This window comes from Dromaius novaehollandiae, chromosome Z, assembly GCF_036370855.1.
Source record: "Dromaius novaehollandiae isolate bDroNov1 chromosome Z, bDroNov1.hap1, whole genome shotgun sequence".
In the NCBI taxonomy this organism is placed as follows: Eukaryota; Metazoa; Chordata; class Aves; order Casuariiformes; family Dromaiidae; genus Dromaius; species Dromaius novaehollandiae.
In genome coordinates, this window is record NC_088132.1 from 68,854,732 (window position 1) to 68,998,910 (window position 144,179).

At 38.7% G+C, this 144,179-nt stretch overlaps 4 protein-coding genes and 1 non-coding gene across 6 annotated transcripts; 4 read left to right on the forward strand and 1 right to left on the reverse strand.

Annotated features, from left to right (window-relative positions):
• The first annotated feature begins 12,027 nt into the window (after positions 1-12,027).
• On the forward strand, positions 12,028-14,789 carry LOC135324677 (large ribosomal subunit protein eL37). The gene is made up of 4 exons (XM_064501420.1): positions 12,028-12,124; positions 12,727-12,862; positions 13,254-13,338; positions 14,677-14,789. Exons 1-4 carry the CDS (start codon positions 12,122-12,124, stop codon positions 14,744-14,746), a joined length of 294 nt encoding a protein of 97 aa, XP_064357490.1. The 5' UTR covers positions 12,028-12,121; the 3' UTR covers positions 14,747-14,789.
• Positions 14,514-14,594, forward strand: LOC135325178 (small nucleolar RNA SNORD72). Its single transcript, XR_010386355.1, has one exon. It is a non-coding gene; the product is annotated as a small nucleolar RNA SNORD72 (small nucleolar RNA).
• A 6,259-nt stretch (positions 14,790-21,048) lies between the features above and the next one.
• On the forward strand, positions 21,049-44,688 carry LOC135325072 (5'-AMP-activated protein kinase catalytic subunit alpha-1). Of its 2 annotated transcripts, XM_064502537.1 has the most exons (9): positions 21,049-21,210; positions 28,682-28,823; positions 32,487-32,580; positions 33,505-33,649; positions 35,468-35,555; positions 36,461-36,685; positions 38,629-39,115; positions 39,504-39,630; positions 41,498-44,688. In XM_064502537.1, the coding sequence occupies exons 1-9, from the start codon at positions 21,081-21,083 to the stop codon at positions 41,740-41,742; spliced, it is 1,683 nt and encodes a 560-aa protein (XP_064358607.1). In that variant the 5' UTR covers positions 21,049-21,080; the 3' UTR covers positions 41,743-44,688. The 2 variants fall into 2 exon arrangements, with proteins under 2 accessions (XP_064358607.1, XP_064358608.1); XM_064502538.1 differs by lacking the exon at positions 28,682-28,823 and having other exon boundaries at positions 21,090-21,210.
• Positions 44,689-45,929: 1,241 nt separating this feature from the next.
• LOC135325103 (tetratricopeptide repeat protein 33-like) lies at positions 45,930-97,114 on the forward strand. Its single transcript, XM_064502613.1, has 5 exons — positions 45,930-46,086; positions 46,820-47,048; positions 73,308-73,389; positions 85,227-85,358; positions 94,391-97,114. Exons 1-5 carry the CDS (start codon positions 45,945-45,947, stop codon positions 94,742-94,744), a joined length of 939 nt encoding a protein of 312 aa, XP_064358683.1. The 5' UTR covers positions 45,930-45,944; the 3' UTR covers positions 94,745-97,114.
• Positions 97,115-100,728: 3,614 nt separating this feature from the next.
• On the reverse strand, positions 100,729-112,487 carry LOC135324647 (prostaglandin E2 receptor EP4 subtype-like). Its single transcript, XM_064501301.1, has 2 exons — positions 111,529-112,487; positions 100,729-102,882 (listed from the first exon to the last, which is right to left on the reverse strand). Exons 1-2 carry the CDS (start codon positions 112,351-112,353, stop codon positions 102,289-102,291), a joined length of 1,419 nt encoding a protein of 472 aa, XP_064357371.1. The 5' UTR covers positions 112,354-112,487; the 3' UTR covers positions 100,729-102,288.
• Between the last annotated feature and the right edge of the window lie 31,692 nt (positions 112,488-144,179).

Sequence of the window (144,179 nt, forward strand, 5' to 3'; positions counted from 1 at the left end):
ACTTCTACAACAACATACATTATGACAAGGGCCCTGCTTGAGGCAGTTCTCCAATTACTTCCCCAGAGTGCACAGAAGTGAGGGAGAAAGTGTGACTTACAAAGAAGATAGGGCTGATCTTTCCTTACTCTTAGTGAAAAATGGCAATTCCTGCTCTAATCACCCTTTTGCAGTAGAAAAATGCTTTTTTGTAGCAACTTAAAGTTATTGGGAAGCATTTCTACTGTCTGTTCAGAAATTAATCTTCTTTAGACTCAGAAAGGAAGTTTTGGGGGAGAAAGAGATGAGTAGTTTGAGAAAGAACCAAAAGGTTAGCCATAAGGCAAGGCGTTTCTTGTCTTGCCCTAAATGATAATTCTAGCACAAGAATGATTAATGCAATGCTTCACTTGCTGGGCTAATGATATCCTGCCCTGTCTGGAGACAGCATGAAATGTTATTGTCTGTATTTTACTCCACACGAAGGTCAGCCAGAATAGTGTTATATCAACGCTATTCCCTATAGACTTCCAGCCTTTTATAAGATTGATGCTAAGGTTACTCAATAGTTTACCAGGCTTTAATAGTCTTGCGTCTTTATTGTCCAAGTTCATTATCTATTACAGCCCTAAAGACAGTCTGTGTGCCATGACTGCTGCAAATGCAAAGGATCCAGTGACCAGTGAGTGGAGAAAGAACAATCTTGTCATTATGGTTTTAAATTGTGAAATTGACTTGGACAGTTTTGGGGATTTGTTTCTGTTTGCTAATGCCATCAGACTTCTTTTAAGTGGCTTTAATTGCCTGTTTTGCTGTTAATGTAGTTGTCACGTTTCAAGGACTAATGGCAATGCTTTGGGATGCGTCTCTATGAAATATGTCAAATAGCGTTAACCCTGTGCTAACTGTAATACAAATGATTCTGTCTCAAGGGACCTCATGGAGGGATATTTCCTTAGATGCTGGAATACATATGCTGCAGAAACTACGCGGAACAAACAAGGGCTATGAGAATTCTAGTTTGAATGAACTAGGTTGGAGAAGAAGAGCTCACATTATTGTAATTCAAAATGCAGAGAGATTTAGTAGTGTAAAATTAATACATCAGATCTGTCTAGAGCATAGGCATTTCAGCCTCCACGTGCACAAAGGTTATCACTGGACAAACAAATCATTATTATTCTTCAGAGTTAGATTCTGATCTTGTGATCACTTCACATGGTGAACTGATTTAGCAGATGGAAACTGCCCCAAGTGCTGAGTTACTTCTGCTCTTTTCCACCTCTTCCTTGCTTTCACTTTCAATCCCCACTGTGCGTTCCCTCTGCACATCTGCTGCTGACTTTGACACACTTCAGTCCTCTCTGTGAGCCAGTTAAGTTTATTACAATGACAGAAATAAATCCAGCAAAAAAACTGGGTAGCCTTCTGGTGTTTTAATGAGCTAGATCATCTAAGGTGTGGTGGGCAACAGAGTGAGAGAGGGGGTGCTAATGTACATCCAGGGAGGAGAGAGAGGGGAGAAAAGAGGTGGGAAGTGTAAGAGAGAAGGGAGGATGGAGGGAGATCCTTCTGCCCACAGATCCAGCAAGCCACTACATCTGCTCAATGCCAGTGACCCAGCATCTCACACAAACTCTTCCAGTTGCTGCTGATCCTGGACTAGAGGTTATAGCTCACCCTCACTGCTCATTGCTTCACTACCATGGACATGCTGGTGGCATCCAAGTTCACCACCCTATCTAGAGACCAGTCACCCAGACAGAGCTGATTTGGATGTTCATTGAAGCTGAATAGTTATTTTTCATTTCTACTTTTACTACTACTACTTGCCTCCATGAGACAGCAGTCATCCCATTTGCATGCTGAAAACATTGCTAAGGTTTAAACGATCTGCTTTTGCAAATGACTGTGATCAAAGGATGGATAGCAAATATTGGTGAGATTTTCAGCAGCCTTTATAACTGAGGGTTGGGAGCAGGCTTAGGTCCACTCTGAGTCCATCTCAACTTGAAAATCCTGTGTAGAAACTCACAGGGGTCAAGGCTTCAGCACAAGCTCTTCTGAATACTCCCTTACTAGCTGCGTGTATAAGCAGAGGTACGGTGTCAATAACATATCAATATGCTCACACATACCCGTGCAGGGATACAGAAGTGTGAGCCTTAACACTTTAAATAAGTTAACACAGGAAAAGTCACATGAAGCAGACTAACATGGAATGAGTATTGCATTTATATTTAAAGCCAGTGACATAAAACCGTATGTAGTGCATAAAGGGGTGTATCAGAGACTAAATCATGTTGCGAATTGTGGAGTCTGTTCATAATCAATCCTCAAAGGAAGTAAATGTAAATTTTTCACACATAACCAATGTTTTAAGTTTTTGTTGATCTTTCTCTTGTATTCTTTTATGTTGTTTAACTATAAATTTAATTCATACAGTTTAATAAATTCATAAGAAGTTTTATATGAAATGACTGATATACCAGGACCTAGCATTGATGATCCAGGTCTTTTTAGTCTGAGGTCATCTCTGTTTGATTGTTCTTTGTACAACAGATAGATAGCACATCAAACATCAGCCATTAGCAACCTTGCCAATGCTTCTGAATTTCAGTTTTTTTCTGAGTCAGTGGTATAAGTGCATTAAATATTTTAGAACTATTATTGTAGATAGTTAGAAAGCTAAAATGCTTCATGCAGTAAATTTTGAACAAGAATACTTCCTCAAAATTCATCAGTTTCCCTCTGAAAGTTTCCAAGCATTTTGAATTTAAAACCTATAAAATATATTTCAGTAAGCAGAACAAAGATTACTTTCTTATAAAGGAGAATTAGGAAAGAAAATGAAAGCAGAACATGAAAGAAACAGATCTTATCAGTTTTTCAAACCACACCATTTTTAGGACTATCTGAAATTCATTAAAGTTTTGTCAGCTTGCTCAAGAAGTCAGTTATTAACCCTAATTGCAACTGTGAAGCTTCCTGGAATGAGTTTTCATACCTATCTTCTAGCTGCAAAGAAAGTTTAACAAATACGGCAAGCTTTTGCAAACTTTAAGTGAGGCAACAGAGGTGCAGAGCTTTGTGCTCACACAAAAATGACATACAGTTGACCTTTGTTCTCCCTGGTTTTGGGCTGCCTGCACACAGAACAGCCATCAGACTGCGATAAATGAAGAACACCTACCACTAGTAACAAAGGGCTGATACAGCAGCAGAGCTCCACAGACATTTCTCTGGGCTCGGTACATTTGTTACATCTTCTACAAGAAGTGTATAAGCCCTTAAAATGGGTGTGATATCCTTTTGCTAGTCGTTCTGATTTCTGTCTGTACCCACAGCTCAGTTCAAAGGAACAGCACTGAAGCATAGGGGCAATGTACTCCCATAATTTATTTTGTAGGTGGATACATTTCTCCTTCTGTGCTGCTATTAATGATGTACTTTGTTGTATCAGATATAAAATTCTCAGAGAACTTCTGCCTACCAAGCCATGTGACTGCCAGTATTTTGAGAGAATGTGCATTCCTAAAGGTGGCATTTGTTGTTAATTAGCCTGTAAACAATCCCACTCTGTGCTTATTTGGTTGAAAGACCACCATGAGACAGATTAAAATGATGATGTTTCTAATTTGGGCAAAGTACCTACAAAGCAGTTGACAACCAGGACAAAGTATGCAGCAAACAGCAATGTCAAGGGTTTTTCAAGCCAGCAAATGGCTTGGAGAATTTTGTGAATGATTTAAGAAAGAGATTAATATTGATCAGTCCAAGGAGAAAATGTAAAACGTAGAGCTTGTGATAACATTAGCATACGGAAACCATAGTGGACGTTGAAGGCCGCTATTTCTTCCTTCGTGTGGGCGAGAGAGGTAGACGCCTCCACCGACTGACCGGGGCTGTGCACTGTGCCTGCAGGAGCCGTGCAGGGGTCTCTTGCTGCACCGAAGACGCGTCAGCTGTGCGAAGGGTGCCTGGGGCAGCCGCGTAGCCTGCTCCGGTCAAGCCGCTTACAAACCTGGAAAATGGCTGAATGACTCAGCAGGAAAAGTCAATTACCAATATCGTTTCTTCAAGGGTTACCACGTTTTACCCTGATGCTGAAATATAGCAACACAGAATAAGTAGGCCCAGACTTGTCGCAGTTTTGTGACCCTTTTACAGTGCAACGTTCCCTCAGGCATTTTCCTCCTTCTCTCAAGCAGCCACTTTTTAGGCTGTGTTTCCACTTAACAGATGTTCAAACACAACTGAAAAATAAGTTATTTAAACTGTAAATTTCCACATAGACATTACAGAAATAGCTGTTTCCCATGAAGCAGTTCTAACAAGTGCTAACAAACTTGTTAAACCGTAAGTACAGGCATGCTCTGTCATCTGTGCAAGTGTTACTGCAGCCGAGTTAGCCCCATCCAGACCAGCCTTTCAGAGATAATAAGGTGCTGAGGTACAGATGCTCGTCAAAATAACGTGAGCTACTTAACTGGTCATTTTGGAAAGTCCCATCGGATACCTTTTCGCCTGTCTGCTGCCTGGCAGACAGAGGAGCAGCAGCAGCTCCCGTGCCCTGCCAGCCAGGCAGAGCAGAGACGTGGGGCCGTGGCCGCATCCCTTCCCCCCCGAACCCGGGCTGAAGGGGCTGCCGTGCTGCTGTGCTAGTCTGAGCCGGCCCTCGTGGCCACGGGATTGCAAGCTCCATGTTGTGAGCAAGTAAGAAAAAGTTCGGAAAGCTCCACTTCTTTTCTATGTCCTCTTTGTGCACACTAATAAGGCTGGGCAATGTTTTGTCCTCTATTTTTATTAGAGTGAAGTAGTATAAAATGGACAGCGTACGCAGATGTTAGGGGAATTTCCTGATGGAACCAGTATGCCTCAATTCCAGTAAATGGAAAGTTAAAAAATGCCTGATACAGGAAAAACATCTTCCAGAATAAACAGATAACATTTGTAACTTCAGACTTGAGCTGATCTGTGTTAGCAAAGCATTGTACTTAGGGCAAGTCCTGAGCTGGTGAAAATAGAACGCAACAGTGATTTTGATGAAGGAAGGCTGATTTACGTCACCCAGGGGAAGAGGCTTTATCTTCAATACATGTAGAACTTCAGCTGTCCTCTCCATTTCACTGAAAAGCCTTTTTCTCTTATAGTTTATGTCTCACATCTGACTACTAAAAAAACCCCCGCAATTCATACAGGGCAAAGAATGGTGTACAAGTGGCAGGTTTTCCTGCTTTAAAGTGAGCTTTATTTTACTTTTTAGAGAGGAGACAGGCTGACCAGTGAAAGCCATAATTTGTGGTAGTCCCAGAGCAAGACAAATGTAAATTCTTTGGGAACTATGAGATGAAATGTGAGATAAAGTAAATAAATAACAAATTATAAATTAGGGTTAATTTCTACCGTTTTTCAGATTAAACATGAGTGCCCCAGTCCTCTCTGATGTTTTCTTCTTTGACCTTACACCTTACTGTAAACATACGTATTTTTTTCCACAAATACCAGATCTAAAGTACAGCTTGACACCAAATATTTTTAGAGGCAAATATGCATTTCTGAAAGCAAATTGAATGCCTTATATTTACCTAATGCACAGTTTGTGCACACCTTTGTATTAAATCATGCGCTTGGGTACTCTATAATGGCAACATCCATTAAAAATTTGAAAATGTTCTGTACCGTATAAATGCTGTACCACTGCATTGAGCACTAGCAGAAGCCAAGTCTGGATTGGTCTTGTAAAATCGATTTACCTTCTTACCTTTGGAGCCAGAAGCCACTGCGAGGCACATATGTGCATTTCACCAGCTGCTCAGAAGTCTTCTGGGAAGAGAGGAACAAAATTTGACAAGTCATGTTCTAAGGAATGGCTGGTGAGAAGTAAAATCACTCACATGGTTTTATTAAAGGTAAAATCATTCATATATACATTTGAAGCAAAGATGAGTGAAGGGAATGTCACAGCAGAGATATACATCAGCAAGTGCCTAATTCTACGTAAGAAGTGAGAAATCTGAGAAAGTAAGAGAGCCAACAGTTTAGTCTTAAATTAAAGATGGCTTCCCTGTATGAGCTTCTGGCAAAGACTTTTAGTTCAGCCTTTCTTTCAGGAAAGATTTTTGTTTTCCAACCAATTCAAATTATATTTCTTTTCCAAAGAGTCAGTATGCCCACTGATTGTTCGTACCAGAACAGTTGGAAGTATAAGAAAATTGTCATTGTTAGGTATATTTAGATCCTCAAACTTGGGATTCCCAGTTAGCAAATTTTGGCCATAATATCTGGGCTTAGATATAGTCTGTGTCTAGCCATGGTGTTTGACAGCTTGAATCAGTTTTTGTTCAAAAAAAAGCTAGTACTGCTAACATGTATCATCCATGTGTATGTGCCTGCACAGAAACATGCACACATATGATTATGGTGACATTTGCTTTTCTTTTGTTCAATAATAAATCTTTTTGGTTTAATGTGCTTTAGAATAACCCTGAAAATGCAAGTCAGAGATATACATTACCCTAAGGAAAGAAGGATTTTTAAAACACGGGTCCTTCAGTGCAAGGGAAGTTTGTAAGGTAGAGGCCATAGCATTTATTTGGCCAACCAACATAAAGGAAAAAGCAGACACCATTTGCAGACAGAAATTGTGAAGACTTGACCTTTTTTTCCAAGCCTAAAAGTGATCAGATGTGTTTGTCTGTGAACACAACAGCCAGGGAGATTAGAGGTATAGTTATGTCCTTAGACGTAGACACCTCTTCTAAAATCATACTGTTGTAGAGAAATGACCAGAAGGAACGTCAGAAGATCATCTGGCCTATCTGCCTGCCCCGCTACAAGATCAGCTAAACCTAAACCAAACAAACGTTTGTCCAGTCTCTTTCTAAAAACTCCAGAACTATCTGAAGAAAAACTGTTAAGTCTAGTGCTTGCCAGTCTGTACTGGTACAAAAGATGATTATTCTAAATGATTATTCTAAATATCCTTTGGTGCAATTTAAAGGGAATATGGTTTGAAGCTGGGTCTTTCAACCTGGAATGAGATACAAACTACAACTCTGGACTGTAGTGGATCAAACACATTTTGGCTGGTGAAGATCTCAAACGAAAATTTTGTTCTAGGGGTGTGTGTGTGTGCGTGTGCTTGTGCTCGCAAGCATGCGTGCACGCATTCATGAATAATGTAACAGAGGTTTCAGACAACAGTGTCAACCAAAACAAGAACAGTATAAGTTGTTTTTTATCAAAATAATACTAACAAGACAAGAATATTTAATTGTTATACAATAGAAAACAAAAAATGGCCACTACTTTTTAAAGGAACTTGCAGCTTTCTCGCACACACCCATTCTGGTGCTCAGCCCAAAACATCACACAGCCATTTCTGTGAACTTGAGGAGAGCCAGGAAACCTCCTCTGAGATTTCCTGCAATGGTGAGACAATGCACCACATCTCTGTAATGTGTCTAAGCATTAGTTAAAAAAAAGAAGAAGAAAAAATCTAAAGAAGTTTTAAAATTCTGTACGAAGTTGTTACACCGTAACAAATTTGTGCCAGGTTTGTAGTTACCTCTGCTGTACAGCGGAGATAAACCTACACGGTTTTATGCTGCCTCTATTCCTCTATTAAGATAGAACAACAAAGAGATTTTAGTGACGTTTCTGGTGGTGAAAGACCTGTGACCCCCCACCCCCAGCTACCCCCAACGTAAAGGTCCCCCTTACTGCAGATGGAGCTTTTGCATGTGAAAAAATGCAGCTGAGTGAGTGGGAGTTCTTGCTCCTGCTGTGTTTATTCGTGATGGTACATTAAGTAGTCCCGCTTCAGCCACGATCTACAATTAGTTTTACTCTCTGAGCACTTGTCAGTGGTCTGAAAACAACTATCTGGTCTCTTTGTCCAATTGATCAGTAATAAAAAAAATATACTGCTCTCCTAATGTTACTTCTGTATGAGCACTGTTGTCACTGCAGAAGGGATGTTATATGATTACCAGTAGGAAGCTATTCATGCCATCATGGATGAGTGTTTTTGAATACTTCTTTCTGATTCAGTATTGAGAATAAACACTTGGAGAAGCTCTTACATATGAGTTCTAATAATTGATTTGTGTGATTCAACTCTGGCATTCATTTCAGTATGCTACATGTGAGGTCATTTTTTGTGCTGTTTTTCATGGAAAAGTAAGAGTCTGACTGCATGGAAATAGCATATAGTACTGATAAAGGAGCTCTTCCCTTCCACTGAGGAATGAGGAAGAAACAGCATCAAGTATATTTTATACACTTTGTATAAGCTTTGCTATATAAAACATTTTAGATCATATTTGGTCATTTACACCATGTTTGAACAAGTAATTCACTCTCAAATAGTGACAGCTGTTTAATTTTCTTCTACTCATTTTCATTTTAAACAAATAGAAAGTCTTTTGTATTATATTCATTAGTTTCTTAGCAGGATGCAACAACCTTTTCCATAAGCATTGCTGTTTGCTCATATTTTCTGTTATTGTCATAGAGATTTAAGAACTGCATACAAATGATATTATTTTCAATTCATTGACCTAATTTACTGCTACTGTTTAGAGAGTTTTTTCCTGAGCTGTTTAGGAGAAAATTTTTAGTTGAACTATACTGTCATCTTGTGGTGAACCAATGTTCTTGGTTCAAATTCACACATGAACGTTTTCTTCTCAAAACAAAGAATCTGGATACCATAAAAATGAATTTATGTTTTCAAAAGAGACAGGTCCTTGTGAGTGTTTTCTAACAGATATTAAAGGTGGTTTATTCCCCACAAATTCCAGAGAGGTGTCTACCTCTAAAAATCAAGATGATACCCAGAAACAAAGGCATTCAAATTGAACCTCATGAAAATGTTACCCTTGAATACTTCAGGTCTCCTGCAGATTTCCTGAGACCTTGTTACCTAGGTCAAACTGTTCAGTTCCCTAGAAGAGCTAAAAAGCATTCCTTTGATCAAAGAGAACACATTTAGAAATATTGACTTGAGCTTGCTTGCATCTCTGAAGAAAATTGGGTATCAAACACCTGCTAGCTTCTAACATTTATCAAGCTTGAGTCTCAGCTGTTTCTGTCCCTTGTAGTCATCTCCACATGTGCAAAGTGCACTCTACTTGTGCACAAGTAAGTGATGCAATGCCATATGGTGACATTGGGCAGAAGCTGTTGGATATCAGTCTTGTATTTAGCACACAAAAGTCACAAAAGTCCTTTCAGTAGTCTTCAAGTTACATAGACCCAGTACAACTATTCTACTTTGGAGCAAGTCCCACCACATCAGGGACTGTATGGCTGTAATGTACCCTAGTGATGGTGCTATGTTGTAGTATGATACCAAACCTATGCAAAACAAATGCCACTAAAGTTATTAGGTGCTGATATCCCCCTCACTTTGTACTGCCCATCCGGCCCTGTTTTCAGTCTCCCTGTCCACGAGCTAGAATTATCTGTAAGACTGCCTTGCTTCAGCTGACCTGAGGGACTGGAAGTGGGCAATTCTCCTCCTCTTCCCCAGCAAAGTGCCAGGGCAGAGAAATGAGGTCAGGAAGGTCTATGGGTCCTGGATGGAACCGGGGTTGAGGCAGAGAGGCTTGTACCCCAGTGGGGTAGAAGAAGAAAAGTAGGGGCATGTCCAGTGTTACTTTTTGCTTCAGCTTTTCACCCACGACCAGATCAGACAGCTTGCACAACATGATGTTAGGAGATACAGAGGTAGACATCCTCTTCCACAGTACTCATTAAACCTCCCTCATCACTAGAGCCGGCTGGATGGAAAGTGCTGTGCCGAACCTGTGGCAGAACAGTGACCCCCAGTGCAATCACAGTGTGCTCTTCCCTACATCAAAGAGACAATCCTGACATCCAGGCATGTCACCTTCTAAATTATTTGGGGTGCTTCCTTATTGCATAAAAGAAGAAAGGTGAAATAGCCAGTGCTGAATTTAGCCTTGTGCCATGTGGTAGTTGTTAGTACATGAGTCTGTGGGTTTTGAAGGGGCAGCGAACTCCACTCTCAGCCACCTCCTGTGTAGGGGCTAAGAGCTTCTGGGATGGTCCTGGGTCAGCCATAGCTCTGCCCATTCCCTATCCTATAAGTTTCCAGTGTTCCCGAATACTAAAGAATGTGAGAAGATACCAAAAATCTCTTTCTTAACAGGTTTGAAAACATCCAAATGAACAAGATTATTTTTATGCCACATAGGACAAGAATAATTCCTTTGGCAGTATATCCTTGCAAGCACACATACCAACATACTTCCTTTGGAGGCTGTTGCCATGGCATTTGTCCAATGTCTTCAGAGCATCTTCCAGATTTCTGAGATCTAACTAGAAAGAAAAGGGAAAGGAAGCACTAGTTAAAAGACAAACAGCAAGATTGCTTGGAGAAATAAGACCCAGTCCTGCTTGAGGAATGTATTCATACTGTTTGAGTTAACTGGGATTTTTTTTCTGCATGGCATCTCATCCACAGGCCATTGAGTTTTCTCTTTTGAATTTTTGTCAAGAAAGACAGATTTCTATAAAAATATTTCATTAAGTCAGTGAGGGAAAATTCATTTTACCTAACTTCAGCCATCTATGTACCGAGCCTAAGGGGGGCTAACCAGGATCCTGTTAGAATTAATGTAAGAAGATGGATTCCTCCCAAGGATGATTTATCTACTACCTACTTTAGACACCTAATTTAAGATGGGATGACTTACTCTCTGGAAGTGTCTCTTTTTCTCCTTTGACTATAGAAGGACCATGGAGGGATGGCTTATACTGGATTCCTAGATTTGCAAGAGAAGTAAAATGAGTGTGAGCAAACATCTCTGCCTTAGGTTTGATTCTGGTAGGGAGGTGCCAAGCAAAATGAAAGAGCTAAGTGAACAGCTTGGGCCACATTTCTGTGTGTCTGGAAACAATGCTTGCTGAAGTTAAAACGACTTTTTGCCTCATCCTTCAACCTTAGCGTAAGTCAAAAGCCTCCTAGCACATAAACCAGTGCACAAGAAATACAGTGAGAGGCCACACTCAGGATACAAATGAAGATAAATTCCTGCTGAGATAACTGTACAAGACTGATTTGTCCCAGAATAAATATGCAACGATTCAGATTAGGCTTAATTGTTTTAGGGATTTTGTCATGTGATAACACTTTTTTGGGATGAAGAATTCCATGTTACTCACTGCAGGAGGTTTCCTCACAGTTTGCTGGCTTGTGGCAGGCCCAGATAATAACTGTACTTTTAGCCAACTTGATTAAGCCAGAAGCACAGAGAGTAAGATCCAGTCTGCCAGATAAATACATAGTTTTATCAAAAACTGTTAAACAAGGTTACATAAATCTATAATCAAGGTTAAATAAAGTGGGTTTATCACCAATTTCTGACTTTGTTTTAGAAGAGGAAATGTTGAACTGGTGATAAGGTAAATATAATTTCTTCAAGTTCTTTTTGTGTACATCTATTTGTCCAAATTTAAATCAACTCTTATATGAGAAATTTAAATGATGCATCTGATTTTTTTTACATTAATGGTGTCCATTACAATGCTTTAGATTGTCGTTAGACTGTCATCCGATGTGCAGGGGGAGGGGAAGGCCATGGACAAGCAGAGAGTGCAGTATGGACTTTTTTTTTAATGGCAGTTCCATTTTGAAAGTACATGATATTACAGCCAAGAAATTCTATGAATTTTAATCATGAATACAGTTTTCCTCCAAATGTTTACATATGGCTAGAACTTTATTCTGTAGCCTAAAGTGGAGCTTTATTTGTGAACAGCTGCACAGGGAGTATTTCAAAGACCACATATTGAATATAGTTAAAAATTATGTGTGAGTAAAGCCACTTTAGAATGTTAAACATTTTCTTTACTAGCTACATGTATCTACATAAAAATATGCCCGGAGCAACCCGCCCGCGAGCGGGGGCCTCTCCACCCGCGGAGTCAGCCGGGCCGGGCGCCGGGGCCGCAGTGCGCAGGGACCAGGTCCCCCCTCCCAGGCCGGGCACCCCCGCGCCCAGCCCCAGCTCCCGGCCGGAGCGCTTTGGCCGCGCACCCGGAAGTGCGGGGCGGGATATAGCGGAAGCGGGGCGGGGCTAGGCCTCTTTGGTGCTAGCGGCAGGGGAAGATGGTGAGCGCTGAGCGCGGGCCGCGGCGCATCCGCCGCCATCCGCTGTGGCGCTGGGGCTGTCGGGGGCGCGGCGCGTCTCTGCGCGTTCTTGGGGCCGGGGCCGGGCGGCATTTGCGGGGCCGGGGCCAGAGGGCCTGGCGGCGGGCCCCGGCGGGGAGCCGCGCCGCGGGGCTTCCCGCCCGGGAGCAGAGCGCTTCGTTTCGTGGGCGAGGGGGGCGCCGCCGCCCCGGGGGTCCTCCGGGCTGGGAGTCGCGGGGTGGGAAGGCCGCCGGCCCCGGGGCTGAGGCAGCCCTGCGGGTGCCGGGCCCGAGGGGGTTCGGTCGCCTCGGGGAGCGTTGGCGGCGCGGCGGCCGCGCTGAGGAGAGGCTTGTCGGTGACGGGTCTGGGGCAGCCGAGGAGGGAGCGGCGCAGCCGCTCTGACCTCAGCGGGGGGAGGGGGGGAGAGGAGAGGGGCGAAGGGAGGTGTAAGGAACCTGTGTCTCTGGTGCGTTCATGGTTTGTGAATTTGTGCATGTTTTTCAGAAGTTTTTTTTTTTCTGATGTACGTGACTCGTACCTCCCAGTAGTACTTAAAACGTGCAATGTCCTGAAATGTATTTCAGACGAAGGGTACTTCGTCATTTGGTAAGAGGCGAAACAAGACACACACCTTGTGTCGTCGATGTGGGTCCAAGGCGTACCATCTCCAGAAATCTACCTGTGGGAAATGTGGTTACCCTGCTAAGCGTAAGAGAAAGTGTAAGTAAGAAACTTCTGACTGACCTGAGTTTAAAAACTTTTGCTGCTGCTTTGTCTTGTTTTCAGCAAAGTGACAATGAGTAACTCAGATTTTATACAAATGCAATGCAGACAACTGTATTCTCAGTTTAGTAATCTGTTTTTTCTAGCCAAGAAAGACTACTGTGTCATTTTGCAGTGTGTTTGAAGCTTTTCTGAAATCTTTGAAGTTAGCACTGACTTAATTATATTTCAGATCATAATTATGCAGTATTACTATATAGAAGTTAGTTTACTTTAGTAGAATTATTATTCTTTTGCTTCTGTCAGATTGCACAGTTGTGCTATTTAAATGTATTGTGCAATTGATCATGCAGGTGATGCAGATGAGTAACAATAACATATATTCTAGATAACTGGAGTGCAAAGGCTAAAAGACGCAACACCACTGGTACGGGTCGCATGAGGCACCTGAAAAAGGTCTACCGTCGATTCAGGTACAATGTTTTTAATATTAGTGTAATGTGAAATCTTGCATGGGTTTCACCTAATTATATCATTCAAACTCAATGCTGCTTTTTTATTTAATGTATTTAGTGTGGTGTGGTCTTAAACTTTCTTCTAAATATATCATAAAATAAATGATGTCTTGTATTCATATAACCGGCAGCATATTCTTTCTGGGATAAAAAGCTTACCTCATTAGTCATACATAGGATGTATAGCAAGCTTTAATGTTTCTAATAAGAGTAGATAGTACAGAACACTGAGGTTCTTGCTGTAAAATGGCCAGACTTCAAAAGGTATGATGTTGTAGAACTACCTTTATCTGTCAGTGATTGTGCTCGTGTGGATTTTTGTAAGACAGATCTTGAGATGCCTTCCAATTCCCCCTGCATGCAAAAATGTTTGGAATTGAAATATTTCCATAGTTGCTTTGTTATTTAGGATTTAGTTATTGCTGACTAGCTGTGGAATCAGACTCTGAGGTACAAGTTTCTAAAACTTGTTACAAAGCTTTGAGTTGTATTTAAGAGGTGCTGTGGGGGTATTGTAATGTTAAGAAACTCATTAAGAATTTCTTTTGTATGGTCTCCATGTTCTAAAATAGAGTTCTGTAACTATTAGCCCAATGTCTGAGAAAGCTGGATAAAAAAATCAAGTAATTTCAAAGTCTCTTCCTAAAAATGTAGGTTTTATTTAGTAAGTGGAAGTCTGAAGTCTTGGCACTAGGGTGTAGTTGAGGGATTCATTTCACCTCCTGTTTATGGTCAGTGACAGTCTTTGCTTAGCAGCAGCTAGAAAGTAACTTAAGCAAATACAACCTGCTTCTTTTCACCAAATGTTGCTGAAGTAGACGTGCCATATCCAAAAGTGAGCTTGAACTTGACTTTTCTTTTGTTGTGTTCCACTTTTTTTCCTTACTGTCTAGTTGGAGGCATATAAGATTTTTTTTAAAAAAAAGCTTACACTTTAGTACTAAAAAAAAAAAAAAGAAACCTTTTGTTGAGTTGCTTGGTAGGGATGTAAAATATGGAGTGCCTTCAATAGCTGTGCTGTACTTGATTCAGTTTTGCAGTGTTTACTCAGTTGCTGAAATCTTCCTGTTTGAAGAAATGGAGTTTACTCATTTACTCTAGCTGAAGAGAGAAATTTACTGCTCATTCCAGACAGCTTGTCAATGATGTTTTATATTAAAAATGTCTGAACATATGAATTTCATAGTGATTTCAGTGCATTACTGAGATAAGCTGAACAAAAACTGGTGAATTTTACCTAAAACATTACTTGTTAGAAAATATAACCTGGAGCAGTAACTGTATTTCTACTTGCAGGAATGGATTCCGTGAGGGAACCACACCAAAGCCCAAGAGAGCAGCTGTTGCAGCCTCCAGTTCATCGTAAAGACTCATCTGTTTGTTAAAATAAATGGTCTTACCCAGAAAAACTTCCAGCTTTTATGTATGTTTTACTTCAATGAAATATGGGATTCCTGGAGGGGGAAAAAAATAAATAAATAAAAATATATATATATACACACACACACACACACATGCACGCGGAGTTTCATGATGGATTGAGATGATTCATTAAACAATCCATTAATTCACTTTTATTTGACAGCATCTCCATCTTGAAAAGGACCATAATCTCTGCTGAACTTAAAGGCTTCTGTTTGTTCATTAACGAGTAGCTGATGGCTGTAGTCAACTGACATTTTTTTTTTCTCCCTAGTACTCCCTTGCTAGTTCTGTTCTTGAAATCTTACATAGCAAACAATGGAGCAGTTGGCACTGTAGACTTGCCTTACTTGCTTTTAAGTCTGTGACCATAAATTACTCAAGATACTCTAGCATGGAGAATCAGAATTTTAACTCAAAGATAGTAACTTGAATAATGGCTGTAAGTGTTGTTCTGGGAAGGAAAAGTTTAAGAGGGGATTCCTGGTCTTAGCCGTTGTTCAGTGTTCTGTGGCTGGCAGTTCAAGAAGCCTGTCCAAAATACTGCTGCTTCAGCAGGCCATTGCTTCTTGGGCAAAAGGAAACTTCGAAATCTGGAGGGGCTTCCTGCCAAACAGTAAGGGGTGGGAGATCTGCTGTAGTTGAGACATCGCTCCCAATAAATGAAAGTTTGGGTGTTTGAAGTGTAATCCTCTTCCACTGCAGAAAAACTAAGCAAAACTAAGTTAACCAGGTGGTCCAGGAAGGTAAGGATGCAGAGCTGACGCACAAATAGATCAGATTTAATCATGTAGATGTGAAGAAGTAATTGGTATGATGAGAAAGTGAGCGGGGGGGGGGGGCCTTCTTCAAATTGTGGATTGTTACTTGAAAAACTTGCACCTTATATGGGGATGTTACTGGGTCACTCAGCTGGTTTTTAAATTCTCAGCTTTTGAAAATATCCGTGAGATGCTGTTATGAAGAGTTTTGGGAATATGGAGGATGATCGCTGCAAGCATTTAGAGGGTTTTCAGATGGTAGAAAATCTAAAAATTTGATACAGGCTTTACGCTTCTGAGGCCATTTTAACTCATGGTGAAACCATCAGTGATCAGAAATAGTGTGCTGCTTTGTTGGTACTGAACAGTCAGCAGTTAAAGAATGTATCAGCTTGTGCAAATCATAGCTAAAATTTTCAGCAAGGTAAGACCACCTATAATGGTGGTCTACTGAAGCTTTTTACGATAGGTATGCATGTATGTTTGTGATTTTTTTGCATCCCTCAGACTGATAGGCATGGTGCAGTTTATCCCAAGGATGGTCTAGTCTAAATTATATCAGAAATCATTAAATTTCATGTTGGTCAGTGTATAGCAAAATTCATCGTCTTTTAGACAGTGATTGAAATTGTGACAAAAAATGATTGAAAGTAAAGTCTGTTCAAGGTAGAAAGTGCTATTAAAGTGCCTGTGGTGGCAGAAGATTGATAGCTTTGGTATGTCTAGCTCCAAAAGTGTAATGTGTCAGAATTTGAGAAGAAAAAAGGATCTCTGTCAGTTTGGCTTGAGAGCTGGGGTTTCTTTACAGTCTCAAACTGGTAAGCAGGAGTTCAGCTTACTGCCATTGAGCAGTATTCTCTGTGTCAGTTTTAACTTGAAAGGATGGCAAGACCTAACGCAGCTGTTGAATGCATGATGAGCCATACTGAAAATCCTTACTGACCTTTACCAGTCAACCAGCCAGGGAGTTACCTTCAATCCAGAGTTCTGTGTTTACAGTTGAGGTTTTCTTTGTATGGGCTATGGAAAGTAAGAAAGAAAAAAAATACAGCAGTACCAGTTCTCACATGCTTCAGTTGATAAAGCTAATACAATCCCTCAGAGATGACTTAGGCTTGTACCACTGTACTTCCTGCAAAGATGTGAAAATACCATTGCCTGGTTTCATTTGTGTGTGAACTGCAAACCCAACAGGATGAATAAATTATAACTCTTATTGTGAGACTGACTCCACAGGTGGAACAGCAGAATAAGATACTTCATACTTTCTGACCAACAGCTGTTTCTCCAATATAGTGTGCTGACAAAATGGTGCTCATATCAATTAACCTATGAGTTAAGTGGAGATTAACTCCTCCATTGCTATACTGTGATGAGTAGTATGGAGACCAGTCCGGCTGTTTTTGCTACAGTGACATGAACAAAAACCACTGGCTTTTAATGGGCCCCTGGAAAGTGGGGTGGGGCGGCCCTAACATGTGCAGGGATGCTCTAAGAGGAATGTTGGGGGAAGAAGGGTATGAGTCACCCTCCTCATGAATTTACATGAAAATGGAATGTACTTGGGTCATGACAATAATTTGATGGCCTTTTCTAAGAGTAAGCATCTTTCCTGCACAAATCTGTAACTCTTTCTTAAGCTTCTCTGCTCTATTAAAACTTGATTCAGAGCCCTAAATGAGAACCTTGAGCACTCAGGCCTTATACTACAACTGTAGTGGCTTTTCTTTTTTACTCAAAATACCAAATATTTGACTAAGTGATGCTAATTGTCTTACCTGGAATTTGAACAGGCCCCCCATGGAAAAACTGACATAAGTTGTGTCCATAAAAACATGTAAATAAAGCATGAAAAGTTCCAACTTAAACAATTATTTTGGTTTTCCATGAGGTAAATAGGTTAATGCATGTGTTAAGGCAGTGGTCCTCAATACTGGTTGTGAGCAAGTTGGTTTAAAAAACAAAATAATTTGTTCATGGAAACAGAATCTTACTTCTTGACTAGTGGGGAGATCAACATTTTTATTAGTCTTGGTATCTCCAGGGTGCTGGCAAACTGGGGATTACACTTACTAATAAGGTATCTTAAATGTAGGTGACAACAGCTCCTATATATGTGTGTGTGTGTATAGGGAAGATGAGGGATAGCAAAGGTCAGAATTCTCTTAATTGCAATAAAATAATGCTGGCATGAATATTTTGTAAAATCCTGCTTTTTCTTTATGGCAAGCTTATCTACTGAGCCTCTGCTGGTGTATATGCAAAATCATGATTAGCTGAACTTAGTACATGTCTCTGCCTATTGGGTTTTTACTGTCAAACTCTGTGACATGTAAAGGGATTGGTGAACTATAGTCATGGCACAGGGTACAGTATGTTCCCTACTCCACCAGCAAATACCACTGTAACTGAGTGTTTCAAATAATCCATGCTATAATTGTTGCTGTACTGTACTGAAAGAGCAAAATATCGTCACATAAGAATTTCAAAAGAGGAATTGAGGCTAAGATTTTTTTTTTTTTTGATGCTACCTCTTCTAGAACAGGATGGATATTTGAAATCAAGTCATCTGAAATTCCTGGTTTCTATCCTAAGTACAACACTCTCCGTCTTTCCTATGTAATGAGGCAAGACCTTAAGAAGCACCACAACAAGAAAGCATAATGTGTGAAAGCTGATACATTTTTCAATAAAACAGTGAACCAAAATTTGTGAAGATCCTCGTGCATCTTCAAGAGGAGAATCTTGATGAAAGAAAAGAGGCAACAGGAAATACAAACCTGTTAAAAAAGTCCGTACAACAAAGCATGTTTCTACAAGCAGAAAAAGGTGGGAAAGCTAGTGAACATGCATGGGCCAGTACGTAATTTATTTTTCAATTTGTCAAAGCAACAAAATAAAATCGGGGTGTAAGTACTTCACTGTAAATCTGAAGTGTATGTTTTTGAAAATTCACCTACAATATTACTGATGAGCCTTAGCATAAAGCCACATACTGAATCCTATATAGCATTTAGGTCTCTGAAGATAAACACTGAAATGTTCAAGGTATTAGATGCAGCCTCTAACTTGAGGTCAGTATCCTTTGCTAAGTACTCTAATAGAGATACTTCAACCTTGTGTTTCTTTCTCCTCTATCAGAATTCATTCATTCTGCAAAGTCATGGCAGAAAGCAACAGCAATCGCTGACCAGTTGGTAGGGTTTTATCCACACTGCATATTAAGTCACCTTGTTTCATAATTGCAAGCTTTTTACAGAAAGATGAAGGGTGGAAAAAAAATGCAAACCTCAAACACTGACTTCTACCCACTTGCCAGAATATACTTTCTCAACAGATCAATAGCCAGACTGCAGCCTTGTTATGTTTTTATGTACTAGGGCCTATAAAGGATATAATTTTTTTTAGAGTTCTAAATCTAATTAGTCACCAAATTTTCTCATCCATGGAAATATACATATGGGAATTATTTTCAAATATTTTATCAAATAGGTGAGTTCTTATTACACATATCATGCAAATAATTGTAGACTTTATTTCAGGCTTTACGCTGGCTCTTGTAGATGGTTTCAGCTATCACTTGGTCTAAACAACTCCTATAGAACAGTGTTAAGTCTTTGAATCAAACTTCTTTTCTAGTTACACACGTTTTTGTATTTCTCTGGCTTCTATCGACTGTTCTTGCTTCTTCATGGGCACCACTTGGAGGTTTCTCAAATGAGAATCTAGCAACCAGCCTTCTACAGTAAGCTACACTTTCAATAAAACAATGTCTGACCCTGCTGCTTACTGTTTCTCTGCTGTGGGCTAGCGGGGGCAGAGTGTTGGTGCATAAAATATGACACAAAGTTAAGAGTTGGTAAGTTTGCATACATCAATGTCAAATACCTTTTAATGTTTGCAGTTTGAAAGCTAAGGCCTCGCTTTACTTTAGAACTGAAATTCAAGTAATTTAAAAGTCATGCTTATGGAAGCTAATAGTTCTGAACTTACTCTGTTTTTCCTTAAAGACAAGGGATGCCATTTACATTTAAGCAAAACTGTAGGAAATCATATGGATACAGATGGTTGCAAAGCCTGGTGCTCACTCATTTACCCCTTCATGTTCTTTCTCTACATATGATGGTGATCTGCTGGGAAATGCTGGGTTCTGCAGCACAATACAGGAAGTTGGACTACAGACTTCAAAACTGTATAAAGAGAAATTGCCAGATTTCTGTACTCTCTATTCTTTTTCTCTAGTTACAAGAACAAAAATCATACAACTACAGGACTCAAGCCTACTGGCACTGAATATGCATCATGATACAAACTAGAATTTCTGTGGGAAGCCTTGTCTTTGGATATTGTACAGAGAGGGCGTAACAAACAGCTGAATTCAGAAGTCAGGATGTGACCAGCCTGATGCTTCTTAGACATTAACGCAGCCTCACTGAGGAACACTAGTGCTGTCTTTTCCTGCATTACGTTACTTATATTTGTTTATTATCTGCTTATATTAATGCTTTATATCGGTCAGTTAGTGCTGGCTGAAAGCTTCTCACATTTTCTGCTCAACAATGATCGTCATAAAACTGTTTTAAATTAAAATTCTAAATGACTCAAATCGAAACTATGTTTTATTTTCCTTGACTATTTGACTGTTTAAAACATAGCTTTTTCATGTCATTTTATTTCATGTCATACAATCTGTCATATTAACTGTGTAAATACTATAAAGTGACTGCACTGCTTGCCAGCCAATGTTTTGGCATTGCTTGACTAAATTACTTGGTTTTATCAAATGAAAAAAGTCTTCTTTGTATTTCCTATGAAATCTTTCAGAATTTTTCTTCCACAGTAATGAATGGATGGGTTTTAATTTTTCGCCCCGCTAGGGTAGAGGGATGTTTTAAAACATCAAGATTTTCTAGGGATCAGAAATTCTGTTTCCAACTTTTGTGCTAAATTGATGACTATAACGTAGATAATAGTAGAAAAAGTTGTCTTTGAACTTCATGGCATGCGGACATTTAAAAATCTTTGTATTGTCCTGTAATATATTTACCCGTTTTCAAACACATTCAGGACTGTGCTTAGGACAGGCAGGAGAAGGCGTTCCAGTTGGTATCACTGACTTCGTTCAGGGAACTAGGAAGTGGGGGGGGGGGGGGGGGGGGGGGGGAGTTGGCAGCAAACCTCTTCTGGAGTCAGTGATCTCCAGGCAGAAACCTCCCTGCAGTTCTCGCTCTTTCCTCGCCGCCCCGCGGCCCTCTGGCTCCGCCGGCGGCGGCTGTAACGGTCCCCGCGCCCTCGAGCGCCGTTTCTCACGCGCCGCGGGCAGACCCGCCTCGGAGGGGCCGCGCGCCCTGCCGGAGCGCCGCTGGGCTGTCCCGTCTCCCCCCCCCCATCCGCATGGTTTGTCCCCGGGGAGGGCGGGAAGCCGATAAGTGCGGGGGTTCGCTTCCGGGTTTCGGTGCGGGCGGGCGCTGTGCGGTTGCTCCTCCCCCGCCGGCGCGCCCAGCCCAGCCGAGCGCTATGCGCAAACTCGGCCCCTGGCTCAAGATGGCGGCGGCGGATAAACAGAAACATGAGCACGGGCGGGTGAAGATCGGGCACTACATCCTGGGCGACACGCTGGGGGTCGGCACCTTCGGCAAAGTCAAGGGTGAGCGGCGGGGCCGCCGCCTCCCCTCGGCGGCCGGGCGGCGGGGGAGCCCGGCGGGGGCAGCGCGCCGCCGCCTCGGGGCGGGCGTGTCGGGCGGAGGAGCGCGGTTTCCCCCTCCGCTCTGGGCGGCGGGGCCGGGCGGCCTCCGCTGGCCCCGTTGGCGGCCGCCCGCCGTCGTCCTGCAGCCCGCTGGGCTGGAGCCCGGCGCCCGCCGCGGCCCGGGCGGCCCTCGGGGCTGGGCGGCGGGGTGAGGGGGGCGGGGGGCGGCGGGTGGAGCCGTTGGGCGCTGCCGCGCGGTGCTCGCGCCCCGCGGCGGGGGCGGCGGGCGGCGGCGAGCGGCCGCTCCGCTTCCCCCCCCGGGAGCGCTGCGCCGCCGTGGGGGGGGGGGGGCTGGTGCTCAGTGGGGATATCTGCAAAAAAGGGGGGGGGAAATTGCTTCCCGGGCTGCTGGCCGCAGTCGTGTCCCCCCCGGTGGCCGCGGCCTGGAGAGGCGGGGCGGTCCTCCGGTGCGGTCCGGCGTGAAGGCTGCCGGCCGCAGCGTTGTGGAAACAGTTTGCGGTGTGTTGTAAACACTTCTCGGGGAAGCGCCGCTGAATGTGCCGATCTGTCCGTGGGCGAGACTTGCCGTTTTACAGCGGGAAGCAATCACTGGAGGAGAAACAGTTCTCTCTTCGGTGTTTTTTTTTCTGAAAGCTGATTCCTAGAGGCTAATTACGCTGCGTTTTATTGAAAATACTGCTTGAAAATGTGTGCAATGAAAGTAGGGAGCTCAGTTCTGGAGCTGTCTGTACGTTTACGTTTTGCTGCAGATATATTGACAGTCGATGCCCTTAAAAGGTGAGTGTGCTTTCTTGCTTTGCAGAGGGAGAAATAAGCATGAAAAAATGATGGGCCTGAGATCACTTGACTAACTAGCAGCACAGCTGGCACACAGGCATGGAAAAACTTTGTGCTAAATCCAGTTGACTGGCGGTTGTCAACCTTTTTCAGCTCAGAGTTAAACGACTTTTCCCTATAGCGGTGCAGATACCATGCAGCAAATCTGAAGCCTAGTAGAAATATTTTTTTTAACTCTCTTTTGATTCCATTGATCATGGGTTGGAAAAACCCTACATTAACTTATACTATTCTTCTATTTTAATGTTTGTGAGAGTTGTTCAAATACTGGGATATGCAAATTGAAGATATCCTTCCACAGATGACTTAAGCTGGACTCGAGTTGTATTTTTAAAATAAACTAAAACTGTTACGGTTAACATAGCGGGTTGCTCATGATTATAATTAATGCAAAACCAGCTCATCCTGTTTTATGTAATGTGCTAGCTGGTCTTTAACCTGGCACGCTTTTTCCATGTAGATGTTTCTGTTGTATGTTCTCTCCCAAGTATAGGATGTTCTGAAGAAAATAGTGATGCTTTGGCAATCTGTTACTGTGTTACCAGTTTGTTTTTCTTTCTTCAGCTTGAATTCTTCCTGCCCGAAGTAGGCTCAGAATATTGGTATCTCTTGGGATGACTGAACAAGGAGGGGGTGAAGAGGTTGGATTTCCCTCTCCTGTGAACTGTAGAAATTGCAACTGTGATGCTATGGGGCAGTAGTAGTAGAAACAAATTCTACCTGGTAGTTGCCCTTCAGTAAGGAACTTGTAACATGTTATAGTAGATGGAAGTGCATTTGGCTCTAAGAATGCCTAGGAAAGCAGCAGCAAATATTTTGAGAGTAAAGCCATGATAAACCAGTCTTGAAAGAGGGTGGCTCAAAAGTTTTACTACTGCAGTTGGGAGCAGTGACCCCGGAGGCAGCTGAAGAACTGTTTCCTGCCTTGAGAAATTATCTCCTCCTTAAGTACAGAGGAAATGAGACAAGGGACCATCAGAGACGGACATCAGATTATCTCATCCCTTAATGAGGGACTGCATGATTTAGGGGAGAAGAAGAGTCAGAGGTTTTTTCCTTGTGCAATGCACTGCACAAAACTAAGGTTGGCACACCCATAAATCTTCTAATATGTTCGCTTTTAAAGTTCTGAGAGCCTTGTTGTGATGATGCATTACTGCTCTTATTTGTATTGGCAAAAAGTGTCTGAAGTTGAAACACTGAAAGATGGTCAATTGGTGGAGCTACTGTTAATATTATGACATATTAATGAAAGCTGCTCCTGTTCTTTACATTTCATCTGATACAATTAGCTTGAAAGGCTGCTAATCTGCTTTATTGAAACAATTCAAAAAAAAAAGTTGACTAAGGTTGGCAGTTTTATTACTGCTTTTTTTTTCCATAGTACTGCTTTATTTGTGTCTTATTCTGTTGAAGTTGAGTGTTCTTTTAGGCTGTTTAGAAACTGTTGATCATGTGAAGTGTGCACATATGCATGTATGAAAATATCTTTTTTGGGGGGGAGAGGAGCAGGGGGATCGCCTGGTAGTGAAATGTAACATCATTCTGCATAGTGACTACCTTTCCTGAATGGTTTGGGAATTTACTTGGGAACTGGAAGCAAACACTTGTGTTCATGAACTAATGCTCAGTTGCCATATATGAACTGTTTATCTTGTCCCTAGATGTACTGTTCCTGTACCTCATAAAGGGAATTATTTTGTCTGTAATGAACTGGTTTTCTTCCTGAGCATGTCTTATTTAAAAGCATACCTATGCTTGTTTTCTTGTAATCCTCACCTGGTGGCTCTGATGTGCTTTCATCACTTGACCCTAAAAGGGGGGAGAAAAAAAAAAAGTGAATTTGTTCAGCTAGAGTTTTCCTTGACCCCATGCCTGACCTAGGGATCAGGCGTATGGCTTCTTGAAAGTGGATGTTTAAAATTAAGCAGCAGTGGCAGCCCCAAAAGGTGGGCTGGAGAGCAAGTGCTTTACATAGTAATTGTTAAAGGTGTTCGGCAGTCAAGGGAGCCATTGGATGAATTCATCAGGCCACTCAACCCTTTTACTCTTGCAGATGGTTGCTACCGACCTGCAGATCAGTAGCAGCTTGGCTGTTCATCTGACTATACTAACCTGAATCAACCACCACGTTAATACGTTTGACCATGCCTCAAACAGGCATTTGCGGAGAAGAAAGTTTCTTAGTGGTATCCAGGCAAAAATGAAATACCACAGGAATGAAACTGTAGGACAAAAGAGAATTGAAAATCTAATTCAGTTTTGTGAAGCACTTTCTTATTTAAACTTTAAACAGGGTTCAGTGTAAAACACTTATCCCTATTTTAGCTTTCTCTTCAATTTTTTGGTCTGTGGTTTCGTCTTAAAAAAAAAAAAAATTGCTCACGTTTCCTGCTGAAACCAAATGCAAAACTTTTTCCAGATATTTCAAGAAGTTAACTTTCATAAAGGAAAGAGTAGTTAGACATTCAGTGATTTGCACAGAGCAAATGATGATGCTGTCTAAGTTTATAAATGTACAGTAATATTTGTTTCAGACTCCAGAACTAGGTAAAAATGCTAATCTGTACGGACTGCAAAACTGTTGCAAATAGTCCTTGCTGATCAAGGCAGTGGTAAGGTGCAAGAGAAGGGACAATGAAGATCAATTTGCTGTGTAATGTAGTTTGGCAATATGCCTCTGCACAGTATTAACTCATGTTTTTATATCTCTCTCTATGGAGACATCTCTCAGCTCATTTTTAAGGACAGAGTGTGCTGGATTTGGGCTTTTAATGTGTGAAAATAAGTAGATTGCCTGTGACATGCTATCACTAATCTTTAGTCTCAACTGACTACTCTCTGTTGAGGGTAAGATTAGGTTTTTGGCCTCTACCAGAAACATTTGATTATGTAGAACGTATGCTTGTTCAGCTTTTTTCTACAGACTTCATGACTGGTATCAGAATTTCATAAGAATGTCATATGTGGTCAGAATAGCCTCATGATTTTTCTTTTCCAGTTGAAGACCTTCAGAACTGAATTTATAGAGACTGTTGCTTCTGTACTTAAACAGTTAAAGCAAGTTGTTGCTTCTTTGAGACTCTGTCACTGAGTAGCTTTTTGCAATCTTAGTGCTGTGCATAGCAATAGCAGAGCTTGAAGGCAGCTGGTATTACCAAGAATAAATAGCAAGTATGTAAACGGAACTTCTGTTGCAGTGTGTTTTTTCTTTCTTTTTTTTTCTTTCTTTCTTTTTTTTTTTGCAAGACTGATAGCTGGTTGAGGGTTAAGATGAGTAACTTAAATATTTGGATTGCGTTCTTTTAATTTGTAAGTCTTCTCCCTTATAGGCAAAACTTATGTCAAGACAGTGTGGAGTAGCTCTCAGAAAGATAACACTCCCTTCTTAGTTTTCTACAGACTCCACACGATGCTATCATCTGAGGTCTTACTTGCAGTATGGTTTCTATGCTGAATTAAAAAATAGCCAGCAGTCTGTTACCAGTAAGTGTCTGCTGTTTTGCTGATACCAGATACCTTTAACTGCCTCATCTTACAAGAAGTTCTTGTGGCATGTGGATAAGACTTAACTTAAAACCATAGCAGTCTTTCAGTGACTCTTCTCCTTGGAATTAACAAATTAGTTCTAATGTGATAGTACACAAACAATAAAGTTGCAAAGCCATTTTAACAGTGAAGAAAGGAAATACAATAAATCTTACAAGTGACTTTAATATTTTTTGAGTTCTAAATTCCAGTTTTCATCTAAGATAGCCTGACAAATCAAAAATGAAGCAGTAATTGGCTGATGAATGAGTTTTTATGACACACTGAATATAAGGATATTAATACATACATGCTAAGCTGTAAAACTACTTAATTGGATATGGTACTTAAATATAAAAAGGTATTTAATTTGGTACTCTTTTAGCAAAAAGAGAATGCTTGTTCATATGTCTAAATGATTTTTGGTTAGTTTCTAAGAAGCTGTTTCTTAATTGTTAATTACTGTCAAATTTAACTTACTGTTGATTAATTTTGAAATACTTCTGGCTTACCTCAGCTGATATTGCTGATATGCAAAGACGTCATTCACAGAAGATAGTTGCTTTTCTAGTGTTTTCTGTTAACAAATTGTGGTTCTCTAGATCTTGAACACAGGTGATATAGTTAGGTGGGTTCCTCTTAAACCTCAATCATACTTGAATTCAAGAAAACAAAAGCATTATAATAAAAATGATGCGTTAATTGCAATTATGGCTGAAAGCAAATCATTCTTCCTGTATGTGACATGGTTTAATGTTCTAGGCACTCACCTGCTGAGGCTTTGTGGTCTGCCTAGAACTTGTGATTAATGTTGGCTTTGTCCTGCGTTCTTCAGCAGCGTTGAACGTGCTTGTCCAGAGTTCTAGTTATTGTGGCCCTTTTTAGGTAATAGCTCCTCTGATTCAGGATGTAGTCTTTGACTTGCAGTCAGCCTTTCTCTATTCTGAGATTAAGAGCATCTCACCACCACAGCTGCATGTTCAGGATTTGGGGTGGTCCATGGTTTAGGGTGCTTCCCTGCTGGAATTTAGGCTAATGGCATTATTTTATATAGTAGCCATCTCTTTATCTAAAGTGTAATCACTCTGATTATTGATTTCGGTACTCAATGTTCTTGCCTCTCTGCCAAGAGCAGGGATTTCTTCTCAGTTGCATTCATTTTTAGATTAATATAGAGGAAAAGCAACAGCAGTGTCTTGTGTTGGAAATCAGATTTGCACATTGGTAGGCTTTTGCTAATTTCATCAATTATCAGTTGAATGCAGAATGATTTTGTGGATAACTGCAGTAAAATAATTAACCCAGTAAAGGACTATGCCTCCTGCTTTCAGAAGAGAGAGGCTGACATTTAGTGCTAGCATCTAGCTTTACCATCTGAGATATGGGCCTAATTCTTGATTCTGTTTTCAGGGTTTGTACTTGCCTTGCTATTCTCACTAATGCAGAATTACATGTTTTCTGCTTTTTTGTGTTTCGTTTCTTGTAAGCAAGGTTATAAGTACTCGGTGATATGCTAGCTTCACTATAAAAAAAATATAATGCAAAATTCTTGGGAACTCTGCAGATAAATAATTCTAAAGGAATTCCAAAAGGAAAAAAGCATTCATCCCAACTTTCAATGGATAGATATGGTTTAAATCTTGAAGCTTGGGCTTTGGTTAGCTTTGCAGATGATGGGAGGCAGCTAGGTGAGCAAGTACTGTGTTCAGTGCTGTTAAAAATTAAAGGCTGAGTTGCAATTTTTTTGCAAGACACCTGTACAAGTGAAAAGGGACTTGTAAAGTAGACATTGTCTTTAACAACGTGTAAAGTAGACATTGTCTTTAACAACGTGTCTGATGGCCTCCAGGAGGCTGTGATGTTTTCCCTCAACTAATATCTAATATGAAGAAGTTGCATGGGAAGGACAGCTCAGCATAGGAAAGAGGTAAACTACCAAAGTCCACTCAAGTGGACAAGGATGAACCATGTAGATGTCCCTTGAATCCAGCCTGCCTTTAGAAGGTAGGAAGCAGGATAGTTGCTGAAGTCTTGAAAGGGTTGTAGATAGTAGTAGTGTTAAATCACTGCATGCATAAACTAATCCAGGTGGCAAATTCTCCCTAATGAGTGGAAGTGATGCTCTTTGTCTCTGTGGCTTGTTTACGATCTATTGTTGGCGCTGAGGAGAATGTTCTTAGCAATTTAGTTGTGGCTAGTTCCAATAGCAGCTGCAAAATTAAATAAATCAAGAGTAGCAGAACCAAATAACCTCCTAGTGCGACTATCTAGAATCTGTTTTACACCTAGTACCAGTTCCTGTGTTACCAGAGAGTTTTGGTTGGGAAAGAAATTGAGGTTTGTAAAAGGTTGTCTGTTGGCATTGTTTAGCATAACTGCTACTGGATTCTAGTTATTTCCTGCATTTCACATAGCTTTTGCTGTCTGACATAATAAAAGGGCTTTGGTGTGATGTTCTTGTTTAAGGCACAGAATGTGGAGCTTATATAGGGTCAGAATGCTCTGAGTACAGATAATTATTTTTCCAAGCAAGCTGTGATCAGATACTCTTAGTAGTAATTCAGAGCAATTGCTGAAATGCCCTTCTTCGGGGAAGAGAATCAATGGTTTAGTAAGAACAGTGCTTGTAGGCATTGAGTATAAGAGCTGCAGGCACCAAAAAGAGTGTGTCAGAGTTGTTTAGCAAGGGAACCAAAAGCTTGGAGTAACTTGTACAGGACAAGAAAATAAATTAGTAAGAATGGCAGTATTTTGGGATACAGAACACTGTTTGAAATAGTGCAAAAATGCAATAATGCTGCGAGACTTGTGGGATGTGGTTTAACGTTTGTCCCTAAATTTCCAATTTTTTAACTATAAAATTGTAGGAGGAATTTGGGGCAGGGTAGAGGAAATGACACATTATGTTGGCCTAAATTGAAAACTACATCATGTAGATATGTGGGATCTAACACTTTCATTGTGGTATTTCTCGAGTGTAATTGAAATGGTCCAATGAATGTTCTTACAAAGCAGCTGAAAACCGTGACTAAATTGTTCCTTGCAGTTGGCAAACATGAGTTAACTGGGCACAAAGTTGCAGTGAAGATCCTGAATCGACAGAAGATTCGCAGCCTTGATGTTGTAGGAAAAATCCGCAGGGAGATTCAGAACCTCAAACTCTTCAGACATCCTCATATAATTAAACTGTAAGTTTGTTTGCTATAATCAAATCTACTTAAGCTGTAATCTCTTTTGCTCTTGCTGATTTGAAACATCTAAAAACACTTAGGGCAATAATGTCAGCAGTGTCTTGTTAGGAAAGTGGCCAACTTCTGAGTGTGCAGCTTTCCTCAGTGTCCTTTATGATGTATTTCCATAAAATTGATCTGCGCAAGGCAGCTTCTGATTCTTTAGGGAGATATATTAAGGGTAGTGGCATGACAGACTTCTAGTAATATCCATCTCTTTTTGTTTAGCCACTGTTTTGGTATTCTTGGTTATTTGATCTGTGTGGGGTTTTCTCCCCTCCTGCTTAAGAGCTGAGCTAAGAGCAGGATTGCAAAGGGAATTTCTGTAGGAAGTCCCCTCCCTCCCCCCAAATTTTATTTAGCTAATGTTGTTTGAGTTATGTTTTTTCAATGTAGGTGGCTCTAGAAGACTTTTGTGAATTAAGGATGTGTGGTCTGTGTTAAATGTGATAAACTTCAGAATTCATTCAATATAACTGGTACCAGTTTTATCCAAATAAATGTGGTATTTACATTGTACTTGTTTACATCTGTTAATAGTTAATCAGTGGAGTTCAGAGTGCAATTGAATACATTCTAGAGTAGACTCCCTATATCTAGTCTGAGGAAATGAGTCATAAATGTTACTCATTTTTGACTTGTTTCCTGTAAAGTGAACCTGCACATCTAGTAGGGTACACCTAGTGTGGGTGAATTTCACATTTCTAACTCTGGAATTTGAGTTTAGATTTGCTATTGGCATAGTCCTGTCTTAAGACCACACTGCCACTGACAGATACTCTCCCTATGCGCTCCTTTAAATTGGTACCAGCCATTATGCAGTCTTGCACTGAAACTAAATCAGATTGTGTCAGATCATCACGTTACATTTTTGGAAAAGCGTTGAGCTGACTTGTCTGGCTGGCTGGCTTATGTTGCCAAAGAGTGAGGGCAGGACAACTCTTTTGGTAGTAAGGTGTTATGTGCCTTGAGACTGCTGTGAAGTGGCATTTCTGGTTCAAGTGTGAGCACCTGGATTGTCATGGCTTATCTGTGAGCAGCCACAGTGCAGGATTGGTCTTGAATATCTCCACTTCACTGCAGGATCTCTAGAGTAGATGCTCTGAAGTGATAAAGACAATGTCCAGTAACATACAGGCATGGTTGCGCAAGCAATTGAATTAGCTTGTCCCAAAACAGATTGCTTCTGTGTGATTCTCTTTTCCACTTTCTTACATGACCCTGATCTTTGTGCATGTGCTTTGAAATTGCTTTAGCTTGCTGAAAGACAGACTAACTCTTTGAATTTAGCTCTGTCACATTTTAGCAAGTCAGAATTCATGAGTCCAAAGAAGAGACCTGTAGCCAGCACAAGATAGGAAGTGCCAATGTACCAGGAGGGAGGAAATGGATTTATTTACTTCTAGTGCTGCTGAGCTCTTAAGTCAGCTCAACAGATTTCAAGGGACTGTTAGTTTCCTACTGAATTATGGGAAGAATCTCTTTTGCATGTGAGAGAGGCAGGGCAGGATGTAGGAGATGATGCAGAAGTTAATAGATCCCCAATTTTTGAGTTGTTCAGTCTGCATTTTTAAAGCAGAAAGGTGGTTAGCCTATGTGCAAATAGCACTTGAGCTGTATTTGATACCACTGTGCTGGTAGACTGGTAATCTATGAACATGCTGCTTGTGCTATGGGGAACTGGGTTGAGGAACTGTTGGATAACAGCTCAAGATATTTAAGATAAAGGTAAACAGGAGTTTCCTTCTTCATCCTGTCATTTTCTTCAGCCTAAATATTGCAAATTACACTGTCGGATTTAGAACACTGCTATGCTTATTAAAAACTTTATGCAATGTTTTAATAAGCCTATAATAAATAGGCAAGTAATGAATAGGTAAATACCATTTTAAGCCTAAGATTTTCTTTCTATCCTATGCTTTAAATAAAAAGCCCTTTGGAGCATCTAAGTTTTCACCTCTAATAATAGAATGTATTGTTTTTCTGTACAAAAATGCTTGATGCATTCTAGTTTTGTGCTGTACAGTTTGACAACTTTGTATTATAGGTAGATCCATAACTTTGTTTTAATTTCACAGCCTCCTTTTCCATAAATATAAAAATGAACTGACTCTTAACAGTATAGAGAAGTGTGGCTGAGTCTTCCGAGAGCAGGAAAAAGTGAGATACAGAATGGCGCTTTCTTTTCAGTGATGCTGAGAGGCTTACTGCCTGGGGTTGTTCATGGTTTCACTATTTGGAGGATGGAAATCCTTGTAAAGATATAAATGATAAAGTAGACAGTTGCTCATTGATTTCATGACTATGGAATAAACCATTAAGAGTCATGCTGTTGGAAATGAGGTTGCACTGTGACTTTTGAAGTAAAAAGGATTAAAATATTATTTCCCTAGTAGTGGGTCTTAGCCATGGCTTCAGAATATAGTTAACTTTAGTACATAAGATACTGCTTTTTTCTACAATCTAGCCTTAGTTTCAACCAAGTTATTTAGGAGAAAATCATTAAAGATAAAGCATCTTGGACTAAGCTTTCAGATAAAACTGGCTTTGGAGATCTCATGTTGATGAAGGCCTCAGTATAGTACTTAAATTATTGGAATGTTGCACTGTTTTAATACTAAACGGTTGAAATATGTGTACGTACATCTGGATAGTCTGAGTGCAGTTCAAGAATAACTTGTCTGGGTAAGCTGAAGAATGCTCACTTTCTCCCTTGTCTTGGAATCAACCTTTTGGAGAATGCTGCAGTTCTGTAGCATATGTGTGAAGTCGCTTACCCTTTACAACCAAGATATTTGCATGCTTAAATATAATACCTCAAAACATTCATTTTCATCTAATTATCACCTATCTAATTACCACTATCTGAATTTTGATTGAAAGATATTGTGCTCTTTTTTGTTCAATTAAAAATTCATTATTAGATGAATTCATCATTAGAGCAGCTGCTCTAAGAGTGGAAAATATCAAATGCCTTTTAAGTAGGGATATATGAAAACATATCAAAATGACTAAATTAGGAAGTTTGGCCATAGGCTAGTTATTTCAGAACTTTACTGAAATACAGTGAAAAAACATAACCATGTCATCAGTACTCTTAAATACCAATGATGAACTTAGGTCATCTTATAAAAGCAAACTGCTCTGCATCATCATGAATATTTTTACTCTAGTCTTGAAGTACACTATTTCTATTCATGACAAGACAGTTTTATTGCCTGACTAGATGGAAAGATGTGTTGCTCTTAGTTACTGGCCAAGTCATCTTAAATTCCTTCCTTACTGCTCTGTGATAAGCTGTGTGTGAGGTAGCACTGTAAATAGTTTTATAGAACTCATCTGGGGTAAGAATAGTGGAGTGGCTCTAAAAGTGTGGAGGCTGGTCATCCTATAGGAAGTATAAATTACCTGCTGGTTGCTGCAGTGAAGGTATTGCATAGTGAAAGGAGGAAAAATAGCTTCTGAAAAAAATTGGCATTACAGTAACTGTAAATTGGTGGCTGATAAATATTTTTAAAATATAATTTTACTTGACTTTTCATATAATGTATAGTTTATAACTAACTTTAGCTTCTTATACTGAGTGTGTTGAACTAACAGATACATTCGTTCCTTTATCAGGTACCAGGTCATCAGTACACCAACTGACATTTTTATGGTGATGGAATATGTATCGGGAGGAGAACTGTTTGATTATATCTGTAAAAATGGAAGGGTAAGAAGTAGCCCAATGTTACAAATCAATGGCTTGCATTCTGTAATAGATTTTTTTGTAACACTTTTGTTAAGTGAAGGTTTGTTTTTATAATGCTGATAGGAGTTAAAGATACTTTGTGACTGTTTTGTTCTGAAGCTAAGAATGGTTGCCTGTTCTCAAATATTTTGGGATCTGTTGTGTTTAATTTCTTGTCATATCTTTTTTCCATTGAAATAAAAATGATACTAATCAGATGAACTAAAATTACTGTGTATGAAATGGATGAGGATATATTCAGTATAACCCACTGTTGGGAAGTCAGTGTTCAGTCCTTATTAACTGTTCTACTAGCAGGCAGTTTCTGTGAATGCTCTAAAGTTATTTTTGACAAACCATCTAGACAGCTCAGTCTAATAACTAATTACTTAAAGTATCCTGGTGAACCTTGATGTGGATTAGGACGGGAAGTGCTTTGACAACTCTGCTGTTTGGGGATAGCTGCTAATAGGAGCATTTAAAAAAAAGACTAAAACTTCTACCTTTGTGCTGAGTGTTGGCAGTTTTTGTCAGTTTAAATCTACTCTGCTTGAATATCGAAGTTTGTCAATATCCCAATTAGACAAAGTTGATGTTTGGGTGCTAGTGTTGCTAATTACTGATGATACAGCATCTGCCAAATCAATTTCAGAGCTATGAGGGAGAAATCATAGTGACTCTGAGTAAGTGGATGTTGTTTATTTTAGTAATTTTAAAGTTGTGGTATAAAAAGTAATATAAGATTAAACTTCTGTTACCAAGACGTGTGGTAGTCTGCTGTATAAAGTATCAAAACCATAAATGATAACTTTAATTCATTAGACAATGTTCTTTAATTCACAGAAATGAAAAACGTGTCATTTTTCAATGTCTCTAAAGTTGTTTAAAACCTTTTGTCTGTCTTAGCTTGATGAGAAGGAGAGTAGACGTCTGTTCCAGCAAATCCTTTCTGGTGTGGATTACTGTCACAGGCATATGGTAGTACATAGAGATCTGAAACCTGAAAATGTGCTGCTTGATGCACACATGAATGCCAAGATAGCTGACTTTGGTAAGTGTTGTATTTTATAACTGATAACTTTTTTGGTGGTGTTCAGATGCTGTTAATTTTAATAGGAATTTTTTAATAGAATGCGGATACTTGAATATCCTGATGCTTGGATATAACCTAAAGAATATGAATATAAAGCAAAATGGTGTTCTTGCACATCTGTAGAATTTGTTTTCATCTCAAGCTGTCTTTGCAAGTCAGGTTTTTTCTGTGAGTGTTTGAAATTAGTAGCTACCTAGTTTGCTTAACAATATTTTTTTCTCTGAATTGCTAAAATAGACTTAGTTCCCTGCTATGCCATTTGATTCAAAAATTAATTGACTCTCTTACTGCCTGTTTTTCCATTTATAAAATGCAGATGCTCAGCTCTTGAAGTACAGTGCAAGGGCAGGTCATGTTTGAGAACCACATTGCTCTAATAAAATACATTATTCTTTCTATGAAACTATTAAATTCACTTTAAAAACTCAGGTATGATTGTTAAATATAATTGAGGTAAGTCTTGGAAGGTAAAATAAGAACAGCTGATATTTAAAAGCTCCTGTGCTCTTTACTATGTAGCAGCCTAATTAATCAGAAAGCTTAATCTTTTTTATTAGCTGTTTTATACACAGCTGCTGAAGAGTGGTAGCTAGTTCTTAGAAATATCTTAAACAGGAAATCTCCATATACTTATATGGTCAGGTATCTATACTACTGTGTAATCATAGTATTTCTCTTGTAGTGAATAATACCTGCCCTTGTAAAGTAGTTTGAGGTCCCTGATGAAAGGTGCTTGGTGATGTTAAGTATTCTATTTTAAAGGTACGGTGTTCAAGTACATGGAGACTGGGAATCATATTTATTCTCTCCTGTGTAGAAAATGCTTTGGGTGAAGTGGCTTACCTGGTGAACAGAAGTAGTACACTAACTTATAAAATATCTACCTGTAAATCAAATGTTAGCAAAGCTGTTGCATTCCATTAATTGTAACTAGTTTATTAAATGAGCTTAACTGAAGTTGTTTTATATTAGCGTATGCTCAGTGTTCTTTAATCTTTTACCCCTGTAGAAAGGCATAACTCCTTGTCTTAGTGAAATGCATGATTGAGAAAACTCAGTCTGAGAAAACTGGGAAATATTTTCCACAGTTATGCTAGAAGTTGTAGTTCTTTACTGACATTAGGGAGACCATACTCAGGGCTGATGAATGGAGATGACTTAGTTCTAAAGTATGCTTTAATCACTAACAGAGTATCTAAAATCAATCTATGGTAAACTGTAGTATACTCAGGAACCAATTGAGCAGCAAATGTCTGGACTGTGAGGGGATGTTGACTTTATCACCTGCTCCAAAGCTAAGTTATTTGCACTCCTCAGTTCCTTTAATTTGTATGTCCTCTTACTGTAGACAGTTCTATGGTAGCATCTTCCCCTGTGGCATTTGGAATCAAATGTGGTTTTTAAGACACTTTGTTAATGACCAAAATCCTATCTTGTGCTGCTGTCTTCCTCAGAGCAACTTTGTTCTCTATCACACCTGTACAATCCAAATCAGACCTATCTTGTGTTTTAGAGTGAATGTATGTTTTCAGACATTCCTGGGCTGTGTGCGATAATGGACTGATGTTAGTCTCAGATTTCTGGTAAATTAAACGTAGGGTCATATGTCATTCTCTTCTATAATATTTCAGTAATTCCAAACAATTTTTCTTCCTCACTGAGGTAAATTAGTTAAACTTCTGACTCAAAGTACTAGTGACTTGTTCTAGGTGGTATATGTAGTGTGAGATCACTTTGCTCTTTGAATTTTCAGTAGTTACTCTTGTACACTTTCAGGTCTATCAAATATGATGTCAGATGGAGAATTTTTAAGAACAAGCTGTGGTTCCCCTAACTATGCTGCGCCAGAAGTAATTTCAGGAAGGTAGCTTTTTTATATTGATACATGTGTGCATATACTTCAGTCATTTTGCTGCTTAATGCTAAATGCTCCAAATGAGTATAATTGGCAAGCTTGATGCTGAGAAAGAGTGGGGTGAACTCTTTGTTGCCTTGATAACTTTTGATGATAAATATTTAAGCTGCCTGTGAACAAGCTTTGGATAGCTCCTCCAAGCTGGAGCTGATGTTTAATGCCTAAAATGCAGTGTGTACAGTATACCCAAGTTGGTTTTAAAAACTTGCATAGTTCAGATCTTCAAAATCTTTTTTTTCCTTGCACAGATAGAATTACAGACAAAGAAATGTTGTGAAATTGAGTAGCAGTGGAATATCTGCTGCAGCATGGGTGTTCTGCCTGAACTTCCCATTTTTTTCTCTGGACTCCATGATCCTCAAATCTGTTGCTTTCAGTCCCCATAATAGCCTCCATTGCTGATCAGAGGCCAAAAATCAGATTTATTTAGGCAGTAGGATAGGAAATAAGTCAATTCTTGCTGTATTGACTTGCCTTAAACTTTAAACTTCCCAGTTTTGGGGGACAGGGGACTTGATTAATATTGTTTGAGTGTAATCTGTGCAATGCGTAACACTGTCAGCTTTCTTGGTAGTAGATGCAACTTTCCTTCAGTTTACCAGTGTCTTAAATTACATTTGGGATTATACACAACAGAGAAACAGTGCATTTGTGCCCTAGCTCTTATTATGTATTTGAAGGGGAAGGACACTGGAGTTCAAGGGAGGCATAGAATAGGAGTGTGAAATGAAATGTTATTTGTAGATTTAGTTGCCCCAAGCTCACATACTTCTAACTACTCTAATGTAAGCAAGTGAAAAACATCTTATTTGAATGTACTAAATACAAATCACTAATAGTTAACTCTTTCCCAGATTATATGCAGGTCCAGAAGTAGATATTTGGAGCAGTGGGGTTATTCTCTATGCTTTGTTATGTGGAACGCTTCCATTTGATGATGATCATGTGCCAACGCTATTTAAGAAGATATGTGATGGTATCTTTTATACCCCTCAGTACCTGAATCCATCTGTAATTAGTCTTCTGAAACACATGCTGCAGGTGGATCCAATGAAGAGAGCAACAATCAGAGACATTAGGTAAAGTGCTAACTGATCAGATGCTGAAGTGATAATCCCAATGCAAATATGCAGAGTGGAGAAATCATTCATACAACTTGTCCTTGTTTTATAGTCTGGGATGAAAAACTCAACTTCTTGACTTTTGGCTTTAGTTTTGACAGTTCTGAGCTCCAGTGGCCATTGAAGTATCCACTGGAGATCACAGCTCTGTTCTGGCTTCAAAACCCTGGCATGAATCTGAGTATGCATGACCATTACAACATTAAATACTGATACCTAAAACTTGCAGCTAGCCATAGCTGTTGTGGGCTTCAGATTTCAAGATGCAATTCTGAAGCTGGAGAGAGAGACTAGTTTGACAGGTGCACAGTGGGTAGAAGAGAAGCAAATTGATAGCTGTTAAAGCTGTACTTCACATGGTAGCTTAGTTAGAATATTTTAGAGCTATCTTAAAAAGCTCGTATATTAGTGAATATGCTCCCTCCTTAAGGGTTGGAGGCCAGGAAGTTGTCGATGTTCATGTTCTTTCAGTAGTACAGTAAAAGTTGTAATGCGCATATCCCTTACTATTACATTACAATGGAAAGTACTTTCCTACAGCTTCTGTCAGAAAATATAAATGCGCTGTGAAAACTAGGCATTTTAAAACTTGGGCAGATGGGAACTCAGCTTATCTGAATTGTATTAAATAAGCCTGGAAGAGAAGTGGTGTGAAAGGTGTTGGAAAATACTGGTAGCAGAGCATGGGTGGATTTTGAATCCTAAGCAATTCTGCCATTAGCCATAAGACTGTGACACCTCACAGCTAGAAGGGTAAACTCTTAGTTTAACTGAATACCTTAGCTGTTCTAGGGTTTGCATGTGCATAGGGGGAGAAGCCTACAACAATGAGTAGAAGTAAAATAATCCTCTGGGATGAGATACCTCGTTAGGGCTGTGCTTTGCAGAGGTATAGGAAGAGCTTTCTGCTTCCAGATTAACTGGTCATTACTGATGAATCTGTAGAACAAAAGGCACTTTTGTGCTAGGCATGTTCTCAGGATCATGCTTGTTAGAGCTTCTTGATCATTATACTTAAGTCTGTAGAACAAAGACTTGCTGCAGATTTAAGTACTTGCAAAAGTAGTGTCATGCAGTATCTTTTGGCTAGTTAAGCAGCTTACTTTGGGTGCAGAAACTAGTCTTTTTATCACTAAATATTTAGGTTGTCCAATCCCATATCTTCTCTATTTTTGCTTTTCCCTTTTATGAATGCTAGTTCATTGGTACAGTAGTAAGAGGTACAGACCAACTTTTCCATAGCCTTGCCTTAAATCTGTAAGTCTTGAACAGCGCTGTGTGGTGTTCTGAATGAAAAATGATGGGCTTGTGACTTAATGTTCAAAAATCTTTCCCAACATCTACCAAAAATTATTCAGTGTAACTTTTTTATTTTAGTATGTATTATGAATGCACTGTGGGGGGAGGGCACAACTACGACGAATGTAGCATAAGAATTTCAGTTGAAAATTTCTCTCAAAACTAAGATAGTGGTTGTATGTGTGTAGATATATATATGTACATATATATAAATGTAAAAAGCTAGTTGATGAGTTCTACATTAGGGTATTTTAGGAGCTCAGGTAGTTTGAACACTTCTAGGAAAGTGTATGTTTGTTTTCTCCTCCTGGCAAATGTCTAGTAAGATCTTGTAATGAGGTGAAGGAAGATAATGGCTTTCCCTAAAGCAGAAGTTACCAATTGCTTTAACATGCAGCTGGTTTTGTCTGTGCTGCATGGAAGGGCCCTTATAGTTCAGCCTGAACTAGATGATGTTATAGTTTAAATGTGTTACTGACAGCTATGTTTTTTGTACAAACTAAAAATGTATTTTCTTTGCAAAGTTGGTCTCCTTTTCAAAGGAATCTAACTCTAAAAATGCTTACTCTAAACACATACTCAGACTCTGTTTTTAAATCTAGGGAACATGAATGGTTTAAGCAGGACCTTCCCAAATACCTGTTTCCTGAAGATCCTTCGTACAGCTCAACCATGATTGATGATGAAGCCTTAAAAGAAGTGTGTGAGAAGTTTGAATGCACTGAAGATGAAGTGTTAAGTTGTCTGTATACCCGAAATCATCAGGACCCTCTAGCAGTTGCTTATCATCTCATTATAGATAATAGAAGAATAATGAATGAGGCCAAAGACTTCTACTTGGCTACAAGCCCACCGGATTCTTTTCTTGATGATCACCATCTGTCTCGCCCTCATCCTGAAAGAGTGCCATTCTTAGTAGCTGAAGCACCACGTCCTCGCCATACTCTTGATGAGCTGAATCCACAGAAATCAAAGCACCAAGGTGTAAGAAGAGCTAAGTGGCATTTAGGAATACGGAGCCAGAGTCGACCAAATGATATCATGGCTGAAGTTTGTCGAGCAATTAAACAACTGGATTATGAATGGAAGGTAAGGGAATAAAGAACCCTTACAACAGACAGCAGTAAACTTTCAGTTACATAGGTAGTTATATTGTCTGATGCTCCTGTACTGGAAAATCTGGTGTACCTATGCTTATTCTGACTGTGCTTTTTGTTGCTTTGTAAGAATGGTTTGGGAGCGGGGGGAGGCGGAGGTTTATACTGATAGGAAAAGTCTTGCTGATGTCTGATCTTTCTACTGGTGCTGGGTTTTTTCTCCCTAACACAGCAATATTCCAACAAAAAAGCTTCAGACAGATAAGCCTGAAATCACCTGCTTGTAACCAGTGAGTTGAAATGGGGGGGGGGGGGGGAACATGCAGTGTTTTTTCTGGAGGAGTTTTAGTAGAAATTAACTCGAATCTCTTCTCTACTAGGTTGTAAATCCATACTATTTGCGTGTTCGAAGGAAGAATCCGGTGACAAGTGCATATTCTAAAATGAGTCTACAGTTGTATCAGGTGGACAGTAGGACATACTTGCTGGATTTCCGTAGCATTGATGGTATGTGAAGACTTACATAACTTACTGGAGTTGTAATGGAAACTATTCTAAATGTAAACATGTCTTAATTTACTCGAGTAGAAGTGAAATAAGTGCTGCCCTATATCAGTTTAAGTAGATTTAAACCTGAGTCGGTGTTTTTCTTCCTTCCTTCTCTTCTTGTCCATTGTTCCTGACACCACATGGTTAGCTAGTTCATCCCTTAAAAATAACAGCTTTTTAGTTATATTGACTCCTGAACATCTCCATTTCATGTCTATAGCAGCGCTAACACTACTGGTGTGAAAGGGGACAGGATTTACAGAGGCTAGATTTAGATCAGCCTAAACTGCCTGTGGTGCCTCACCCCTGGATTTAAGTATTGATTTAGATCTCAGGTAAGCATGTGAGTATTCCTAGTAAAGACAGAGCTGAAGTCAAATTTTCATGCCTAGATGTCAAGTTGTATGTTGTGTATGTAGTGCTGTAGTAGGCAAAGCTTGAGACAGGAATCGTCCACTTGCAGTAATTGATTTCTTGAAAGCAAGTGGCTTAACCTGTAGAATAAGCTCTGATTTTATAGACTGAGACACTGGTACATCATGTAACTGCGAATTGGGTAGCTTCATGAAAATGAATGGAGGAGCTAGTGTAAGCTGTCCATAACAATCATTTCAGGGTATAACAGAAGAAAAACAAAATTATGTACTGCTAAGTGTTCACAACATGCCTAGAAAAACATGTGGCATGGGAAAAGAATTTACTGGAGTGTGGCTGGATTACAGTACAGGACAGCTAAGACTGTTTTTGACAGCTTAGCCTGATATGACTTGGCACTGCTGTTCTTGCCTCATCCCTTTTGCTAGTATGGGTGCTTGCTTAGATCCTGTGGTGCTTGACACAGGGGGATAATCACTTTCCTGAACTGGCCTACTGTAGTATGGGTTGAATTCCAGCCCTCTTAGAGGGGAGATGACTGCTTAGAGCCATGCAGCTGGGGAGGGGCAGCCTGCTGCAGTCATGGTTTCAACTCCTGGAGAAATGCAACATAAGGATGTAGATTTAACATCTATCCTCCAAAAGTGAAGCAGATCTGAGTGTTTTTTTTCTTCTACCATAGCTAACTGTTTTCCATTCCTCTTGCCTAATTGTAGTTTGAAGTACCTCTGACTGGTGTGAAAGGGCAGTCCCTCCTGTGTTCACTAGTTTCTCCTTGAAGTATCACTTTTGGTGCCAAGTGTGTGTCAAACTAATGTTCAGTATTTAAAGCAAGAATAGAAGTACTTCAGCAGAATGTTACTTCTGAAAATAGAAGTATTTCTTCCTCTTAATGGAGAAAAACTTAAGTCCCTGCAGTCAAAACATACAACATGTTAGGGAAAATTTTTCCAAAAGTGAAGGATGAATTAAATAGTAGCAAAAGCATCTGCAAATCTGCAAAATGTCCAAACTGTTATTTGACGTAATCATAAGTAGGGAGAGCATTATAAGGTTAAGCTTAAAGATGAATTAATTGAACTATTGAAGCAATTGAAAAATTAGCCACTGAAATCAGTTCATAAAAAATGTCAAGTAGTGCTGGTCTGAAGTAGATCAGATAGCCCTGGAACATAGTTCAAAGGAACTATGGACATAGGAATAGCTTATGTAAGGGATAACTTATCATAGTTAGGATATAGGGTTACTTAGGAATAGGAATAACTTAGTGCTTCAGTGCTGTTGAACATATACAGGGTTTTATTGTAGCAACTGCATACAGTTTGCAAAAGCTTCTCATGTAGTTGTAAAGATTAAAAAAATAAGATTAGAAGTCTGAGAAGGGGAAGATGTTTGCTGTTCCTATGTCTGATTTGATATTGATAACTAACTTATCTCCTCTTTCACCCAGATGAAATTACTGAAGCAAAGTCTGGGACTGCAACTCCACAGAGATCAGGTTCTGTGAGCAACTACAGATCCTGTCAAAAGGATTCAGATGCTGATGCACAAGGAAAATCTGCAGATACATCCCTTACCTCATCAGTGACCTCTTCACTTGACTCTTCTACAGCTGACTTAACTCCAAGACCAGGGAGTCACACAATAGAATTTTTTGAGATGTGTGCAAATCTTATTAAAATACTTGCACAATAATTTTGAAGATGGGCTTATTTCTTTTACAGCAATAAGCATGCCTAAATCATAGTCAGATGCTTCCAGTTATAATCAAGTTAAATTAAGGCGCTGAAAAAACTAGCCACAAAATGCGATTTGCACAAGGATTGAAATGATTATGGGCAGTTAGGTATAATGTGTTGAAGCTGGAGTGGATTCTGATTGTCTGCTGTTCAGTAGTTTAATACAGGTACAGGAAATCGCATGCCCTTTGGGCAGTGTTCATAACGTTTTATATTGAGTGCACATTAGGCTTCATAGAACACTTAAGTCACCAGGACTTTTTTTGCTGGTGATGCATACATCTGATGCACTGTAAGTAAATGTTCACATACTAGTTCAGTGACTGAAACATGTTTTGTTGGTCACCATCTACAATTGTGCCTCAGTTGATCAGAACTATCAATTATTTCTTAATAGTAATGTGTTAAAACTGCTGTTACTCCCTTTAATTTGACAGTAAATGATCAAGATTAGTTTAATGTGCTATAACTTAGTATTTTTAATAACTGATAGATTTGATCAAATAAATCCAGTTGAAATGTCTTAATGCATGTACATGCTCTGGAAGCACTAAGGGTGAAGCTCCATGGGCTGTAAGCAGAACAGTTGAGGCCACAGTGGTGGTGAGGGGCTTATACAAAGAAGACTTGGCACCCCGTGGGTTGAAACAAAATGTTGCTCTGTGGAGAGCTGTCAGCAAGCTCTGATCTGTGTGGATTGACTAGCTCTCATCTTAATGTGGTATCAGCCTAGCAGCTCCTCACTGCTACTGCAGGCCGAGAATCTTGTTCCTCAGAGTTACGTGCATGTAGTAATAGCACAGCCTTAATAGCCTCCATGCTATTCCAGAATCTAAAATTGACAGTTTCTGAAATATTTTAATACTTCCTGATACAGCTGTTAATATCACAAGTTGACATAGCATATACTGTATAGAGTTCACTTTGCAGTTGAAATTACACATATAGGTCAGTTTTTTTCAAGCCACCTTTATGGCAAATTTTGCCATTTAAATTAAGAAACTAATAGTGCAACTGATCAGTTGAACACTTAAAACTGATTGACAAGTAAGTTGAGTGCTAATATTCAAAAGGTTTTCAAGAGAAGATTGCTATTGCTGATGACATAAATATTTCTGCAGTGTTTCAGAAAATTGATCCTTAATTGTTAAAATCGTAGCTAGTACTTGCACAAAAGCATTTCAAATCTCTTCTAAAATTGGATGTATTTATCTGCAGTTCCTTTGTCATCTAGCACTAATGGATGTAAACATTAAACAGTAAAGTGTATGCCAGAACACATGCTTTGTCTTGCACTCAAAAACAAGTGTTCTCTTCAAAATAAATTACATGACCTACTCAGTTTCAGAGACTGTTCTTGCATTTACAGACTGGAAATTAAGGCATTAACACACAGAGTGAAACTTGGACTCTTAAGATGGATAGGGATTTTTGCCAATGACTTCGGTGAGCTGGAGACTTCATCTGTCACTAAGTGCTAACTAGATTGTAAGAACAGTTTAACCCAGGACAGCTGGTTTCAGTCTAGAAGTTCATCTGTTAAGAACATTGACAGAATCTGAAGAAACTGTTTAAGCCCTAGGGAATGCTGTAACTCGTTCTGAACTGGGCAATTGCGTGGTCTGTCTTGTACCTAGGTAAAAGTTAAAACTTCAGTCCCTTGTGCTCAAGTAGTGTTGCATGTGGTCCCTGTAATGCAAGGTTATACTACTGTATCTCAAAGTAGAAAGACTTCTTTTAAATAAAGTGTTGGGTTTATACTGCTGAGATTGAGATGTTAGCCTGAGGGACCAACTGCAAATTCTACTTTTAAGTCCTTTTTCTAGTCTTGTAAGAGTTGGTTCTGATGTACTGAATAAATCATTGTGATCCTTTTTGTTTCCCTTTATTTTGAAATTGTTAAATATTGCATTTGTACAAATATAACGCACAGATTTTTTTTATTGCAGTAATTCCTCATCTGGAATTGGTTTGGGATCACTGAAGTGTCTCTTGTATATGTTAGACTAAATACTTAACTGATATCTGCTCCTGGTTTGCAAATTTGTCATGCTGAGCACAAATGCAAGGTGTCAAGGTACAAATAGCTTTTATATACTTTTTTGGCCCTCTCGTGCTTTAAGGCGACCATGGTTTTTATTTGTCTTGGTAGCTGGAGGCTGAAACAAGTTTCTGGAAGAAATGTACTGTATGCATAGTTTTAAATAAAGTAAATTTTATGGGTATGATAAATTAGTTTTGATGGCCAAAAGTTTTCTGATTGAACTGAGGTTTTTATACTGGGTGGGGGGAGGGAGAAAGGGGGACTGACAACCTATTTGAATCCAGCACAGTTGTCTGTTGCACGACTTTCTTATGCTTTTTAGGTCTTGGTGTTGAAGCTGCTTTCTTCAGATGTTCCTACTGATCTTGCAGACCTTTTTTAGGTATCATATTAGTATCTGCCAGTAGGCTGTGAAACAAATGTTCACTGAGAAATCTGGCAGGGCTGTAAGGGGACAGCTTATGCAAATTGGTCAAGTACATTACTCCATATTCCCAACCTTACCCCAGTTGGAGTACTTTGAATTATCTTGCCTTTGTATTGTAACATTTCAAAAACATGGATACATCTGATTGTCCATATGCAATATAACTCACTAGGTAAAGAATATATATTCATCTTGGTGGTGCAATATTTAAACTTTCATGTATGTCTTGACATGAGTGTTTAATACAAACTTGGAAATTTTATTTTACCAGTTGATTACCATTGTAAGATATTGAAGTCCTGTTCTTTAACAGATGTGCCTACTTCCTATGTTGATTTTTTTGACAAAGCTGAATGCAAAAATGCTTGTTTATAACTGTATGACTTTTTAAATTTTCAAAACTTAAAACTGAGTAAACATAAAATACTTAACCATCTTGTTTGGAATTGTGTGCATGCTGTCTTCTAGTGTTTACCTATGTCATAAATTAATATACGAGGGTTGCTAAACTTAAATGTTTAAAAGTGACATTAATAGATAAAGGTTGGCTTAATAGAATAACCAGTACCATGACCACTAAACAAATAAGATCTTGCACAGGGTATGGGCCAAAGAATTCCTCATTATGGATGTTAGCTGCCACCAACTGTGCTAGCTTGGCAACTGAATGACCCTTTTCCCTCACATCACATAAACCCTGCTACTACAAAGTGGCATTGGAGATGAAAGTAACACTTGAATATCCAGTGTAAAAATCCTCTATTACTGTGCCATGACTACTAAGATTACCTTATTTCATATTTTTTTCCATGTGCCATCATTGTTGATATCTGCCCCTAGAGTTAGGGGTCAGTTTTATACCCTATATCCTCTGTCTTTTTCCTCTTTGTGTTTTCTTATTCTGGGTTGTTTTTCTTTGTAGTGTTTCCTGTTAAGAAATAATTCCATCTTGAATGAGGTGACTGGTATCACAAGTAAAATTATTTTTACAGCTTTCATACTGTTTCAATTTGCTTCATCTCTTTATTGCATTTGCCTTTGTAGTTGCCCATTGCTAGTAAGTCATTACCACAGGCAGTTGCATGCTAGCTCTCCTTCACCCTTGCCTAGGGTACTGTCTGTTCTGTGCCTAGCTGTGTGGTGTATTATGTGCTGCTGCATTATGTGCTTCACCTGTCCTGCACCTGCTGCTTTTGGGCATGTTTTGCTCCTGGGCCCTGACAGAAACCCTGGGGGCGCCAGGCTGCAGCTGCTGCAGCTCAGCTACCACAGACGGCTGTGTGATTTCGCTTGTCTTACTGTTCCTGAATTCTGTGTAAATATAAATTTGATCTAGATTTATTTATTTTATCCCACTCCTCTGACCCAGAAAGGCGCTTTTCTGATGGGATGCAATAAGCTTAACCAGTCTCTGTCCCGAGCCGCGGCGGCCGAGGAGGGCCCCCAACGGCCACGGGCTTCGCCGACCAACGGACGCGGCCCGAGAACTACAGCTCCCAGCATGCCGCGCGGCGCGCTCCGGGGACTCCACCTGCCGTCATGCACCGCGAGCAGCCGGCTCGTTTTCCCCCCACCCCCCCCGCTGGGGCCGGCGGGAGTTAATTTGCCCCCGGTCTCGCCGCCGCCCTCCTGCCCCTGAGAGAGGCTGTCCTCCCACTTCCGCTCCCGCTTGGGAAGGGGAAAGGGAATGAGGGGAAGGGGCCCCACCACTTCCCTTCCCTCTCGCGGGAGGCGGCCAGTGTCCTCTATTTCCGTTTCCTGCCGCCGCGGGGGTCAAAGGTTGCGTGGGCCTTCAAGCCGGAAGAGAAGTGGCCGGAGGAAGGGGGCAGGTAACGGACTCCCGTTGCGGGCCGCGGCCGGGGGCTTGGGGCAGCCGCCGTGGTCCCTGCGGGGCTGCTGGGCGGTGGTGGGGCCGGGCCGGGCCGTTTGGCGGGAGCGGCCGTGGGGAGCGCGGAGCCGCGCCGTTCATCCCAGCGGGGGCTGCGGTCGGTGGCGGTGAACGCGGCCCCCCGCGGCCCTACTGGCTGCGCGGCTCCCGCTGCCTCCCCGGCAGCTGCGCGGCGCCTCGCCCGCTGCCGCCGCGGATCGAGGCGCGGGGCTGCTGGCCGCCCTCCTGCGCGCAGGGCCTCCGGCCAGGGCGGTCGTGCGGGGGAAGCCTTACCCTAGCGCGCCGGGCTCTACAGCTCGAGGTCGGCCTGACAGCTGCAGCTCGTAGAGATCCTGATTGCGTCTGAGGTGCATCGCACGCCTTAGACTGAGTCGTGTCCTTACTCCTTTTACCTGCTGCCTCGTGTATTGGCTTCAGCATTATAAAGCTTTCTGGTATGTCAGAGCTTCTTTTATTTTAGTCTTTTCCTTGCTAGAGAACATGCTCCAGCTAGGCTCAAACTTGTTGTTGCCTGGGTAATACCTTGAGGGAAGCTGCTGAGCAGAATTTGCATGGCTGAATGGCAATCTGTTGTGTACTGTTGTCCTAGAATCAAGATGAATAAGTCAGAACTTTATTTCTTGCCACACTTAAAAACTAAATTGCTTAACTATCAAAAATATGTTTCTCTCTAGTTCTCCAAATGGCTTCTTTTGGGTGGAAGAGAAAAATTGGTGAGAAAGTCTCAAAAGCCACTTCGCAGCAATTTGAAGCAGAAGCTGCTGATGATAAGGGTCTGGCTGATGATGATGAAGACAACTGGGTGCATGCAACTAAGAGAAGAAAAGAAGTTCTTCTAGAAGACTGCATGAAGAAAAGCAAGCAGCTAAAGGATGAAGGTGCAAATTTGGCAGAAAACAGGAGGTACTAATGTTATTTTACTCTCTATCTTTAGACTGAATAAGTGCTAAATGGTATTTTAATCCTTTTTCAAATATTAAGCAGTTTGCTAGATGTTGCATTCATATTTTTCATATTTGTAAAAGAGATCAATTACTCTTCTCATTTTAAGTACACACACTGGTACTGAATCAGTTGTTTTCTGTGGTGCTGTTGTTGACACATGTGAAGTGAAGTTTGTATTCAGTCTTGTTTCTGAGTGTTCACTTAACAAAAAATGATAGAAGCAGAGAGCTGAAAAACTGATTGCATCTGAAAATTGAAAGGGTAAATAAAATCTTGTGAGGTAAGCCATACTGTAAGGAATGTTTTAGCTATTCTATGGTAGCTTTTTCCTATGCTGTTGTGAATATGTGGTAACTCACTCCTATAGACGAGTAAGTTTCGTTATATGGGTACACTGAGTAGGCAAACTGTGCTCAGCCCCTGAGCGTGGTAAATCTGTGTTCCAGTTTATCTTGTAGGCAGTCAGGTTCAGATAGCCACCCTGAACGCCTTCTGATTAGAGAGTACTGAGCTTTGAGGCTTCCACAAATTCAGGAGGGTATTAACATTGTCCTATGATACTGCATGCAGAACGTAACTTTGGCATGGAGGGAGGTTAGAGGAGAGGGAGTATAAGTTACATAGTAAGTAAGTAAGTAATTTGGCTATTCTCTCGGGGGGGGGGGGGGAGAACAGTTCCAAGAATAGTCCATTTAAACTCTTTGGAGTACTTGACGCTTAAGTCTGTATCCTGACTTTAGTTGTATGAGCATTTCTGCTTTATTCATTTTCCCAGAAGAGGGGTGACATTATAATGCTTAGTTTCCTGGTATAGATAACTCCATAATAAGTCTATGTACATTTCTATTACGTTAAATTCTTGCTGTTAAGAAATTTCAGTCTTAAAATGGGTGGCTGGGGCAAGATGGAAGAGAGGACAATTCAGAAGTTTAAAACAGATAAGTATAGATGTTTTTGTTGGCAGTGTGTTGTGTTCTGATTTTTCTTTTTTTTTTTTTTAAAGAAAAATCTTCCCATTCAAATATGTTTTCCTCTTTTTACTGTTCACTCTGATAATGACACTGTTGGGGTGGTGGTGGGAGAGGCAGTGATTCATTTCCGTACCTCGTTTTTGTGTTCCCAGGTTCCCTAACTTATGTTTAAAAGATTTCAAAACATTATTCAGGATTTAAAGTCAAACTAAGCTAAGTCAATTTTAGGCGTGCTGCCTTTGTATTAATCAATATCTTTAATGCAATAACATCATAAATTGGTTACATTAATATTAATATCTTACAATACACAAATTACAGGAGGTTATTGTTACCATTTTTATCTTTACTGCTAGAAATAAATTTGACCTAGCTTTTTGTAGAGAACTTTTTGTATACTTTTATATTATATATATTATATTTATTTTATTTTTTTTTTGTACACTTGTATCTTTTTTTTAAGATATTCATAGAAATTGTGTTTTCAAGCTTGAGAAGGCAGAAGCATTTCTAAATGCTTTCATTCTACAGCTCGTAATCACTAATATTTATTCTGCTTATGTGTTTTAGGCATAAGCTGTGATCCTTCCCACTTTTTGCCCTCTTGATGTTTTTCTCTGATATGCTGTACACAGAAAGAATGCTCAATTCCTTGTGGATATTGGTGTCTTGTACTTTTTATTTTGTTTTTATATAATATATAAAATGCAATAAATCTTCTTAAACAACAGCAGATAATCTCTGTTATATATGCAGATTAGAGCAGGAGGACAGACTGCTCATTCTGAACAGCAAGTGGTTTTTTTTTTTGTGCTTTTAATATTTTAGTCTTAGAGATTGAGCTTTGTTTGAAGATTTTCGCTTTTGGTCAGTTTGAAACAATTAAAAAAAAAACCCTATAAGTAGCAACATGTGATTTTTTGCAAAATTAATGAAAAGTGTGTTTCCTCAAAGTGCTTATGAGAGCTACTGAGAGACACTGAGTGGTTTATAACAAGTACAGAAATTAAAATGCAGGTTTCAGGAGGCTTTTCACTCTCTTAATCTGGTGTGAGCACTATTATATCTGAGACCCAAGAGACGTTAACTTATGAAAGTTGTAGTATTCATATTTCAGGGGAACTTAATGCCATCAATTTATACTGTCCCTCTCTGTAGGGCAATTATTACATTAGTATAGTGCTGTCAGGGCACATAACTTTCAGGTATATCTCGGTTTTAAAAAAAGACTTCATATAGACTTGGGTTAAACTGTCAGTGGGAGTCTTTTGTTACTTAAACAAGTGAAATAGTCGATGTGCCTCTACCAGTAACTTGAGGAAGCGGTCTGCAAGGAACATTCATTCTTTTTGGAAAATGTGGTGGGATTGTGTTTTTTAGACTTAAACGGTTTATTTTTTTATATATATTTGTGCAAGATAAGCAGGCTTATGTAAAGAATTGAATACTTAACGTAGATTGTTTCTATAAATTGTTATTAGGCACTGATATTTTTAGGAAAGGTTTTGAGTTGGATAGTGCAGCATTCAGATAAAAGGATAGTATTTGTTCTGCTGGAGAAGCCTGGAAGAAAACATAGAGACTGAGCACTAGAGAGAAACCAAGTTGGTATTTTAGTAGGTATTATTTGTGGGAGGGAGGGAGGGAGAAGGGGATCCCGGAAAGAAATGGACTCAGGAAGAAGCAAGAGGCTAACTAAAGGAAAGAATGGAAAGTAATAAATTCGTCCTTCATTCCTTATAGAAAAGGGAGTCCAAGCATGTGCATGGCAAAATAAAGAAATATGATCAAAGATGTCTTTTCTTACAAGTCTAAATATTTAGTTAGAATAGCAATGACCACCTTTATGCTTGGTTAAGCTGGGTAGCTTATTCCCTTGATAAGGGAAAGCTGTGTGTTGTTGCTTCCTCATCTTCTAACTGAGCATACTGGCCGTATGTTGTTGTTAGACTTACTGCATGTATGGAGACTGTTTCTATGAATGAGTGAACTCAGACTAGCTTGTGCTTGTAAATTAAGCCTCAGTGCTTCTTGGGGGAACGAAATAATAATGGGCTGCCAGAAAAAAAAGTACAGCCAAGAGCAGGCTGCTGACTGGCAAAGTCAGGAGTGGCATGGATGAGTTGTTTCAGTGGTGGCAGCAGCCATGGATGGGTTTTCAACTTTCACAGGAGCTGCTTGGGGGGGGGGGGGGGGGGGGTTCTGCACATGCACTGTCTAATGGGTGTGCAGTAAGCCTGTTAAGCCTGGGGAGAGACAGGAAGAAATGTTGTCTAAGAGAACAGTTTGTGATCCACATTTTGTCCTTTGGGGCGGGGGAACAGTGAGGAGGGAGAGACAGAGACATGGGGACTGCCAGAAACAGGTGATGGACTAGACTGATTATCTTGGTAGGTCATGGGTTAGGAAATTCTGACTTAGAAGCTTGATGAATAGGCAGTTATGAGGGAGATGACTTGTGAATGAGTAACTGTGCTATAAGAACAGGCAGATGGGTGGAAGAAGTGAAATTTGTCTGCTGTTTGGATGTGTGGGAAGGAATGATTTAAAAATTCCCTCCTCTGTGCCCCCCTTCCCCCCCCCCCCCCCATAAAACCCTTTTGTGAGATGGAGAACGGTCTGTTTGTGGAAGGAATGGAGAGTGTTTCAGAAGAGAAAATATTTTTGCTTAGATGGAATTCATAATGCTGGCAGATAATCCTAAATGAGATACTAGCATGAATGTGCCCCCAGACACTGGAATTAAATAAAATAAACCCATTCAGAAATCCAGTTTAGGTGTTTTGCATAGATGGTCCTAAACAGTTTTAAATCTAGCACAACTTTCAAGGATAAAGATTTGCACCTTTGAAAACAGTAAATTGGCATCGTAGCTTATTTTGAATGGTAAGTCACCTTTGTATGTAGACCCAGGCTTAGAGATGAGTTCAGAGGAGTTGAAATAATAGAGCATGTGTCCTCAGACCCATGATGTGTAGAGAACTAACAGCAAGGAGTGGGAAAATTTTATGTCAGGCTCGTATGTTCAGTATAATTGGATCACTTATTGCCTTATAGATGATTTTGCTTTTTCCCCATGCACACTCTGTTCTTTGAACAACAAAAGTTTCTGTTGCTGTCCAGCAGGTGGAGTTAGAGGTCTTCTCAAGGTATCCTGAAGATAAGTTTAAAAAAAGAAAGCTCACTTATATCATATTTTTTATGAAGAGACACTATTGGGTTTAAGTTTTTACTGATTTGTGTTTAATTTTGCAATTATTCTGAAAAAATATTGGTAAATTGAAACTCATGTTAATACCACTCTTTTATCGCTAATTATGTTTATTCCTTATTCCATTTTGTATTACACTCAGAAACTTCTGTTTTTAAAGCTGGCACTTGTTTGGAAAGACCATGGCTTTAACTGGAACAAACTGTTTTGGCTGGTCTACTAGATATTCACCTGTGTTAAAATAAATAGTTCCGTTTGTTATTTGTTGATGTAAATTAGTCTGATAAATTTACTCTTCCTTTTGCAGTAGCAAATTAAACAGTGACAAGCCAAAGTGCTATGGACGGAGCAGATAATTGGTTAATCCTCAGAAATAGTTTGCTTTTCTAATGGAATTACTCTTTAGGAGTTACTTTGTTCAGTTTTTACTCTATTGCTATTAAAAAACAAGTTCAATTTTTGTGAAATGCTATTTAAGCTCAACTGCTAAAATGTGGATTTACTTTTTTTCTGGCACAAATGTTCCAGAATTACTTCAACGTACTCAGCTTGTCATTTTTCAACAACATATGCTACAGTGAGTTTCTTTCTTGCTAGATACTGTAAGATGTTAGTGAAGAGGAAGAGATTATCAGTCACAGTCCTTTGAAAGAAGTGTTTAGTGTGGTAATCAGTTGGGTTAACTGTTAATGAAAAGATATGTTTAGCAGATTGAGCAAAAGGCTAATATCTTTTTTTTTTTTTTTTAACTAGATCTTTCTGTCATGGTTTTATAGTGTTTGTATTTCTCAGAAGATCCACCAGCTGTCTTTGCCCAAAATACTTCAGCAGCTTAATTACATTGCAGTAGCCTTGGAGAAGTGAGGTACATTAGAGTATATGGGATATTTTTAGAAGTGGGGTATATTAAAGAGAAGAGGGGTCCAGGAGAGCTAGTTGATTTATTTTTTTTTTCAAGGATTACCCTCTACAAACTCAAGAGCAGTCCATCCAGATGAGCAGGAAATTGAGTGAAAGTGGTAGGCGGTCTGCATGGATTAAACAAGCAGCTCCTGACACAACTTGGATGTAAAATGGAAGCATAAAAGAGGTGGAAGCAGGATCAGGTGACCCAGAAGGAATATAGAGATACTGTCTGAGCATGCAGGATTTGGGTTAGGAAAGCCAAAGCCCACCTGGACTTGAATCTGGAAAGGATGTGAAGGGTAACACAAAGGGCTTCTACAGGTATATCAGCAGCAAAAGGAAGGCTAGGGAAAATGTGGGCCCACTGCTGAATGGAACAGGGGACCTGGTGACAAAAGACATGGGAAAGTCTAAGGTACTCAATGCCTTCTTTGCCTTGGTATTTACTGGTAAGACTTGCCTTCAAGAACTCCAAAACCCTAACACCAGGGAACGTTTAATTGGATGTACATAAATCTATGGGATCTGATGGAATGCACCTGTGAGTGCTGAGGGAGCAGCTGATGTCATTGCAAGGCCACTTGATCTTTGAAAGGTCATGATGATTAGGAGGAGTTTCCTAAGGACTGGAAGAAAGCTAATGTCACCCCTATCTTCAAGAAGGGCAAGAAGGAAGATTTGGGGAACTACAGGCCAGACAGCCTCAAATTGATCCCTGGGAAGGTGATAGAGCAAATAATCTTGGAAAACATTTTGAAACATATGGAGGACAAGAAGGTGGTTGGGAGTTGTCAGCATGGATTTATGAAGGGCAAGACATACTTGACTGACTTGATAGCCTTCTATGATGAGATGACTGGCCTGATGGATGAGCAGTGGATGTTGTTTATCTTGACTTCAGTAAGGCTTTCAACACTCTCCCATAACATCCTCGTAGGCCAACTGACGAAATACAGGCTAGATAAGTGGACAGGGAGTTGTAATGAAAACTGGCTGAGCTACTGTGCCCAAAGTGTTGTGATCAGCAGCACAAAGTCCAGCTGGAGGCCTGTCCCTAGTGATGTACCCCTGGGGTCAATACTAGGTCCAGTGCTGTTTAAACTCTTTACTGACCTGAACGATGTGGCAGAGTGCACCCTCAGCAAGTTTGCAGATAATAAAAAACTGGGGAGAATGACACCAGGTGGTCATGCTGCTGTTGAGAGGGACCTCAACAGATGAGAAAAATGAGCAGACAGGGACCTCATGAAGTTCAACAAAGGGAAACATGAATCCCTGCTCATGGGGAGGGATAACCCCATGTACCAGTACAGGCTGGGGGCTGACTGGCTAGAAAGCAGATTTGCAGAAAAGGACCCCGGGGTCCTTGCAGACACCAAGTTGACCATAAGTCAGCAGTGCACCCTTGTAACAAGGCCAACAGCATCCTGGGCTGCATCAGGAAACACATCACCAGCGGGTTGGGGGAGATGATCCTTCCCCTCTGCTCAGCACTGAGGAGGTCACGTCTGCGGTACTACATCCAGTTCTGGACTCCCTGGTGCAGGAGTGACATGGACATGCTGGAGCAAGTCCAGTGAAGGGCCACAAAGATGCTTAAGGGATTGGAGCATCTCTCACATGAGGAGAGGCTGAGAGAGCTGGGGCTGTTCATCCTGGGGAAGAGAAGGCTCAGGGGAGATCTTACCACTGTCTATGAATACCTGAGGGGAGGGAGTAAAGAAGGCAGGGCCAGACTCTTCTCGGGGTGCCCAGTAACAAGGCAAGATGAAGGGTGTGGGGGCTCTAAATCTTGAATGCAGAACATATGAGCTGAAACTGAAAAGATTCTGAACGTATGCAGCCTTTCTTGATTTTCTGGCAATAATGCTCATTGCTGATTAGTCAGAATACATGCCTTGTTCTGCAAGCCTTGTAACCTTTCTACAGAAATAATAGAAGATAGAAGTGCAGAGTGTTTTATAGTGTTTAACACCCTCCCATAAATTGGTACCTGAAGTAACACTTTAATTTTCATCTTCAAGATAACTTTTATTGCTAGCTTTATTGTTTTCTCACTTACTGAAAGAGTTTTTGCTTCCTGGTGATGCATCTGGTTGGCCTTCCTCATTGAAGAGGAAGTAAGTTCTTTGCTGCATACTTGTTTTAAATAGTTCCTTTTGTTTAAATTGCTGTTTATCTTTAATATAGTTATTTTTCTCTTTTATAGTAAGCGCAATTTTCCAACAACTGGTTATTATTTGACAAACGGAGTTCAGTTTTGAATTTTAGTTACTAATTTTTTTTTGCAGACTTTTCTGAGAGTATGTGTAAGAGAATGATTTTGATAGCTCTCTCTTTTTTTAGAATTAATATGACTTGAGGGTATTGAATTGTGATATTGTAGTATCTGTATTTGAGTAATGTGCATATATTTATATGAGTGGGTATTTATGAATACAAAGGAAGAGAAAGAAATAGTTGCAGAACAGCTGTAGACTCTGTGCATGCACATTATACCTTTATACATATAATATATTCAGTGGAAAGCATACTGTAACTGATGCCTGCATTCATCCCATCTAACTTTAGGCACTTAATGGGAACAGTCAAGTTACGAATCTATTTGCTCAAGGTTTCTTTACAGTGTAAGGAGAAAGAGGCATTTCCAGACTGTGGTTCAGCCCGCTAAAGGGCTTAAATTGTGGTTTGGAAGTTTCTCTTTCTCAGTATTAACAGTGTAGCTACATTATAAATGTACCAGGACCATTTGCTGGTACTGAGAGCAGCTGGCACAGAGTGATACATGGCCCTGCTATGAAACGCTTACCTTCCTGAACAGGGTGGCCATATGCAAACTGCCTTTTAAGAAAGGCCTGTGGCCTGCTCCGACTGCAAGCCCGACCCTGGGAATTGTTTGGGAGGTTGCTAGCTGGCTATAACCAGGCCAAGGACTGGTCAGTCTGAAAATTTAACAGTAATTCTGCTCAAGTGCCACTGGTTAGGGATGTTCCCTGACACTACTAGTTTGCTAATACAGAGATAGCCCATGTGACTACAGGGTGACTGAAGTCTTAATGTAAATACTTGAAGTTAAATACCTAAAATTAGGTGGGATGAATCAGCCCTAACTGCTAATACCTGTTCGAAGATGAAGGGTTATTTCTGTATTATTTGTCTTTGGGTTTAAGCTTTGAGGGTTTATTTCCGCTGTGTGAGAAATGAAGTTCTTTGAATTATGTAAGAGAAAAACTCTTGCGTTTCCAAAAAAGATCTGCTATATAGTAATCTTCTTTTTTTTTAAATAAAGTCTCTAAGAAATTGTGTCAATTTTTGAAATGCTTTTTGAAACATTTAGAACATATTACTGGAAAAATTCTTGAGCAAAAGTTTTCCTCAGTCTTTCCATATATATTAGTCTCCCAAATATCAGTGCTTCGTGCAGAGGAATCATGCTTGACAATTGTTTTCTTCTGTCCTTCTGATGCATGTGAAGTTTTTGTAAAAATAATGAATACCAGTCTGATTTTCACATTTCACTTTCAAAAATTCAGTATTTGCTTCTTAGTAATCAGTAGGGCAGGAATTAATATTTTCTGATTTCTTGCATGGCAAACTGTTTCTGTTTAATTCCTAGCACTTTTTTCAGAGAGCTTTTGTTTGTCTAAACAGAGTGCTCATATCTAGTCCCAGAAATTATGCTAAAAATGATGGTCATGAGCAGGCATTAATTGTGATGACTGATCTGGCTATGTCATGTTAGGATGTAACAAGTTGTAGGGTTACTTACAGGCAAGCAAGGAGGGCAGAAGATATACACGTCTTCATGACTGGATACATTATCTCTGTGCCCCAGTCATCCCATTTGTAAAACAAGAATAATTGTGCAATGACTCATAAATCTTCTAAGGAATTATATAAATATAAAGACTGAAGTGTTGTTTTCTTATTTTTCACTGTTACAAATTATTTTAACACTATTTACATTTAATCCGTATAAGTTATCAGAGCTGTGCTTTAAGAATTAATTTAAAATCTGTGAAAGCATGTGTTGCCTGTATTTCTAGCCTTAAGTTTTACATAAGTAGAATTAATTACCCTTTTATAATCTGTTCTTTACCTTTTTCAGTTCAGATATCCTTTTAGCAGTCTGATTTTTTTTTTTTTCTTTGAATTAATGTGTATATGCCACACAGCTTTTCATGAGGTCCTCTTCTTTGGCAGCACTTACATCCTTCTGCTGTGTTTGAGGGATCAGTATATGAAACAGAATGCACCTGGTGCTTTTTCATTTCCTCTTAAGTGTTTTGTTGAGACGAAGTGCTCCACAGTGAGTTTCTCTCACAGTTAGCTCATTTGTTTCTGTAGTGGACCCCCAAAACTTTTTTCCTTTTTTTTCCACCTTGCCATATTTTTGTTTTATAAATTTGCTGGGACAGGGACCATCTTTTTACAGTAGTAGAAATAACAGCAATAGCAGCACTCTCACTGCCCTCTAGAAGCCCATTTCTGCTAGCAGATCTGTGCTGGTAGATGGAGGTTAAGGATTCCTGTAAATATTTTAATGCAAAAGTCTATGTTGCAAGTTAAAATGTTTTGGGTTTGAGCCAGGAGATAGCCAAGAGATTCTACACAACTTCAGACATTTTTATTAAACTCTGAAATGTAGAAATTTTTGTTATTTATGTACCTAGTGTAACGTAACTGAGAAAAATCTAGTAATTTACGTGAATTTAAACAGTATTTTACAGAGAAATACAAACTGGGAGCTTTTTCAGATCCTTTACTTGACAGACACTGGCAAGAGTTGCTCAACTGAAATACTGCTGTTAGCGTCCAATATTCCGTATATTAATGATGTTCTATAAAATGTTCACCCCCCTTCCTCCCCAAGTTATGCTGTCATATGTGCAGCAGTGTATCTGGGCATTAAAGGAAAAAAGAAAGCTAATTATTTTATTACTCAGATAAAAGCTACTGGGTTTATTTTATGGAAATGGATTAATTTCTACATATTTCTGTTCCATAAGAAAGCTGTAGAACAAAAATTACATGCTTTCTTAATTTTCATACCTTTGTCCTTGTGTTCTTAAACAAAGCCTAGTTATTGTAGCTGACAAAATTACATCAAAAAACCCAGCTTGTTTGAATTTGCCTTATGGTTCATGAAATGTAATTTTAAGGCAGTAACTCAGTATCATTGATATCCATCATCAAATAGGTATGTGTTGTCCCTATGAGAGTTCTTCTAAAATTGAAGTGTACTATATTTAAGCAATTATAATTGTCAGTCAGCAGTTGTGTTTCCAGTGGCTTTAGAAAGTAGTAGGATATGGTGATGGTTTTTGTTGCTTTCCTAGATAAAGATCTTGGTTTCTAAATGCTTTAATGTCAGCCTGTTGCTTTGCAGTTCCCTAAATGATATTTTCCACACCTTGCTGTATTTCATGGACGTATCTTTAAATTAGGAAGGATGCTTTTAAGTTGTAAAAGCTCAGAAGAAAAGCTATCCAGGAAAAATATCTCGTTCAATTACTCAGTCAGGCCTTTTCAGTGTTAGTTCAAATGGTGGGTGGGAAAATCGGAGCACTGCATTCTTCTGTTTGTTTTTTAATGGAAATATTTGTTTTTTCTAGGAGTGCTAATGGTTTAAGAGTTGATTTCACAAGACCACTAAAGATAAGTTAGCTCACTTGTAAGGACATCTGGATGGGGCCTAGAACACTGAGGGTATGCTTATGCTGTATAATTAAAGAGATATAATACACCACTCCCCTGTTCTTAACTTTCAGAAGAAATCACAGATATCTTGTTTTCACGAACAACTGAAGTTTGCTATCCTGAAGCCTACTCAAACTGATAATTTTTCCAGGCCTGCTGTTCTTAGTGAGTGCTGGACATGTTTTCACTGCAATCTCTGCAGTTTTACTGGCTCTAGCAACTAAATGACAGATCTTAGAAAATGTAGTTTTTGTCTTTGACCTGTCAGCTGGTAATAAAAATTTAATGTAGTAGAACATATCACAGAATGGTTGAGGTTGAAAGGGACCTCTGGAGATCATCTAGTCCAACCCCCCTGCTCAAGCAGGGTAATCTAGAGCGTGTTGCACAGGGTCGTGTCCAGATGGGTTTTGAATATCTCCTAGGAAGGAGACTCCACAACCCCTCTGGACAACCTGTTCCAGTGCTATGTCACCCTCACAGTAAAGAAGTTTTTTCTCATGTTCAGACGGAACTGCCTGTGTTTCAGTTTGTGCCCGTTGCCTCTTGTCCTCTTGCTGGCCACCACTGAAAAGAGTCTGGCCCCATCCTCTTGACACCCTCCCTTTAGATATTTGTGTACATTGATAAGATCCCCCCTCAGTCTTCTCTTCTCCAGGCTGAACAGGCCCAGCGCTCTCAGCTATTCCTCATAGGAGAGATGCTCCAGTCCCCCAATCCCCAGAGAGTGAGCTGTCTGCTGGACTCTGTCCAGTAGTGCCATGTCTCTCTTGTACTGGGCAGCCTGGAATTGGACACAGCACTCCAGATGTGGCCTCACCAGGGCCGAGTAGAGGGGGAGGATCACCTCCCTTGACCTGCTGGCAATGCTCTTCCTAATGCAGCCCAGGATGCCATTGGCCTTCTTGGCCACAAGGGCACATTGTTGGCTCGTGATCAACTTCTTGTCCACCAGGACTCCCAGGTCCTTCTCTGCAGAGCTGCTTTCCAGCAGGTCAACCCTCAACCTGTAGTAGTGCTTGGGGTTATTCCTCCCTGGGTGCGGGACCGTGCACTTCCCTTTATTGAACTCCATGAGGTTCCTCCCTGCCCAACTGTCCAGCTTCTCCAGGCCTCTCTAAATGACAGCACAGCCCTCTGGTGTGTCAGCCACTCCTCCCAGTTCTGTATCATCAGCAAATTTGCCAAGGGTGTACTGTCCCTTCATCCAGATCACTAATGAATAAGTTGAACAAAGCTGGACCCAGTACTGACCCCCGGGGGACATTGCTAGCTACAGGCCTCCGACTAGACTCTGTGCTGCTGATAACCCTCTGAGCTCTGCCATTCAGCCAGTTCTCAATTCCCCTCCCTGTGCACTCATTTAACCCACACTTCCTGAGCTTGCCTGTGAGGGTGTTACGGGAGACAGTGTCGAAGGCCTTGCTGAAGTCAAGGTAGACAACATCCACTGCTCTCCCCTCATCTACCCAGCCAGTCATTCCATCATAAAAGGCTATCAGATTGGTTAAGCATGATTTCCCCTTGGTGAATCCAGGCTGACTGCTCCTGGTCACCTTCTTTTCCTTCACATGCTTAGAGATGACATCCAGGATGAGCTGTTCTGTCACCTTTCCAGGGATGGAGGTGAGGCTGACTGGCCTGTAGTTTCCTGGGTCCTCTTCCTTGCCCTTTTTGAAGACTGGAGTGACATTGGCTTTCTTCCAGTCCTCAGGCATCTCTCCTGTTCTTAAACCACGGTTTAAGCTGTTTATCTTCTGCAAAAATTGAAAAATGACAGTTAAGACAAAACACAGTTCATAGCTGTAGATCCTGAACTAGATTGGATAAGAAATTTTGGCAATGAATAATGGCTCATCTCCAGCTGGCTCCACAATCCTATTTTACTGTTAAAAATGGAAGACACCTATTAAACTTGTTAAATAGCATAAGCTTGTTGAAAGGAATTCTGCAGCTTAGGTTTCTCTGTAGGAAATGCTGGTATATCTGAAGTTGTATCTGTCTGGAAGCTTTAATATGAATTTTCCTTTTCATGACTATTAACTCCTATCATGATGGTGAGTTCACTTTCAGTAGATTTGGATGTTGACATAGGTGTTTTTTATAGTCTTTAGTCTGTCAGTGAAACTGTTCTGTCTGTCAGAAGATGTACTTTCCCTGGTATTACTCACACATGACTTATTTTTCTGGACATTCTATTTAAAATATTGAATATACCAAAGTGAAATCATCGTTCAGTGAAGCATTTCAGTTTTCAAAGGGTATTTCTGGTTTGAATTTGGTTAATATTTTTGAGGCTTTGAAAAGGATTTAAATAGGGGCTTTGTTTAAAAAAAAAGTTTGTATAAATAAAACATTGGGGGTGGGATGGAATCGCATATTGAGATGGAAACAAATGTTTCCACTATTTTCTGTTGAAAATGCAATTTTGTTTTAACTGGCCCTTGCTAGGCCATCTTTCTCTGTCACTGCCAAACTGAAAAAAATCTACTGTTTTCATAGCTCTTAATATGAAGGTGATAGGAAACTATTTACTAAAGATGCCACTTTTATAATGCATTCTGTGTTTCTTGGATACCAGTTTGTCTTGTACAGTAAAGCAAGGACTGTGAACTCCTCCTTCAGCAACGAGAAAATATACTGGCAGTGCTGAAGTTCTGCTATCATGTTAACCCAAGTACAAGTGTCACTGCGGCTGAAACAAAGCACGCTCTGTGTTTTTGCAGCTAAAAGGAGAATTAGATTGGGGAACTGCTTGGCATTTAAAACAAACTAATTTTTGGACGGGTCTTAACCTGGATTAGGTTGGTGACTTGGATCGTGAAGCACAAGTGTTTATGCTGCTGCAAAGTAAGGGCAAGACAGAGTAGACTGAGGTGAGAGAGTGCAGAACTACTTTTTCTAAGAACTGACTTAAAATGACTTTGGAACTTCATAAATTTTTGTATTTGCCTTTTGAAATTGTGGCAAAGATCTAAGACTTTTGTATTGGGGATAGAACTGAATGAATGTGACTTCAGAAATGATTTCTTTTAGTAGCTAATTTCTTTTGTGGACTTCAAAGTGAGAAGGAATTCCAAGGCATACTAGAAAAAACTGTTAGAAGTGCTGGTCGTATACAGAATGAAAGAAAGAAATACTAAAATTAGGATCATAAGTATGAATAAAATGCAATTATTTTACAGAATCAATTTCTGTCGTAAAACATGAGCATGTTTCCAGTAAATAGCTAGCACAAACAACTATTACATGCAGCATTGTATCAACATGGGAGGGATCTATTTAGCCTGGATCTTTCTAGGTAATTTATAATTTTTCAAGATATTTTAACTGGTTGTGAGGGTGCCCAGGTTACTTAGTTTGTCATGTTCTGATAACAGGTGTGCAAAGAGATTGAAATTTAAATATTGAGCAAAACTGGTAAAAGGCAAGGTGAGTACGGTTCTAGTCTGAAATTAAGAGAAAATATTGACATATTTTTAGAGTTTGTGGATGGTGGCTTTCATACAGGAAAAGCATTTATAGAGATGTTAAGGCATCTATGAGTCAGATTTAATTATGTTTGTATAATCAGTGGGATCAATCTGAAGTTTAGAGAGACGGTAATAGGGGATGTGTGTTAAAGGGCGTATGTTTGTAATTGAGACATTAGTCCTTTCTTCAGGTGCAGCTTTGATCGCGTCTTCTTTTTTTTTCTTGTTGGAAGAATGGAAGGGATCTCCTAGGGCACAGATGTTACAGCTACTGTGGATTGTCTGAACTAACCAGGGTCTGCTGCCCTGTCTCCTTTCCTGAAATATGTTGTAAATCCACAGGCAGTTTAATGGAAAGGGAGCCCTGCCAGAACTCAAAATACTCTTTGTACCCCCCTAGGCAGAGCATGGGATTGGGTCATAAAAGCAGAGAAAGAGTTAAGTTATGATTCAAAAGCATAAGGTACTGTGAACTATAAATAGCTTAATTATTTGTATCCAATAACCAGTGTAAGTAAAATATATGAAATGCTAATTGTGTTGAACTTTTTGTACTTAGCTCTGTCTCTCTTGGCAATTGGAGCACAAACTTGTGTCCGCCTCTTCTGCCCCTTTAAGAACGTTTTTGCCGTATGACACCTACAGGTCACCATTTCTCTTGTCCTGCTCCTTGTCACCTACAGGTGTGGTGACTCGCAGGCGAGCTGCCTCCGGTTGTAGATGTGTCTGACACGTTCCTTTGTTTCTGGATGGTGACATCCAGTTCCTACCTGTATACAGTCTTTATTGTGTATGTAAATCCTTTTTTGTCCTTGTACGTAAATCATGTGTTGTTTATTACATGTCTGTATTTCATTTGCTTCAAGATGACGTTTTTGCTTTTTAGTGTTTGGACTAGTATTTTATAGTTGTTTGACATCAATACTGTCTAATCATTTGAGCTACATGACAAGGTTTATAGAGTAACTGCCTACTTAATTGATTGGTTCTTTCATAAATAATAAACTGTAATTGCCCTTCATAAATCTCAAAATGCCGTAGAGAATTACGTGTTTCCTGTGTCTTTATCTCTTTTTCTCTCTCTTTTTGAATATAATTCATGTCATTGTTACCCTGTGATGTTGAAACTGGCAAAAATTATGAAGAGGCCAGAAGTAACAATGGGAAAGAAAATGAAGAGGAATTACATTATTTAGTACAGGTAACAATAGTATATCATCTAGATTAAATGCAACTACCCAGCATAGAATATGAACAGACTAAGACTTAATTTTTGTGTATCATCTCTCCTAAAACGTCAAGCCCTCTTAATACTATCCCACCCTTGAGCATCATTCATTTTTTGGCAAAAAGTCATTTTAATAGAGAGGAAGAGATACTGCTATTTAAATGCCAGAGGCTTGCTTTTGTGGTGCTCTGGACATTTTTTGATGACTTGCTGTCCCAGTTCTCATGACTAATTAGTGACATGAAGTGAGACGGAGCTTTCAGCCATATCCAGACAAATATTTAAAAGGTCGAAAGGCTAAAATACCTATTCAGCTAAGAAAACAAATAGTATCCCTTGTTCTACCTGTATTACTGTGTTTCTGAAGGATAGCTAAATAAATAAATCTGAAGACAGACCAGAATACAGTCTGAAAATTGCTTGAAATGCAGCACCACAGTTTGTTTCTTCCATGTTATCCTTCCCATTGCTTTCATAGGAAGTACTGTTGAAGCTATTTTGAGAAGCTGAAATTTTACATTTAAGACTTTATTTTTAGCAATTAAAAAATACTGCTTTATTAGCTGGCATGGACTTTGCACTCGAGATTTTCTCTTTGGGCATTTGAAATACAGTATCTCTTGCAATATCTGATATTTGTTTTATATTGTAGTTTTCAGCTAAGGATACTAAAATAATGAACTGATTTTACTGAAACTATACAGTTCTTGTCTGAAGCTTGTAAGTCTGTTCTTATGCCTTAAATAATGCAACTACAGATTCAAGAGTAATAACATTTGCATTTCTGTTCTTGGTTCAAATTTCCATGGGTAAACCTCAGTTCTGTTCCTATTTGTTATTGTTTATTGCAGTTTCCTATAGAGCTGTCACCCATTAAATGACATTCAATACCTAATTTTAATTATATAATTTAAATACAAGGCTGGTATTTGACAAAATACTCTGCATGCTTATAGAGGTTTGCAAAGTGTACTCTAAACCCTGTAAAGGGCTCCTTAGGTGTTTTCATGTTTATCTGTCATCATATTTGTCGTCATCTTATCTGACATGAATGTTGAAAATTAAAACATTTGAAAATGCTGGTTTTTGTGAGTTTTTTATATGTAATTCATGTTTATCCTTTTTAATGCTCTAAAAGGAACACAGCCTGTATGCAACATTAAATGTACATGAGAATGTGCATCTCTTGCACAAGAATATTTCTCAGCGGTATAAAAGGTCTTGACAGTCTTTTGTTCTTAAGCACTCTAATATGCTATTCAATGTATGTGACTAGAATTATTTCCTCTGTATCAACAGCTCTATTATTAATAACATTGCCTTTTTTTAAATAGCAAATTGAGCTTTCTAATGCATATGTTTAATCTTAAACAAGTTTGTTTTATATAGTATGGAACTATGGATGTTGGAGAAATACAGGTAAAAGGTTTACCTGACTGTAAAGAAGGTCTTAAATATTGGGCAATGTCTGATGTATTATGATTTTTCACAATGTATTTTTATAATCCTCCTTTGTGTTTTGGCTAGTTATATAGTAATTTATGTTAATATAATACAGGTAAAAATAGCTGATTTTTTTGAATCCTTAAGGTCAAACGTTTGTCCACTCTGTAGTTTTTAATTTTTCTATGTAAAAAATTGAAAAATTAATTACTGCAGTGCATCTGCTAATATTACTCTAGTTAATTGGATATGCAGTCAGAGGCAACAGTCTTGTGGCTTGTGTGAGAAAACTATCCTTCCAATTCTGTTCCTCTAGTCTGAAAAAATATTCGAGAGTCTAAGTTAGCATCTCGTAGAGAGAGTTTCTGCTATTAGCTGTCCTCGCTTTTAAAATTACACTATGAAGTTCTGAAATGCTACCACAAATAATTAAAATTAAGGCAAACGTCAAATAAGATGGCAATTATCATGTTTCATTTTTGATCGTTTGCAAAGCTGAGGAAGTCTTTGTGGTTAACTATGTATTTGTTTATGAAATTCAGACAGTCTTTATAGTGTAGTCTCATTGCAGATAGGTAAACTCCTCTGTATGATATGATATGAGTGAGTTTTATATCAATCCATATTTGAGGGAAAAATACGAAGTAGCAGTGGCTGGTGTGAAGGTGGATTCTGCAACAAGGCCAGGAACAAAGCTTTAGAGTTCGAGAATTCTGCACACGGTTGCTGCGGGTAGCAAGGATATTGTTTAGCGGTATGTAACTTGTTTAGATTTTTGGTGAATATCCAGATTTTTTTTTCCTCAAGAAAAATACTTGCTTTGGTCTCGCCTCAACCAGTGCTTGTCCATCACATGTGTAATTCTTCATTCATCAGAAGAGAATAATTATTTCATGATTGTAGAATTGGCTATGGAAAAGCACAAACGTGCACATGTTCCAAAGGCTTCTTTGAGGACAGAGCCCTGAAACTGTGCGTGCTGTGGCAGTGCCAGTGCACGAGGCACAGGGCCCTGGAGCTGAAGCAGTCCTTCAGGAAGCAGCAAGAAAATTGGCTAGCAGTCAGATGTGTGCCATTTGTATTGCCAGTTGGCTTCTCTCCTCATGGGTAAGTGCAGTATCTGACTTGGGTTTGACCATGAGTCAGTGATTCACCAGACTGTATAAACTAAGACAGGGAGTAGGGTACTCTGCTCACCGTTAAATATAAGCATTTTTTTGTGAAAGACATGTTATGGCAGACTTGCATCTCTCAGGCCTAGACTCTCAGTGCTCTCCGTTGTATCTAGTACTCTGTCGCATGAACTCATCCATCATTTGTCTTTAAAACAATTTACTGCAGTATAGTCCATTCATAGGTCTCAAAATATTAATAAAACAATCATGAAGGAGAGAGTCATTTTTGGTGAGGTTAATTTTTCATATTGTGTGTGGGGAAACTCAATATTATTTCCACATGAGAGAGGATATCTCTATTGGAGATAATACCAGAATCCTGATGTCATGGTTTTCATTCTGGGTATTAATTACAAAAAGATACTTCTCCAGTATAGGATTTTATAGGTTTTCTTTGGCAAAGGTATTTTCAAACTTTTATTTGCCTGTTTGTATACTTGAAATGATAATGTCCATGGTTGCACCTGCAGATGAATTAAAAATCAGGAAACTGAAACTGGAACTCATGTTAAAAATCTCAGCTAGTAGTTTGGCATGATGATAGAGGTGGTAGTTCCTTCTGATATGTGATGAAACGTTATCTCCCATTTGTTACTCTGTGGAAGTTCTTAAGTAAGGTAAGGGTCTCTGAAGTGTTTGTGTAGCAATTTAATCCTGTCTAGTATATTCAACCGATTTATTTGTATTGGATCTTTATATTTGCTCTATGAAAAAAGTTATGCTGTATAAATCTGCCTGACCTATTTTCACTGTACATATTACTAGTGTCCAGGCATCAATAACCTGATAGTGAGAAGTCTAATGTGCACAAAAATTAGTAATGCTTACAAATGGTTACCCTTTAAATGATGTGCATCAGCTGTGTACATGCTGTTTTATCCCATAGAAAGTTCAATATAGTTTATGTATATGAAGTTGCATCAAGTGGGGTTGATTTTTGTCTTGCATTGCTATGGGGCAAGAGCACGTATGTGATTAGTTCCCATTGAAGAATTGTCACTTAACTCTTTACCTGTGGTAATTAATTAATGTGGCCATATCTAAATCATCCTGTTAAATTAAAAAATAATTTGTTAGAAGTTTTAGCAGATAATAAAGCTGTCTACTGTAGTGTTCTCACTCGACAATTGTAGCTGACATAAGGCACTTTATTTACCATGAAATAGTTGCGTCTTTGAGGTGCAATGATGGTAATTGATCAATAGTGTCAGAGTTGTCTGCAATAAAATAAATCTCTTGGGTTACTAAGACTGTTCAGAAGAACGTGTAGTGTTGTATTTTTCATATGTCTAAAGACATAGTAATCTTGTGAAGGATACCAGAGAGGTTAGGTATGCTGTATGGCACTAACTACAGAGTAGAATTTTCTGTATGCACTTATGCAAGCACTACTTGTTACCGTGCATTGCTTTTTTTCTAGACACCTATATACGGTGCCATGCAGTTATTTTTCCCTCCAGCAGAGAAGTTATTTTACCATAAAATCATAGCTGACATAGGGCACTCTAGAGCTGTTAAACACAAAAAAACCTGTTACATTCATTCATCTTCATACTTCTAGTTTCCTCCTTCACCTGTTGTTCTTCTTCACACCTTTCCTGCTGCAGTGTAATCCTGCATCATCTCCCAATTTAAAAAAGGAAGTCTAATCATGTGATCAACCTTTCCTTTCCTTTCCTCGTTATGTACTGCATATAATAACATCTAGTGTGCTTCTCCTCTAGCTTCCACCAAAGCCTTTGTTGTATTTGGCCCTATGTTAGGCTAAAATTGTTCTTGATAATGTTTCTGGTGGTCACGGACCATTATTCTACCTTTGTTCTCTGTGATTTGGTATAAGTATTTGATAACTAGTCATATTCTTTTTGAAATCTTGTTCTCTCATGTCTTCCTTAACCCTGTCTAGCTATATTTTTCCTCATTCTCCTTGAACTTTTTTTGTCAGATTCCCTTCAAGTCTTTTAAGAATTCCAAGGAGTTATATTGCCTCTTATTTTCTCCTTACGCTGTACTTATGTGATCTGCCTCTCTACTGCAGGCCTGTCTCATTTTGTCTAAGTTTGATATTGTCTCATCTCTTTGGTATGTCTTCATGTATTTTTAATTTCATTCTAAACTGCCCTGAGGTTTTAATCTGTTCCTGAAGCATCAACTGAGCACTCCTGTCAAGAGTAAAGCTACTGGGCTGTACATCCTGTCATCTGCAGTGACTGTTTTTAAGATTACATGCATTGGGCTCAAGTTACACATCAGAGATCAGATTTTGAACCATAAGTTTGGTATTTTACCCAGAAGCTTCCAATTAAATACATTTTTATGGGAAATATGAATTTGGCTTAATGATCTTGTTTGAGAGTTCAAGAGATGATGTTTTCCCAGAAGTGTTGTTGAAAAAGTGAATCGTAAGCATGAAATGTTAGTTTCATACATTTAGCAAGCTGTGTTAAAACCTGCCAAGTCTGTGTAGCTCCCAGATGGTTAGTAACATATCTGAAGAAAACAGTTTTTACCACTTTTGGGGAGCTCTGGGATTTTGTATCCAATTAAATAAAATTTGGCAAGATCCACCAAATCTTGTACTCTGAAACCATTCCAGATGTATCCAGTTTTAAATAATTTACTTTTTTTGGCATTTCGATAGAGAAGATAAAATGATAATTATGTTCTGCATACGTTGTATAATTTTTTGCTGTTGAGAGCGTACCATTTTACTGAAGTGTCACTGTGGGTGCATAAAAGTATGCCCTGTCTTTATACTCAAATAATAATTAACATTTCAAAATATGATATAGTCTTTAAACATTTTTTTATTGCTTGAGCTTATATGTTTAGTTACAATTGTATATATACAATATATTGTACATATAAATTGTATGAAATATACACATACAATATTGTATATATATACAATTTTACTTTTTCTGGAAATAAATATTAATTTGATATTCTATAAAATCAAAGTAAGTCAGTTTTTAACTTCCTGTGACTTTGTAATGGCTATACTAGACATACTTTTATAGTATTCCCACATGACATCAAAAAATTAAGGAAGCCTTGGTGATTGACTCCTCAAAGCAAAGTCAGGATTGAATTCAGACCAGGTGACTTAGAGCTGTGTTCAGTTGTGTCTCAAAAGCCTCCAAGGATGGATATTCCGTGCCACTGCTGGGCAGCCTGCTCCAATGCTCGATGATCATCCCAGTGAAAAGACTTTTTTCCTATATCCAGTCAGATCCTTCTCTTTCAGTTTATGACCACTGTCTCTTTTTCTCCCAGTGTATGCCTCAGTAAGGAGCCTTGCTCTGTTGTCTTGGTAGCCTCCTCTTAGATATTGGAAGGCTCCTATTAGATTCCCCTCCTATATTGTACAGCAGGTCTTTCTTAAAATACATACCCTGAAAACCTAAGGAATGGATTTTGTATGTTCCTACTTCTTAATAAGGGGAGGCAATAGAGCCTTTTACTTCATATCTTTTTTTGGTTGGTTGGTTGTTCCTGAAGGACCCCTTAATTCCGATAGGCTCTTCCTCTGGGCCATAAGCAAGTCTGAAAATGACTAGCAGCTGGGATGGTGTGTTATTTGGTTGGTTGTATGCTAGCAGTAGACTTTATTTTATAACACTCTTGGTCATCTCGAATTGACTTTTCTCTCCCTAGGAATTTTGTTTAATAGAACTGGCTAGACTATTTGGGGGGACTGAACTTGCATGCCACTCGTTGTCTGGTACAGTGGTTGGCATAGGCATTGGACTTCTGAATTCTGCTACTGAAGGCAAAAAGCCCTCAGAGTTGGGGAAGTTCTTTCACTCCTAGCCTTTTGTTTTCCTCTTGCATATTTTCGTTATCAGTTTTTAGGGTATGTGTATCACCAGGTGGAGGGAGTTCATCTTTTGTTGACTGAAAGTGAATGAATGATGAAATAAGCAATTTCCTTTGCATAAAACACTTTTTTTTTATTTTAAAGAAATGCACTCATTTTTCCATGATTTTGTCTGTTGGGTAACCGCATACTTCTCAGGACAGTATTTGGGTCAGCATTTATTCTTGCATTGTTAGAACTAGTTTACAGACATTGTATTCTGCAACTGCATTTCTTGCATTCTGGTACAGATCGCGCATAAACAGTTCTTAGCCTAGAAAGTGTGTGTCTTGTTTCCTGTAACCAAATGTATATGGCATAGGATTTAGACTTGGTGAAATTGCAGGAGACAGGACTGTAAGGGACCTCCAGAGGTCACATAGTGCATTCTTAAAACAACAGCTTACAAATAGATAACCTATTTACTTGTCTAATATGCACAGGAATATGTATGTCAAACCAGAACATTGCCAAGGGCAATTCTTTATTATGTCCTGCTGTCTCAGATAATCACAGAATCACTGATCTTGGAAGGGACTTTGGAGATCACTAGCGCAACCCCTCTGCTAAGGGTCAACTAGAGCAGGTTGCTCAGGATGTTGTCCAGTCAAATTTTGAATATCTCCAAAGATGAAGGCTGCACAACCTTGTTGGACCACCTGTTTCAGTGCTTGCTCACCATCACCATAAAAAAGTTTCCTTATGTTTAAATGGACTCTCTTGTATTTCATTTTGTGCCCATTGCCTCTTGCCTTGTTACTGGGCACTCCGAGAAGAGTCTGGCCCTGCCTTCTTTACTCCCTCCCCTCAGGTATTCATAGACAGTGGTAAGATCTCCCCTGAGCCTTCTCTTCCCCAGGCTGAACAGCCCCAGCTCTCTCAGCCTCTCCTCGTGTGAGAGATGCTCCAATCCCTTAAGCATCTTTGTGGCCCTTCACTGGACTTGCTCCAGCATGTCCATGTCACTCCTGCACCAGGGAGTCCAGAACTGGATGTAGTACCGCAGACGTGACCTCCTCAGTGCTGAGCAGAGGGGAAGGATCATCTCCCCCAACCCGCTGGTGATGTGTTTCCTGATGCAGCCCAGGATGCTGTTGGCCTTCTTTGTTACAAGGGTGCACTGCTGACTTATGGTCAACTTGGTGTCTGCAAGGACCCCTGGGTCCTTTTCTGCAAATCTGCTTTCCAGCCAGTCAGCCCACGGCATGTATTGGTATATTGGGTTATTGCCCACTCTGATTAGTATCAGAGGCTTCTGAAGGTTTAAAAAATCACCAGTGGTTACATTTGGGATTTTTGATTCTCATTTTTGAGTGCTCAGTTTCATGTTCATTTTTCTGAAGTGATGCAGGATTCAAATGCATGTTGCTGTGCATTAGCTGTGCCATAGCATGTGTTTTGAATTTGTGCGCTCTCATTCAATATCAAGCACATGGAAAAACATGTTTAGCAGGCCTCAGTGCAACAGGTTGAATCTAAAATTCCTTACTTTACTTTTGCCAGCCTGATATACTAGTTCTTGCAGCACAGTGGAGGCATATGAACTTGTTACGTGCCGTGCTAGTAACTTAATTCTGTGTGTGACTTTTTTTACTCTTCTAGAAAAGATTTGGATCAGCAAGTGGAGTAGTCATTAAACTTGTATAATTGTGTTAATTGAACCCAAAGCAGATATGATATTTATACTGAATTTATCCATTTTAAAATTAGTTCTGCCTGCTTTTAATGGTAAAGAGTCCATACAGTCCAGTTCCATCAGACGCTGAGAGTTAAAATTACTTTTAGTGACACTGCTACTGGGTTAGCTTGCTTCTTATTTCAGTCAAGGCTTATGGTTTTCATCAGACATTTACTGGAATATTGACTTTACAATTGCATCTTATCCCCAGACAACATTTTCAGTAGGGTATCTGACACTTAACACAATATAATCTTTTCCTTCAAACGAATAAAGCAGAAAATCTTTTGATTAAAGAACTAGCTTTTCTTAAGTTATGTGTTACTAGAGCAAACAGCATGTCTCAATTTCTTTTATTAAGAACAGTATCCTTATTTTTTCCTGGAACAGCAATGGGAACTTTTTTTTTCACCTGCATATTTGTAAAAATTAAACAGACCAGTTTTATCAGACTTTCTTCTTATGGAAATATATGCACTGAAAAGATAAATGTTTCAATGTGGTGTGGATATATCCATACTGTAAACCTTCATTTCTCTTAGATCACCCTTTCTGAAGTTCACAGGTCAAAGTGAGTGTTTTACTAATAAATTACTGCTCACTCTTTTGTTCAGGTGTATGGCAGCAATTGTTGGATCACTGCTCATACACAAAGTACAGACATGGCACAGCATTTTTGTGCATGCACAACCTCTTTTTCCTTTGACTGTCTTTCTTCTGTTGGCAGACCATGGACAAATTTGCAGCAAAACCCAACAGGATTGAGAATATTTGCCTACTTGGTGCTTCTTCAGAGGTAGCATGTTCTTCATATGAGTTTTATCATATTCAAAGTTAAATTTTGGGGGAACACTGGTGACCCCTTCATATCGAATAGAGACTCTCTAAATGTGACTTTGATGTTGCTGCCTTTCCATTTCGTAGTGCCACTGCGTCATTTGTTCCTTCATGGTTATTGATGTCATTGCTGTTTGCTCTGTGTCTAAACATCTTGGCTACATTAGCAATATTTCAGCCTACTGTGTGGCCAAGGCATTGTCTGAGTTGGGGGCTTCCCACAATCATGCAGTTCTTGTAGCTAGTCAAGTTTTTTGTACTATGTCTGTGCTAGGTTCTGGACAAAACTATAGTCTTTTACTCAAGAAGTCCTCACTAACTAAAGAACAACTTAACGCTTATACTGACATATGTAGAAAATGTGATGTTTCTTGTAGCATGAACACCCGTGCATAGGGAATGAACTGAGACTACAAGTGCACAGCTGGTAGCTAAATTTTTAGGAAATGTGAAAATGCATTGAAACGTCCCTTTGATGTTTAACTTGAATTCTCAGCATATTTATCAGAGAGTCTTTAACAAACTAATATTACCTGAAGCACTTAATAAGAGTTAGAATTTGGTTGCATAGCTTTTTTCGTATAGTCTCTTGTTTCCATTCAATTCAGAGCTTTTTGAGATCTTTGTGTATTGGTCTGGAAAATTCTGAGGTGCAAAGCAAGCCAGAGGACTAGAAAATGGGGGAAGGGGAAGAAGGAGGGGATGTAAACTGTTTGTATAAGAAGTGTGTATGAAAATTACTTCAATTTTATCTATATTATTAAAATTGCCATATGTACATCTGTCTGTCTAAAGAGTAACAGATTTCATATCTTGGCAGTAGAATTTATGGAAATATGAGTTCCTACACAAAATTTCATAACAGAGATGGATTTTGTAACAGTGGATGCATGGAACTTATGGATACGCATACCCCCCAATAGTATCCTTATTGTTCATCTGAAGACTTTTTTAAGGCTGAAAGATTGTACTCCTGCACCTGTTTGTTCCTGCACTTTGCTGCAATTCTGCAGCAAATTACTCTGCTAGAGTTCTCTACTATGGTTTAGAATACGTCTTTGTCTAAGTTTTACCTCTTTGTTTAGGATAAAGACTTCTTATTGGTTTTGGTCAACTCATATCTTCTGTTTCCTAGGGGAGGGACACAGGAGCTTAGAAATATGTTTATCTCCTAAAGTTGAGTGATTTAATGAAATTAAATATGCCTGTTTACTTTAAATTTCCTTGTTATTTTGTATACCCGAGTTATCCAGATTTCTTTATTTTGGTCTTTGTTGCAACAGAATAGTGAAGGAGGGTGACTCCAATTTTAGCAGCTTTTTAAGCTAGAAAGAAATTTAAAATTATGACTGTGTCAAGGCATATGAAGTTCAAGGTACTTTATTTCTTTCTTTGTCCCTGACTAAGAATGATTTTGACAGTGATGGGAATTGCACTCAGTTCAAAAGTTCTAGTTTTTGTTCACTGCTTTGACATAAGTTTCCTATATTGACTTGTTGATTCACTTGAGACCGGTTTTGTGCTAGGGCCTAGTACCCATTTGGTCACAAGAACAAATACCCAGCTCCTCAAAACAGTTCCGCTTATCTTAGAGAAGTGGTTTAGCAAAGTCATAAATGTTAATCAGATGCTGTGGCACTTTAATTAGGACAATGTCAAGATCTAAATCAATTAAGTTACCTAGTATAAGTCACTTCTTAAGATGTAGTGAGACTGTAATATTGTTTTAATTACAGGTACCGGGAGGCTATTCACAAATGGGATGAAGCACTTCAGTTAACCCCGGAGGATGCTACACTTTATGAGATGAAATCACAGGTAAATTATGACAATTGTCTATCAGTTTTGAAATTCAAAAATAAAACATTAGGGTTGTTTAACAGATACCATGTAATATTGTATGGTTGCTTGTATGCATAAACTACAGCATAATTAATTTAGGGTTTCCATTTCTTCTCAGCACAACAGGGTCTTTTTTACAGGTAGTGGAAATCGGTTGTAATCTTAGCCAATCACAGATAATCTTTTCTTGCATTGTAACATCCTAATTCATGCCCTAGAAAAAGCAGCTGAAATATTTTAAAAATATATTAGGCAGAAGGCAAAGAGAATGTTACTATGACAGGTGAGCAAATTTGGCTCTACCATTAAAAAAATGTCTGCTCTTTTAAAGACCTGGCTCAATACCATCACCATTAAACAGGGATGCTGTGTAAAAAGACATGCTGCAGTCTGTGTCCGCATTCAGTCTTACATAGGTAAATCAGTGTTGGAAAAGAACATTTAAATAGAGTATGTTTGTCTCAATTTATCAAGCCTTTATTTTACAGCTGTTTTAATGAAAAAAACTTGTAGCTATCAATGCCTCACTAAAGTTGTAAGTTCATCTATAAATTTGTAATTTCAGTGTGTCTTTCTGTGTGACTTCGATGGCAAAAGTACCAGGACCCATTGTTTTGCTTAGGTCAGGAAGTTTTTATCTTCATCAATTTGCCAAGATACAGAAATGTAATTTTTCCATATTAAACAAAAAGCTGTTATTTTGCAAAAAAAATTTTAATTGGGTTTGAAGATGAGAAGAAATGTATGGCTACAGATTTCTTATCCCATTTTGCTTTTCATTTAACATCTGTTAAAGTTGCCCTTTTTATTTCTTTTGCTAAAAGCTTTTGCCACTCATCTTTCCCATCACAGGTTTTTTTCTGCATTACTATCTTTTTTTTATTTTTTTCTTTTAAGAATATGATAACAGCTTGGCTATGTCTTAGTCTCTATAAATGGAAACAGAAAACACTTGCCAAGCTGCTGAATATTTCACCTGTATTTCAATATTTTTGTTTGCAGGGAATATCAGTAGCACAGCAGATGAGAGGGAAACAAGAAGCAGCAATGTTAAATATATCTTCATGTTTACAGCGAATATTCTAACAGGAGGGGGCAGGGCTTATCTCCTCAGGCTGACACCTTGGTTCCCTTTTTGGAAATTTAAAAAGCCTTTCTCCCTGTTAATGTGCCAGAATGTAAGCACATTCAGATTCTCTGGGGGAGAGGCTTTTTTGTTGTCTCGGAGAAAACAGTGAGAGCTGTTTCTTCTTCAGTCAGGTTTTCTAGAATCCTTAAATAACATTGAATCCTTGACAGATTTTTGTCAATTGATATATGTGATGACAAAAGGCAGAGAACAGGTAAGTAAATTGAGGTGAAGGGAAAACAAAATCAAAGTTAGAGGAAAGGCTGTTTCAAAAATGAGTCTTTTTCAGTTGAATAGTAAGTTCAAAATGGAAAGATTGATTTAAGGTAGCTACTCAAAATATAGCTGAAAAATACATTGTTGAAAGCTAGGAAAAGGAAAAGAAGTAAAAGTAATTTATTAAACACATAATTTTTAGGAAGCTTGCAGTATTGTTTAATTTTAAAATCTGTTACTGTAATTCGTTTCTGGTATTTAAAAAAAAAAAAAAACAAACACACCCAAGAAGCAACAAAACCTTGTTATTTTCCAAGCCTTTTGCTGAAGATATGATGACTCTGTTACTTTTTGCTTGGATGTCACCATATCTTCTCCTCTCACCTCTGAACTGAAGAAAGCTTGAGTCTGTAAAATATTTGAATGATAAGCTGCTTTCAGTGCAGTAGTGCTAAAGGATTGTTTTGTTCTATATAACTATGGAAGGTTTAGAACTTGGTTTTGAATTTGGTTTGAAAATATTTTATAGCTTTAACAGGTTTTTCTTCCTCAGTTATTTTGGGAGAAGTGTACTGATTTGTTGGATTGTTATGTCAGCATATCATATACATATAAGGGATCCAGTTAGATTGTGTTAGGAAAAACTTGGGGGGGGGGGGCAGCGTGTAGAGTTGCTTTCTGAATTCGTTAAAATGGTTCATTAATTTTAATGGTCTTGATAATAAGATTCAGTAATTGTTTTTACTTGAAACCACTGGATGTTTCTGGTGAAATTCACTCATACTGTCTTTACAAGATCTTGGAAAGGGGGTGTTTCCCCTCTCACTCCGCTTCCCACCAGACTAGATCTGGAGTCAATTATTTCTTCCAAACTTCTAAAAAACAAGGATTTATATAAAATTCAATGTAGTGTCTCATAAAGCACGTTGTTCAAACCTTGTGGAAAGTTATGCAGTGGTACTTTCTGTTAACTCAGGCACACTTAGGATCAGATTTACATGGTATTTAGCATGTCCAAATATGCATATTGGCATTTACAAATCACCTGTATGATTTAGATTTTTGACTTCTATGGATTTTGCAGTTTTCTGGTGCTAAAACTTCTTAAACATGTTTGTAAAGCTCCACTGAATTTTTATTCATATTTGGATACCATTACATGAGGAGAACAATACTACACGAAGTCAAAGATCCATCTAGGCTAGTATCCTGACAACTCCCAGCAAAGAGTTACACAAACAGTGCAAGTGTGTGGTGATGCTTCTCCAGAACATTCTTCCCAGCCTCCAGCAAGCTGTGGTCCTGGACTTTTCTGTGTTTGAAAGCCGTTGAGAGATTTCTCTTCACTGAATTTGTCTAGTTGCTTTCTGAACTCCTGTAAACTTTTAGCATTCACAGATTTATGCAGCAAGGAATTCCAAATCTTAATTATGCATTGTGTGAAGAATCACTGCCTTTTGTCTGTTTTTAACCCTCCATTTGCTAGATTGACTTTATGACCCTTATTCTTGTATTGGAAGAGAAAATAATATGATTCTGCTTCAAATATTAGTTCCAGATTCTTGGAAAGTTTGTTAATTTGTACATTTAACTTTTAAATTCAACTGTTAAAGAAGTTTCTTTAGGATGTGAAAACAGTGTTGGTCTTTAGATTAAGTACAGAAATCTTGTTTGAATAAGACAGAACAGCTAGTAGGATTTCTTCCGCTTTGAAAGAAAAAAAGTTCAGGTGCTCTGATGCTGACTTTATGCAGAGTGTTTTTCAAATAACCTTTTTTCTGCAGCTTTTTTTTTTTTTTTTTTTTTTTTTTTTTTTTTTTGTCCTAAAGACAAGATGAAGCTGTAGAAAAGAACAGGTACGCTCGATGGAACAAATTGAGTAGCTCTTGTAGCAGTTCTTTTTTATTATGGTTATGTGGTCTTATGTGAATGCAACAATTAATGTACAGACAAAGCAAAGCTCTCCAAAAGCTGTCTATTTAATTGCAACTATATTGCAATTAAATGTATTCATAGTGGAAAGAATAGGAGAATAAGGAATTATTCATTTACCAGGATCCATACTATGGTGCAGTGACATGTGTAAGCAGGTACTTGCTACAACATCATTCAATTGGTACTCAAGCTGCAATACCTAATACTTAGGTGTGATTACTTACTTGACACCCCAGGCTCATCATTCTGCTTAGCGATACCATTAGAGAATAATGAAAACTGAAAGATGAAAGGAATGCAGGGCTTTGCTTCCAACATGCCTTTGCTGCTTTCCTGAAGAAGAGAGCACTGCTGGACAGTTTCACTCTTTCTGTTTGGTTTCACTTTCTGGTATTGCATAATGCTCATAGAAGAAAGACATGTACAAAACATAATACATTTATAAAATTTTTTAATCTTTTTAAGAAAACCTATATTTTATGCTTTAAGATGGCAGCATCTCTATAGTACACACAGATGGCTTTTACAGATGTTGTTTGTGGTATGACTTAAGCTTACTGGAAGCTGGTTAACATAATACTGTGTAATTTGATATTCTTCTGCTTTTAAAGGGACTAATGTGACTTGTAAAAATCCATTTTTGTCAAAACAGGAATATGCAATTAATTCCAAAAATATTACAGTTGATGTTCAAATGATATTGTTTTACAGTTGAGTATGTTGTTCCAATCCACCATAAAGCTGCTATTATGTCGCTTAATGAGAAAGTCTTGGTAGCTCCAGATTTTGAAAGAACCGCCATACACTGATTCAGACAGGCCTTGACCAGTATTGGCCCTATGCAAGTCTTCCTGTCTTGGTATGCAAGACCCCTACTGTAGGATGTGATTCATATTAAGAATGTCCCAGCACTATATGCAGAGATTCTTTATGGTCTGTACTAATTTTTTTCAGTGAGGAAAAGTCTCCCTGTAAAGTCATTTCTTTTAAGAATTAGCACTGGATGGAATGTTTTGCATGAGCTTGGATATCTGTGTATCCTGTTAAGCTTATTAGGATAATTTTATGTTGGATTACATAGCAGCTTCCCAGTTCATCAGTATTTACTGCCAGCAGCACAGTAATATATTTTAAATACCCTGTTGTTTAATATACGGCTCAAATAAACATGCTGTCTAATGACACGGTAGGAATCTGTAAATATTTATGGAAAGGACTTAAAGATACATATTTTAACAGATGTTTCATTTTGTAGGACAAATGTCCTTCAGCATTTCTGAAGAGTGGAAATAGCATTTAGAGTTCCCAATATTCACTGACTGGTGCAGTAAGTGTGTTTCCAGAAAATCATATGGGAACTGTGGAGTTGCTCAACTGTATCTTGGTTCAAAACCCATAAAAGTTGATGAGTTTCTTTCCATTGCTGTCAGCTACGCTTTGATCCATTTGAAAACAGATGGCTCTGGTATGTGGAGAGGTTAGGGTGCACATAGGATGTTGTCCTTCAAGCACAAGTTGTTTCAGTTTATATACTCGATATTCCTTTACCAACTTAAACTGTTTTATTGTTAGAAGAATCTTAAATGGCAGGTAGATGTTCATGCAAGCAGATTTTTTTTTATGTTTTTGTAAAAATTCTTTTGGAAGAGACCCACAACCTTAGTATGAATTTCAGCATTAGTATCTTTTATGTTCAAAATAGCGTATGAAGATCACCTAGATTATGTAGTCTCGAAGACCGCTTGAAATTCATTGCAGGCTAAATTTCTTAGGCGTTGACTGGATTATTTTATTGCTGTTTTGAATTACAAAGAGGGAGGAAGAGTTTTGGAGGATTTTTATGAATTTGGGTCTTTGTACACAGGAGCACCTGGGGCTCTTTTAGGGGGGATGGGGGATAGAGAGAGGGTGGGGAGGAGAGATCAAAGGGCTTATACTCATTACATAACAATATACATGTTATAAACTCACTTAGGGATCTTGAGATTTGGGGACTCCGCTATGCTACATCACTCCCGAGAATTTACCTGGTTATTGTTGGTTGTCAAGTGACACTTGTCCCCCAGAGATCTCAGATAACAAATTCTCTATATGGTGGTATCCCTGCTATTCTTTTGGGGTCCTCAGTTTGCATAATAGTTTAGCACTGATGGACCCTGCATGAATATTCCCATATTTGCGTTTCAGGGATCACTACATCACGTATATTGTTTGCCGTACCTTGAATTCACTCTTAATGTAAATCAGGTTAAAAAATAAAGTAAATACAAAATAACTTATCCACAGGAATCCTAAAGGGCACAGTACAATTATACATAAAAAATAGCTATGTATGTGTGTGTGTATATATATATAGCATATATATGCATACACACACATGTATATATATATGTATGACTACAAATGAAAACAACCAGGAGTCAGGATGATCTGCATTTGATAAGTTTTTTGGGTGTGGTGTTCATCCCTTACTGTTTGAGGATCTAGTTTCTGCACAACCCTGCATTCTCTATTTGAATTCATGGAGCAGGAGCAGGATTTCAGATGCATATCTCTTATAGCCCAAACTTATCATGTTCGGATAGAAACCATCCCATCTCCCCTGTTCTTAAGGACTTCTTAAACCTTAACTCAATAAGGAAATAATTTCAGCTCCTGCCTGTCCCTCTTCCAGCTTGAGAAATGATAAGGTTCCTAAGGCTTGACCAGATTCATAATCCTTAGTTTGGATTATAACAAATCAGCTAATAATTGCTGATTTATATCTAGTTGATATAAACATATGATGTTTCATTACACTGACATTACTGGCAATCATTTGAAACCAGACATGCTGGTAAAAGATCAATTTGTGGTTGTGAGTTGTAGAGTGACTACTCCCAAGCTGTTTGAGGGATGGTATAACAATATAAAGGAAGAGGAGAGAGGCATGTGTGTGTATTTTCCATACCACCCCCACGCTGCCCCAGGTCCACTGGAATCTGTTTGCTGGAACAGACCTTTGGCTTATATATGACTCCACTGCAGTCAATGATTTTCATGTAAGCGTGAATCAGTCCGGACTGACTTTATTGTACTCTTCTGAGAGGCCGTCTAAAACTGCTGTTTTCACATGACAGAGTGTGAAACTCTGCCACTAAGAAGTATTGAAGTCAGTTGATTGAAAAAAGGCATTGTACGTTTCTGCAGATAGCAAAAATATCTAGGAGTGTAGTAATTAAAACAGGCATTATTTCTGAGCAAAATCAACATCATGGTACAGTGCCACTGCACCTATTTAGATTTGAGAGGAGATTCAGTGAGAGGGTTGGAGCAGAACATCTGCCTATTGTTTTGTTCTTGTGCTGTCCTTGAACTGTGTTTGATATTCTCTGTGTGACTAGGTGAACTTCAGGTTATTCAGTGTAGGAGCTGCTGAATTCTTCTTGGAATCTTAGTCAATATTATACCTGTATGCATTATATTGACTCTGTATGCCTGTGTTCAAATACTCTTGATTTATAATATTTGAGATTAACCAGTTTGTGATTTGCTGAAATTATGTAAAGTCATAGTAATATCTCAACTGCTCAAGCTAAAAAACTAATAAATATTTTAGTATTTTTTATTAGTCCAGTGTATTTCATCTGTAAGAACCTCGCTGCCTAGTGGGGTTACAGAGAAGACAGCCTCTTCCCAGAGGTGTGCACTGAAAGGATAAAAGGCACTGGTCCCCAGTTGCAGCAAGAGAAATTCCAATTTGATATAAGGAAGGAAAAAATACTTCTGAATGAAAGTGGTTAAGCATTGAATTGATTTCTGAGAGAGACTAGAGATTTTCAAAGTTGGACTGGACAAGCTGCTGAGCAACGTGATGGAAGTTAACTGTACTTGGAGCAGGAGGTTGGACTAGGTGACCTCCACAGGTCCCTCCTAACCTAATTTAGTTTGTAATTCTCTATGGTCATAATGTAAGAAAATGTGAAAGGTAGGAATTCTCATTTTAGATTTTTTTTTTTAAACTGGAACATACAGTTTACCATCAAACATTGAGATAAACTCCAGAAAAGTAGATAACAAAAAACACTGCTCTGTGTTGTGAAAGTAATTCCTTTTCAGCATGGGTAAATGTAACTGCTTAGAGGTAGGAAGAATTTTGTTCATCAGTATTTTGAAATTAATTTCTGTATGGAAGAAGGAATTGGGTCAGTTTCACTGGACTTGGCATGTGTCTATATATAGTGATTCAACTTGAAGACTGTGAGCTCATCTAAAGTGAAGACTTGTTCAGCTTCGTAACAGTTCCAAAATGCTGTGGGTAGGACATAACAGGTCATACCCCTGCCTGGATATTTTACTTGGTCAGTCTCCTGATGAGTGTTGCTGTTCAATTGATTTTTGCCACTGAGTTCTTCTAATTCTTCTCATCTGTTCTCACTTTTATGACTTATTAAAGCTATCTCTATTAAACCCTCAGTCACTGTAGTGACAGCAGTGTTCCTTGTTTTAATGCATGTGATAATAATAACTCTATTAGAATAAAATAGCTTTTCAGAAACCACCTACTGAATGTCTCTATATGATTAGAGGGAAATGTGTGTATAAAAAGGGTCATGACATGCTTAATTTTCTGCTTTATTTTGGAAGTTTTTATTTTCTTTATACTTGTTTGATCAGTTTTAAGAATATTTTCTAATGAAGTGTTTCCACTGTAATCGGAAAATAAATGAAATATGCAATGAGATTACTTAACTGTGAAACTTGAGTGTCATCCTGCTAATGAAATTTGCAAAAGCACTAATATTTATGAAAAAATAATGTATTAAGGGAGTAACAGAAAAGGAATATAATCTTAGAATATCAGCTCTTAAAGGGGCATTCATAAACATACACACATCCTCATCCTTACTTTTTCAGAGACAGGTGATTCTGGCAAAATGACCCTTTTCAGTGGTACATACACGCTCTGTGATGCATCGTGTTATTTGTCTGGTCATTAAAAATACCCTAATGCAACTGAACTATTTACTTTAAAAAGTAGACAGTCATTGAAAAAGAAATGCTAAGCCTGACCAGTCTGATTTAATCTAAGGTTTTGTGACTTTTTAAAATTACACTTCCTTATTTCTGTTTTCACTAGTAACCTGAATATTTGCTGGAAGTAACTAGCAGAGGATGACTATTATTCCTATCTCTGCTGTCAGAAAAAAGAAAATTGAAATCATTGAGAATGTAACTTGAACCAAAATGTTACTAATGAATTAATGTAATTGCATCTGCTTTTGGATTGGTGGTGATGATGGTTTGCGGTTTCACTTAATTGTGCTATAATCCAGAAAAGTTTAAAAAAGGGTCAGGAGTTTCGTTTTATTAAGTACAGTAGAGCTCCCAAGAAGAAAATCTTCCAAACAGAGGAGTTTGTAGTTTACTCTTTGGAAAGGAATTCAACCAAATGAAAGAAAACAACACACTTATTTTGGAGGGAGCCTGTGTGTAGGGTGCGTGTGTGTGTGTCATATTCATTCCATTTATCCTATTTTATTCAGAATAATTATTTCAGAACAATTACTGTAGGAAATATCCAAGTATAAACACTTTTAAATTAAAAAAAAAGATGTAACAATGAGGAGACAAAAATAAGAAAAGGTAAGAATAACAGCAAGCATTCAAATAGGGTGGGGACTGCTGCTGCTTTGCAGTCATCTCAGTCACAGATCTGAATGAAAGAAGATAATAGTTTTTCCACCAAGTGAAACCAAGTTGCATACCAAGCTTAAGTATTTTAAGCATATGGATTGAAATGGAAGAAAGTCTGGGAGCATCTTTGTGAGAAGCAGAAAAGTGGACCATTATGCTGATGCCATGGTAGAGCAAATAAAATAAGAACAACTTAGAATAATTGAAAAAGAGATAAATAGAAGGAACCAAATAGTCCAGAGCCTTAAAATGAGAGGATAAAATCAAATTGTGGATTTTCCACAGTGGAAGTGGGAGCAAGACATGGTCCTTCCCCCCCCCCCCCCCCCCCCAAAAAAAAAAAAAAAGGACTTTGGTCCGTTATGGTGTGATATTGTGATATGCAGGAATCAAGGAAACCAGCAATAAAGAGAATATAATCAGGACAGAACCTACAGGAGCTGTGTATACAGCAAAAGACCTGGGTCTTTATGTATGATGTAAGGGATAAGTGTGAACCAAATTCATGGGAAGGAAGAGAGATTTAAAAAATGGTACTTGGCTCAAAGGGAGACTGGTGGTAATGTCATTCGGTACAGTATTTAAGTATGTATAACGCTAAAGTGTATCTTGGGCATGAAATGCTATAGATGGAATTAAAAATATAATTTTTTTTTCTCTTAAATTGATATGTTAAACTAATGAATGATTGAGAAGTCTGTCTTGATGAAGATCGCTAGTATAATTCCTGTGGTCTACCACCTTGTTTCCTCTTTTTGAACAGACCCTGGGTTATTGGCATATAAGCAGTGACAGGAATCCTGTAGATACTCATCACACTCGAGAAATGGAGTCTACAAAAATGTGTGTGATCATGGGATGGATGTATATAGAGAAAGATACTGACACGTCTGCTTATTGAGCTGAGCACGTGACAAACCTGTTATATAACAAATGAGGTTACAGCATATACAACCTTGAGAAGTTGATGTTATCGTTTAGTTGCACAGCGATTACCACTGTGACCTGGAAAAGTACTCTTAGTCTAAATTAGTACGCACAATTGTCATAAATGGATCAAATTGGAATAGTTCACCTATACTAGTGATGTCACAGTTCAGTAAACAATACAGTGAAATGTTGTTAAAAATTAAAAACGATGTCGTAAATACGTATGTAGGTGTTTTGGTATCATATTGCACTGGAAAAAACTGGTAGAAGATAGCGAATGCTCTGAGACCCATAAAAATGTTAAGGTGAGTATGTACTTGGATGGTTTTCTCTTCTGACAACAAGCATGTGAAGAGATGAATATAAAAAACATCTGATAGGTGCAGATCACATCATTGTGGAAGAATGTACACCTATCCACTAGCAACAGTTCGGTGGTTCAATTCATAGATCCGCTGCAGATGAAACTGCACACAGAAATGCAGTTAAACTTCAGGTTTTGGAAAAATACATAGTATTCATTGCAGACTTTGCTCAAAAAACATAGTTTCTGAGAACTACTGTTAAAAAAAAAAAGTGGGGGAAGAAATGGCATGGCATACATACAGCTATTGGGGGGCATTTAGGTTTTTTTAGCAACTTTCTAAATTTCACTGCACAATCTATCAAATGGAATTAAAGAGAGACCCAGATGACTAGCCTCTAGAAAAATTTAGTCATTAAAACGCTATGAGTATGGATCCAAAGTGCTTATTGGAATTCTGGGTACAGGGTTACATTCTGCAGTAAAGCTGTCTAGTTCTTTTACTGTACTTATCCCAGTGCTGTGCAAGTATTTTGTAGTAATTAATCACATTTGGATCTTCCTCCCCTCCACACTTATAACTGTATATCCAGTATATTGTAGGACAGTAAGGTTAAGTAAATGCCTTTTACACTTCAGCAGTTGTCCTAATCTGCTCTGATAGTATTCATCATGATTGCGGGTCAGCTGGGAAGAAAGTGGTTTCCCACACATGAGTCTTACTGCTGTGGTTGACATTTTCATCATACAATTGGAATGCAGTTGTCGTTTGTTTCTTAGACTGGTATCTATCACCATAGCGTGTGGGTGTCTGAAATCATGATCTCAGAGTGATGCAGGTCTTCAGGTAATGTGCCAATTTCATGGAGGTCTTGGAGAAATAGGACAAGCTTTGAGTTGCATTATGTATCTTTAACTAAATTTATAGGCTTAGTTATGGTGATCCAGTGTGAGGTATAGAGTGTTAACAGGCTTCTGCTAACCTGTACTGCTGGATAAAAGGTTTCCACATTTGGAAACCACTTAAAAAAAATTTTTTTTATGTAGTTTATTTCATGCCTAAATAAAGCATTCTGCAATAGCAAAGCCTACTTTCCAAATACAACAATCATTGTTAAGGGTTGTTTCCATGCTGAATTACAGGGCTTGTTTCCATTATTATATCATGTGCACTATAACTGTATTTGGTAGATTTGAGTCTTCTATTAAAAACAAGAAATAAAACCTAGGAGTTATTTGAAAAAATACTTCCTTCCTTACTGTATTTGATTCTTAATGTGCTTGTTCTTCAGTGTAATACAGTAATTCTGTTACTCTTAGACAGAATGTGAGATCTGGAGGGAGGGAGAGGGATGCTTTCAGAAGCAATTCATCTCCTCCTAAGAGCTGCCTAAATAAGTTAGATGAATCATCCTTTAGCATACCTATTTCTCTGTATGGGCTCTGGAGCAAGTCTAGGTGACTATCTTAGACTAGACAACTAAATTTTAAATGACTAAAAGCTAGGTGAGATGAATCTTGTCCTTCGTTACTGAAACTATAGTGGTTGCCTGGGTAATCCCAGAAAACTTAATTCTGTTTTCAATTTTGTTTATTCCTCTTATTCTTATTTCTTTGTCATAGGTCCTGATGTCTTTGCATGAAGTGTTCCCAGCAGTGCATGCGGCAGAAATGGCTGTCCAGAGAAATCCACGTTCCTGGGATGCCTGGCAGACGTTGGGACGTGCCCAGCTTGGATTAGGAGAAATAGCACTGGTAGGAAAATGGGCAAGGACTACTGAAGTCATACACTAAAATTGTAAACCACACCCTCTGAATTGTGTGTGAGAGATGAAAGTATAGAAATATCAAAGTAGCTTAATATCCTTATATAGCTTCGGTGCAGGCAAGGAAAAAGATTCTTGTTGTTTTTCTCCTGTATTCCCTATACTTTGTTTCTTACAAATGCTCCCTGTGTGTTTTTGTTGCTGGCCTTGTGGAAAACCTGCCTAGCTCAAAGCTATTTTTGTTATATGCTGTATTTACATCATGGCTTTATGCAACAGAATGATTGTTGATGCAACTTCATATACTGCATTCCGGGTAGATATATTGCTGCAGTGTAGTTCACCATGGTTTAAAACGGAAGGTCCTGTGAGACCCCAGTTGATATTCAGGCTTAGTTTTATACACAAATGCTAAGAGAATTCTAGTACCTTGTTTTCCCTGTCTCCTACTCTCTTGCTTCAGGTCCAGTAAATCATACATTCTCATTCATGCTTGCTTCTGGCTCCTTGACCTCACATGGTGGATGACCTTTTTTCTTGCTAGTTAGAGAGCAAAGATTGAGATGCTGCACAAGAATTACAGTGCATCTTCTCTCTAACTGCAGCTCTGTGCCGTGGCACCATCTCTGCCACATGGTGTGATGCAAAAGGAGACCCTTTCCCCATATCACATCACCTAGGGTCTAAACAACTGTAAATAATGTAGTATAAATAATGTAAGTGTATATAATAGTTTTCTGCTAGTTAGTATGGAAACATAGTGAGTGAAACTTTTCAATTAAGACTTGTATGCAAAGTCCATTAGAAAAATAGCTCATTATGAGCTCTCAAATAATAAAATAAAACCAATGTTTTTTCACTTCTAATATAAGTAGCTGTGGGCTGTTTTGATACAAATAAATAATTTTGTCATAAATTTAGAGTATTTTTGGAAAGTTACAATGTTTGGACTGAAAATTTTCAAGAAAATGATTTTTCTGAGTGGGACTAACATCACACAAAAACAGTTTCTTTTTAAAATACAGTAGTAAGTATTGAAAAACAAAGCATGAGAGTAACATCGGAGAAAAGCTGTGTTGTGTTGCAGATGTGCCGTGAACTACTTCCTGTTGTTCTGGCATCGTAATATGAAATATTTAATGTAAATCCATACATAGCTGGGTCATGTCACGTTACATAACTGGTGATATTCCATGGCTTTTGCCATGTAGATGGTCAGAACAGTCCTGTCTGGTCTGCAGTGTATAAATCATTTTTAAATTAAGTGCCTGAAATTGCCTCTGTAAGTCATGACTGAGATTTTAAATGCATTAGTCTAAGGAAATTCAAAGCTATGTTTGCTGCAAAAATTACAGTTCACTGATGCTGGTTATCCTACAATAAATGCTACAGTTACAATAATGAAAATTATAGATACTGATTTATCCTTACCAGTTAGTAGTTATACCACCAGGCCTGCTCACCAGGTCATTTAAACTGTCTACATTAGCAAGTCACATCACACCAGTAGGAGTGGATATCTGGATGTAGTAGTGCTGGGGACCCTATGTCTGCATTATATACACTTTCCTTTACTTCAGACTAGCTCTATTACTTGGAGCACTTCAGGTGCTCTCTTGGAATGCGTTGTTGAGTTGAATTGGAAAGGAATACAGTTCGTTTTCTGAGACTCTTCTGTAATGCAAAACAAAGCATGTTAAGTGGGAACAATTGGAGATTTGCATCAAAGCACATTCGTCATCCGAAACAAAATGCTACTATAGATTCACCTGCAGTTATGTTATACTGACCTTAACTGTCACTGGAGAGTGAGTTATCACAAGGTAGCTTGCCCTCTGAATGTCTGTGTGTCTCAATTTTCTGAGTAGGCAACCTAGGGAGAGTAAGCTCCTGTTCATCTCCAGTGCTTTAACAGTAGATGTTTCTTCTACATTGCCTTTCTGAGTGTTTAGGGCATACTCAGCTCTCTTCTGATGAAGGTGTTCTCACCTGCCAAGAATAGCTTTGGGAGATATTCTAAACAGCAGATAATGTTAACTCTTTCTTTTTGAACCAAGTGACTGTTAGGCAGTCTTAAAAGATCAAGATTAGAGGAGTCTTGAAAGGTTAAATGATTTCATAACCATTGAACTTCTTGACCAAGTGTTTTAAGTCATTATTAAACTCTTCCCACTGGCCTTTTATTACTATGGTTTTATAGTTTTTTCACTGTGTTACAATTTTTACAAAGAAAAGTCAAAGCATAAATATCAAAGTTTTTTTTTTTACTAATGTTTGAGTTTTGGGAATTGCCACTTTTCTCAAGAGCAGCTTCTTTGTTCCTTTACTTTGGTTTCTCTGTCTCTTCCTTCATTACCCATATCCTGCTAAATGGTCTGTTGTAATTTTCTACTACTTCACAATGGACAATCATTTTTCTTAGTAAAAACAATTTATTGTATTTTCATTTCAAGCTTCCTCTGCCTAAAATACAGGTTCCAAGCAAATCCAGTCTATATATGCTATATAATATATCAATTTATTGCCAAAGAAAAACTTCTCTTAATCTGTTTTTGTCAAACTTGTCATAGAAGCAGAGTGAGAGATGTTAGCCCCTTTAACTTTTGGAAAAGCTGTTTGCTATTGCTTTTTCTGAATTTAGTAAATAAGGTGAGTCAATTGTAGTACTTAAAAGCAGGAATTTCTGCATTTCTGTGCATTTGATAAGAGGCGGTAATTCCTTAAAATGCTAGAAATCAGTCTGCAGGAGCACACCTGAGTAAACTCTGCAAAGTGAATGTGTAAAGTGAATTCTAGAAATGCATAGTCAGGCTTGCAATATTTCTCCCGTTTCACTATAAATGTTTGTTTTTACAAATAAGTTTTACTGTACTGGTAATAACTTAAGCAGTTACAATTTACAATTTCACATTGATATCTTCTTTAGAACAATTCTTTCTGAGAGATAAACAGTGAGCTCCACACTTTCATAAAAAGCAAAAAAGCATTAAAAAATTTTACTTAATGAAGGTTACAGAGTTTACCCTACTGTGGGCTGGGGTCTTAGTGTAAAATCTGTGATATTGCAGATTACAAAGTTAACTGCATGGATGCACAAATATGAACCAATTGTGCATACTTTCTCTCTGTTTTTTTGAGAAAATGTGGTTTGCTATATTAAGTAGTGGTGAATTTTAGCGTGTTATAGTCGTGGTATTGGATTTTGTAAAAGAAACCAAGTTTTGAGAATGCAAATCCTCAGATCAGCCCTTTGCTTTTATTTTACTTCAAAGAAATGGAGCATCAGATCTTTTATGTAAAAATGGGAGTTATGTACTAGCAAAGAGAAGAATTACTGCATTTTCATTTGAATCCGTATATGAGCTATCAGCCACTGATATGGCCTGATACACAAAGTTGTGACAGAAGATTACTGTCTGATATTTTATATATTACTGTTATAAACATCTAACTAATTCTGGATTTGAGAGGGTTTTCAGAATGAAAATAACCTAAGTGTATAGAAACACAAAGATTTGTTAATCAAAAGGAATGTTAAAACATTGCATGGCATTTTATAGTCTTTAATTTCAGAGTAGATAGTTTTCTATTGAAAAGCAGTCAAGTCTGTGCTTCCGATTGTATTCCTGCCAACTTGAGGGGATAACTCTATTTTTATAGACCAATATGAGATTAAAATATTTAAGTGCACTCTTATGACAGTCTTCCTTCTAAGGACGACACAATGTGTGAGTTACAGTCAATTGCTGGAGCACAATGATGGAATATTTATTATTATGTTAATAAAGTAGGTACTTACATGCATAATCAAAAATTAAAAAAAGATGATTCAATTTTAAAAATATATATTTGTTTTATAGCTTTGGCCTAGAATTTTTTGTTATTCAGTTTATAGTTGTTTCACACTAAATGGTACTGCTTTCCTAATCAGGTTTTGATAAAAGACATTTTTAAAAACAAATAGAAAAACCAAACATGTCAAACAATCCTACTTAGTAATACTAGGTTCCCCAGGGGTCACATATCAGTCCTCAGCTACTCTAGTGGGCTGTTTTTTTTTTTTTTAACTACTATTGGAAGTCATAGATATATTTTGATAGCCCACCAAATATTTTATGCATGAAACTACCTTTTACTCAGAGCAATCTGATTTTTATTTGCAGTCAACAGAGAAGTGCAACCAGAATTCCAAAAGTTTACATTCTCTTACAGATACAGTTCTAGCAGAGCTGGTAGCATTCTTGAGAGATTAGCTCACACCTACTATTATTTATTCTTTCAATTGCTTAGAACTTTTGAGGCTTTAACCATGCAGATGAAATCTATCTGTTCAACATCTAGACTTTGTTAGCTAAATTAGATCCAGTGTTCATGACAAACAGTGATGGGGTGGGCTTTTTACCATTCCTTTAAAAATCCTTTAATAATTCAGCAATATAATTTGGTAATAGGGAAGTCGCTATCTTTCCTCCTCCTGGATGTTTACTGACTTACAAATTGAGAGCACATGTATTGCTTCAGGCTTTATTTTGCTAGGCTAAATATGTCAAGTTCTACGATGTGATAGATCTTCTGTTCCCTTGATCAAGGTGGATTGTGTTTATGCCTGTAGTAGAACATAGTGTATAGTTCTGCAAGGCTGAGCCAGCCTAAAGCAGTTACTTCTACAGAGCATGCAGCAATGCCTTGCAGAGGTGCTCACTCAAGTATAAAGGCAGACAGGCAACAAGCATTGTAGTGAAATAAAGCTCCAGGAAGGAATGAGTTGGTGCAACAGGAGATCTGGGAAATGGGAGCACATCACTGGAGCAAAAGAGAGTAGAAAGAGTAGGTAGAAACTTCTGTGCCTTTGTCAAAAGAAGAGAAAGAAGGAAGTTCTAAGATTAAGGAAAATGCAGCTTGAAGAGAAACTTAAAGTGGACCCAGTGGCTGACAGATAAATTCTCTGAAGCTCTAATGTGTACTGAGATATATGCCCAGGGCTGGGGACACTGAGGAGAATTTTTCTGTCGGTTACCACCAGCCACTGTGCCCGCTCTCATCTCATGCCTCCAGGTAGAGACAAGCCAGACCCACGTCCTCTGGCCTCTTGTGTCAGCCACTGCACACTGCGATCTGGGAAGGGGGAGGACGTGTGTGAGTCACTCGGGGATGATGCATCCTAATCCAGTCAGTGTAAATTCTCTGCGGTGGAAAGTGTTCAATACAGAAGAATTAAGCTACCGTCATCTCACAGACTTCTACCAAATATATGGGAACAAGGATTTTTCACAGGTTTAGAACTTCACCAAATTCCAGTAGGTTTAATGGAAAAAATCTCATCCCTTGCATCTGGAAAATGTCCTACTGTATTTCTCCAAAGTGTGAAACCATCAGTGCTTTAGAATAAACTTAGGAACTGCAAGACAGTAAGAGTCACCTCATTCTTGAAGGTGGAAGAATTTATTTTTGTTGAAAAAAATTTTCAGTTAGGTGGTTTTTGTTTTTATTTTTTGAAGAGAAGGAAAAATCTGAATGGAAATCTTGTATAGAAAAGTTTAGCCTGTTTAAGTAGATAAGCATATTTGCCTTTCAGGCTAAACTACATAAATTTTTACACTAGAGTGAGAATATCTGAAAGAATTGGATTTTTTTGGTTTAAAGAAGAGATGTAATGAGGAACTTGGCCAGTGTCTTTAAACATATTAAAGATTTCTGCAAAAATTAATGGGTTATTCATATTCACTGTGAGTAGTAGTAACAGGCTTCAATTGCAGTAAAATACATTGGCTATTAGAAAAAAGGATTATTAAACACAAGGATTATTAAACATAAACAATTAGCTTTAGGTGTGTTTGGATCTCCATTGTTGGGCATCCTTTAAAACAGGTCAGATAGACAGCTATCAGATATAACATAAAGGCCTGATATAAGCCTTAGGGCTGATGTGAACTACATAACCTTTTGAGATGCTCCCTAACCTTTTTTAGGAGTAAAGGTTACTGTATGGTGACAGTTGCTAGCTCTTTGTATAATAATACATGATAAAAACAGTAGTCTGATCAAAACTGACCTTTACATTAAAGACTGCAAATCAACAGAAGAAATCCTGGTTATGAGACAAATGGAAGAGGATGGTTGTTTCCTATAGAACACCCAATAGTGAGATGAAATGTAAAATATTTTGAACATATGAAGCCTTCAAATATTGTAACTCAGCAAGCAAGAATGTATTGCAGCAGATTTTGTAGTGGATTTTTGTAGTACTCTTCCCTGTGGATATAAAAGCAAAATTGTGAGTGCATGTTGATTTTAAATCTTGTAGTCCTTAGATGTAGGGTCTCTGAGACAATGGTTGCCCATCAAATTGGGGCTAGAAGCATCAAGTGTTTGCAGTGCCATAACACTTTCCTGTAATGCCAGATAGGCAATTGGGTAAGATAAGGAGATTCCCCCGCCGGTGCAGATGTGAAATAAAAGTGGCACTTGAACTGACCCATGTGAATAGGTTTAGTATAGTAATAGGATCCTGAAAAACTTACTTTTAGCTGTACTCTGTAATGATTAAAATTATAAACTGGATGAGAAATAGGAATATAAATCATTTTTGTACCTTTTATCTGGCATTTTCCAGATCAATGGTTAGATCAGATAGTAATTTAAGAGCTATCAGTGCAAGTTTGGCATTTATACTCCTGGATTTTCAGTTCTTTTGTCATAATAGAAAATAATGACTGGAAGCAGTTGCAGTGGCAACATGAAATACTGTAAATGACGATTCTGCATTTTTCCACTATTGTACTGGTGCTTTAAAGGCTTATGCCTCTGATCTTTTGCACCTCTTAAAATGTATTTACACCTTTCTGTAATAAGGTCACATGCAAAATCTTTTCCCAAATAGGCTTACAAAAGTGATTATTATATGCTGTATCCATGTGAATTATCAAGGCAGCTTCTCAGCTTATTAGTTAAAACATCACTGTAAAACTTCGGTTGCCTTATGTTAATCTGTATTTAATTACTGTGTTTAGTGTTGTTTAATGTGCATGAACACAACTATACAGACAGGTTTTAAGTGGGAGGTCTCTTCCATGGGAAGTATAAAAGCAGATGGTGTTTGTTTATATTTTGTGTTCAAAAAAAAGAAAAAAGAGAGCATTTAGTGTTTACTTCTAACTCATCTGTCCCTTGAAATTAAAAGCCAGCAAAGCTGAAAAAAATGACACTGTTTTGCAAGAATTAAACTGCACTCCTCATGTCTTAAGTCCAGCAAGCTCCTACACTTCAGATCTGGCTGTAGGCCAATAGTAAAGTATTTTTTTTTCCTGGAACTGAATGGCTGTCTGTTACAACAGCAGTAATACTGATAGCGTATCAGCATTTCTTAAAAGAAATCAGAGATTTGTATGTCTTGTCTGCTGTGCTAAGTTCAGTTCATGTCATACAGAGTTCATAAACTACTTTGTGGAAGGAGAAAAATTAATTGGCAGTTTCTGTTGATGCACATGGAAAATACTGCTTTTTCAAATTAATTTGCGTGCTTTGAGTGTTTATAAATTACAAAAGAATATGGCATTCAGTGCTGTTCATATGTCTTTAAAATCTTTATACATAAGTTGCTGGAAATCTTAACTATGATCCAGCAGTATCATCACTGTTTTTCCACCCCACAGGAAGAATTGGTCACTCAGGGTGGCCACTTTCATAACTGACCATAAAGAGTAAATGTGAAAAATATACATACGTGCATGTACATGTATAAGTTAGAGTAGATAAAGTCAGTGTTGACCTTCTTATTGTTAAAATAACTAAAAATCCAATACAGCTGTAAGTTTTGGTCTAGCATTCTTCCAGTTTTATCTTATTACTGCTAAATGCCATGCTTGCTTTGTTTTTTTTTTAGATTTAACAGCTTCTGGGTTGAGTATTTCTATTTGTGGGACATTTCCCAGTTTAGATGAGTTGAAAGACAAGCAGTCTTAATTATAATTAAATAATTAATTGTATTAATACTAGATGATTTATAAGATTATAGGAGTTCGTTCTTAGAGTAACTCAAAGTGGGAAGTTTATACTTTTCTCTGAGGTTAAATGTTTGTAACCAATTTGCTCAGTTTTACAGAAACTGCTTATCGTAGCCATGGATGACTGCAATATTAGATCATATATGAAATGACCACATGCTAATTTAAAAGGGGCAATATTGGTGAAATTTCAGATCCCAGTCATCCCATTTCTGTATTTGTTTAAACTATATCTGTCTGCTCGCACCCTCCTGTGTATCTGATGATAGGAGAAAACTGGGATAGAAAACCATCAAAACAAAAATGAATTTGGCTTTTCCCCCTTTAATTACAATATTATTTTTGACATGTTTTTGTTGGAATGAAAAGGTCATTTGATAAGTACTTTCAAAATACCTAAGTTACATGGAAAAGCCACTTCTTACAACATCTACACTTATCTTTTCATCTTATTGTCATCACTTTCAGACATTTATTTCATCACTCTTTCATATGAACAGTGAAAAACAGTGACCTGCTTTTAAGGAGTATTTCTCTCTGAGGTGGTTCATGTCTTGAGAGCATGAAGATTAATATTCTTCCTTTAGCAGTAATACCGGGTTGCCTAATTTTTGTTAAGGGAGTTGTGGCCTTAAAATGTATCTAATAATGTATTCTTTCATCAAATACTTCAATTCTGTTCCAAATTTTAAAATAAAAAGGAATATTTTCTTGAGGGCTTGGTTTTAAATGCTGTTTGTTTCTCTAGATAGACCATCTACATTTGTGAACTCCTGTTTGTGCCTTTGTTGCCAAGTACTTGATTTGTTCATTCTTGGTACTTTCAGACACTTGAACACACAGTGTTTGGGGGTAACACTGTGATTGAACTCACAGCTGAGGAGGATGTTCCAATAAAGACAGATTGGAATAAAATCATTTTTGTCTTTGGGAAAATGTTTCTCCAGTTAATTTCTGTGGTGAAGTATGCAGGCTTTGAAGATTCCAATCCTTGTTTTTTCCCCTGTTCTGTTTCTAGGCAATCCGAAGTTTTCAGGTATCCTTACACATCTTTCCAATGAACCCTGAAGTATGGAAAGAGGACCTTTCTTGGGCAAGAAAACTCCATGAACAGCAGGAGAAGGCAACAAAGACTGAGGCAGTGCAAGCACTGGCAGAAGCAAAAGAGTTTGCACAAGAATCAATCCCAGACTATGACTTTGAAAGTGATGAGATCGTGGCAGTCTGTGCTGCCATTGCAGAGAAGGAGAAAGCTCTTTCAGCAGCTAAAACTGTAGTGATTGTATCTGCTTCAGGCACTGTAGAGACTGTTACTGAGAAGGAAGATTGTGCTACGACTCCTGATGATACCATTTTTATCAAAGCCCGATAGGGTGGCCTGGTATGTTGCCAGTACTGTTTTGAGAACTAGTGTTATTTATTGTATGTTGAGTTTTTTCTTTTTTTCTTTTTTTTTAATCAGTTGGGGAGCCTACAAAAGAAGCTATTTTTTCTTTTGAAAATTTTGATTTGATTGAAGCTATTTTTCTTTTTAAAAAGCACAAACCTGAATTCATCTTCCATCCATACTTTTGGAGAAGAAAGATAAGAGTTGATTTTAAAAATCTCATGAATAAATGTAATGTTAAAATGCTTAACTGCATTATAACAACATCTCTCATGTAACTGTATTTAATAATTGTACAAGTTACTGTCTACATTTTACCAGTAATTAATCAGCTGTAATTTAAAATACAAAACAAAAAGGGCATATTGTTGTAAATATTATATTTCAGTCCTTAATCATTAACATTTATCAGCCAGCTCAAGTGTGAGTTGTTCTCTTGTTCTCAGAAGTCTGGCCTTTCCTTATTTTAAATGCTGTACTACAGACAGCACCAAAAGTAAAATGATATGAGCTGGAAATAGGTGCATCTGTGAAGTGTATTGCTTTTATCCTTTTCTTCCCCAGTAATGCTGAAAATCCCATAAAGGGAATCAGTTGATTTTTCAGAGTTCTTATGACCCACCGTTCATAGGGTACCAGTTGTTCAGGACAACAGCACTGGCTCAGTCTCCCTTTTAAATCTTTTGAGGGCTTGGATAGTGTGGAGGGTATTCACACTGTGTTAACATAGATGCATAACTTAGGAGGTTTCTTTGCCTTGTCTTAAGTTTCTTCAGGGGAGGATGGTGGTTGCTTCCTCACATGGGCAGTTCAGAGAAACAAAGTCACGCTCCTTCCTTCAGTTGCTCTTGGCTGAGACTGGCCTCTTTTCACTATCTGTGGAGACATTGGAGAGAACAGCGTCCTAGCTAGGCTGCCACTTTGGCATGGGTAAAAGTAGGCAATTAGAAACTGCCACCTTGTGAAAATCTGACTTACCTGAAGTTGCCTCCTTGCACAAAACTAGATTTTAGCTATTGGGTTTTTTTCAGACTCATTTAAGCTTACTTAAATGTCTGTGTAATATACAGGTGTATTTTAAGTGTTACAGTGACTATAAATCAAAGACACTTTTGGAAAAAGGGTCAGTTGAGGAATTTCCAGAAAATTCAGGATATGTATTATTGTTGGGAATACATCACTTCCACTTAATTTTGATAATTTTTGCATGACAAAAACAGGTTTGTATCCAAGGGAAACCTTTTAAAATCAGTCATCTTTGCCTTTTTAATGTTTGATTTATATTTTGAAAATTAAAATAATTTTTAATTAAAATAAAAAATTAAAATGTTTAAAAACGCATTTTGAAAGGAAATAACATGAGTTGCTGGAGAAGCCTACTGCTTTTTGCAATAGAAAAATCATTTAGCTCAGATCATAGTTTCATTTGAATCTTGTTAAGTCTTCAGAGGACTCTACAGTCTGTACAGAAATAGATTGTCCCTTTCAAAGATTTAATTGCAGTGTTGTATTTATATTACTGTGTTTTCATTAATTTTTGCAAGATTCTTCTTCAATTAATTTTTGTATATACAGTCATTTTTAGATCATGAGCAGACACACACGCACCCACACACCCCTTGCACTTTTTAACATCTCCTGAATATTCAAAATAATTCTAATTATAGTAACTAAAATATATTTAAAACATCTTATGCAAAAAAACCCACAGTCCTACATTTTCATTTGTTGATTCAATTCTGGAATAGATCCTTAAATGCTTATTGAATAGACATTTGATTAAAATACTGTATGATAGAAGTTTAGAATTCTCCCTGTTGAAGAATTTTGTAATCTTATTTTTCCTAACAACTTAAATAAGACAATCTTAGCCACGGGAAGAGTTGGTATGAAAAGGATTTGGACAGATTTCTTCCAAGAAGAGACTTTCTCTGGCTAGAGGAAGATATGTGCAAGATGCAGTAAGGTATGTGTTCTCATTTTTGAAGGAAGTGGGCTGTAATCTAACATTTCTTTCTTTGCCTTTTATGCTTGTGTGAGTCTGTTACATATTTACTCATACAGTTAGGACTTTGCCTCCATCTTTTCAGAGGTCCATGTTATCACTGAATCTGCTTTCACTGAAATGATTTACACAATCCCTGCTGAGTATGTTTTTTGTTCTGACTAGATTAGGCTATGAATTCTAGATGTTGTCATGACACTAATGTCTTGTAACAGGCAGCAGCTACGGTCTTGTGACTGATGCATTATTCTCAACCTGGGAGGTCTGACATCTGTTTTTTTGTACAGCATGTCATGTTTTGCATGTATGGGATTTTTTTGATCTGTTTGAATAAAATATTGGCTTCTCTACTGCTTGGTGATGCCTGTTTATTCTTTGGGTTATCACAAGAATAAGGGTTTCCATAGACTTCTAGGATGTTATTCATGTAATCAGTTGCTTGTTTGTTTGTTTCTGAACATGTTAATGTATTATAGTAAAAAACACATAAACATCTCAGGAAAAATGTTTAGTAAAAAGTAGTGCTCAGCCCTTTTAAACTGCTTACGGGTACCCAAATGAGAGAGACCCAATGGAGAAGGTAGAACATGGTGAATTACATTCATGCTTTGCCAGCAGGAGTTTGTTGCTGCTCTTCATCATCGCTAGTGTCAGTGGCTGCAGTTGCCCCAGTTTATCTGCCTTCCATGGGAATCGTATGCTTAAATGCGTAACAAAGTGCTGCAACACAGTTAAAGAGGAGATTTCGGTGACAACAATAGTTAAGGTGGGATTAGTTTTGCTTAACTTTCAATACCTGCAGTTAACATTCAAATTTGAATTTTCTCCTTTGAATCCGTTTGTATTCAGTGGAAAGAAATACACAGCCTCAGAGGGCCATTCATTTGCCTTATGTTAGATGACTATCTTAGAATGCGATGAATCAGCCTCCCAAAGTGCCTAATTATTTCCATTGACTGCAAAGGAAGCCTAAGGTGACTGACTGTGACTTTAGGCACTGAAACGGGGCGGATTAATTCTACCCTTACAGACTGAGATAAATGTCTATAAATTATACTGAGAGAGAGAACAGATACTTTCTGAAGATATTAGAGGGTAAAGAAAGTATGGATAAAGAAAGTTTATTCAGGTAACACAACAGTGACTAATTTCATAACATGAATAAAGCACTGGATTTTAAAAGTATTTGAGGGAAGAAAGGAAACTTAATGGTTTCGTGTAGTCTTCTAGTCCCTAATAGTCATCTTCAAATAACTGGTAGTGTTTGGGACTAAGATGAGAGAGAGAACATTGAAAACTACCTGGCCATATAGGGTAAGTGTCCCCCAGATGCTCAAACCAATGGGAAGGAGGTAAAAGCTAGTGTTGAGGGCAGGTGCTCTCTAACACTTTATTTCTGGGTTATGTAATGGCTATAAAACTGTCAGAGTAGTTAGGACTGGGACTGAAAAAAGCAGAAGTTTAAGGGCTCAGTTTATTGGCAGATTGCACATAATACATGTGATTATTGTAAACATCTGTGCCATTTAACACTTACGTTCTCAAATGGACTGGAGTCCTTTGCCTGTGGTATATCCAGAGAGGACTGGTTTAGAAGCAAGGGGTGCTCCTGGGTGTGGATTGTTGCTGAATCCTGTCAGATGTACTGGCCTGGCCTTAAGGTCTGCTTTGCAAGTGTAGTGACGGGAGGAGCTGTGTGGATTGTAGAGCGTAAATGATGAAGGGGAAAGATCAGAGGTATGGACAGAGTTCCAGAATTTGGGTTCTGAGAGCAGGGGATTTAGACTGTAGCACTTCTAGAACAAGGCCTAAGAATGGCTAGGTATTTAGTAGCTTTGATATTAAATCTGCCCTAAGTAAATTAGACTTGCAGTTGTGTCTAGGAGCAGAACAGGGACTACAAATCTTCATAGAAGGCTTCTTGACTGGGATGATGGCTGATGCCATTTGAGGGTAGTGGATTACAGTCACACTGTCAATGCTTTGGCATTGCACCTATAGCACTGATTTGCATTAGGTGGCACTAGTGTTGCAGGCAACAGAGATGCAAAAGTTTGGCTTATTACAGGTTCCTACAGCCCCACCCTTACAGTCCAGTCAGTACTGGTTTAAGATGTACTCTGTCAGTACATCTTAAACCCTAAAGGTGTGCCCAACCCTAATGCTAGCCTATATTATTGATCAGGGATTCAAATTAATTTATGCATTTTCATAGAAACCAGTCTCCTACAGACATTGGCTCTCATCCTGCCTGTGGTGGGTAGATTCTCCAAGCCATGCTACAGGACATGGGCTCGGATTGAGTTAGGACTGGGGTTTGGGGAGCGGGATGGGGTTTGCGGGGGGGTCTAGCAGTACTGCTGATGGAAAGGCTTTTGTGAAGCTGTGGTTGAGGGTATGTGGGCACAGGCTGACTGCTGTAAGTGACGGTGTAGGATTGGTATTAACAGGACTAAGCAGGATAGAGTCAAGGAGATGTAATTTTGGTATAAAAGTGTTGAGCAGTGAATGTTTTTTCTTTTTATGAACACTTAGGGGGCTGGGGAAAGTGGATGCAGATGTGGAAGGCAGGCTATGTCGGTGGGGAGGTGGAGAGTGGAAGGGGAGCTATTATGCATGAGAAGGGAAGCCCTTTCAAAAATAGGAAAGCTATGTGTAATGCCTAGCAGGAAAATAACCTTTTATTTTAACTTTCATGTGTCACTAATTTCTACAGACTTTTAGTTTATGTACTTATTTTACTGGACCTCTGTTGACTGAAGGGAAGCTGAGAAAGAGAATTCAATAATTTACTCGTGGTCTGTATGGAGTCAGAATGGAGGAAGGTTCCAAAGCTGATTGGGACTGGCAGGCAGGGGAAGGGGGATATGCAGTGTGTCACTCTTAAACAAAGGCACACTTGCCTAGTCCTTTAGCGAGGCTAATTTTGAACATCCATCTACGTTTGTAACTAAGCATTAAAGATGCTCCCTGTTTTGTCTTTGTGCACTGATGTTGAGGTCTCATAGATAATTCTACTGTTCCTCAGGAGACTTTTTAATCTGCAGGTTGATTGGCAATCCTTGAGGTCAGTATTGAGGGAATTAGGGAATTGATATGCTTTGTGCTATAATCCAGTCCACTGTTGACATACCAGCAATGCTGTGGGCAGGAAGATGACCACAGGCTTATCATACATATTTGCTAAGAAACATGTTTTGCTAGAAGGTCAGCTATTTAAGATGGCCTATTCTTGCTTAAAAGTCTTCCAGACCACATGTATTTATTTTTCATCAGTAATATATAGGCTTTGCTCATTTAAATACTGTGCACTTTTATTATGCACGGTTGCTATTTAATTCTGTCATTACATTCAGTACCAATAATACTGGTGTACTGTTTCATTCCAGCTGCAAAGGCGTGGCCTTAAATTTGCATAGGTTGTATAGTTGCAGGTAGCAGTCCCACCTTCCTGCTCTATCAAGTACTGTATCCTGTCTTAGGAAATACAGCAAGTGTATTCTGGTTGTTGATCACTAGTAAAGCAATAGACCATAGCTGAATGGTTTAATTGCAAAGAATTTGGACAGATCTTTATCTTTAGCTCCAGTAGAAAGTTGGGTAATACTGTTCTCCACCTTACCCAGTGAATAGTGACTTCGGGTGCAAATATTTGTGTGGAGAGTTAACTTCACTTTCCCCATGCATCCAAGCAAATAAAGCTCCACTGCTCCCCTGTTAATAGAAAATATATTGATCATTTTTGTTTTATTGTATGAAGAATTTTCTTGGCTCTGTGTCAATGCCCTCAGGGGAATTTTAGAAGATGGCTTTCTCTTGCCGATGGTGATCATGCTATGGTGTTTTGGAAACTTGCAGAACAAAGTATGTTTTGACAGTAGCTAAGCACAAAGTGTTCCAAAATGGGTGGCTTATTAAGGTGAGGAGTTGGCACTGAATGGCAGACTTGCATAAACTTCTGAGATCAAGCAGAACATTTCCATTTAATTGTGATCTCCAAAATGATTTTGGTCCATACAACTGCTTAAACATATCATCAACAAAAGGCTCAAGATTTTCATTACAATAAAGCACTTCACATGAAAACACTTTAAGCAGCATAACATGCTTAATATTCGATAAAACATCCTCCAAATATCTGTACAGAAAGTGATTTTGATAAACAGCTTTTCTGGAACAAGATCTAACCCTTACAAAATAAAACACAGAACCCCTTTTTGTCACTGATTAACAGTTATTTTTTGTGATGTGTTTGCCATTAAAACTCTAGGAACAAGTAATTTTCAAGGGGTCCAAGATAAGGATATGGTTTTCTATAATCTGTACTTTTAAATGAAGATTCTGCTTCCATGGTTTTGTATGTTTATTTGATGGAATATCAGATTACACAGTCATAAAAATTCTATTTACTATTTAAAGTAAAATGATAAATGCTATGAAAAAATACCTTTATTACATCAGTGATGTTTTAACTAAAGTGAATATTAAGACTATTAACCAGGGATTGAAAGTTTTAGGCCCTGATATTTAAAAGTACTTCTATATGTCCTTAACTTTACATATAAGGAGTCTCCCTGGCAGCAGAGGGACTACTCAGTTGGACAGTGTTAAGTGTGTGTTTAAGTATGTGCAGAATGTGGGCCGAAGTACTCCAAGAGGAGCTGAGGTGTTATACAGAGAAACATTCTCAGCACATAAATAAAATCTGGCTTTCTAGTATGTACATACACTGAAAAGGAATATTCTTAACTGAAAGGATATTTTCTTTTTCTCTCTTAATAGCACGTGTTCCCATTTCACTCAGAGTTTTTATTTATTTCTAGATAGAGAACTAACTCTCATCAGCTTGTGAATCTAGCATGGACAGCAAATCTAAAACAACAATGTCTTCTCAGCAGGAAATAAGGGGGGAAGAGAAGGCTGGCAATCATTTCTATATACCTTGTATTAATACAAAACCTTCTCACAGAGAAGAATAGACTTTTAAATATTTTCAATCCTGACATATATACAACAGTAAAAATTCACATTTTCATGCTTTAGTGAGACACTTTAAAATTCTACCCCAGATAGCTGTTAGAGTAGAGCTCTGTCCAGTTCCGAGTAGCTGCCTCACCTTTAGCTCTAGTACCAGAAGCTTAAAACCTTGATAACTGAGCAGCCACAGGGAAAGAAAAAAGCAGTTCTACCAGATTTGGACAGATAAAGAAAGGAAAGGAAAACAGGTGATGGGTCTTTTTACTTCCAGAGCCTGTAGCTCTCCTGTGTCCAGGAACAAGACAGTTCATGCTTCCAGTCCTGTTAGACCTGTCTTGTACAATTTCTGATGACAGGGGCAAGTGCAGTGTCTGTTCCATACAGTCCTCAGTAGTCTAAAAGAAATGTACCCATCACACGGCAAGAGAAAAATAGCCCTTTGGAGCATAGCTGAACCCCTCTCCCCTTGAACAGGTAAAATGCCTATCTATTGCACCAGTTTTTCCAATGTACCGGGAAGGATCATCAGGGTTGATGGCTTTCATTGCTATATACACTTTTCTGATAAGTTCAATGTTTCAGTGGGGAAGGTGACCTGGAGAGGGCTGCCCTTGGGTGTGGAGCTAGCCCCACTGCCAGACTGCATTTCATTCACCAAGAAGACATTCTCAGAGTCCTGCCCCTGTGAAGAGTCTGAGGTCTCTGAGCTGCGTAGTGTCCTTACTGATGTAGTGTCAGACTGAGCCAAATTTGCGCTGGGGCCCGGAAGCAGCATGCGACCCCCAATGCTGCTTTCACTTAACTCTGGAGGATAGAGCAGTGTTTGTGAGGTGCTGCTGATCTCCCTCAGCTCACGGGAGATGAAGGAGGGTGACTGACTGGACATGGCAGAGGAGGTCCTGCGGCCATCCACGCAGTTGAAATTGCCCCCGGGGTGCTGCCTCCGAGCTCCGCCGATTCGGCAGAAGAGGCATTTGATCTTCTCAATAGCTTTGCTGAGCACAGTCTTGCGGAGGAGGATGTAGACCCATGGATCCAAGATGGGGTTCACTGAGGCAATGCGGATGGCTTGCAGGTCGGGGTTTTGTCTCACATCTCTCACTGTTTCAGGCTGGTACAGCTGGTTCACAAAGACACGGACCTACCCAAGAGAATGGCGGGGAGGAGAAAGACAATTTTACAATTACATCAGGAAATCAAAGTTTACATTTCAAAATAGAGATCTAGATTTGCAACTGGAAGCTACAGCATGAGAAGAGGCTGGCAAAGCCTGGAATTTCAGATCAACGTTCGTGAGTTTATTTTTGGAAATAGCAAAAAATCAGATGAATCTGCTGTAAATTGACCTTTGTTATAGATAGGACAGTTGACTCTTTTCAGGGATAAAAGTTGAGCCTTCAGCTACTTCGGTCTGTGAAATTCTTTAATGTTCAAATTTTGGCTGCTGTTTTTCTTTCTTGTTAATTTATAGAACCCAGGAGCAAAGATTTAGACCTGTATTCATTGCTTCATTGTACACCTCAACTCCTACGCTGCCTGCAAAGAGATGTCTAACTCCATGGAGGAGATCGGGCCAATCAGCGCATGCTTCCTCTAGCAAAGGTCTAATAATTGTATCTTTAGAAACTGAAACACAGATTATAATCCAAGAAGTAAACTGGTCTCCAGAAACAAGTCCAGAGCTGTCTGCTCCCTAGTTTAGAAATACATTTTGCTGGCAGCTGTCATTTCTGGCCTTTCAAAGGTTTGAATACCCTTAGCTTTGTTTGCTTGTTGCAGCATGTTTTGAGGATAAAGGAAACGATCTCCTTCCTAGCAGATTTTTAGTTGATCAGGATGATTCCAGCACTGGAGTACTCCGTTCTACATGAGCCAGCATGTTGGTTCTATTTACAAATGCATACAAATAATGCTGAAATGGTCAAGACATTAAGGAGTTCGAGGTGGCTGGATGAAGCGACTGTTTATTTAGCACTTCTGATTTGTCACGCACAAAATTTAAGGCTAATTAGGATCCTGTCTTCTAAACAGAAATATCTCCTTCAAGTTCTTTTTTTTTGAATCTAAGAAAAGAATGGTAACCAGGCCATTCCCTGGTTTATGCCTGACTTTTGTAAATGCTACTGTGAGCAAGGCACAGTCCAATTCCTTTGATATCAATTGCTGTCTTTCCAATGTCACCAAGGAGCATCACATCAGATGAGTTTATTATGCTGAGCAGTCTCAAATAGCTGCTTTCCATTTTAGCAAGACCTACGCTATGCCCTGAGTTTTAGGAAGGCCTAGGAAAGCCACTGAAAAGAATTTCCTTTGGAAGATGCCATTTTCTTCAGACTCCTTAAGGTGAGTGGAAATAAGTCACTAATTCTCTTATCTATCTGGTACAGTAAATATCTACTAGTAATATTGCGGGTTTTTTAAAGTCTTATCTTGGCCTTGCTTCCTGAAATGAATCAGGTCTGGCCCAGCTGGAGAAGATTACAGGCAAGGAGGCAGCCAAGCATTTAAATAAACTGAAGCCAAACATAAACAGTCGTCTTAAGTCATTTTTATTAGAAGTAGTATGTATGAAGTCCTCCAAGTGTGGTGAAAAACTTCACAATTCTTTTTGGAGCAGGGCAATGTGGGGCTGGTATTCTGCCTGTCAGAATTCAGAGTTTGAATGTGCTCCAAAGCTATAAATAAAATTTGTTTTAAAAAAATGCAGAATCCCTCTTCAGGGGCAGGGTTCTGAATGCAAAGCTCATACCATAACAAGGTGAGGGGTCCCAAACTGCTGCTCAGTCTGTTTAGGTCTTCTCCCTGAGCCTTCTCTATACTTGACAAAGCTTTTACATAACATATTTTCTAAAATACTTTGTTCTATGGGCATAGTGGTGAATAACTAATAGCTTAAGATTGGTATGAGAACCACTAGATTAGGTGAGCCAAAAGGCACAGGAGCACTGAAAAGCTCGTGGGTGATGTGGGATGCTGTTACCTTTGCTGAGCAGGCTAACAGGAGGACTGTGATGCCTGTGGATGTGGTCTCTGCCCTGATACGACAGTAACACGCTCTGTACTCTCATTCGGCAGATAAGTTGTGGCTTGCTAAAACTAGACAGCAGCCAGTAACAGATGCTTGCGAAAAAGTGTAAGAATCAGGGCAAATGTGGAGTGGTGCCTTACGTGCACAGCCATCGACTGGCTGTGATTCAGGGATTCCCTGAGCTGAAGAATGAATTTAGATGATTTTATTTTCAGGATTTTTTTTTAAGGACATTTATATTTCTGGTCTCCACAACAGCCTGGAGCTGTAGAGTGTTGTGGGAAAAACTATTTCCTTTTTTTCCAGTTTGTTTGAAATCTGCTTGATAGGCACACTGTATTGCCCAGATGAACGAAGTGGTCTCTAGCTCTTGTATTGCAAGAGGAGCCATGAATAGCCGTTCCTATTCCCTACTGCCATTTTCAGCAGGACTTTGTATGCTTTCATGACACCCACCCTCAAACTGACAACTCTGTACAAGGCTCTCTCAAATCAATAAGCATCAAATCAACAATCAGCTTTCTTCTCTCTCTCTCTCTCTGTACTTTTGCCTAGTTTTAAGAGTAACAAAACCTTCCCACAGAATTTAATATGGGAAAATCATGAATTTATACAGCGATATAGTGATATGAGTTTTATTCTCAGTTACTTTCCTAATGATTTCTACCATTGCAAATGTCTTTTTGACAAATACTTATTACTCAGCTGATCTTTCTGTCCAGCCAAACCTGCAACTGAGGTACTTTAAAAAGTATTCCTATATATATAAAACTTATTTTTATGAGTTTTTCTTTTATTAAGATGCATTTGCTTTGAATTTTATTATCATCAGGCATTTTATATTAGCCTCCATCCCACTGCAACTGCCATCTGATGTCCATCAGTAAATGATTCCGTGTACCACTGGCTGAGAGAAGACCAGTCCCTCTGGAGTCTAAAATTTATAAATACATACAGTTTTGCTAGTACTTATTGATGATGTTTTTAATAATGCACTGAAAATCTCTTGCTATTTGCCTGTGGATAGGTCCAGGAAAGCCAGTCTTTTATCTGACTTGACTATAGCATTCAGTATCACACCGCTAGGTGGCACAGATGTCATACAATCACAGCATCCTGTGCTTCAAAATTCGAGTAAAAGGAGTTCTGCTAGCAACCCTGCTCTGATGGGCAGCAATTGCATGAAAGAAGAGGGCCAGCAAATGTAAGTGTGCTAGTAGTGATACACTTTGCAGGTGCGGAAAAGTTTTGTGACTTGATTTATAAGCTTGTGCAAGTAAAACCACTCTTTTCTGACACAAGCTCTGAACCTGAAAAGCGGCAGTCAGGATTCCAGAAAGTGTAAGGCTGAAAAGTAAGTTGATGTATGTTTGGCATCAGCTAAATTCTGTTCTTCAAACATCTACTTGGCCATTTGTGTGAGATTTTTTCCTCTCAAAACTGGTGAGAGGTTGTATACATACAAGGATTGTATTTTTACAGCGGATTTAACTTGTGCCGTAGCATTTCCTTCCAAATGTTCCTCGTTATCTTTTTCTGTAAGGAGGTTTTCCTTGTGCAGAGAATTACATCCTGGAGGTGTGTAAATGCTGGCCTACGTATTTCACCATTTGATCATTGCTATTGAACAGGTACTTGCCCTTAGAGCTATGAGTCCAAAGGACAGTATTATGGGAGTGGAGGCCTTCCAATATTACTACATGCACTCATTTCCAGGAAGATTAGAGAAGTGATAGGGAGGGGTATTACTGATAAATTCACCCAGATCACAGAACCAGAAGGTATACTTTGATAGCTGAAGAAGTACACAGTCCAACTTTGGAATCTTTCTGGTTTTTAAAAAAATGTAGCTATAGTTACACATTAGAGATTTAATAGTGAGATTTTTCTTTTGATAGGCAACATCTAAAATGCAAGTATCCAATTCATCTTTTTCTATCTATCTGGCAGAGTTTACTGAAAGACAAGTGTCTTTATGTACTGACTCTCTGGCTGAAAGGACAATGTCTAATTGTGCAGCACATCTTACTTTGTTATCTCTGTACGCTTTATTTCCTTTTGACAGGTGCATGATATGTAGGTAAAAGATTCCTAATGTGGACCCATGTATTGAAAACTTTGGACTGAACACAGCTGTTTCAACTTGCCAGAAAGGTTATGCAATCTCTCATTATGAGCCCCAAAAATGTTAGATGCATTCATCAATTCAGGCTGATTGCTCGGATTAAGTCTTAATCAAAATATGGTAAAAATTAATCTGTATCATTTTTTTTTCATTTCTTCACATACTGGTGAAACAGCATTTACTAATTTAGCATCTACAAGAACAGTGAGATGTATATCCTGTTTTGGCTACAAATCTTTGTTACCGGATATCGCATGATAGAAGATTCTGTCTTGTATCTTTTAAATAAACGCCCTGTCACTGGAATCCATTACTTCATATGTTAGCTAATCTGATGCTCGAATATGTGCAGTGTGAAATCCTAATCAAGGAAAGAAGCAAACTAGAAGAAAAAAGTCCCATAAGAGGGGGTTTTGTATTTGTTACCTTTGTAGCTATAGGATTCAGGCAATGTTTTAAAAGTATTAGCAGTTTGTTTGCAATTGTGTTAAGTTTATCCTCAAGTGACATGTAGTTGTAGGATCATAGCCCTGCGTGCTGTTTGCTGCCTTCTTTTTATATTTTGTTAAAAAAAAAAACAAAAAAAACAAATTACATTTTCTATTCCTTTGAGGTACTGTCAAGTGACTTGTATAGTTACTGTCACAGAATAATTAGAGAAGTAGTTGTCTTCATAGTTTCCACCTGTTCTCATAATATATGTCCATACATACTGATAGGATAGATTTAAAAACTGTGCAGTAGTAAGCAGGAAACAAGTTAACAAGTTTTTCAGCTCTGCAAGCCAGTAACCTTTGTCCTCCAAGGGCTTGGTGCCTGCAGTAAAAGATCGCCCCATTGCTCAGAAATCATGTCTGCCACCTTGCTGTTGGCTGTGGACAGTCCCTGATACTGCAGAGAAAAAAAACCAAACCAAACCAAGCCAATACAAAATCCAAACTTTTAGATCAATTAAATATGAAGTTACAAACTCCTAGTTCTTTCATGTGATCAACCAGATGTACGTGCTGACAACATGGTATTTTATCTTCTATTTCACCTTAATTAAACAACAATTTTCAGTGGTCAGGATCAGAAAATGATCATGTCCTTGAAAAAGTAACAGTATCTGACAGACCGAATTACAGTGAATAACTGTAGTTTGACTAGTATGTGCCTATTTATTCTTGAAACAGATCTTTTTTTAAAGGCTGGATAATAATTTCTACTATATTCCTGATAAACTCCCTCCTAATATAACTTATTCCCTACTTTTAACTATATCTGATACTATTTTTTTTTTAAAAGATTGTGACTTTTGTAAGGCAAGATAACTAAAGTGGAGTGCAGATAAGAGCCCAGCACACATTTTGTCTTTTTTTTCCCTTATCTCATTTTCAAACTATTACCAGATTCTTCCTCATGCCTTCCACGTCACTTTCCTGCACACCAACACCACACCGGGTTATATGGCATGTTTACTTTCACTAATATGTATTTCTTGCAATGTTATCCTGGATTAATTTGATCAGCCTTCAGTTCTGTCAAGTTCACTCGGTTTTACACAATCCTTCATAATTTTGTTATAGCACCTGGCATCATAAAAATCTGCTGATTTTCTGAATAAATCACTAAAATACTAACAACTTCAACTGAGTGCTGGAGTATCTCATTATTAAAAACTGCAGTTCTCTGTGACTCAGCTTGCTGCTTATTAAACACTAACTCAAGACAAGCCTTGGCTTACTGTTTCAGGGTTATTTAATATTTCAAGACTTTAAGATTTTTTGTTAAACTCTAATAAATATAGCCCCCGGATTATTTCTGTCTACGATTTCATTAACTTACAAAAGAGTTCATTCTGAAAAAGTTAGAGGTCCATGTCTCTTTCAGAAGTTGCTTTGCTTTGACTTAAATTATAGTTTATTCAGCTTAAATCATCAGTAGGAAATCAGCCCATCAGAAAATTTCAGTCACGAAGCACCCTCTGTGCCTGCTTTATGTAACTGAACTGCGCACCATCACTTGACTCCTTGCACGTTCTCCGCGATTGCCAGGCTTTCTTGTTCTAAGCAAGCCCCTCCTTTGCAGTAAGGGTTCTCTAGCTTAATTCTGAAGAATTCCTGAGTCATAAAAATGTACATATATATATATTAGTGAGCTTCTTGTCTCTGCTAGTGGCTCTTTCTAAGGATGTACATCATAAAGATATTACTTGTGACTATTTCTTAGTTTCTGTCGGAATTCGTAAACTCAATCTATATACAGCAGCAGAGGGTGTAGCATGGAGCAGTTTGCACAGTAGTATAATGTGGTATAGACATGCATATATGGCTAGAGCTTTTTCTCCCACAGGAGGGGCAAATGACTTAAGACCAGCTACTTTTATAATGCAGTAACTTCACCACACTGGAAACCGTAATGATTAAGCTACATGTGGGAGTTTTTGGTTTTCTCTTTTAAAAAAGCTTCATTTTTTTTAAATTGCACATCTAAGTGAAATGACAAAGTCTTTAACCTCATCTTACATATAGAGAAGGTGTGCTGCTTTACCCGTGTAAAGCTAACGTGTGTGAACAGTTCCAAGGTAAAAATGTGCCTTTTGAAGTAGTGGAAATCAAGGTCTGAGAGAACTGCAGAACTTCATCACCTGCACCTTCACACATCACCTGATATATGCAAGTTTTCCACCAGCAGCTGTTTAAATAATAAACCTTTCGCCCCACCCAAGTTCATTAATTTTAATTGCCAACAATCTAGTTCCCTTTCTGGTAGCCCCTCCCTCCTCTCCTCTCCTTTTTTTTTAACTATTCTGTAAGAGACTACCTAGCTCCTAATGAATATGAACAATTTTATTTTGTATTTTACATTCAGACTTCTCAACCTTCCTCTATCTGTTCCTCCAGGGGATGCAGCCTCTGTTTTTTCTAGAACTGCTGGAGCCCATTAGCTGATATCCTGTATTGTCTTACAACATCGTATTTAATTCCCAGAAGCAATTCTCTGTATTTACCAGCATCTCTTCTGAAAATACAATATTGTTCTTTTGTGAAATGGCTGTACAGTATTAGATTAATCAAATTAACTACTGTCCACCCACAAGCACTGTCTGGGGTTAGCCAGCCTGTGACCCAATGCCTCCTGCTGTGGCAAGCTGGCTTAACCATGAAGTTTCTGGCGTTGGACTGCAGAGCAGGTTGTGTGCGGTTCCTAGATCTAACAGACACGTACCTCTCAGAGACACCCTGTCCTGTATGCAGCTCAAACAGCACATTTTGATTTCCTTAAATGACAAGCAATAAGCATATGGCAATGTGCTCAGTTATGCCATGGCGCAATGTGAAATGACAAGCCTGAAGGACGAGGGACTTTAGCGACAGACGGAGTGGTGCTCCAGCAAAGCCACACTTCACTGGCTTCTGTATATGTTAGTAATGTGGCAAAACTGGCCTGACCCTTTCAATTAAACCCTCCTTTGCAGCAGGAGGATGTACTCACTGACCTCTCAATCTCCCTTTCGGACTTACTTTTCTAAACCTCCATATTGCATTTTACGTGAATTTTTTTCTCAATACTAGTTGGCCAATTGTATTTCACACACATTATAACCCCTCTACTGTGGGGCGACTGCAGGATAGTTCCTACATATGATGAATTCCTGCATAATCATCCATCTTCTAAAACCACTTTTTGTCTAACAGCTACTGCTTGGCTCCCTAAATTGTGTTTTGGAAGGTGGCAAATACAGCAAGCCAATGGTTTGTTTAGTGTCTCTGAGCCAGAAGAGGAGAGTAGTTCACCAAGTTTTATTATGGTGGGTGGCAAGCAGGAACTGAGCCTGGAGCTGTTCCCCCCTCCCCTTCCTTGGGGATAAGGTGGAGGAATATAAGAAAGTGGATCCCCCGTGCTCAGTTCAATGACAATTATAGTATCAGCTGTTTCAGGAAATTAGCAAGTGATTAGTGGTAATGTTGTCTGACTTTTCAGTGTGATCTCTAGGCTTACGTGGGCCAGATTCTTGCAACTCTCTTAACTGAAAATTATACCAACAAGTGGTTCCACTGATTTTAGCCTCTCTCCCTGGGACGCTTGTTGAAGGAGGTAGGAATGTGGGATCTACCCCAAAGACAGTGAATTCCTCAGGGCAGGAAGCTCTGTTTCCTGTTGGGGTGTGAAGCACTAAGTATGTTGGCGATGCCACATGAACAGAACTCTCTCCTTCTTCTGCACAGTAAGGAATGCTGTACCCTTCAGCAACAGCGTGCACATTTTAAAAACACAATAAACCTCCAGAAATGCCGGCTAGCCCCAAGCCTCCCTCATCACAAATTAATTTTAGAAGTGAACTTTAAAGTGCCTTGAGCTCTCACTAGGATTTCTGCTGTGCGGATTCCGCTTAAACACTGAAAAATTTGGTAAGAATTGTTGGCACTGAATTTTAAGCAATCAAAGAAGCCTAGAACTTGGGATGCATGTTTCTTTTCTTGTTGTAAATATAAATTAATACAATTTTATATCACTATGTATGCCTGCTGCATTAAAATTATTCTGACAGCAGTACTGGCTAAATGAGATTCTGTCCTACAGACTAGGAGGAGAAAAGACTCAGCAATGTGGATGAAGGAAAAGCAGAAGGGCTGCACAATGTTACTCACCACCAGAGGAATGGAGCAGATGAGCACAACCAGGGAAGTGGCAATGAGCAGAATAACCATCTGGATCTCTGCTCCGGCCATCCGACGGAAGCTCCGGCGTCTGCGAAAGTCAGATAAGCGGCTGGAGGTGGTGTCTGTCCCCAAGGACGTGCGCCGCATGAACTGGCGGTGCATGCGAATTAGGGCCACGCACACCAGGATGTTGCAGATCACCGTGACCATGATCAGGAAGGAGCTGAAGCCAGCGTACATGTAGGAATATGCCGCGTGAGTGGCCTCCTTTGCTCGCCAGTCTATGAAACACCAAGTGTCAGGGTACTGCAAGGTGGACTTGCTGAGCCCCATGCTGGGCAGGGCGCAGAACAGCACGTTGGAAGCATAGATGGCAAAGAGCGTGAGCCCCGCCAGCTTCTTATCTACGTAATGGTTGTAGAAATAGGCATGGTTGATGGCCAGGTACCTCTCTATAGACATGGCGCAGATAATGCTGAGGCCAGAAAGTCCAAAGAAGAGGAGGATGAAGGAGCTGTACTCACACAGCGCTGGTCCTCCCGGCCAGCGATTCTGCAGGTAAGTGGCGATAGTGACCGGACTCACCAGGCAGGTCCCCAGAAGATCGGTGACCGCCAGCCCGCAGACCAGCGTGTAGAAAGTGGTCTCCTTCTGCTCCTTGCGGGACTTGCAGAGCACCACGATGGCGATGAGGTTGCCCACCACGCCGAAGATGAACATGACGGTGGGGATGGTGGGGGGCTTGCCGCCCTCGCTGGCGGTCCCGTTGGCGGAGCTGTTCGCAGGTGGCATGATGGTGGGGTCGAAGGACATGATGCCTGCGCCGGCACGGGGGAGGCGAGCAAAGGCGAGAGTGGGTCCAAAAAGGAGAAAAGAAGTCAAAGTCAGAACTGGGAGGTGAGGCGGGGAGGAAGCTGAGCGTGAAAATAAAAGTTCAAACGAGAGGGGGGACGAAAAAAAAAAGGAGAAAGTCCTGTATTTCAGTCCAGACGCCGAGGAGGACGCGCAGGGTGCAGTCCCGGCGCGGCAGGGGCGCAGGGCTGCCGCTGCCTCCGCCTCCGCTGTCCCCACCCCGCCCTGGGCGTCCCGAGCCGCGCTGGGGGTCGCGGCCGCCCCGCCCCGGCTCCGCCGCCGCTGGCAGCCACGCGCTGCCTCGACCCCCGAGGCGGGCAGCGCTCAGCGCGGCGCGGGGCGCCCGGCCGCGGCGGCTGGCAGAGCGCGGGCGCCGCCGCTCATCCCCTCCCGCCGGCAGCGCGGAGCGGTGCGGCGCGCTACGGTGCGGTGCGGCAGCCGCCGTCTCGCTGCCCGCGGCGCTCCCGCCGAGTTTCGCCGCGGAGGGCGGGGGCGGCGAGGGCAGCTCCCGCCGCTCCTCCCCGCCCTCGCGCCCCATTGGCCGCGCCGCGGAGGGCGGCCGCCCCGCAGCCGGGGCGGCAGGTTGCGCGCGGGCGCCGCGGCCCGGGGCTGCCGCGGGCGCGCGGCGGGGCGGGGGCGGCTGTTGCCGGCCGTTAGCGGCTGTTACGCGCCCCGCGGCCGGTGTGAGGGGACGGCGGGGCAGCGGCGAGGCGCGGGGGGGCCGCGAGGCGAGGCAAGGCACCCGGGCCGGGAGGGGCGGCAGCCGCCCTGCCCCACCAGCCCCGGCCTGCGCCGGAGCGTCGCCGCCCTCCCGCGCGGGCCGCCGCGGCCCCTGCGCGCCGCTCGCGGGCCTCGTGCGCCGCGGCTGCAGCTGAGGGGAGCGAGGGCGCCGCTCGCACCTTCCCCTAAAGGGCCTGGCTGCTCGGGCAGGCTCGCTCCGGAGGTCTGTTTACGGGAGAGCTGGCAGCCCGCCTGGCACGAGGGAGGGTAGCGCGGCCGCCTGGCATATTTCTTGGCAGGGCCCTGGGCCAGCGCGGGGGGAAGGTGAGAGGCCGCAGCGTCGCACAAGGAGGGAGCGGGTGACACCTCCGCGCCCCGTGGGAGGAAGGGTCTGAAATGTAAAATCCATTTGACCAGTTGCTTATTCACGAGGAGCAACCCCGTTGGCAATTTGTCAGAAAAATAAGTGCAAGTAAAGGGAGGTGATACCACCAAACAGAAAGACCGACGGCAAACACTCTTGCGTCAGAGAGGCATACTTGGTGTCTGTTGCCGCTGCAGAGCTGCCTTCCTCTGAGCACGGCATCTATGTATTGCTTATGTCTGCCTTGAGTGCTCTGTTACTTGTGTTACTAAACTCAGGAAGAGTGTGTGTGCGTGAGGGAAGTGTTTGTATATTCGTTTCAAGAACTTGTTTTCTGTTGACCATGGAAAGATCACATAGGGAGTTGGTAATAGTTGCTGGTAAAGCATGATGGTTATAATTCAATGTTCAGCTGCACTGATGGGGGGCAAAAATTATTTTTAGCTAGTGCCTGTGTGGTGGCTTTCATGCAAGTAGCCATGAATGTAGAGTCCCTAGTGCAGAAATGGCCACAAAAAGCAGAAAAGAATAATACAAAAACCATGCCAGCGCAACAGATACTTATGTTGGTGTTTCTATTAGAAAAGAAAAATACTAATGATTAGTGCTATCATTGTCATGTCAGAAACAAAACATTGTGGGAGTGTAACACTGGATCAGACCCCTGGGTCTGGCTGGTCTCATGTCTTTTCTCTTGCATTAGTGACATAAGTTGCTACAAAGAAGGACAGAAAACATGTTCCCTGAAGCATGGAATTCATGCGCTTATAAAAACCTTTTCTCTGTCATAGCAGCAAATTGTCAAATTCATATAAAAGTCTGATCTTTCTCAAATCTGACTATCAACTTTCTACCCCACCCCACCCCAAAAAAAAGCAACCTGGCGACGATGTCCATGGGCTTATTTGTATTCTTTAAAATATTTCACTTTGTTTCTGGGTAATGTTGTGACATACTGACAGAGCAAAATACGTGGAGAGAATGAGTTACTTCATTTTTAATGCTGTGTGAACACATGGACAAAAAAGAAAGCAATTTTTGTAATTTGATCATTTAACATTTTAGTTTTGTTATCTCACTACTCTGAAAAAGAAAATTAATTTTAGAAATAAATAGTTGGATTTGAAATAATACCTTGCATAGGAGTAAAGAAGTTATAGCAGTGGTGGTATGCTCAGAGAAAATAATTTTTTATTTTGCTAGTATGACAGCTCTCTAGCTTTTAAAACTTTGAAAAATCATTCTGTCATAAGCATAGGAGAACACACAGTTACATGTAGGAGTAGAGGTTGCCCAGTTAGGTTGCCTAATTGTCACAGACAAATTATAAGCAGTTCAAAATACTTTCAAAAGAAAGCACAGTGCACAAATTGTTTTTTCTTATCTTTTAAATACTTTTCTGTGTTTCCTTGTTAGCACAGGCCCAGGTATTCCAGGAAAGTTGTCCCAGGTACACAGCACTAAATTCAGACTCTGTAATTAGACGTGTTTTCTCAATGATCCTGGTTTTATATACTGAGACTTTGGTGCTCTGGTATTAGAGAGAGGCAATAATGTGGGATTAAGGTAAAAGAGGTGCAGCAGTCATTACTAGTATATGAAAATAATTACCTTGTTTCCCTCTAAGCAATGTAAAGATTTGTAATGACTAAGGGCAGAGGAAATGGTTTGTGTTTCTGCGCTGCTGCTTTTTTCACCTTTTGCTTATCCACAGATCCAGTCTCATGGTATTTTGACCATCTCTCAACAGGGTTTTTGTCTTGAGAAGTATCAATCTGTAGAAGTAGAGGCTGCTCAGGTCTTCCTGTGGGTACGTATACATGTGTGTTTATGTGGGAAGGAATGAATACTATTTTTTGTCCTACAGGTCTGTCTTATAATGAATATATCTAAAAAACTAATTGAAAATGCAAGTAAGCAAGCAAAATCAATGAAAAAACAACAGAAGTATAGCCTTGAATGCAAGGATGTTAAAATTAGTTTCTTGAAACAGTGTTAGTCCTTTAATTACAGAACACAGTAGAAGTCAGTCACAGAACTGTAGAACAGGTTACATGTGATCTTTCTATATCTACACATGTGTAAATTTTTTAGAGTTTTCTCAAAAATTTACCAAGTTTTAGGAGTTTCCCTTTGAACTAATGGTTCTGATATCTAGAACTCCTAGTCAGGATGAAAATCATAACTGCACAAAAGACTTAATCTTCAGAGGAAAGAAGAGACTTAAAGTGGAACTGAAAAACTGAAGAAATTCCACTTGCAACATGAGTAGTCATGTTGTCATAGTAGTAATGTCACACACTGTAGCACTGAGAAACCACAAAAGAACTGTCTGTGTGAAAACCACTTGGGTGACAAGTCAAAATATCATGAAAAAAAAGGAAAAGCTTTGACGTTAAAAAAAAAAAAAAAAACTATTTATGGAAAAATTAGCTCATTAAAAATACTACATGAAAGAATACAGTGTTAGCAATTTAAATGTGCTTAGGTGGTTAACTGGGCACAAAAATACTTGACTACCACATAATAAATAAGAGTTTTTTAAACATGAGGCTTATTAATCAGTAGAACAGTTTATTTAGCATTGTTTTTGATTTCTTTATCATTTGTGGTCTTTAAGTCAAGACAGATATATATTGTGATATCCTATGCCTGAAGCAGAATTACCAGATTTAATGAAAATGGTTAGGATAATCTTTTACTTGCATCAGAATAAACTCTCTTCCTGATTCTAATGCTGTTAAATTGTTAGAAGATTTATACTTGCATACATGAGTGAACTACTATGGCTTGGTTAGCTGAGTTGTATAACTAAGTGTGGTTCTAGCTCAGTGAAAGAGATCTAAAATAACATACTTCACTTTTTTTCCTGTGGTGTGGTAAGAGGCTTATAATTATTCAGCATGTCTCAGCTGCCACATGATAGCCCTTTTAAATCTCCTTTAGCCAACTTACGGTTCTGAGACCTTACTTGCATTGCATAGAGGCTGCTCGTTATAAACAAATAACTATGTCTATTGTGTATAACCATTTGTAATTTTGACACCAAAATGCCCATGTAGGCATCTAAATTGATAGCTTCTTTTCTGGAGGCGCTCCTATGAGCTCCATTTCCAGAGGAGCTATGTTTTCAGCATCTTTGTAAATCAGGCTATAGAAACCTATTGGTGGACACACAGCCAATTTTGAAAACTGTGGTCTGAACTCTTAACATGTTGCAGGTCTGAAAAGTGTCTTGCATGCTGAACTCCCATGAAATACTCAAGGTTCAGTAATATTTTTGAATTACTCAGCAGTTTGTGAACCTTCCTACAAAGGTGGGAAATTTGGTTGTGGGAAAACTTTCTTGCTTCTTTTGTAAGCAGTTTTAGTTCGGTTATCGTGCCCTTGGCAAATAAAGTTTTTCAGGAAAAAAGAAACATTAACATGAATGTTACTAAACTATGTCTATGTTTTGTATGCCAAAATAAAATCATTATTAATAGACAATGGGAGTGGACTGAACCAAATGTTACGTAATAGTCTTTCTTCAATTAATCAAAAGGAAGGAAAAATACACAAGGAATAACTTGAAAACATGTTTAAAGGGATGTGGGAAATTCTGTAATGCAAACAGTATTGTAAGTAAATAAAACTTTTTATATTTTAAACCTTATAATATTTTGCTGCCATTGATTTTCACATAAAGCCATCATATACAGTAATCATACTAAACTTACTTCAGGAGTTCTGGTTATTATTAATATGACTAGTATTATTACTAGTATTTCTGGTACATTTCCTTCCTACATGATGAAACAGCTTGATGAATGGGGGATTTCCCTGAGCAGGGGAATTCTGTGGCAAGGGGTGGGGGTCTCCCAGCTGTGCTGAGAGCAGCCCCTGCTGCTGTGCTCTCACTGCATGGCTCCATCAAAGAGAGCTGCAAGCTGCAAGTGCACCTGATGCTGCACTGGCCTGCAGGGCGCCTGTGCACTCCAGCAGGACACTGTAGTGCTGAAAAAAACCAGCTCTATCAGATATTTTACTGCGCGGTCACAGTATATGTCAGTCATGCTACTGAGGTTGCTTCAGGATTTTTTTTTCTATTCAAATGATCATATTAGTCTTTATAGTACACTGAATGACTTTTTCTCTGTAATTGGCATTCGTCACTGTCGCAGTACATAGTTCTATTTTAGCAGTTAAAATGTCTGCATTAACAGTTAAAATACTTTTAAATGATTTTTTTCAAGCCATTTCTTTGGACCTATTTAGCTGAAATTAACTTCTTTCTTAATTGTTGCTTATAGCTATATTTTATAGCTTCTGATTTTTTAAGATTGGCAGTTCTTACTTGGCTTTCAGAGAGCAATAGCATAAAAGGGGAGTTCATAAAAGAGCACTAGTAATTAGCTTTCAACATACTTTCTTAATATCAGAGCTGTTAAAATAATTCCAGCTATTTCACATCTTACCTGATGAATTACAAATAGGCAGGTAAGTTCCTGTGGGGACAAAATTGTTATCAAATAAATTCCTTTTGGGCACAAGCTATCACAGCTTCATTGAAGTAAATGAGTATCTTTTAAAAATATGCTGGACTGGTTTTACAGGGAACTTTAGAATGTACTTTGTAAATATTAATAGTTGGAAATTTTGATATTGATTTAGTTTTCTGCAGTTGAGTGTGGAGGGGTTTAATTTTTTTGTGAAGTGGTATGGTAATTCATCTCTGCGGTGGAAGCAGAATCAATCCAACATTGCACAGGAAGTAGGTATCTGGCAGGTTTTGCTGGTGACTAGTTGTTCTGCAGATTTTTGGTGAGAGATCTCAAAACTCTTTCTAGGGATACTCACTATAATTCTATGATGATACCTGTGTGCCAGAAATTTCAATAAAGTGTCAGACTTTCCTGTGTTTGGTTGCTTTTTTTTCCTAGTGTGTGATAGTTGGACCCAGGTGTGCATTAAGTCAGATTCTGTAGTTGGAAAAAAGAACTGAATCTGTTCATTGCCATTTGAAAGCTGAAACTTTTATCAGGTGTTAAAAGCTGTGTACCAAAGGCACCTGTGATGAAATCAGTGGATCTGGGATTTTTGCAACCAGATTAACATTCATGGAAGTGGCTCAACTCATGATACGATTTGGTAACATTCCTTTCTTTGTTATCATACTTGGCTTAGTTTTATTCAACATCTCCTTGTAAAATAAGCCTACATTCCTCTGGGAAAGCTGCTACCTCTGTACAAGTTGTGTTTTCTGTTTCTATACCAGTGAAGAATTCTCCAAGGATGTTGTCAGTAATTCCAAGATGAAGTCTGTTTTTTTCTTCTGTGAAGGTGTCAGGATCATACTTGGAAAGAGGGTAGAATCCTTTATAGCATATGCTGAGTCTGTATGCTTCCTATACAGCACAACGGCTTGCTTGGATGTGTGGTATGAGGCTTGATGTGAGTTACAATCAGCTGAAAGTTTAATAGAAGTTTCTTCTTGTATTGTCCTGCCCACTACAGGGCTGGGCTGTGAAAGCTTTTCTAGCTGTCAAGATGAATTAACTATTAGTGGTGCCATGCAGTGGCCTTTTCATTGCCTGGTGGAAGAATTCTCATAACTGCTGGGGCTGGGCTCTTTGGGGAAATTGTTTTCCTTTTTACACATGCTTGCCATTATTCAGGAAGTTTTTGTACAGCGTGTAACCGTTCTATGTAACTGAATCTTGCATGATGTGAATTGTAGCCCATTTTGCTTTGAATTCTGACAGATTCCAAGACCAAGAAAAATAATACAAACCAACAAGCTACTAGATACTATTCGTAAATCAGCAGGCCTGCTTGGTTCTTAGAAAAAAATCTATGTATACTCATTTAAGAATGGCAAATTTTGTGGGAATGATTCACGTATTAGGTGAGTCAGTTATCTTTCACTAAGAGAACACTGGCTAAAAATCATTGGAATGAATCCCAGCTTTAGAAAGCCTGCAGCAAAAGGTGAACTGTACTTACAATTGAATGCTTTTATGGAAGGTGTGTACAAAGTTGTTGCAAAGGAAATGGTTTTTTGCCTGTAAATTCTCTATTATTCCAGTAGAGGGTAGTTTATCCTCTAGGAAGCTAGGTGTGTTAAAGGAATGATCAGGAAAGGTGACTTGATGATTCCTGTTTCCTTTTATTTGAAGATAGGGCAATAAAAATTCACTTCAACAGATTGACTTTATCAGATTAACAAATACAGAGACACTGTTAGGCTACAGCATGTTTTTAGGCTGGAAGTGGAAAAAGTCAAATTCAACAGTTGTCCTGTTTCTGTTCTGCTACCAAACACTTCATTTGCCCTGTAAGAATTACTGCAGTTTGCTTCTTATGCAAAGAACAGTTTTGTTATCAGCCTGGTGCATAAGAGCTACTTGACTTTCATTTGACAGCTGGTAAAGTAGACACAGCTTCAAACTTTTTATACTGAATACATAGAATCACTCTGGTCAGAGAGTATTCAGCCTGTTTATAGATACTTAAAGATACTTTCTGATCTGGACTGATGTGAGGGCTTCTGTTCTGAGCCCGTTACTCTAGGGAAAGGGCATCTTACCTGTGGTAGTGAGGCACACACCACTTAACACCTGATGCAGAGTTGGGAGGGGTCCTACTAAGGGTGGACCATTAAGCATCTGTACCACCCTTGGTTCAGCCAGTGTAGCCCCTGCTACAGCAGTTGTTGCTGAGCAGTATTTATGTTTGTGGATTTTTGTCATAGTGCACACCTGCATCTGCTCTCTAATGTACTGATAGTGTGTGGTGGCTGGGGGGATACTCTGAGTTCTGCTCGGACCTGATACTTTATTTTAAAGCAGCCATCACAGAACAGTCCTATCCCTAAGCTTTTGTGGCTGTCAGTCCTAAAGTGCAGCAGAAGCTCTCCTGTTGTGGGAGCACTGAGGATGCAGAGACCACCGTATCCTTGAAAGGACATCAGAAGGAATGATGTGGATCTGCAGCTATTCTGCTGCTATTTTTAGATGAAACCCTATCAGTCAGAATTTGTTGCCGTTCAAAGCAACACAGCAGCCCTATACAACTCCGCATGGATATTAGCTTTTTTATCTGATTTCTAGAGAGAGTGGTTTGGTCCACTGGGAGTTTTGATAGCGAGCCCCACAAAGAAAACTAAGCATGGTTCTGCACTTCACGTCACCATGGGCCTGTGGAGCTTGCAGCTGGCATGTGAAATTTTCAGCTCAGCCATTGATAAGCTACTTAACTGAGTAGTAATATAACAACAACCAGTATTTAGCACTTTATTGTAATTCATCTGACTTACTCAGAGATCAAATATAATCACTACTACGCTGATATTTTAATTTTGAACTTCTACGTAATTTGCTCTGGAAAGAAAAAGCAATTCCCCTTTAAGAAATCTATCCGATGGTTAGTGTCTAACATCCATGAAGATACTTTCATGGCTAGTTTGTGTTTGGCATTAATATCACTCAGAGTTTTCTCTGTGGCATACGGGACTTTGTTCTCTTTTTTAAATATTGTATGTGATCACTCAGCTGATCTGTAAGTCCAGTCTACTTGCATCCTTCTGTGTTCTAGCCTTCCCTCCCCCCCTTCCAGTTTTGAATCTGTATTCAGAAATGACACATTATTGTTTTCTATTTATTGGAAAAATAATCAGAATATATCAGGAATGAATAATCGATCTAACTTCTTTATTTTGGAGCTATTTTTTGGAGCAAATTGGTATAACCAGTTACTTCGATTCCATTTTTTGAGGCATATTCTACATGAACAAAGGAATACAGAAAAGCTGTTATGTGGATCAGTAGAACAAGATTTGTGTCATGTTCTCTGCTGATTATACAAGAAGCCTATACAACTAATCTCCTGGTTCAGGCACTTTGGTTAGGTATTGTATTTATGTGGGATGATGCCAGGGCTGAATACTTCTCCAGAATTACTGTTGTCTAAACATGAAACAGACAGAGGTAGGTGCAGCTTTTCCAAAGTCACATGAAGAGTTAGTGCCAGAATTGTAATTTTTCAGTCCAATGCAATCTCAGTTGATTGTGTTGCCTTCCAAAGTGGAAATAGCTTTGTTTGGAGAAGACAGACCCATTTATAGTTGATTTAATGTATTTAGCTTGAACTAAATACTGTTTCACTGATACACAATTTGCAAAGGGCTAATACCTGGTTGGTTGACACTGTAGGCATGTCACAGACAGAGAATGTATGTGGTACTGATTAATATACGTTAGCCATAAGTAAGCTGTGAACCACTGCATTCTATAATAATCAGTTATCATTTATTCAAGGCATTTATTAATTTAGTAATATTTTTTGAGCTGTTTATAAGTGAGACCTCATATGTGTGTCTGGTATGTATATGTCATATCCATCATTATAGTATCTGGCTGCAGTAGAATAGCAGATTGGAACAAAAAATGGACTCCATTCTCTTGAGAAATGTAAATAGATAATAATTTGAAATATTGTACAAGTTGAATTCCTGATGCTGTTTTCTTCACCAGCTGGAAAGCCTCTCAATGTCGGAAAGGCATTCGGTCTGTTTGACATAAGGGTGGGGGAATGTTTGTGTAATTATAAATGTTAGACTTGCAAACACGCCTTCTGATTGCAACAGCCTGAACTTCCACATGTCAACAGGAATCTAACTTTTCACAAGATAAACCTTGGTTTATGTACCTTGGCATTGTCACTGCTATTTTCTATATTATTTCAGTATGTATACTGCTAAATTGTAACTGGATTTTACATGTGTGCACGTTTCAGATGAAACATTTAGATAATCTAAGTATTCTTGACTAAATAGTTACTACAGCTACTGTACGTAGCTGTAACAGTTTTGGTATTGTGATGAAATCTCAAATCACACTCAGTATGAGTAATTACCTGTGATCAGACAGGCTTGTGATATCTTGTGCAGTGCTGCTAAGCCTGATATTAATTTTAGAAATGTTGGTTGCTGAGGTCTGAACAGGCTCAAGGAACTTTAGGTGATTCTTTCCTACTTATGTAGCAGGAAAAAATTAAGTGCTGTCTCTACAGTGCTGCACTGGTGTTTTTTCTTGTGTATGTTTTTTTTATTATTATTTGGCTTCAGTTGGAAGAATTATTTAAGAACTTGAGGATGTATTTAGGATATGGAGTGGCTGCAGCCCTCATCTGATCTGGGGAGGAAGAAAGGAAGAAGACTGAAGCTGCCACCACGTCATGTGAAGGAGTACCCATTAGGAGTATTTGTTATAGTATAGGAATGGAAGTTTCCCTATGCTTTCCATCCTTTCTTAGGTAAACTAACTTTTAGGTGCATGACATACATTGTGCAATCCTGCAAATGGTTGGGCAGTTCTCAGAAAAATAATAGCTCAGGATGCATTAAGTTTTGTACCAAGTATTTCTGTGGTGTGGGAGATCCTTTGAGACATGCTAACAAGAAAGAAGGAAACCAATGCAAAGGAGCAGTGTTTCTTGTTGGATGGTAATAGCCTATGGAAATCTCAAAGGTTTATGCCATCTCATTTGTAATTTCTTCCTGTATGTGTATCTACAATATGCTTATTGCAGTAATGCTTCAACCACACCTAACTGAACAGAGACAAATATAGCAGTGTTGTTGGACGCTGCCTCTGACATCTCAGGTCTGGAAGGAATGTGCGTGATGTATTGCTCAGCTCATGGACATGTATGCTGTGTGGAGAGCATTCCTGCATAATATTCTGATACGTATTAATTAGATAAGCAAGATACTCATATGATATAAATCAGATACTTGGAAGTGTACTAGTTCATATCACAATTGAGAATCTAATCTAGTGTCCCTAATCAGGGAAGTTACAATCTGGGTTACAAATAATCTAAAACAATTTCTTACATATTCAGGGAGAGAGATTCACATAGAATGTTGTATTTTAATGATTAATGGTTAATCATGTTAATTTTATTAGTGTGATGAGACAAGGGGTATTATCCATAAGGCTGTGGAAAGATGGTAGCTTTCAAGAAGACAGCTGGTGTGGCATAATAACTGTGGAAGGTTTGATGGTAAGAATGGAAATGATGTAAGAGAAAACCACAAGTAGAATTGGAAAAGACTTGTTTTGTAGGTGTACTTCCTTTCCTCTGATGCTTCGCTGTTTGTAAATCCAAAAGGCTTTCTTGCTGTTTTCTTGCGACTTGCTTTTGGGTTACGATAAGTGCTGTCAATGTGGGCTGCTGAGTTTTAAACTCTATTGCCTAGTGTCTACCCAGATTTGTGCTCACACCAAGATCATCAGCGTATTTCCCCACTCTAGCAAAGACACCTTGCTCCTGGATCCCTTCTCTAACTCTTAACTGGCACCATATTCCCAAAGAAAAGCATGGGTGTTGCAGCTTTAAGCTTTGCTTAGTTGCTCGGTGGTAGGTGTTGGTGAATTAACATCGTGCAGGTTAGTTGCTTAGCCTATATAAAAGGGCGAGTTATGTGTCAAATCCTAGCAAGCTAACTGGAGAGCTGCTTGGGATACATGTTGAAAACTGCTTAAGACAGAGGAGTGCCTTAAGTAGTATTGCTGTCTGGAACTGGAACACCATAGTCTCCTTCAATTCAGGATCCCTTTCCCAAAATGAGCTATATAGTCTTTATTGTTCAAATACCCTTACTGTTCTTCTGCTTCTTGCCTGCCACTCCCAACACATGCTATGCACTAGCTCAGCAGTTAAAAGGCAGGAGACTTGTGTTCAGTTCCTTCCTCTGCCTGAGGGAGTTCTAATCAGCGTCTGCCATCTTCCAGGAAAGTATCCTGGCTATAAAATCCTCTGAGGTGGGATGGTTGCAGTGTCTTCATTTGAAGGTATTTTGCTTTGCATGGAATAACTAAATGTTAATTGGGAATGCAGGAGGAGATCAGTTTACGGATTAGTTCTTACATCTGGGAGTAGAGAGACATGGGTTTTAGCCCTAGCTCCAGGGAATGCTTGTCATTAGTCTTGCTGTCTGTCATCGACCTGGTTTTCTGAGGGTGCCCTTGATGAGGGTATCACAGTTGAGGGAAGCAGAGGAATGTGGAAGTTTCTGTAGACATGAACAGAAGTGAAACTGATTAAAATTAAGATGATTCTGGAAATGTCAGCTATCTTGAGCAATAAGAGTTGGATGTCCTGATATTCAGCGTTAACAGTGATGATGTTGAGTATCTATTTTGGGAACTTAAGAACCAAGTTAAGCATCTAAATCCTACCTGTGAACTTATATAGATCTAATAATGCATGCCAAGGCTGAAAATGTAAGACATCATTAAAGACCTATGTAATCTCTTCTGCTACTATCACTGCTTTGACCTTTTTGTATTGTATGCCTCTCTCAAACCTTCCTCTTCCTGTCTCATTTTCATGGCTTCCTATTTCTGTATATACTGCCAGCTAATCTTACAAGAATCTCTCAATTCCTTTTTGCTAGATTCTATCCATTTAAGATGCCTAAAACTGCTTCTTAAAAGATACTGTTTCCATACATCTGTTAAAGGCTAATTATCTTACCAATGGCTTCTGTAAGTTGTTTTTAGCTTTCATCACTTCCTTATTTGAGTGCTTTCTGATATCATATCAACCAGCTTGACTAACATGTGACAGTGATAGTAGAAAGAACAGTGTTCTTTCTGTTCACTGTTTCTTTGCTGCAGAAACGGATCCGTCTATTTACCTCAGTTCTTACTCTAGTTTTTGTTGAATGTTTTACTGGGTAGTCATCCTTTGAGAGATTAATGGCTCATCTAATATTTTACACAAATTTATAGATTTAAATAGTAGAAATGATCCCTGCCAGTTGCACTTTTACCAGTGATCTGAACTCTTAAAAAGTTTGGGAACTGTGCAGATTATGGGACTTTGTTTTATTTTTTAAAATTAATGAAGACCATCAAGATAATAATATACATTGTTTCACTTTTACTACTGATTCAGAAGAAACTGTGATGGTACTGAATTATATTTTCAAACTATAATATGATATGATTGTAGTTGTATTGTATTAAGCATATGGACATGACCTCAATCTTAAAAATTGCGCTGGCTGTTAAGGTTAACACTTCTCTGCAACCCACATTTTTTAGTAGAACCCAGAATTAGTCAAGAAGACTAATCTGGCTGTGGTAGTTTGCTTTCACTGTCACAAAGCTTTGCTAACTGAATAATGTGTTTAGTAAAGATGACTCAGTTAGCTAACACCCTTAGAACCCAGAAAGTTCTGTAATAAAATGTGATTTTTGTAAATATCTAGTGTCTAGAAATTGTTAATACAGAAACTGATGTTGTAGGCATCAATTTTTGGAGCAGTTCCTATTCAGGAAACTGAAAACCTGGAGGCACATGTAGTGAACTGTGTTTGAAAAAGTGCATCTGTTGTTATTGTAGTACCTTACTGGCAGTTCTAAGCATTCTGTTTTGTCTGGGAATAGGAGGAGAGTGTGTTAGAGCACTACCTAATCTTTTATAAACTACAAAACCCAGTCTAAAGTTAGCTCTAGTGGTATGCAGAAACCTGATTATATGTTTGAAATATTAGTGTGGCAGATTAGTAGATGTTTTAGTGACATGAAGAACTGCAGGTTTTATTATAGGAGACCAACATGAACTTTTCAAAATTCTAGTTTATCTAAAGTGCACATAGATACTAGTATCAGTCCATTTTAAAGAAAAGGGATGTTATGACATTTCAAGAGTGTCAGTAGAGGTAGTTTTGACTATATCGGTCCTATTGATTTAAGAGCGTAATACATTTTCAATTAGCTGTAGCACACATGATCTATCTCTTTTATCTGTGTGGAGACAGAAGAAGAAGAAATTATTCTTTTAATACTTTTGTTAAATCTTTGCAGTTTATTTCATCTTTTCTAAGTTGCATTAAGCTGACAATAATAATGTATGGTTTTCATTCAGATCGATGTACTCAATTATGCACTCAAGGTGTTTAGCATTGCAGTGATTTCTGATATCATTTGAAACAAAATTAACTGATTCTAAATTATGTTACTTTCCAGCTCCCAAATTATTTAGTAATAACGACACAATTTAATTCCCTTTGTGAACTTAATGATACAAAGTAAAGTAGTTGTGATGCTGATCTTAGACAAAAGAAAATATACAGGTATGCTTGGAATTGCCCAGTTACTAACTTCTGTCTAATTTCCCCCTAACAGGGAAGAGATCATAGAGTGTTTGATAGCCAGCTAAGATAGTGGCATCATGAATGCTTTAAAATGACAAATAAACTTCCACTATCTGTGACCTTCTTTTAGTATGAATTTGTATTGCTTCATCTAAGTCACAACAGATTGAAATCATGCTATGCTTTTCCTGGCCAATGTTTTCTGTATATTTATGCTATCAGAATATTTAAGTGTGGTTAGTTTAGTTGAAGATACATTGAAAATATGATCAGCCATTGTCATGATGAGATGCATAGATGAGCTAAATGTTCTGTTATTTCTGTGTCACTTACTCCTTCATTGACAAGCTGTATGTTAGGCATTTGAATTTTTTTTGTCTTAAAACTTGTTGCATAGTCTTCATTTCATTCTTTACTTCTTGTTATTTTTACTTTCTCAGTATCAATTTGTAATTTTTCCAATATATTCCTACAGCTTCATTAATTTGTAAGTCACAGATCCTTTCTTTTTCAAGCAGCCTCAAATTTGATGCGAAATGTCTGATTTATTTAATTCTCTCTTATGTCTGTGATCTGAACAGTGATCAAACCTAATATAAAATGATACTAGCTAAAAACTACTACAAGCCTTAACTCAGATTTTCTTGTTTGTTTTATTTTAACATTTCTTCATCCTTTTTCTCATGTTGAATGTGTGTTTATAACCCTTGGAATTTCCACTTCAGGTTGCTTGTGGAAAGACTGCTGCGATAATTCATATAGGGAACTGGGGAGTTAAAAGCACTCCAGACCATATCTTCTGTCTTTGGGTCTCTGGCCCTAGTGCCATTTCTAGAACTCCAGTGGGCTTTGAGGATGTTACCAGAGGGGTATGAAAGAAAAACTGCATCCTAAATGTATGCTTCGTTTCTTCCACATGCTTGAATTTGGCCCCCAGAAAATTGTTTAGCAGTATGCTTAGTAGAGGCAACAGAACTCTTGAGCATTAATGAGGTACAGAAAGATAAATACACTTCATAACAAATTAATGTTACTATCCACTTAGAACAGATTTTAAGGAGGCAAATGAAAATTAAATATTTATAAATAAAATGAACTGAATTGCAAAATAAATTTCAGTCTTTAAGAGGAAGGGAAAGCCTTCTGAAAGTAACATTGCTGTTACAGTAACTGGAAGCCTCAAATATTGCACAAGAGATTTAGACTGACAGCAGATGAACAGTTTAGGGAAATGAATGACTGAACAGCTCTATTTCCAGTAGACATAATACACTCAGCAGATTACTTGCAAAGTTTTTTTCCTCAAGATTGGAGGGCTACTGAACTCTAAGTTTTTGCCAGCTTTAAGCCTCAGTGAACTATTTTTAAAAACACACTGAAAGACATTAAACTGCTGCTAGTTTTTAGGAAGGGAGCTCAGACCTTAGTGGAAGGTATAGTTTCAGTGAAAGTATATGCCCGTACCCTTGCTGTTTAATTGTTCTTCAGCTTGCTCTTGAGCCTTTATGATGACTGAATATTTTCTTTTTGCTAAAAGTCAGCTCAAATCTTTAGAAAAATTTAATAGAGGTTTTCCATCAGTTTACTGCTGAAGTCTACATTTCAGAAACTTTTGTGTAGTTGATTTCCACTGATGACTAAAGCAATCATCTTTTTAAAGGCAGACTTTTGTCCTCATAGCGATTTCATTGCAGAACGGGGTCCAATATGGACCTTTTCACCCTGCTAATGATTCCATGCAGATCCTTACAGATCTGTATTGTTGGTCTGTATGGTAGGAGTCTGTAGTATTGATAAATTTTATCTCAGGATAACAGACTGAAGAAGCCTTCATTACTTCTTTTCCATATGGCCTTTCAGTGATGCAATGGAAGAGAGATGTGTATTTGATATGTCTTTCTCTTTTAGATAGCCTCAGTTTTGCTTTCCAGGAATGTTTCCCCGTTGTTAAGTCCAGCATTTCCCTATTTCTTTCTTGAGTCACTGGAATACTTGTGCCACCATTTCCCTAGTAATCGCAAGGTCCTCCCACTAGTTCCTTTGTCCTTTTGCTTCTGAGAAATGCCTTCCTTTTTTTCTGTTTGTCTTTTTGGTGACATGTCGTCATTTCTCAGAGGCTCCCATGAACACAAACTCCCCTTGGGTTTGTCTGAGGACCTTAGTGCTGGTATCCCTGTTGGTCTGGATCTCCATTCTCCTGCCCCTATAAAACAGGAAAAATAAGTAGTGCTTTTTGTTTGTTTTTCCTTTTCCAGGTGTGCAAATACAAATCTGCTCCTATTGCTGCACTACTTGCTAATATAAACATTTCCTATGCATACAATGTTTACAGAAGCAATGCAGCCTCTATTTGAAAAGCGCTATGTTTTTTTACAAAGTTAAACCGTCCTGAATGAGACTTGAACAAATAAAAAAGGATGCCTCGCTAAGGTTTTTTGTGCCATGAATTGATTTCTGACATGAATTAAAGGCACGAGGTAGGTACTCTAATGGAACTGTACAATTATCAACTCTCAGTAATCACATTTCTTGGATAAAGTATTTCTTTTAAAATCAAGCATAGTTAGCAGATGAGCATGTAGCTCGTCTGTGGTGAGGGCAATGGACATCATCTTGGAGCAGAAGTGAAAACAAACAAACAGACTGAGGTGGGATTGTCATTTTAAGCACAGAATGTTGGACACATCTCAGCAGGAGAAACGAGAAGAGGGAGAGCTGAGGCTCGCAGCTGAGTGTTGCAGTATAGGCATGCTAGTTGTTTCATGGACTATACTGTGTTGAGCATGTGAATTGGAGCTGACTGAATTGGAAAAAGCACGACTGTATAAAACAGCAATACTGAGACCCACGAGTAGAAGTACGTTTCAGATATATGTCATAGCAGATAATACCAGTAACTTGTATGTTTTCTGGCAGATGGAGACTTCTTGGGGTGGCAAATGGGCAGTGAGGGCAGGAAATGGGTGCTGAAGTCTGCCTATAAAACAATTCAAGAGCCTTTTGCCAAAGTCAGGCTTGGTGCATTGTGGTCTTGTGGTCCTTTAGTGTGATTGTAGGCCTCATTTTTGTACTTTGTCCTCTTGAAAGCAACCTATATGTCCTTGGCTTTAATATGGCCTTGTGTGGCATGTTTTCTGTGTCTTCTCAGCCACCATCATACTGATTTCCTCAAATAGACTGCTGTTTTTTGTGGTTTTGGGGCTTTCTTTAGCTTTTCTTCTGCTTGAAGAGTGAGGAGACTAGGTTGAGTATCATGAGTTCATTTGGTAGCATGTGGAGTTACTATGGCACAAGCTATGGTAACACACCCTAAGCTGAGCCTAGGATACAGAAGTAATCTAATGTTTGTGTTGCTGGATGGGCTGGTGGGAACGGATTCAAAGTGGGAGATGCCTGCTGGAGAGATACCAAAATAGCTCAGAGTGCAGATGTTACCATGTGAACAATTGGCCTTATTCTTACAGCAATGAACCACATACCAATTTATCAGATATATTCATGTAAGGAACTGTGTCATGTGTACAGTTTGGTTTGCAGCAATGCAGACTGACCATATACAGAAATTTTGGGGATGTCTGATGCTGTGTTCTTAACTTTATAAAATGTCTGCAAGTCTTACAAAAATGATAAGTGGCACAAAAATAATTGAACTTTAAAATTCTATTGAGTAGTTGGAATGAGAATGAAGTTTTTTTTTTTTTTTGTATCTTCAGACTTAAAAAAGCAAAGTCTATGCTTTCATCTGAAATAGGGCATGTTTCAATTTTTTTTAAAGGGAAGAGTTTAACTTTTTAATAGTCTAACACTACCTGGAATATCAGTTCTCAAAAGATGTAGTGTAGGAATTGAAAAAAGTGACGTACCAGCTTTTTTCAGTGTTTTCTGATGTATAATGTTTTCATTTGTTCCAAAGGTATGGAGTTATTTGCTAAACATATTCTAATCTATAAAGATTGTCTTATGGTGATTATAAATTCTGCAGGAACAGCCTTCAGGGTTTTCAACTTTATGATCTAATCATAATACAAATACAAATAAAGTTTCACCAAAAAAAATTGTAGAAAAACTCATCAGGGTTTTAGAAATTCTATACAGTAATCCTTGCTTGCTTTTTTCAGAAGCTCCCAGATTCTGTAACTATCAATTCTGCAGAAGTCACATAAGACTTCTTAAATTGTTACTGGAAAACTTTCGAAGGTGGAGTTCAATTGTATGTAAAGGAGATGTTGATTTTAATTTCTGAAATTTTAAAGTTGAACCTAGCTGACTGCACTGATGAAATAAAGGCACGGACAAAAGAATCGTATTTTTAGAGGCCTGCTTTGTGGTTTGCGTCTTTACTGGAAAGAAGTTTTGCACAAGCACCTGAATGCTAAGTAAGAAAAAACTTTCTTCACAAGCACCAGGGGAAAAATCTCATAACTATACTCTATAGACTGTAGGGAAACTATCAACATTTAAGTATGTTTCACCTTATCCAGATTTAACTGTCTAAAACGTGCCTAATTTTATGTGGTTGTCTAGGTTAATCAGAAGGGTGCTCTGGAAGTGCCTCCTGTTGTAGACGACAGATTTTAGATTAAGCTAGATGCAGGCTTTGTTTCTCTATGTACAGTTTTCTTTGTAGGTGTTTGGTGAACTATATTGAGTGTCATGTTGCTGGAAGAGACTTATCTGGAGTTCTTTGGGTTAATTTTCACCTGAATCTGTTCCCTGATCTGGCTTATCAAATGTGTACCCTGTCAGCCCAAGAGAGCCTGTAGGAATGTGTAGCTGAGAGAAGACAGGATAGTTCCTTTCAGCAGCAACCTGCAGTTTAGTGCACTTCCAGTGCTGTAGATGTCTTGTCTGAGAGCGCGTAGAATTGTCTGAGGGTGCCTGTCTATCTCTGCTGACCACAAAGGGAAACTCAGTAACTTACTGGGACAATATGCTTTATTCTTATGTGACAAAATCAAGTGTGATGAATCCTGCTCACAAATTCTGTATTTTAATCTATGTTATTTTGTAAGAGAGGACCTGCTATAATGAACACCTGTAAGAAAACAGCATTAGTTTGAAAATCAATTTCCATGACATTTTATAAATGCACTGTTATTATATGAAGAACCAATTGTTAAAAAAAAGAGTGTAGAAAAAATGTATCCTCTGCTTAGTTTTGGGGGGGCTTCTTATTCTGCATTTGGAAATTTTTTATGAAGGATCAGTTTCAACGTTTCTATTTTATAATCAGTTACACAGTAATTCTGCCAACCTCTCTTGGCTGGAAAGATACTATTCACACAACAAGCACTAGGGCTGTGTGGCGACAGTCACAGGGAATACACTTGGACTGAGTAAAATATGAATCTGTTTTTACTGTCCTACCCGCTGATGAATATCACTTGAACTACCTTATTCTATAGAGTAACCCCTTAGATTTCATTTAGTTGCAAGACTAAACTTGTTGGAATCATCTGAAAGCACTATATTTATGGAAGTTTACTGGATTCGTTTCAATGTTTACATAATTTGATTTATCTTTTAAAAATTCATGTTCAATAAAATTAATTATAATTTTATTAGTTTTCCTTCCAAGGAAACTCTGGAGAATGGGTTTGATCCTACAAACTGCTACCCATGTGAATAAGACCATGAAATGAACAGCTAGAAAAATTGTGTCAGAGTAAGTGTTTTCATAGTGGGCTCATAATCCATGCCTTTAAAGTATTAAAGTTGAATGCAATGCCTTCAGTATTACAATCTTTGGGTTTAATGGAGAAAACATTACACAATGTTTTTCTTATACAAAGTATTTTCTGTCTCATCTCAAATAGCTAGCTGCCTCAATTTTTCTTCTTTTCTTTAATAAGTCTTTCTCTGTTTCATTTATTTCTATTCTATAGTTCCTCTTTTTCCTTCAGCCTCTTTTTGTATGTGTATATTGTTGTTTTTCTGCTGACCTCGGTTTCATTTCCCAACTGGGTATTTTTTTTAATTTAACTTTTCCTCAGCAGCCTTTACAAATCTGCAAAATATGTGAAGAAAATAGAATGAAATATTGGGGGGGGGGGGTTATTTTTCTGTAATGTGAGTTTTTCTGAGGAGGGTTTGTAGACATCAACCTTTTTTTCAATGAAAAAACCCTCAACTCTACTTCTTTTTTATTCACCTTAGAAAGAAGACAGTGCCTCAGTCACTGTGAATAAAACAGTACTTTTTATACAGTATTGCCTTATAAGAGGACCTGGCTTTTTTATATTGTGGGAACTATAAAGATATTATTCATTAATCAACAACTGGCATTGAGTTTCAACTTTAACTTGCAAGCCTATTCCAAAGAACAAAAAGGGCATAGAATGGGGAACTTTTCCTATGGGCACATCTTCTGGCCAGATGTTTTTTTCTTTTTTTTACCATTGAGGTAAATTTTCTGTATGCTTTGGCTCTTGTTTTCCACTGCTCATTTTGGAGAAACAAACTAAAGGAAAAAAGAGGCTTAAAGAAGCATGCTTTTGGCCTGAAGAGAGCTACTATAAAACTTCCAATTTTTGCTGTACTAAAGAACAAAGAGACTTCAATGAAGCACTGGGCAATAAAATGAAATAATGGAAAATGACTATGTGAGGTTAAAATAATTGTAGTGATACAATACAGGTTAGACTGTGCCAAGACACAAAGGGACGATTTGTTCTTAGTTTTTGTTTCCAGTGTCGTGTGCTATTAAGCACACTTCACCAAAACATTATTGTAATATCAAAACACAAGATCCTTAATGTCTGTCCTGCATATAGTAATGCTGATTCAAATCTTTCTTGTTCAAACTCTTCACAGAGTTATGCTGGCCCTGCAAAAGCACATGTTCAGCAACTTATCTACAAGAGCTGAGTTCTTGTTCATCTTGTTCGATATCAACTGCTGTAAAGTCTTTGGGTTAGTTTGCCATTGCTATTTAAGCTGAATTGCTTCACGTGTGTGAGGTACCATTGATTCAAACAGGACTAAAATGTGTAAGAGGCTGTTCTGTGGGAGAAGGAATAGCAAAATCTGGTTCTTTGGAATTTTTTTAGCTGTTTTCTTTGGTAGCAGATTACCTATCTGCTTTATTTTATGCCTTTTAAGAAACTAGTTAATTAAATCACAGGTCATATCATTATTTTGTGCTTTATGAAATTTGTATATATGGTCATTAAAATATAAGATAGTCATTCCAAGCAACTGATATTTTCATCTCAAGACACAAAAAAAATGTAGTTCAGAGGATGTTTTCTTGCTGCATTATAATCATGAGGCTACAAGTACATTTTCAAAGTCTAGGTTATTGAAATTCTCATTTCTGTGATTTATTAGCAGCCATTATCTGTGGTATCTTTCTGCTATCAATTAAAAATATTTTCAAAAAGATTTGTATGAAAGTCTGGTTCTACTGAAGTCAACAGCAACTGCAAATGATAATTGTGGTGGGACCAAGATTTCAACATCAGCATCCTCTTGGAACAGAAGTCGCTCTTAGAATAAAAACAGCTTAAAATTCTTCTTATGAATGAATTTTACTGGAGATAGCACAAAGGCTTAAGTGGAACATAAAGATAACTGTTTAGTCTGGCTCTGGACCTCATTCCAGAGATATATTTCATCCTTTTCAAGCTGTATAGCAACATTCTTGATATATACTTCTCTTGTTTATAAACCATTCTAGCACATGATAAATATGGAAATTGCTACATAGGATAAATTTATTTATTTATTTATTTTAGAAATAAACTGTTGACAGTCACCTCCAGCTTAAATTATATGATTAATTTCCTTGGATGCCTTTGATGGGCTTAGTGATGATTAGGGTATTGGTCATAATTCTCTATATACTGGGTAAATGCCTTTTGCAGCTGTTGACATTATTAGCAGTCACAGATTTTACAAATCATTGAATATATTTATAAATAGAGGGGATTTTTTTTCACTTTTAATGTTCCATTTTTAGGCTAAGTGTTGTGACTGGAAAATTACTGTTTCACTTGACAGTGGTGTTGCTTTAATTTTTTAATTTCTTTTAATGGCTTGGATTGAGGGTGAGTGTTCCCTTTCTAAAAGAATTTGATGCAATAAAGGAAGAGTTAGTCTAATATAAGTAATATCAATGTGTTTTGATGGTCCCATTTATTTGGATGAATGTTTTTCATTAGCATAGTTTCATTAGTGTTTCATTTTGGAGAACTTCTGCAAAATTAAGATTGTATACCTGATGCTTGTACAGCCTTTATTTGGCAGACTTTGCACTTGACTCAGACAAGTTTGCTGTTTGTTCCATTTTCCTTTTATAGGAAATGTTTCTTGTGAACAAAACAAATGACAATATCCATTTCTAGGGCTTGATTCAACAAACACAGCTGCTGTTTGCATCCTTCACATCACCAGAGTTGCTCATTACCTTGTTTAGCACATACTTGTGTGGCCTACTAGGTTGATGCTATAGAACTATGTTCGACTTTCTCCTCCATCCTTCCTCTTACCTTCATTTATACACTGAAGCAGTAGATCACACAGGCTCTGTAATTCTGCATTTTGTAGAGTGCATTGTACCCTCAAATCTGCTCTCTGATCAACCTCTCCTCACCAAAACAGTCTTTGTGTCAGTCTTCCTGCAGATGTAGTTGAATTTGGTCTTGTGCTGAGGGAACTGTGACTGTGGAAATGTATAGCCATTTACAGAGTCACCAGACTAATTAATTCATTAGAATAAGATTTTTTCAGAACTTTACTCGGAACTTGCACATAAAAACCAAAGATTTTTTTTTAATTCATGACAGCCAAAAAGGTGGACTCAGAATTTGTTTTGCCTATACAAGGCTATGTTATGAAATTCAGTCCTGCTCAGAGAATGTGCCCAGGACCTATGGACTGTTTAAAAACAAAACAAAACAAAAACAAAAAAAACAGGGGCTTTTCACTCACAAGGCCGATTGGTTTTGAGTATCAGCACTTAGCAAGTCCCTGCAATAGCAGAAGCTCACACAGGAAATTAATTAAAAATATGTCTTACAATATGAAGAAGTGTGGAGTTGCTGAAAGTCACCTTCAAGTGGGTAGATTTCCTGTGGTCTTTTACATAGTAAATGCAATACAATAGGCACTTTTGTTTTCTGTTTAAGAAGTCAAAGCTCATGCAATTGTATTTCTATGAGTAAGGTTTATGGTTAAATGTAATAAAAAGTACAGACCAAACTGAGTCATACCATTCCATAGTGGATAATACCATAGTGCATGGATAGTACGATTGCCATCAATGGAACTATGCAGTCTGAGGATGTGTTGTAAAGGTGGGCTCTGAAGTAGTCAGATGGGTTGGAATTTGTTCAAAGGGAGTATTTTAACATTCTGTCCTGGCAAAACTAACCTGTCCCAGATAGAGAGGTATATTATTTAAGTTAGAATTAATTCTGTGCAGCTTCATATTGTGCTCACCTGTTCATGTCAGGAATTCTGTTTGTACAGTATCAGCAATTTCTTTAGAGTTCATTCACCCAGATCCTTTGCATGCATAACACAATATTCTTTCAAGCAGCCTCAAAACAGAAGCAGGTTTCTGCATGATCTCTCTCCCTTTTGTCTGGGTGAGCTAAGACCTACTGTCTTGTGTAATGGACCAAGGTGATCTATTGTTGCTTTAGAATACTTTAAATTGTACATGTAGCTCCTGGATATCAATAGTAATGAATCACCAACATAAACAATCTATGTATGGAAGAGCAAACTTTACAGCCCCTCTGGAAAGGAATAGTATTGTTTTCATATGGTTTTGGGACTTACCTATTTGAATCCCTTAGACCAGTAATGTTGTGATTTATGAATTAAAAATATTTCCCATTTTCCTTTAAAGAAAGTGGTGGGACCTTCCTGTTAATCCAGGGTCAAATCTTGTGACAACGGACATAGATGTAAAAGTTTGCACTGACATTTGTGGAGCAGGATTAGGCCCTTAACCATCACAACACATTTGTCATGGCACTGAGCAAATCTTTCACCTCTGGTGTCAGTTTTAAACTAGTGCCTCACAGACCTCCAGTAACTGTGTTGGCTGATGTTTGTGCTCCACTTTGTTCACTTCACTGGGTGGTCTGCTCACACGAAGCTTGGAGGAGGACTGAAGAGAGAGGTGAGGAATTCTCCTAAACGGGAGCTGTGCCTGTTAAACACCTACCCTGCTTGTTTGGATCTGATAATAATCTGCAAGGTGGAATATTTTCCAGACTTTACTATTCCAAACTAATCAAAAAAAAAAAAAAAAGGACATTAATTTGTAGTATATATTAAAATACATAATAATGATTCCTATCTGAATTGGGGGAATGTAAACACTTGCAGAATCCTGAAGACTGAGAACTAAATCATGTTCTTACTAACTTTTATGGCAAATTTCCCATTGATTCATTAGGGTCTGGAACTTACCTTGAAACAGAAGGTGAGGTGGAGAGAGAGGTTAATTGGCAGCAGCTGCACTTGTCAGCAGTGAAATTGTAAATGAATTTTCTAATGCACAGTATTATCTGGTATGCTGTGGTATCACACTGCATGCCATATGCCTCACCCTTTCATGTTACTCCCCCTCATTTTTAATGACTAGTTCAGTATATTAAGTGCAGCAACTGTTCCAGCAGTGAGACTGGCACATTCTTTACACAGCTGAATTGACACATCTGGAGTTGCCTCTGGCTACTGCGTATAGAGTGCCTTGCCTTTCTTTCAATTAGAATATTTTTGCCTAATTTTAGTCATGCGAATCCCGCAGGATGATGTTGCCATAAGTCCTTGCGCAGTAGAAGGTGGCAGTCTGCCTCCTTGTCCATATATGGCTTTTACATTATTGCCATATACTGGCTCTGACGTCACCTGAGTGTCACAGGCGTTTCATTTTGTGTGACCTACTAAGTGCATCAGAAGGGAAATAAGATTTTCTGCAAGACAGAAAAAGATCTGTCCATTTGGGGCTCTTGTAATGACAGGAATTAAAAAAAAATTCATTGTATTTTATTTGATGTTCCCTCTGACGTAAAGAAAAAAAAATACCAACAAAAGTTGAGTAAAAGGTAAGCCAGAGGCTAGTAATCAGAGGTAAGGGTCAAAAAGTTACTGTGTGCTAGCAAGCAGTACGAGGGAATGCACCCGGGCATTAAACTCTGTTGTCTCTACTACTACATTTTCAGGACAGCCTCCGCTGCACTGCTGGCCTAGGCCAGTTACTACTTTCCCAAACAATTCTTGGGCAGGATTTGGGGGTTAACACTGGAGGACGACCATTCCAGGAGGCAGTTTAGATGTACTCTCTCTGTTTTGCAAATAAAGGTGAGTTTAGTGGTAGAGATCCAGTCAGTCCTTTGACAACTGGCCTCAGTGTCAGAAATCTGTTCTGGCCATATTTAATTTGCTAATATATATACACATACCTAGCCAAGAAGCATTGGTCCCATCAAGAGGAGATCTGCAAAGGCACATTGGCAGTTACCAAATTATACTGAAAATCACCGGGAGCTAAGCATCTAACTCCCCTTAGTGCCCTTGAAAATCTCCCTTGGGACTTGTTTAAATCTGAGATTGCTCATGGTGGAAGATGAGAGTTATATCTCATTCTGCCATTACAAAGTATAGGCCACTGTGTGAGTGGTGCCTAAAACTCTTTTAGTCCTTCAGATACACACACTGAAATGTAAGTTAGTTTCCTAAATGTATTTGTGGGGCCTCAAACTACAATCATTCTTAGAGTAGCTTTCTGGACTGAAGTCCTTCCTATTCCTGGCTGTTTCTAACACATTTAACTCAACTTTAAAGCTCATGAGTGTATCCTTTCTGAGGCCTGTGCTGTGATGCAGACTAAAAGAGAGTCTCAACAACAAAACTCAGTTTATTACTTTTTCAAAGGTACCCCTTTGAAGAGGTTCATTAATACTGTGAGAGGCCTCAAATGGGGTTTCTTACCTACACTTAACCTTTGCCAATTGCTTATTTGCATCTTTGCATTGGTAGAGCTACCTTTTTTCCTGTTAACCTAGTTTCTATATTTTTGTCCAGGTCATCCCCTTCCTTTCCCTGATCAGCAGCTGTGGTTTAGCATTGCTGTTGTTCATAATTTCAACTTTGATAAAGTGATTTCGATAATCTCTTATAAACTGCTTTTCACTGTTTGTTTGCAGTGGTGATATTCCATTTCCTAATAGCTTCTCTCTTAACTGTCTCTTTACTGTGATTCCAAGGAGTCTTGCAGGTACACAATGCACACGGCTTCTTTCACTCACAAAAACAGATATCTGGCCAGAGTAAGAGCAGTTTTGTGGTTGGTCTAGTTCAGTATGATGCTGTCAATTCTGGCCATCACCAGGTAGCTAAGGAAGTGCAAGAAACTGCTGGTAAAGCAGTGGGTAATCTGCTTCCTAGATTTGGTTTGTTCCTTATCTCTAGTAGGTTTACTGGTCCTTCCAAATTTTCTAGCACTCTTGTTTCTTCTAATTTCTTTTTAATTATGTCATAATATTTAAAAATGGAATGAATGGCTGTAAATAGTTGGCTTTCAATGGCATTTGTGACAGTGCTTTGTACAGATTAATCATGTGTTAGATGAAGCATTTCCTTTTATCATGTTTAAATTTGTAATGTTTTCATGTCAATTTATGACCTTGTCCTTGTGGCATGAGGCAGGGAGATGGAAAACGTTTATTTGCTTTCTCCATACTTCATTTTAGTGCACACTTGTCATTGACAGTCTGTTCCTTTCAGAAATTAAGTAATTTTTTTCATCCTTTCTGATTATTGCACATGAGGCTTTCCAGCCCTTTGATCATTTGCATTGCTTTTCTCAGAATCTTGCCCAGTTCTGCAATATCCTTTTGAGATGGGGTCATCAGAAGCACATACAGCATTCCAGATGAGGCTCCACCACTGATTTATATCATGGCATTACAATAGTTTCTGCATTATTCACCATCTTATTTCTTATCCTTAAAAACATCATGTCTGCTTTTTAACCACAGCTCAGCATTGAGCTGAGGTCTTTAATGAGTTTTCTACAGTGATACCAGACTCTTCTCACAAGTTCACACAGTTAATTTAGGCTGATGAAAGTATCCTCTTTCTTTTTTTTCTGTCCAGGGTTGGTTGTTCTGTATGTACTAACATTGAGTTTCATTTGCCATTTTGGTGATTACCTAGGTTTCTCTTGTAAACTTTTCACAGTCCTGTCTAGACCTGACCACCCTAAATAACTTTCAAACACCTGCATTTTTTTCTTGCCTAATACTCACCCTTCTTTCCATTTTTTTAGTTACATTAAAAACAAACAGCTTGAATTTATAGTGATCAGCTAACCTTTTCTGTAAAGAAAACAGACCACTAATAAGTGGTCTGCTTCTTTGTTTTTGTGTCTTAGCCAACTTTGATTTATGACAATACTTTGTAGCTCGCATGTGTAGTACGCTGCTTCTTTATTGGCATTTGAAAGGGACTTTGTCAGAAGTCTGGGGGGTTTTTTTTGTTTGTTTATTTTTTTATTGAAGTGCCAACCCGCTTATACATTCTGCGCTCCATTAATTTATACCATGTAAACTCCTGGCTCCTAAAACTGCTGCTGAATAAATCTACTTCTCTAATTATCACCTTTTCTCATATTTTTCAGTGGTAAAAAGATGTCTTGAGTTTTTGCAATTTAATAGCAGAGTAAGCGAAAGAATCATAGGAGACAGGGCAAAGCATGGTTAATAACATGTCATTCCTGACAGATGTTTGTTTAACCTGTTTTTAAGGACCTCTGATGATGCCTTTGAAGCGGTTGGTTTCAGACCTTAACCTGTCCTTGCTGTTAGAAAGTTTTCCCAAATGTTTGGTGATTTTCCTCATATTTAATATTCCTCATATGCCTCATATTTCCTAATCTGTGCTCCTGAAGTTTAAAGTAATTGTTTCTTTTCCTGCCCGCCAGATACATGGAGGACAGATTATTACCTCTATTTTTGCACTGTCAGCTTATCTGTAGATTGTTTTCAGATTTCACCTTCACTCTTCCTTAGAGTAAACATTCTCACTCTTTTTTCACAGATCATGCTATTTAGATTTCTGATTATTCTTATTGTTTCATGCTGTACCTTTTCCAGTTCATACACAACTTTCGAAAAGTGCAGTTCCCTAGACTGAACACAGTCCTGCAGCTGACATTTTTCCAGTGCTGAGTGAAGCCAAAACACCATCCTTTCAAGTTCTGCTGATATGTGGAAGGGGGTTTATGCTGTAGAGTATAGTTGCTATTTCATTATCTTCTGGCAAAACCCATTAAGCTGCTAGTATTTTTAACCAATATATTCCATGATAAATCTTACCGCAAATGTTTCATGTAAGGATGCTATGAAGTCCAGTCATAAGATATAGGAGAAAACTCAAAGAGAGTCAGATTTTTCCAGGTCATCACAAAAGTGCTAAAAAATAAGTAATACCCATTCAAGAAACTGTAAGTATGAACAATCACATACACACCTCCATGCCTTTTGCTATGACATGTTCCATGATGATGCCTAATGAAAATACCCTTGCTTCTTTAGGTTTTGGATGAGTGGTGAAACTCTGTAAGAAGATGAGTACAGCTCACACAACTACATCAATTCAGCTCTTTTAGTGATGAGCCTATTCTTTTTCTATTATGCTGTTATGCTTATATGCCATGAAACTGTGTTGATAATTTTTCTTTTGCTTTATTCTCATTAAACCTGATGTTCATATATGTAAGACCAATTTGGAAATGGGGGGCAGAGTTTCTCTCTTAAACAGATGGGGCCATCTGTTCAGAAAGTGGAAGGAAAAGGTCTGGAGCTGAAGATGAGCCGGTATTTCAGAAAAAAAAATATTTTCAGGCAAGCAACATAATCCTTTTTTATTGGGAGAAAGAAAAAGTCCTGATCTGCTCATTGGTATCTATGCTGTCATCTGATGTGATGGTTGGATGATTGGTCATGAAATGGACACCAACAGATCGAAGTAACAGATACTTCAGATTGTGTAGTAATAACTACAGTAAAAAGTGAGGGCATTGTAGTATTGAAACAGAACAGAGATATGTCTGAAGATGAACTTGCCAAAATGTGTTCAGGTAGGATGGCTAAGGGAGAAGGAGTCCTTGTGTGCCCTGTTCAGGCTTGTGAAGAACTGGAAAAGGTGAGTTTTGAAATACTGCAATGGTGCTACAGTCCAGTAGGAGGTAAGTGACACCAATGGTGAATGCAGAAAGGCATGAATGAGGGCAGACTGTTGCACATTATTGACATGTGCATGACCTTATGACTTTTAAGACTGTGGGCCCTTCAAGAATATAGGGGGGGTATAGTAATTTTACAAAGTTGCAGAGGGGATCGTGACAGCTACATTTTTGGTCCATGAATCAGTTTATTTTAACTTACATTACTGCCTTGTTCGTATGTCCTTGCTCCTGAGATGTAAACTAGACACATTGCTAGCATAAGCGGAATATTCAGTGATGATATATGCTTCTATAAAACCGGTTTAAAATGAATGGGAGAAAGATGGCTGGAGCTTGCCATCACATGCTTTACGCAGAGGGTTAATCTCCCAGAAGGTAGATATGCTTCTGATACAGCCATTAGCTCTTCTTGAGTTCTACACTGATTTTTTTTTCTTCATGGCAAATAACAAGCCTATGGAGGAATTTAACTTCTCAGCTCATTCCTTAAGTAGGCATCACTCATATTTAAATACATGCATAATGAGTATCTGTTTAGATTCTGTAGTTAGGTTTTATCTTTCCAGTGTCATTCCTGGTTGGTTCTAGCTGTACTGAAACAAGGAAAACTAGTGAGCTGATGCCATTTAAGTGGGTCAAGCCTGGTATACAAATTAGCTATGTATGCAGGTCTGGTTTACTGTACATTTAATTGAAGAAAGTGTAAGTGTTTTGAACATGTGCCAAAAATATGAGATGAAGTTGCCTAGTTAAATTAATAAAAAGATTAAAGGAACAATAATGAGGCATAAAGCTCATGAGTACATACATCCACATAGTTCCAGCATCCACCTACAGTGTGTGGGAGGCCTCATAGGCACATTTGTTCTATTTATCAGAACCAGATGCCTGTTTTCCGTACTGGAAGCAAACTGAGGTTGGAGGAGAGTGTGGATGGCTAAAGTCTAAAGAAATAGAATGAATCTCCTTTTACGTCTAACAACTTTTACTTGAGTTTAATTTTACTGATTTCAGTAGACGTGTCTCTACCCAGGCAAGAGGACTGTAAGCCCTTAAAATTTTTATGAGGGTGTGAAGTTCCATTTGAGCCAACCAATGATGGTAGCTAGTCTGAACTCTGTTGGCAATAACAGATTTCTGGATAAAGTGTAAAAATAAATGCAAATTTGGAATCCTCAGTCTTGAAGATATTTAACCCCCATATAACCTGATGTTACCTTGCATAATAGCATGATCTTGTTGTTGATTCCCTCCCCATCATTTCTCTCAATTTTTTAAGACATGCTGCTTCTGCCATATTTCAGATTGGACTGTTTTTATTTTGAGAAGGAAATGCAACTTATTCTGCCTATGTACAAAACTTTGCAAAAGAGGATAATGTATCTACTTAGGACCATTGGTGCTCTACAAGTAACTTGTCATAGGATTAGTTGCCAGTAGAGATAAATGAATATAGAAAAATATCCTAAAAATTGTATTAAAATGTGCTGCAGTGGTCTGTTCATATACTCTCCAGTTCCCTAGGAGTAAGAACTAGTTCTAACATTTTCTCCACAAAGAAATACTTTATATATAAGAACTGGTTTTCTCCTAGTAAGTAGGATTATTCTTGTTTGTTACTGTGACATTTATAATACTGCATATTGGAAAGGCCCATTTTTCAGGCTAAGCCCACTTGTTAAACAAGTAGAAGATTGAGTACATACTTAAACTTTGTTCCGTTTCTGCAAACACACATCACTGAAATATAATTTTTACTGAGTCCTGATTACTGTAGCCAGCATAAACTTGGATTCCTGAATTAGGTATGAGAGATTTCCAGTTTTACATTAGGAAGCACACAGGCCAGGTCCTTTGCTCTTGTGAAATGCTATCAAAATCAAAGGGCTTAACAAGCTGCATGTGTTGACTTCCACAGATGATCAGTGCAGGATCTCTTTATTTAGGCTTCTAAAAAAATGGCCTGTTTTCCCACAGGTTTGTAATACCACTGTTGCTGTTCTGGAGTAAATTGTGGATGAGAATAATCATTTAAAATCAGGCCATTATTTAGGATTGATTATGAATTAGTCAAGCAACTTAAATATTTTAGCAAATATCTAGTCTAACTTTTAAGACTTGAGTTTGATGTTGTTCCATTGAAGTTAGCAGAAGACCTCATTTTGACTTTAAGGGGGAAAGTTTTAGGGTTTATGAAATGCCTGCTTTTTAAAAATGGGAAAGATTCAGTATTTTATGCAAAAGCTTTGAAAAGCCAGAGTAAAGAAGAGCCATGTAATTCTTACTTGGAGTATTTGAGAGCATGCATTTGATAGCAACTCTAAGAATCCAGATGCTTTCTGTAC

What these genes read in the sequence shown, in the direction of transcription:
- LOC135324677 (XM_064501420.1), top strand. An exon ending in TGCTAAGCGTAAGAGAAAGT is followed by an intron (nt 12,863 to 13,253) that starts GTAAGTAAGAAA and finishes CATATATTCTAG; the next exon opens with ATAACTGGAGTGCAAAGGCT. An exon ending in AAGGTCTACCGTCGATTCAG is followed by an intron (nt 13,339 to 14,676) that starts GTACAATGTTTT and finishes TTCTACTTGCAG; the next exon opens with GAATGGATTCCGTGAGGGAA.
- LOC135325072 (XM_064502537.1), top strand. Translation starts at nt 21,081, where the DNA reads ATGCGCAAACTCGGCCCCTGGCTCAAGATGGCGGCGGCGGATAAACAG. An exon ending in CACCTTCGGCAAAGTCAAGG is followed by an intron (nt 21,211 to 28,681) that starts GTGAGCGGCGGG and finishes TGTTCCTTGCAG; the next exon opens with TTGGCAAACATGAGTTAACT. An exon ending in ATATCTGTAAAAATGGAAGG is followed by an intron (nt 32,581 to 33,504) that starts GTAAGAAGTAGC and finishes TGTCTGTCTTAG; the next exon opens with CTTGATGAGAAGGAGAGTAG.
- LOC135325103 (XM_064502613.1), top strand. Translation starts at nt 45,945, where the DNA reads ATGAGGGGAAGGGGCCCCACCACTTCCCTTCCCTCTCGCGGGAGGCGG. An exon ending in TTTATGAGATGAAATCACAG is followed by an intron (nt 73,390 to 85,226) that starts GTAAATTATGAC and finishes TCTTTGTCATAG; the next exon opens with GTCCTGATGTCTTTGCATGA. An exon ending in GATTAGGAGAAATAGCACTG is followed by an intron (nt 85,359 to 94,390) that starts GTAGGAAAATGG and finishes TTCTGTTTCTAG; the next exon opens with GCAATCCGAAGTTTTCAGGT.
- LOC135324647 (XM_064501301.1), bottom strand. Translation starts at nt 112,353, where the DNA reads ATGTCCTTCGACCCCACCATCATGCCACCTGCGAACAGCTCCGCCAAC. An exon ending in TCTGCTCCATTCCTCTGGTG is followed by an intron (nt 102,883 to 111,528) that starts GTGAGTAACATT and finishes TCTCTTGGGTAG; the next exon opens with GTCCGTGTCTTTGTGAACCA.